Source organism: Xyrauchen texanus, chromosome 10, assembly GCF_025860055.1.
Source record: "Xyrauchen texanus isolate HMW12.3.18 chromosome 10, RBS_HiC_50CHRs, whole genome shotgun sequence".
In the NCBI taxonomy this organism is placed as follows: Eukaryota; Metazoa; Chordata; class Actinopteri; order Cypriniformes; family Catostomidae; genus Xyrauchen; species Xyrauchen texanus.
This window is the reverse complement of record NC_068285.1, coordinates 24,872,567-24,989,997: the sequence shown is the minus strand read 5'-3', so window position 1 is coordinate 24,989,997 and position 117,431 is coordinate 24,872,567. Positions and strand designations below refer to the sequence as shown.

At 38.3% G+C, this 117,431-nt stretch overlaps 5 protein-coding genes across 6 annotated transcripts; 4 read left to right on the top strand and 1 right to left on the bottom strand.

Annotated features, from left to right (window-relative positions):
• The first annotated feature begins 4,074 nt into the window (after nt 1-4,074).
• LOC127650314 (protein argonaute-2) lies at nt 4,075-27,684 on the top strand. Its single transcript, XM_052135648.1, has 20 exons — nt 4,075-4,281; nt 5,555-5,602; nt 6,880-7,060; nt 7,138-7,258; nt 7,477-7,658; nt 7,789-7,925; nt 8,008-8,142; nt 8,224-8,311; nt 8,528-8,675; nt 8,757-8,876; nt 8,969-9,091; nt 9,197-9,330; nt 9,468-9,652; nt 10,416-10,575; nt 10,820-10,910; nt 12,910-13,104; nt 13,214-13,348; nt 14,998-15,099; nt 15,256-15,455; nt 18,228-27,684. Exons 1-20 carry the CDS (start codon nt 4,257-4,259, stop codon nt 18,334-18,336), a joined length of 2,619 nt encoding a protein of 872 aa, XP_051991608.1. The 5' UTR covers nt 4,075-4,256; the 3' UTR covers nt 18,337-27,684.
• A 3,384-nt stretch (nt 27,685-31,068) lies between these two features.
• LOC127650758 (uncharacterized) lies at nt 31,069-34,679 on the top strand. Its single transcript, XM_052136377.1, has 3 exons — nt 31,069-31,217; nt 31,772-32,287; nt 34,119-34,679. Exons 2-3 carry the CDS (start codon nt 31,779-31,781, stop codon nt 34,258-34,260), a joined length of 651 nt encoding a protein of 216 aa, XP_051992337.1. The 5' UTR covers nt 31,069-31,217; nt 31,772-31,778; the 3' UTR covers nt 34,261-34,679.
• A 21-nt stretch (nt 34,680-34,700) lies between these two features.
• LOC127650757 (chromatin accessibility complex protein 1-like) lies at nt 34,701-36,156 on the bottom strand. Of its 2 annotated transcripts, XR_007971478.1 has the most exons (4): nt 35,997-36,156; nt 35,625-35,751; nt 35,298-35,541; nt 34,701-34,931 (listed from the first exon to the last, which is right to left on the bottom strand). XR_007971478.1 is itself a non-coding variant. In XM_052136376.1 (3 exons), the coding sequence occupies exons 1-3, from the start codon at nt 36,144-36,146 to the stop codon at nt 35,453-35,455; spliced, it is 366 nt and encodes a 121-aa protein (XP_051992336.1). In that variant the 5' UTR covers nt 36,147-36,156; the 3' UTR covers nt 34,701-35,452. The 2 variants fall into 2 exon arrangements, 1 of the variants encoding a protein (XP_051992336.1); XM_052136376.1 differs by having other exon boundaries at nt 34,701-35,541.
• An 860-nt stretch (nt 36,157-37,016) lies between these two features.
• On the top strand, nt 37,017-44,681 carry LOC127650763 (CREB-regulated transcription coactivator 2-like). The gene is made up of 14 exons (XM_052136391.1): nt 37,017-37,314; nt 37,891-37,992; nt 38,147-38,254; nt 40,522-40,583; nt 40,777-40,854; nt 41,049-41,149; nt 41,313-41,386; nt 41,490-41,533; nt 41,627-41,847; nt 41,951-42,402; nt 42,856-43,635; nt 43,787-43,843; nt 43,975-44,122; nt 44,325-44,681. The coding sequence occupies exons 1-14, from the start codon at nt 37,135-37,137 to the stop codon at nt 44,450-44,452; spliced, it is 2,535 nt and encodes an 844-aa protein (XP_051992351.1). The 5' UTR covers nt 37,017-37,134; the 3' UTR covers nt 44,453-44,681.
• Nucleotides 44,682-51,876: 7,195 nt separating this feature from the next.
• Nucleotides 51,877-75,953, top strand: LOC127650095 (immunoglobulin superfamily DCC subclass member 3-like). The gene is made up of 14 exons (XM_052135294.1): nt 51,877-51,922; nt 58,902-59,213; nt 61,936-62,080; nt 62,186-62,316; nt 62,570-62,707; nt 63,067-63,225; nt 70,838-71,003; nt 71,330-71,580; nt 72,455-72,619; nt 73,072-73,260; nt 74,141-74,257; nt 74,774-74,900; nt 75,064-75,199; nt 75,858-75,953. Exons 1-14 carry the CDS (start codon nt 51,877-51,879, stop codon nt 75,951-75,953), a joined length of 2,178 nt encoding a protein of 725 aa, XP_051991254.1.
• The last annotated feature ends 41,478 nt before the right edge of the window (nt 75,954-117,431 follow it).

The following is a 117,431-nucleotide window of genomic DNA, read 5'->3' as shown; positions in this document are numbered from 1 at the left end:
TCAGATTCGAGGACCAGAACTAATTGTAGTATATATATATCTACATCTATAACTATATGAACTCAGCAAAAAAAGAAACGTCCCTGTGGCAGGGCGGAGGGCGGGGCCGGGTCGTGATCATACACACCCGGTCCATTATCAGGCAAATTAAGCCTCCGAGAGGGATAAAGGCTGATGACAGACGGTGGTGCGACGAGAGAGAGATAGTTTACGGACATATCCGTCGTGTGTGTGTCTGTTTAAGTTTTATATAAAAAATATTATTTATATTGACAAGCTGGTTCTCACCTCCTCCTTTCCATTGATCCCTTTACACTAGTGTATGATCACGACCCGGCCCCGCCCTCCGCCCTGCCACAGTCCCTTTTTCAGGACACTGTATTTCAATCATTAATGTATTAAAAATCATTTTGAAAAATCAAAATACATTTAAAGATCTTTATTGTAAAGGGTTTAAACAATGTTGTCCATGCTTGTTCAATGAACCATGAACAATTAATGAACATGCACCTGTGGAAAGTTCTTTAAAGGGGTCATGACATGAGAAACCAAATTTGCCTTGATCTTTTGGTATATAAGAGGTCTTTGTATCATTAAAACGTCCTGCAAGTTTAATATTTTAAGACGTCCTCCCCATTCTAAACGAATCATTTATTTAATCAAGCTCAAAATACAGCTTGTTCTGGATTCATGGTTAGAAGTGACGTGTCGGTTAGAAGTGACGTAACAGCGTTTGCATATGACCGCCTCCAGCACAAGATAACTACGCTTTAAGCGCAAGACAACTACGCTCATTTCAGTATCGCCGTGCGCCTCACAAGTGTTCAGTCGATGGACAGCGAGCTCTGACAGAGACTACTTGTGCACAGGAAAATTACGATGCCACACAGATGTGCTGTTCCTGGCTGTGGTCAAACAAAACCTCTGAATAAGCTGCCGAAAGATCCAGATGTCAGGGAAAAATGGATGCAGTTTATTTTTTGCGGTTGTCCCAGTCACGGCAGTGTTAACTTAAGCGTTTGTTCTGTACATTTTAAGGATGACTGTTTTGAGAACAAATCTCAATATGATGCTGGCTTTGCCAGAAAACTGTTGCTCAAAGATAAGTCCGTGCCGACTATTCTGGGAACAACGACGACGCAAACTGTAAGTAATCTATTTTAAACTTTAAACTACTTTTTAAAGCGCAATTTCATTCATTATGAATAATCACAGTGTTTTTACTTAGTTTACTTGCATATTGTTCTGGCTGGGGCGTCAATAATTGATACATAGGCACTGACGTTAGCCAATCATAACAGTGGGCGTTAACACTGAAGTCTTAAATGGAAAACGCCCCCAAAACAGACTGTTTGAATCAGAGAATGAGAAACAGGGTGGGAAAAGGTCATAAATCACTAGATTTTAAAAGTTTTTCTTAAAAAAAAAATATATTAATACTATAATTGCACCTAAGGGAACATAATAATACAATAAAAAAACCCATGTCAAGTCCCCTTTAAGACACTAATAGCTTACAGACGGTAGGCAATTAAGGTCACAGTTATAAAAACTTAGGACACTAAGAGACCTTTCTACTGACTCTGAAAAACACCAAAAGAAAGATGCCCAGGGTCCCTGCTTATCTGTGTGATCATGCCTTAGGCATGCTGCATGGAGGCATGAGGACTGCGTACTGTGAAACACAGCGCTACAGGGAGACAGGAAGGACAGCTGATCATCCTTGCAGTGGCAGACCACATGCAACAACACCTGCACAGGATCAGTACATCCGAATATCACACCTGTGGGATAGATACTGGATGGCAACAACAACTGCCCGAGTTACACCAGGAATGCACAATCCCTCCATCAGTGCTCAGACCGTCCACAATAGGCTGAGAGAGGATGGACTGAGAGCTTGTAGGCCTGTTGTAAGGCAGGTCCTTACCAGACATCCTTGGCATTCTAGCTGTCAAATACTTAAGTGACATTTCACCCCTCACTTTCTGTAGCACTTGCCATATGGCACTATTCCACTGCACGTTACGTTTTGACTCGCCTCATCTCTACTCACTTTACATTACTGAGCTTGCATTTCTACTGCAATTTAGTGCCACCTCAACGTGGGTGGGATTATAGGCTAATCGTCATAGTTGTGCCGCCTCTACTTCCGTGAAATCTTAAACACGGCACAAACTGACCAAAACAATAACACGACTGCTAGCTGTTAGCTACTAGCTCATTGTGGTGCATAAAGCAGTTGTTGCCTGGTGATTTTACACAAGTGTAACAGTTAAATTGGCCTGGTTGTTTTAGAAGCAAGCTTCCAGTAGCTGGTCAACTAAATAAAGTGAAGCTTTCAAGCAGAGTATAGAGTTTATGTAACAAAACATACCATCCTCCATCGTGGATCAACCAGTCCAGGGCACTCTCCCTCCCATTGCTCGCCAGTTTAGATAGCGTCCATTTGGTCGAACCACTTCTACTTTTCCTAGATGGTTCTGTAGTCACGTTTTTTTTTATTTCTTTTCCCAACTCTGTTGGTAGGTCCGGTGGTAGCCGTGTACGGCCAACAGCTGAGAAATTTCCTGAAAGACTTTTTCGTTTCGCTCATCGCTAACAAGTGGACCGTCTGCTCCTCATTTATTGACCATGGCGGGTTTTGCGCACAGCCATTTCTTTTTTCACAATTCAAAAGTCGTGTGAACAAATGATACTGCTATCGCTGTTTATAACTTAAAAACTAGCGGGTTGATGTTGCGTGTCGGGAATCCAGTGACGCTGGTAGTGACGATTCTCCCTGACCAATCAGTGATCTGTGGGATTTTTTTGTCACATTTAGTATCGGCTCGGCTCGCTTAGAACCTCGACCGAGGTGGTACTAAAAATGTACCAGGTAACAGGTTCTATCCACAGTGGAAAACCCCCAAAAAAACGAGCAGAGTCGAGCTGTACCCTGCAGTGGAAAAGCCCCAAAAGATGTGGCTGTCTTGTCGGGCACTTCTCACACACCTTGTCTAGCTGATCCCACAAAAGCTCAATGAGGTTAAGATCCATAACACTTTTTTCCAATTATTTTTTGTCCAATGTCTGTGTTACTTTGCACACACACTAACCATTTCTTTTGGATTTTCTGTTTCAAAAGTGGCATTTTCTTTGAAATTCTTCCCATAAGGCCTGCCTCCCCGAGTCTTCTCTTTACTCTTGTACATGAAACTAGTGTTAAGCGGGTAGAATTCAATGAAGCTGTCAGCTGAGGACATGTGAGCAGGGCTGGACTGGTAATCGGGCATACTGTGCATTTTCCCAGTGGGCCGACGCAATTTGGGGCCGTTCCGGGGCGGACTGGACATCGAGAGATCCGGGCTGGTGGGTCGGCCGCGAAACGTGCCGAATGGGCCGCGATAAGCTAAAATGAGCCACCGCGTTATGCAGAACAGCTCACAATACACGCTGCAACTGGCCCCCCAACAGTTGGGCCAGTTGCTATGTAAAATCCCGGGCCGATTTCTCTTCTCAGTCCAGCCCTGCATGTGAGGCATCTATTTCACAAACTAGTGACACTGATGTACTTATGCTCTTGTTTAGTTGTACATCTGGCCTTCCACATCTCTTTCTGTCCTTGTTAAATCCAGTTGTCCTTTGTCTTTGAAGACAGTAGTGAACACCTTTGTATGAAACCTTCAGTTTTTTGGCAACTTCAAACATTATATAGCCTTCATTCCTCAAAACAATGATTGACAGATGAGTTTATCATTTTTATATATATATATATATATATATATATATATATATATATATATATATATATATATATATATATATATATATAAACCTTTTACATCAATATATACTCCAAAATAATATTTTTAAATGATTTTCAAACCCACCCGGAAATGACGCAACATGACCAACAGTCATATGTAGATATTGTTCTTTCAAATTTAATGGATATTTTGTTACGAGTCTTGCTATATTGTAATAAATAGATTCAATAAAATATAAAAAGACACGCTGAGATACAACACTCGTAGGTTAGTGTAAAAGTGTGTGAAATAGAGGGTAAAGAGGAGCTCGTGCTGTGATGGGGGATGGGGTGGCTCGTAGCTCTCGTGCTCCACTAACGGATCGCACTCAGTAATCTCTCTTTTCCTCACTATTTCGATGGTGATTTAAAATAAATTTGTCTTTTTCGTTGCCGCATGTGTTACGTGGCATCTGAAGAGCAAAAAGAATTGGCGTGCGATTGAATTTAGGTGCAGAAAGCGATCAAAATGTTTCCCGTTGGAGCAGCTGGTGGTGAGTATTATTATGATTAACGAGCGTGCTAGCAACGAAATGCTAGGCGAAGACGTTTGGTATTTTTGGTGTAAAATTAAAATATAATTTAATACCGTTCGGTTGTACATGACATTCATGTTCAAAGTAGGATTTGGTTTATGTTACTGAAGTGTTATTTCGCATCTCTGTCGAGGGTTTGCTTTGTAGGCCCATTGTTATTGTTAGCCAGCTAGCTAAACTTATTGACCTGGCTTTTGAATTCAACTGCAGCTGGTTAAACTCTCTCACGACGTCAGTCTTAATACGTTAATATGGCTCACTTGCTTACTTTATCACCGTTGGAAATTTGAGTAGTTTAAATGTCAAATGTCTTGGTTCAACTGTTTTTGTGTCGGTTTCAACGTTGGTTGTTTGGCAACAGATTGAACTGATACTCAGTTTTGTAGTAAATAAACGTCATCATTGTATTGTTTTCTGTGGATTTGTATTATGTTGTTATATATTCAAACTATGTTTCACCACGGGAACAGTCTATGTGTAAAATTAACTCTAAGCCAAGTTAACTGTAAATTATTTCTGGGAGCTAACTGCATTTTTATTGCAGTTTAGTCTGAAGCATTCAGAAACTACCAAACTTACAAAAGCTATTTCTTAAATTAAAAGAAGATGTAAGAATACAGCATTTTTATCTTATAGTTTAGTTTGATGAAGTCATTAATTTGTTGACTTAAATGTCTATTGGTGATATGTGTGAAGCATCTGAACTGAAACAATTATATAAATAATAGAAGTTGCTGCAGCTCAATGGAATGAGGTCCTGGCACGTGTGCATGGGAGAATTTGGCAGGTTGTTGAGTTGCTTGTGTGGCGTTAGTGATAAGGAGTTAAAAAGCCTGCAGACCACTAGTATCTTCCAGCCGCGTTGTGTTTTTTAGGGTTGATAAAGTGGGCTGTGACCCCACAGGGAATCTTTCAGTGAAGAGAGTTTAGGTATGCAGGATTCCGAGAACATAGAAGCTTTTTTAGTTTAGATGTTGTATATTTGCATTAAGTTCCCCCCAACAAATAAACAAACCTAATCTCATATTTGATGGGTATTAATCACTCAATTCTACTGCTCTCCTTTGATCCGAAAGATTGTGTGCAGAACTACTACCTTGACTTTGCAAAGAAAGCCTGTAGCAGGCTCATAAATTAGGTTAAAAAGCAGCATTATCGTGGTTTTACATATGCTTATTCGCATGATCGCAAATTTGGATGTCTGTTGAAATAAAAATTGTGTCTTTTACAGCTGCTGAGCTGTGTCAGGGACATCCATCCTCAGGGTCAGATGTTTCTGGTATGCAGCCTGACTATGCTAGTTTGTTTAAAGCTTAGCTATATTTTCTAGGGATGCACCGATTGTGAAATTCTGGGCCGATATCGATGTATTAAGTCTTAATTTTTAAGTCTTTCAGCCCTGCATCTTTGAATGAGCACAAATTCAATCATACAAAGTTTAATATAACCTTCTTTCAAATTCTTTTTGTGAAAAATTACTTTTTCGAGAGCCTTTTTAGCCTGCTATACAGCAGACCTTTTTCACTAAATCAGAGGCCAGACAGTAAAATACTCCCACACCACAGACATTTTCTTGCACTTATTTGAAAACAAACCACACGGAATACATTGCCCTCTTGCGTCATGCCAGAGTCATGTCCAGCCAGTGTCTGTGGGTGGTATTATAGTTCCACCTGTTGGATCTTCTCTGAAACTGCAGCTGGGTAGGCAACTGTTGTCCAATCTGACCGCAAATAAACAAGACATATAAACAGATAAACATTGGCCACTACCATCGGTGAATGACATTGTATTTGCCGATGGGCCGATGTCAGTCAAGAAGGCGAATATCGGCCGATACCGATGTTTGGCCGATACATCGGTGCATCCCTAATATTTTTAGTACTGTGTCCCAGTTGTGTTAACCAAGTTGCCTTTAAATGTTTAATTTTGATTGATGACAACAAATTGATGATTTGCCAAATACTCAAGTATTTTGTATATATATTTGTATTATTTATGTTCCACTTGTTAAATGGTTTAGGTACTATAGATGTTAGTAGTGTTTATTCTTGTGTAAAAAAAAAAGTGTGGAACTAGAGTTTTTGGCACAGCAGCACTCTAATAGTCTTAACAATTTTTTTTGTGTTATGTTTAAGTTCTGCGGAGTGAAAAAAAAAAAGACATAACCAGCTTGAAAGTTTTGACATGGTTAAAAAATATTTTTAGGCTATGTGTTTGAATGCGATGATTGTCTTGTTGTGAATTCGCCAAATCGTGTCTATGAATTTAAACAAACTGTAAATGCAGTGCTTTTATTTGTTTCTGTAGTTTAACTATATACTCTGCTTTTATGTGTATGCTTCTAATTAATGTGGTAAATGTTTTTGCATAATTTACATTAATTTAATTCTGGTCAGAGCAATCATTTGTTTATTTCATTGCCATTTTAAAGTGCATGAAAGTTTAGAGATTGCCCTAGATGGGATTTGTCAATTGTTCCCTTTCAAAACACCAAAGTTTCATTCTCTTTTAAATATATTTAAACGGGAAACTATTTATGTATCTGCCCTGCAGCTCCACTGACTCCACCAGCACCAGAGTATGTCTTCAAACCGCCTCTACGGCCAGACTTTGGCACAATGGGTAGGACAATCAAGCTTCAGGCCAACTTCTTTGAAATGGAAATACCGAAATTGGAGGTGTACCATTATGACATAGACATCAAGCCTGAGAAATGCCCACGAAGAGTTAACCGGTAAAAACCTTTTGAAATTTCAGTCAGCTGATTAATAGGAAGTGCATTTCTACTCACAGACTTGTTTTACTTTATAGAGAAATTGTTGAGCACATGGTCCAGCACTTTAAAACGCAGATCTTTGGAGATCGAAAGCCTGTGTATGATGGGAGGAAGAATCTATACACTGCCATGCCTTTACCCATTGGAAGGGACAAAGTATGCTCTAAATGTAGTAGTGATAAGTGTTGGTTTCATTATATTACTTTTTCAAGTTTCTCAATGCAGTATGCTTGAATGACATAAAGAATGGTTTGATTGGAATTGATATGTTCCTTTTCTAGCCTATACCTTGAAAAAGTCTAAAAATTCCACATTGTCTTTCTAAATTTGAATTGAGTGTCACATCATACTGATTTGACAAACTGCTCATTTAGGTGGAGCTGGAGGTCACAATTCCAGGGGAGGGAAAGGACAGGAGCTTTAAAGTAGCTATAAAGTGGATGTCCTGTGTGAGTCTGCAAGCTCTACAGGAAGCACTGTCAGGACGACTACCAAACATCCCCTTTGAGACCATTCAGGCTCTGGATGTTGTAATGAGACATTTGCCCTCTATGAGGTTAGTAGTTACATTGTTCCATTTCACCAGTAGGGGGTCTCTTGCTTCATCCTTCTGCATGCTCATTTCTCTGGATTGGTGTCCTGGTTTTGACTCCATAATATATATGAAACTTTATTGGTGTCTGCAGGTACACCCCAGTTGGACGTTCGTTCTTCACTCCCTCTGAAGGCTGCTCCAACCCCCTTGGTGGAGGGAGAGAAGTTTGGTTTGGTTTCCACCAGTCTGTTCGACCATCCCTTTGGAAAATGATGCTTAACATTGATGGTAAGCGTGCACCAACTTCTGTTGGTTTAAAAAATATTTGATGTACTTTGCTTCTAGTAATGTTTACATAATTCTATTTTAGTGTCTGCAACTGCATTCTACAAAGCTCAACCTGTGATTGAGTTCATGTGTGAGGTTTTGGATTTTAAAAGTATCGAAGAGCAACAGAAGCCCTTAACAGACTCTCAAAGAGTGAAGTTTACCAAGGAGATCAAGGGTGATTACTTTTTACAGTGATTAGTTTCATGTCCATTGGCTGCCTTTGGCATTAACATTGCTTGATTTCTGAACCTGTCAGGTCTGAAGGTGGAGATCACGCACTGTGGACAGATGAAGAGGAAATACAGGGTGTGTAATGTAACAAGGAGACCAGCCAGCCATCAGACGTAAGATTTCCTTTCTCAAGTCATTCATTTATAAGTCTTATTTATTTTAATTTGCATGAAATTAATAGAGCTTTTCCCATTTCTGAATGTATGTTCGCTTGCTTGTGGAGCTTATGGTTCTTAATTGATATTCCTCATTGAACTGATTGAAATTAAAAATTATTTTATTATTATTTATTAAAATATGATGCTTTAATAATGTTTTCTGTTCGACAGGTTTCCCTTGCAGCAAGAGAATGGTCAGACCATTGAATGCACTGTTGCACAGTACTTCAAAGATAAGTACAAACTGGTGCTGCGATACCCACATCTCCCATGTTTACAAGTTGGTCAGGAGCAGAAACACACCTACCTTCCCCTGGAGGTTGGTCAAGAATGCATCTTACTCTTTTTAATCCTTTTTTTGTTTCCCTGTCCCTAAATGTTATTGTTCTTTTTTCTCAAGGTCTGTAACATAGTAGCTGGGCAGAGATGCATAAAAAAACTGACTGATAATCAGACCTCCACTATGATACGTGCCACTGCCAGGTCTGCGCCTGACCGTCAGGATGAGATCAGCAAACTTGTGCGTGCAGCTCTCCTTTGTTTTTATTTTGATTTGTATTAGGTGTTTCCATTTCACAATTTCTCACAAGGGTTTTCATTTGTGCATGGCAGATGAGAAGTGCCAACTTCAACACCGATCCTTATGTGCGTGAGTTTGGAGTCATGGTAAGAGAGGAGATGACTGAGGTCAATGGTCGGGTTCTACAGGCACCTTCAATTCTCTACGGAGGAAGGGTATAAACGTATTCTGGTTGACATTTATTTGGTTTAATTCTAGATTCTCTGTCTAATGTGGGGTTTTATCTGCTTAATTTGACTATGTCTGTCTGACCATTTTAGAACAAAGCAATAGCAACCCCAGTTCAGGGTGTGTGGGACATGAGGAACAAGCAGTTCCACACAGGAATTGAGATCAAAGTGTGGGCTATTGCCTGCTTTGCTCCACAGAGGCAGTGTACTGAACTCCTTTTAAAGTAAGTCTTGTTTTGTCCTGAATGTTTCTACCTGTAAGTCTTTGCATAGCACCTGTGCTTTACGACTTAATGGAGTCATTATATTCCATCCTTTTACAAATAGAACCACAGTTAAACTGTTTATTTTGTTTTTGTAGAGCCTTCACTGACCAGCTCCGAAAGATCTCTCGTGATGCTGGGATGCCCATTCAGGGCCAGCCATGCTTTTGCAAATATGCCCAGGGAGCAGACAGTGTGGAGCCTATGTTCAAACATCTCAAGTACACTTACCAAGGCTTACAGTTGGTGGTGGTCATCCTACCTGGGAAGACCCCTGTTTATGGTAAGTCAAAGGGATAGTTCACCCAAAAATGAAAATTCTCTCATCATTTAATCACCCTCATGTCATCCCAGTTGTGTATGACTTTCTTCTGCAGAACACAAATGAAGATTTTTAGAAGAATATTTCAGCTCTGTGAGTCCTCGCAATGCAAGTGAATTGTGACCAGAACATTGAATCTCCAAAAAAATCTAATAAACCCAGCATAAAGTTAATCCATAAGACTTCAGTGGTTAAATCCATGTCTTCAAAAGAAATATGATAGGTGTGGGTGAGAAACAGATCAATATATAAATCTTTTTTTATATAAATCTCCACCTTTGATCAGCCTCGACCAGTAGGTGGCGATAGGCATAAGGATTGTAATCGCCAAAAAACAAAAGAAGAATGTGGAAGTAAAAGTGAAAAATTAATTGTAAAAAAAGGACTTGAATATTGATCTGTTTCTCACACACACACACAAACCAATCATAGTGCTTCAGAAGATTTGAATTTAACCATACTTTTATGCTGACTTTGTTATATTTGGATATACAAATTTATGGTCACCTTTCACGTTTATTCCATGGACCAACAGAGCAGAAAAAATCTTCTAAAAATATTTTTTTTCTGCAGAAGAAGGTCATACATATCTGGGATGACATGAGGGTGAGTATATGATGAGAACTATCCCTTTAATCCCTCTTTTTTACGTAATACTTTAGTGTTTCAACTATTGTTTGCTGTGTTTAGGTTTTAAACATCTATATTTTCATTCTTTTCTTAGCTGAGGTAAAGCGTGTTGGAGACACCGTTCTTGGCATGGCCACACAATGTGTCCAGGTAAAGAATGTACAGAAGACCACACCTCAGACCCTTTCCAACCTCTGCCTCAAGATTAATGTCAAACTAGGTGGAGTCAACAACATTCTTCTTCCACAGGGCAGGTGAGGGCAGCTTTTTCAAAGGACTTTTTTTATTTTGTCTGTTGGCCTTTGTATGATTGCCTTCTAAATCTTGGGCAACTTCCTCATGACAAATGAACTCCTGTGATAGCCTAGTGATGGAAATGGAATAATATTGAGTTTTACAAAAATGTATCCATGTTCATGAAGCAATTAACTATGAAACAAGCTCAGCTTTCACTGAACTATTCTTTACTTTTTGTCTATCACTATTTCTGTTCTTTAGGCCCTTAGTGTTTCAACAGCCAGTCATCTTTCTGGGTGCAGATGTGACTCACCCCCCAGCTGGTGATGGCAAGAAACCCTCTATTGCTGCTGTAAGTTAGACAGACCTTTTCTGATCTTTTCACACTCACCCAGCAGAGCTGTATAGCAGGCTGACAGTCCAGGGTGTACACTGATGTAATTTTTATCAAGGCTGATCTGATGCTGATCTAATTAATATAATTAGGAAAACAAAACTTTGAACATTCATACAACACATACATGCCCAAAGCACACTGCATTTACATTACCACAGAAGTTTTGAAGAAGTACTTTCTTCTAGGGGTGTAACGGTTCAAATTTTTCATGGTTCTGTCTGTATCACGGTTTTAGGGACAAAAATATTACTTACAAATCCAAAGGAAGAATACTGTATTGGTAACAAACACTTCAACAGGTTTGCCCTTAACAAAAATTATGGTTTTACTACAGTAACCATATTTTAATAATTGTATTTCTTGTAAAATCATAGTAACCAAAATCAACATTGTTACTGTCATGGTTAAAATATACAGTAAAACCATGATTACTATATGGAAACTACAGTATTTCTGTTGTAAAACCATGATTAATTGTATCAAACATGATTTCTGCTAAGAAAACCCTGGTGACCGCAGTCATGTACCTTTAACTCTGTGCTTATCAACTGGTTTTGCTTCAGGACAGATTTTACATTGGACATCAAGTGTCGACTTGCCATTGATTAAACATAACCTGTATTTAATTTATACTGAGTTGCATTTCCTTTTATGTTGTATAGTTTTGTTCATGGTTTTCCAGTATAAGGACATGCATCAAGTGACATTATTTTTGTTGTTGATGTCAAAATCTACAGGAAGTTTTCTCTCCCCTTTTAAAAATTGAAGAGCATATTTACTTATATGAGCCCATTATTATCCCATTTGTTAACTAATATTAAATATTTATACACATATTACACAGAAGGAAAGGCTCCTCATTACCATGGTTAGGTCAGTGTGCTAGTCTTAAATAATAGTAATAAAAATAATAATAAATTAATGTATTTATGAAAAATAAATACTAGCTGAAACACATCTTGAAACTTTAACTACAACTGCCACTGTTGATATAAAATGAGGTCTAATAGATTCTACCTTTTAGATGAATTCATATGAAACTATAATATTCCGTCAAATTATAACAGTTACTTTTACTCATGTAAAATCCTGAAACAAATTTGTAAAGGTGATGGTGTGTAATTTTGTAATAATTTTTTTTTTTTTGGTGCATAGCACACTTGCTCTTTTCCTTAGTGCTGTTTGGCATGTCAGGGCTGCTACTGTTTGAGAGGTTTGAATTGACCATCTCCATAACACTTTAAACTAGAAAAGTCTCGCTAGAATTGAAATTGGTTGAGGGAATATCGAGGGAAGCCCAGTTGTTGAACACGCGCACCAGAGACCAGATCAGATCGTTAGCACGAGCTCGTTACACACGCGAAAGTGCAGATGAGAAGTCTTCAGCTGTTTGCGAGATTATCATTAAATCTGCCTCGGCAGGTAAATACTCGATCACTTGGGCGGCCACCGAAATATCTTCAATGGGAAGTTACCATGGCATTGTTATTTCCCTGCTGTCCATGACCCAGTCCGAATAGACCAGTTGAGAAACGCTGCTTTAACTCACACAAAGGAGATGCGTGTGAGAATCTCCGTCCAGTTGCATATTTTCCTCAATACCGTAGATAAGCAAATATACATGGAATGATAACCGTCAATTTTCAAACCGTGGTATACCATGAAAACCGGTATACCACTGCAACCCTACTGTGCGGCGCACGCTATATTTCTCTGGGTGATATCGGCATACATTATTAATCCTATATTGATGTGCAGTGCTAAGTAGCACTGATAAAATAAATATGAGATTTCTACCTCTGGTACAGTTTTGAGGTCCACCATGTCACCTACGCTTTCAGCAGGATTTTAATGCCCAAGATAGAAGGGGCCCTCTAGTGGGACAGAAACGCTATAGTAAATGCTAACTATTGAAGAATGTCATATAAATGTTTCTACATCCTCCAACATTTAGGTGGTTGGCAGTATGGATGCCCACCCAAGCCGATACTGTGCCACGGTGCGGGTGCAGCAGCACCGTCAGGACATTATTCAGGATCTGGCCACTATGGTGAGAGAGTTGCTCATCCAGTTCTACAAATCCACACGCTTCAAACCCACTCGCATTATCTACTACAGAGACGGCATCTCAGAAGGGCAGTTCAACCAAGTAAGCTACATGCCTACATGTTTTGCCTACACTTGCCAAGAACATTTGACAGCAAGCATGTTTTTGAGCCTGTGATGCAGACACATTTCTTTAATCTTCACCTTTGTAGGTTCTGCAGCATGAGCTGCTGGCTATCCGTGAGGCCTGCATCAAGTTAGAGAAAGATTACCAGCCAGGCATCACCTTTGTAGTAGTCCAAAAGAGACACCACACCAGGCTCTTCTGCATGGACAGAAATGAACGGGTTGGTTACTTAACTGGAATTTAATTTTACACTTGAGTCGCTGGCAGAAAAGGACCTGATTTAATGAAAATTTGCAGAAACACTTAATTTTACAGTTTTTGTGGTGCACATGTTACTATTATTAATTACTATAGTAATAACAAAATTAAATTACAAGCAGCTCTATAATTACATGCAGTTTATTAATATTACACAGTAATAACCTTTGTAAATACGCCGTAGCATGAACGTATGAAAAAAAATAGATTCTGTTGTCGTCCTGATTTTACATTTATTTAATTAAAAAAATTACAGGTTTAGCTTAATGCTAATACAATGATAGGTAAATAAGCTGCTTTGTGAAGAGTTCCATATGAACAGGTTTTCTCTCAAGAGAAGTTTGATCTCTTTAATACTTTATAATTAGTCATTTAATGCACCGCTGCTAAAGTCATCAAAACGCTGCTTGTTCACTGTTGGACATCAAATCCTCTGCTGTGTTCAAAGTTCCTGTTATTATGAATAATCACAGGTTTATTTGTGAGGAGCCACTCTGCAGATTCTGTCTGACACCGCTTTAATAAATGGTTTATTTGTAAAAAGGCTTCGTGAACTACATGTCATGCCCCCTACAATATTTATCATCTAATAGCTTCTGTACTTCTGAATGCAAAGCTGATCGACAGGTGACTTCCAAGTGCACCAGTTACGTGAAGCGTGTCATCTGTTTCTGGGATGCGCAAAAGTGCATTGAAGTGTGTCATTCTGCGTCCGGGATATGCATAAGAGGTTTTGTAGTGCTCTGTATTTAAGTTTTTCATGTTTCTTATTTTTCTTAATTGAATAGTTTTGTGGAATACAGAGCATGCGAACGGTGTGGTGGAAGTTGTTTCTCTGCTCAAATATTCGCTGTCTGATCACTCAAGTTCAAAAGTCATTGCTCCACTCCTTGCTCATGAGTAAGAGCGATGTTGGAGTGGAGCGCCATGAAATGAAAAAGAAGTGAGACATTCTTTCTGCCCTATTCGGAATTAAGATGGGATTATTTCTTATGAGGACCTGGGGTAATGTAATAGCCTAATTCCAAAACTTCTCAGATTTTAATCCCATGCTAATCGGTCATTGCTAGAAACAGCTCGTTGTTGCATATTTTTACCAAAAAAATAAGCCCTGGTTATACTTAAGAAGCCAGTATAGCATGTGTCTGAAGTGAAAAGAGACTTAAGGAAATGTAAGATGCGCTTCACAACAATGCTGCGTTTGGACTGATGCATGTTTTCTTTTTAAAGAAAGAAACAAGTATGATTTGTTTTATATTTTTATTAGGAATATTTGAAAAATACACACGCATGTAATTTTGTGATTTGAGTAGAGTTAATGGGGGAAATTGTTGAGCATTGTGCTGCACAATATATTTTCTAGAGGGGCAGATAAAATTACATTAACGTGAACGGATTGTCTATTTTTCATTCAAGAGTGTTCTGTAGAATTACTCTCGCTAATGTAACCAGTTCTGTTGAATTTTGCCAGGTTTTCCAATAAATGTCCTGATACAGTTTATGCTCACATTTATTTTTCACTTCATAATTAATTAGCACCACTAAATACATTTTCTGATGGGTCAGTTACGTGTAAATGCATACGCTCACATACCTGTCTTTGTATTCAAGGTTGGAAAGAGTGGCAACATTCCTGCTGGCACAACAGTTGACACCAAAATTACCCATCCATCTGAGTTTGACTTCTATCTTTGTAGTCATGCCGGAATTCAGGTACCATTCGTTGCAAATGGAATTTCATTGAAATTTGTGTGTGTGTAAAATATATATATATATAAATTATCAGTGCAGAAATATGTATTATTAGTTGGTGCTTTGAAGAGTGAAAGTTTGTGATTCAGTTTTTTTTTAATTGCTGAATATTCACAGGGAACCAGCAGGCCCTCTCACTATCATGTGCTGTGGGATGACAACCATTTCACCTCTGATGAGCTGCAGGTCCTCACCTACCAGCTGTGCCACACTTATGTGCGCTGCACCCGCTCTGTCTCCATTCCTGCACCAGCCTATTATGCCCACCTGGTGGCATTCCGTGCTCGCTACCACTTGGTTGACAAAGAACACGACAGGTACCGATGGCAGGGGTCTTGATTTCCTAGACCAAGTGAATGGCATTGGTTTGCAGAGTTTACTTTTTGGTAAACAGTAGAGGTGGGTAGAGTAGCCAAAAACTGAACTCAAGTAAAAGTACAATTACTTCAAAAACATAGTTACTTAAGTAGAAGAAAAAGTACTAATGTAAATAAGTACTTGATGAAGAGTAAGGAAGTATCCAATTAAAAAGAGTACTCAAGTAGTGAGTAACTCTTTACTTTCACAAATGACATAATAGATGTTTACTCCTCTATATTCCATTACATAATACACATTTAACATGTACTACAGAATTATTATTATTATTAATGGAAATTCTATCATCATTCACCATCATGTTGTTCCAAACCCGTATTTCTTTTTTCCATGCAATACAATAGGGAGGTATTAGACAGAATGTTTGCCTGAGTCACTATTTACTTTCAGTGAATGTTTTTATATATATATATATATATATATATATATATGTGAATGGTGAGCGAGACTGTCAGTCCCTAACATTCTGTCTAACATATTTTGTGTTCCACATAATACAAAGCCTCACACTGGTTTGGAACAACATGAGGGTAGAGAAATTATGACAGAATATTAAATTATGGCAGAGCTATCACTTTAAAGAGATAGTTTACCTAAAAATGAAAATTCTCTCATTTACTCACCCTCATGCCATCCCAGATGTGTATAACTTCCTTCTGCAGAACACAAATTCATATTTTTTTAATATTTTAGCTCTGCAGGACAAATTTTTGATGCTCTAAAAAGCAAATAAAGGCAGTATAAAAGTAATCCATAAGACTCCAGTGGTTTAATCAATTTCTTAAGTGATATTTTAGGTGTGGGTGTGAAAAAGATCAATATTTGTAATTTTTTGCTAGACAGCAGAGGGCGATATGCAGAGAAGAATGTGAATCACCAAAAACACAAGAAGAATGTGAAAGTGATCTGTTTCTCTGTTTCTCATCCTCACATATTGCTTCACTTCTGAAGAGACTGATTTAACCACTAGTGTCAAATGGATTATTTTTATGCTGATTTATGTTTGTTTGTTTAGCTTTAAAATGTTGCCTTGCCACACATTCACTTTCATTGTATCGACCTACAGAGCTGAGAAATTCTTCTAAAAATCTTAATTTAAGTTCAGCAGAAGAAAGAAAGTCATACACATCTGGGGTTGCATGAGGGTGAGTAAAAAATGAGAATTATAATTTTTGGGTGAACTAACCCAGAACTGAATGAGTTTGTCAATAAGAAGAGAGGTTTGGAAACATTTCTAGTAAATATTACAGTGAAAATGTCCATCAAGGACATTATGTATAATGCTGAAATATAATGCCGCCTTTCGCTATTTCATAGCTTTTTAAAGTCCTTTGTGGATTCTTATTTCAGTTTAGTTGCAGTTTTCAGTGTCGTAAGTGAGATCATTAGTTGTACAGCAGTACCGCCGCTCTAAATGCAGAGAATGCAGCCTACGTGTGTCTGAAACCGCCCCCTATCCACTATATAGTGCATTTTGAGTTTTCGCTATTTTGTAGGAGTGTCTAAATTCAGAGTGAGCCACTCGTTCCCTACTTTTGTTTACTCATTCTTACCCACAATGCACTCTAATTTCAAGTTTACGTTTCAAGTACACTCGATGAAGGTTAATTTCCCACAATCCACCACGGGGAAGACGTACGAGCTAGGAGTTTACAGCTTCCTTCACTCCTGCAATGTTTTATTTCATGCTGAATTTTGACATCATTACTTGATTAATATAACATATAGAGAGACAAAACATACAGATACATTTTAAAATGTACTCTTTGTTGTATCAAATGTGTTTACTCTTTATATTAGCACATAGTATATAAAAATGACACAAAGAATGAAGATTTATTGTATTAGTATATTATTTAATAAGAATAACAAATGAGGCCCAAGTATTTACAAATTTCTTAAGTGACATTTCTGTACCAGCCCCAGAGCTGGTCCAGACACTCTCGTCCAAATTCACTCATTTCATTCACTTACTGCTGAGATATAGTGCACTAACTGCCTTCACTCTATAGGAAATAGTGAACAGAATAGTGAGCGAAGAAATTGTTTCACTTTGAAGAGTTTTATGCTGCTGCACTGATGACTTGAGTGACCGTATCATCACTCAAGTGGGAGCATATCAGTGTGCAGCTGTGAACAACTGCTGTCCCATTCTCAATAAATTACACATTAATTAAAATTAAACCCAGTAATGTAATGACAAATTGTAAATAAGTAAAAAGAATCATTAGAAATTTACTTGAGAGAGTAAAAAGTACCCACTTTTAAACCTACTCTAAAAGTAAATTTTTCCCAAAAAATGTTACTCAAGTAAATGTAACTTGTTATTACCCACCTCTGCTAAACAGATTGATGGTAAACAATATTAACTATCCTAAGTGAAATCAGGAAATGAAAACCTATATTCCCCAAGCTGTTATATTGAACAGAACGGTATGTACAGATTTTTTTTTTAAAACAAATAAAGCCTTGTCAGAAATATACATTGTCATTGAGCTACACAAAAACCTCCTGAATTTAACATCCTGCTCAGGTTTCTGCTCCTTTAATGGCAGTGTGCCAAGGTAATCCCTAGAAATGCATCTAACTCATAGGATTAGATTCCTTTTTTATGCAGGTTTAGTTCAGGTGTTATTCTAATCTTCTTTTAGCATGGACTAACTATGTGCTTTAATTTATTGTCCCTCTGGTTCTGATGTGTTTCCCTGCAGTGCTGAGGGCAGCCACACATCAGGTCAGAGTAACGGCAGAGACCAACAGGCCCTGGCCAGAGCTGTGCAGATCCACCAGGACACACTGCGCACCATGTACTTCGCCTGAACATAACCAGAAACAAGCCCCTCCTCCACAAAACAGCACGGTGTGTGTGTGTGTTTGTGTGTGTGTGCCTCATTTGTATAATGGGTACTTTCAGATGAAAACAAAAGACTCCAGAATCTCCATGATGTTAGGTTTCATAATGCCCACGTAGTAATTTTCATACATACTAAATATCCTGTCATGATTTTTAGAACTGTAAGATGTGAATTCATTAATTTATCTTTTTTATTATTATTATTATTTGGTTAAGTGGGTGTGGTTATGTATCTCTGTTGTACATGTGCATGTCAAATTAGAGGTTACCATGTTTACATATTCAATCCAAAAATGGAAAATATTTTTACACTGAAAGTTACATTACATGCAGGGGTGGGGGTGGGGTCTTGGTTCAATATTCTTGCCAAGTTGTGGAGACTGTTGAGCAGTAGTTTTTTACAAACTCTTCAAACCAATGGGTTGGGGTAAGTTTAGGACAATGCGGATCAGGTTTAGGGGTTGTGGGGAGGCAGTTTCCACAGCTAAATTATTTATCAGCAAAGCAAGTGCACTGAGCAGAAGGGGACTTCAGGACAAAAGTACTTATCCTGTTTTATTACATTTATTTGTACTAATATGAATTTTTATCTTTGTGTCATATATTGTTCAGTCCAGGGCTCAGTCAACCTACTGTACCTGTCCTTCCATAACTAATCAAGCATCGTCATATGCTTGCGTTGGAAAATTGTAACTTAAAATAAGTTCAGAATCAAGAACATGTTGAGCTATTTGGAAGTGAGAATGTAGAAATTGTTCTGACAATCAGTTTTCAGGCTCTCTGCCACTCAAATGAGACTGGTTCTCATCAGTGACACCCTCCGTATACCTGAGCCAGTATTCTCTGTGTGGAAACAGCTCTTAAAAATAGTCAATTATTTGTTCAAGTATTGTCCTTTATAAAATACTAATATCTTTAGATTCTAAGCATTCTAGTCATGATGAGATTATCGTATGTACTTTATAATTTCTGCCATGAGAATTTCTCTCTTGTCTGCTGTGATCGTAATAACCTAAAGTTTCAGTGGGTGCGTACATGATTTCAGGTTTTATTTCTTAATTTCACATCTCCTTTCAGGAAATGTGTATCAAATTTCACTTTGTTCAAGCACCTATTTTGATATTTTAATTTCAAAATTTGTCCCCACATTGAAACAAGGCCAGTTTTGTGCTGAATATTTGAGGCTCTGTAGCCCTGTGCTCTGTAATGTTTCCAATTGTTAAGTTTGATTGTTCTGTGCTGGTGTTGAGGTTTAAAGACGGTAAATGAAAGTTCCTCCAGTCACCACATTCCAGCTGACCATACAGGCAATAAAGACTTTGAGGGCAGGGAAGGGAGGGAGAAGGGCAGATGCTTAAGAAGAACACTGATATCAGTCGCATTGTTCACAGAGACACGACAAGGTTGGAGTGAAAATTCTATCCAAATTTCAAATGCACCTTAGTTTTTATCTCAATAGTCTATAACTTGTATGTTTTCATCTTGAATATTACCAATATTTTTTTGAGAACCCAATATTGTCTTTTATAGACAAAAGTAATTGTGTTAATATCTTTCTTTTAGAGACCTTAAGGAGTTTTTTTTAGACTGACAGGGTTGGGCCACTAGGCAAGTGGTGGTTAGATTAACCTACGAGGAACATTTGCTATTGAGAAAGTCAATACAAACTTAGTTCAAATTGAAGCGCAATACATTGTATATGTCTTGGTATACTGTTTTAATGTAAACAGTTCTATGGCTTTTAGAGGATATCATGTGCAGTGATAATTGATTGAGAGTTGTTAGTTAATTAACTGTAAGCTCATTTCCCCATATAATGCTTCAATTTTAACTTGAAATATTTGGGAATTTTTAATAATCTTTTTCTAACTATGCATTCTTAACCAAGAGATTTTAGTGGTATGTTTGTGAATATGAATTTAGAACATTTGTAATGTAGTTATTTTAATGCTGGGTACTTTTAGTATTGTAAATAGTGCAAACCCTGTTCCCACTGTAGCAGTATTAGCATAACAAGACACTCTATTTTTATTATCAACGATTGGATGTTCTTTATATGGCTCTCAATTATTCCTGTAAGCCAAACAAGATAACATATGTACCTGAACCATAACTGAAGCACAATGGGACATAATTGTAGGTGCTAGAGTTTGAAACAACCCTTTGTTTTTAATCTTGTTCAGCCTCATATTTTAAACAAGAAAATCACAGACTGTAAGAGATGTTCATGGATATGTTCGATTTTGAATCCGGTGTAAATTTATGACATTTTATACCCTGAAACAATGTTATCGATTTGTCTTTTCTTTTTTTTCTTTTTTTTTTGCCAACTCTAAACCCATCAAACTGTTTGTAAGGGGGTATTTTAGCTTATCTTCACATACTTGACTATGTTATGTTATTATTTGGCGCTGGTCTCGCAACTTGTAAAAATAGATGCACTTTGAAGAGCAATGGACACAAGACCCTTAGTTCTGGTAGTTTTGAAATGGAAGCCTACATGTGGAACATGAATATGTTTTCTGGGTGCAGTTGTGTGGAAATGACTAGATGTCCTACCTCTTGTTACCTGTTACTTGTATTATGGTAACATACCGCACTGGTCATTTCTTCATAATTGCACTTGGGAAAGTTATATTTTTGTCTCTCTGAATTTAGTGTTAGATGTCACAAAAAAAAAAGCTTGAAAACATGCTCTAAAAATCATTGTTTTTTTTGTTTTTTTTTGTTTTTTTTTTTTCTCTCATCTCTTCAGGCCATACCTGCTGCATTTATCCTAGATGATTAACCATTCCCATTTTGGATAGTGTTTAAGCTATGTATTCAAAACTAATATTGAGTGCTGCAAGTATCAAATGAAAGTCAGACATGAATTCAAAAGAATATTATATGCTTTAATTGAACAAGTGTCTTATTGCTTTAAATGTTAAACCCATATTTTAAACATTTGCTATAAAAATGTATAGTGTAAATTTCATTTTTACCATTTTCTGTCCTCTGAAATTGCAATTCATCATTGCTTTATCCATGTATTCAATTGAATGTGTCACCTAGATTTCTTGTTTTTCTTTAAATCCTACTTTAGGTTTGAATAAGTAGTATTTATAATTTAGTGTCAGGAATTATGCGAGATGTAATAATTGCTTGCATTTCTAATTAGATCTATTCTGGAACAATCTAATTTCTCTTTGTCCTCAAGAACTGTTTGAGTTTTTATCTTTTTAACCTTTAAAAATCAGCACCTTAGTCAAAGGTCTTCAACATATGCAATTTCTCAAGTAAGAAATGTAAGATGTTTTTGCACTATATCAGAAGTGGTGTTACTGTTTTGCATACAGATTATAAGGTTTGAGAGAAGTGTGGGCTGCTCAGCACCAGTGTTTTGGCCTTTTTCATTTGTAGTTCATATACAAATGCATTGGCACTACTCTATTAGAAGTTTATAATAGATATAAAAAGGTTTTGAGTTATTACACTATGCAAAAACTCATTTAAATTCAGAGCCGGCACATTTATGTATTCTGGTACTTTTTAAACATAGAAACTGTCAGATTGTGGCTGTAAAGTATATGCTGTATGCACACCAAAATGTAAGAATTAAGCCCCATTTTAATTTTAAGATATATTTTTTTAATTAGTTTGGACACAAGGAAACTTATGTTCTGGTGAATTGTTCAATTAAAATCATTCCTGTCTAACATCTTTGCATGTAGATGGTAGGGAGGCTGAGGAACGGAATACAATGCTGATTTTATAAAGACACATCTATCTTTGCTGCAGCATCTTAAGTTCAAATCTATAGTTGTAGTGTTAACTGAGATTTGAATTGGTGCGTAATGTTTTCCCTGGAAGCTTAGAATTATGTATCTATCAATGCTATGTCATTACCATTATGCTGATATTCATGGATGTCTCTTGCATCATCATTAATCGAGTTCTGACTTTTGCTTCTTGAGTGAAGCTTGTATATTGCTTGGCTTAGTATCTTTTTGGCTCTGTGTGGGGTTACAATGTCCACATGCCTCTTTGCTTTAAACATCATGGTTGGAATAACATGTAAAACTAGGGCTTAAGGCTACTGATTATTAAGCCGTTACTGTCAGACTTATTACATATTTGGTGCCCCACTGTTTGGATTATGTTGGCAAAATGTCAAACTCAAGAGAATTGTGCTTCCCCCATGTTCAGTAAGAGGTGTTCTATCATTCTTATGAGATATATTGCTAATGTATTTACATTAGACATTTGCACTAGTGTTAGTCTGAAACCGAAATGTATGCCTCGCTCTACATACATAGCAGTAGTTTTTTGTAACTTTCCTCTTTGCTTTTCCACATCTTAGAAATATGCTACCTTTTATGACCTGCTCATACCACAAGGATACAAACGAACAGTTTGAATGTACTTCATATGTCTGCATTTTGAAATGGTGGTCATGATATCCATGTTACAATTTGTATTTGTTTGCTCCACTTTGTTTCATACATGCAAATTTAAAGCTGCATTGAGTCATTAGGATGTAATGATTGGAGAGAGAAATGTAACTCATTATTCATGGTTGTAGAGTACTAAATTAACATTTGGGAAATTTATTCAGAATACACACTTGCACAAAGATGTGCGCAGCGCTGATGTTTGTGGTGCTAAACTCGAAGTGTACATAATGCACTATTGTTTTTCGCCAGAATGTTTGCCAGAATTTCCAACTGAAGTTACATCTAAAGGATTTAAGCTATTCTATAATGCTCATGTTCATATTGTCCATTTTAAGTCAGATTCCGATCACTGATTTTAAGCCCTTTTTGCATTACCAGCAAACTCTCTGTGGTGGTCCCATATTAATGATAGTGGTACTTGCCGAGCCCCAGTTCATTGTGCACAAACTAAACACCTACTCTGTTCATTAGAGGTCAGATAATTTTCATTTAGCCATGACCGCATACAAATTTCAGAACAAATTATTTTGGCTTTTTCCACTTCTAAGTTCTTTAGCTCATTGAAATATAACTGACTAAACCTGAAGCTTTTCCATGTTGTGAGGGATTACAATGTCTCTAGTATACTGTTAAAAGAGCACAGTACCATTAGTTGGCATTACATGCTAATACATTTATTGATTAATATATGAGCAAGCATATAATTTGGAAATGTGGTGTTAAGACTAATTCATTGGAATAGTTGAGAGAGTAATCACAACCTGGCTTTTTAAAACAACTTTTAAATCTACCTCAGAATGGTGTCAGGTGCTAACTTTAAATATCCCTTATATATGTATATGTGCTCATGACAAAGAACAATAATTGTGACCAAAAAACACAAGCCTGTACTGCGTGTTAAATGTTTAGTTTTGTTTCACTTTTTTTTTTTTTTTTTACCATTTTTTGGTGGATCAACATGAGGGATGTTTAGGCATGTAATAAAATTGCAGGGGACCAAAATATTATATATATTTTTTTCTTTTTAAAATGTAGTGATAAAAGAATACTCATCAGCATATTGAGAACTGCACACTGCAGTTTGACAACAAAAAAGAGCTTTATTTATGCTCCAGACATAATTTATTTGCAATCAGAATGATACTTCCTGGCAATTTTAACAGTAGTTTTGAGTGGAATTAGAGCTGTTCTCAGATCTTCTGGTCAGATCTATGGCGAGAAATGGCTAGGAATCAGATTTAATCAAGTCATCACAAAGGCTTGGGTCTGGGTGGACTTCAAAGATAATTGCCAAATGAAAACGTAGTGGTTGAAATGGTATGGTTTCTTAAGACTGGGGCCTTTTCTAGATTGGAAGAAATGTCCAATGAATGACCACTGCTCTTGTGTTTTAATATACAGTATGTTTGGGAAACTGACAACATTTTCCTATGAAGCAGCTTATCATTGAGTTTCAATGTCTTCAGAGTGCTAGCATTATACTTGATTCTTTTACTTGATTTATATCCAGTATTGCAATAAAGAGTTTTGAGATCTTTCAAATTCGCACTCATTAGATCTGATCTGATCTGTTTGATGAAAGTTCCATAAGGGTAGAGTCAGGTCTCGGATAAGCTATGTATTTAAGCATTTTCATTTTAAGATTTTGGAGTGCTATTCAATGCAGTTGAAGTGTATTTACCTTGCTACATTTTCTGAAGGGAATTCAATTTTGATTTCTTGTATCTCAAACTCTTGAGGATGTGTTCCAAAGCATTCTGATACACTGGCATTTGAGTTTCTTGAGAGAGTTTGATAAATATAAAGGTACAAAAGGTTGTATGGAAAGAAGATTTTTGTTTCTCACTAACTACGTTTCCATCCAAGTTTTTTTTTTTTTTTGCGACAAAGTGTAACGCATCAAAATGTTTACTGATATAGCTGATGGAAATGCAAATTATTGCTGAAATGTCACGTGTGAACATAATATTTTTCCATTTAACTCTGACGCATAAACTAAAATTCAAATGTCATGAAAATCGGGTTTGGAAATGTCTTTTGCAAAAATATTGTGTCACATGACAGAATTTACCCCACTCATTAACCTGTGTTAATCATGATGACAAGGTATACAGCCTTGAAAGCTAATCATTAAGCTAAAGCAGTACTCACACTGTTATGGATTGATCTTAATGGCATACCTGCACAGATCTGATGCTGCAAACACATCTGCGTCATAACACTTCCAGGTGTGCCAACACAAATATCTTGTATCATGCACATCGACAAGTGCACTGAACAAATGAATGGCCACTCTGCGATTAATTTAATCACGGTAGCCATCCATTTATTTATTAAAATTGCTTTTCCACACCATTCAAAATAATAGACGGCAGTCATTGAATTAGCCCACAATCAAAAAACATATAATTTCTGTGCACAAAGATATTTTAAATTAAAAATAAATTCACAATACAAGGAGAAAAGCATCAGTGTGCTTTTAGCAACATTAACATATAGCTCAATTCTCTAAAATTGTTTAGCTTACTTTTGAAAACATGATGGCAAAATTCCCTGTTTTAAATTAAATAAATTAGCCTACTAAATGAATAAAGCGTTAAATTAAATAATGAATTACTAAAATAAAGAAAATATTATCTTTAGATCTATATATGCCTTTTCATTACACAAACTTAATTTAGCCTTACCCTGTTCTGTATTTGAAAAGTCAGCTGAATGAAATTCTCAGAATATTCTACACTTTTCACGACTATAAACTATCAGAAATATTTGTCCAATGCTGAGTTCACTTTTGAACATTTTAAATATTTGAAATCAAACCCCCTTTAACTCTTCAGAAACTGTAAATTGCATTATGCCACTAAAATGTATTTTAGATGACAATCAAGTTCAGTTGGTCGTTAAAAGCTGCCGGACAAATTTGCGGGACATAATGCAGTTATGATGGCAATGCTTTAGAGATGACTGTTCAAAATAGACTATTGAATATCAGGAATGTATCATATGTAATCGCTGATAATACACCGCATGAATTCTTCTTTAATAGCTGTGCACACTGCATCTACACATCGATGGATGCTCCTTATACTAAGACTGAATTTCTCCCGCTACTTGGTGCAGGTTGCCAGCTTGAACAGGGCCTTGACTATTCACTTCTGCGATAGGCGCATCATCAGTATCCGGGGGTATTAAAAACTTGTGTGACAAAGTGTTTTTTCAATAAAAGGCCATTTGGATGGAAACTGGCATAAGATGGCAAATTTTCAGCAATTGTTTTTACACATTCTCACTTTGTCTATTACAAAACAAAAAGTGGATGGAAACTAGGTTATTGGCAAGCTTAAAAATGTCCAGCATTTTTATGTGTGCCTTTTTCAAATTGATCACACCCCTGATTAATGGACTATCCTTTGAAATTTGATACTCAGCGCCACATCAAATAATTTGTAAGTTTATCATGCAACCTTGAGTGAATGCTGCATAGAATGATCAGTATTTGTATTTTGCACTTTCTAAGCAGTTTAAAGGATGTCCTGTTGTAATCGGGCATAAAGACTAAGAATATTTAAGACGAGGTATTTTCTGCTATAATAGGAATTCTAAGGAACCGTATGACTTGTTGGTCTTTTCAAAAACAAAGTGTATGGATGTGAAGTACCTCATAAGCCTGATAAATGCTGCATAAACTTCATTTATTGTTCTTTTGTTAACCTAATTTTTCAGAAATTGCAAAACAATTTCCCCAACAGAGAGGTTTGATGCCCACATAAAGCTGTGCAAGAGCCTACAGAATTATTTGTGATCGACCACAGACGCTTTTTAAACAATAGTTTTGTACCACGTTTACTTGTTGGGTATAAAGGGTATCAATGGTGCACAGAAATTGCAATTCTGACATTAGACTTAAAGGGTGATACAACATTTTGTATTGTTTCCAAGCATCTAGTTTTAGCATTGGCCAGTTGATCACAACTAGTGTATATGTAGTGACATCTTGCAGTCAAAAGTTACAGTTGACTCAGGTATTGCCATTAAGGGCTGTATCTGCTATTGCCTCTCTTACCCAAATTTCCTCACCTGTGTCTTAATGTAGCCTTAGAACTGCATATATGGATGGAACATTGGAGAATATCTGGCCTTAAAATATGCACTATTAACAGAACATGCAAGTCACTACACATCAGGCCATATGTTTTTGCCATATAACTACCTCCTAAGAATGTAGGAGTGTCCTGGAGCTGCCAGATGGTTTCTTTTTCTCTGGTTTTATTTTCCAAATAGTACTACGTAAATTGACAATCATCATGCATTTTATTCCATGCAATAGTTACTAACATAATTATTTTTCAAAAAGGAAATTTGAGATCTGTAGTTTAAAGCAATCTATAATGGTGTGAATTATAAACAACTGAAATTCCGGGACACTCAAGTTGATTCTGTATGTTTTGATTTTTGTTTTACATTTATTTTTGTTTTTTTGTTTTTTAAAGACCATGTCCACATTAGCCATGGAAGAGCCAAATGACCAAAGTTTCAATTCGATGGCTTTCTTGCATTGCCTTGTGGTCTCAAACCTCCAGCTCACATCAGCAAATTATCTTTCATTTAACCTTGTGTTTTAAAACATGCCAAAATTAAATTTGCTTTCATTCATCATGGCAAAGTCTTTAATTTCTCATTCATGTGTTTGCATTCACTGCAAAGCTCTTTGACTTTTGTTAATGTAAAGAGTGTGAGCTTTAATTTTTTTTAAACAAATATGATTATAAACCAAGATATGCTGTAAACCCTGCTAAGACATAATGTGAAAACGTATCATTTAATATAGCTCACTTTCGCTTGACTGTGTAATGCATCATTTAATAAACTTAATTTCCTCTGACTGTATTTTTGCTTTGTATGCCAGATTTTAAGTCCATTCACTACATATAATGTTATTCAGCATACTGGTTTCTGCTAACGTCTGGTTCTCTGCTGTTTTTGTAAACTTTTTTTTTTTTTTTTTATCATTCCTCTTAGATGAGGTAATGTTGGAATTTCAAATCCCCCTACACTTATTTTGAGACTTACAAACAGCTTTTTGTAAGTAAACACAGATGGTGTGGATCCTTACAAACCCATAAACAATGTCACCTGAGGCCAAATTTGGTGCCCACTAACCGCTGTACATTTGTATCAACATCAAAAATGTTTGTTCCACATGTCAATTATGCCCTGTCTAGATATTCAGCTTAATAGTTTTACACGGCCACACTTTTCATTATTGTAGTGGTGACCATTAGCAAAGGAATAAGCACTAGTATCTAATGAATAAATACTAGTTACTATTAAATGGATACTAATGACTATTGGAATAAGTACTAGTACTTAATACAGTAGAAGCATATTTGATATCTATTGAATTCTGACTTAATATCAGTAAATGCATTCCATTGCAAGATACTCTGAAGATAACGTATAAGTAGACAAAGTTGCTATGCTCCCAAGATAGCACGTGTACATCTCTGAGAAGTTTGTTTTAGATAGTTAAATCTGGAAAGCATTGCGATTTGTAAATAACACCTGTTAAACAAAGATCAGATTTACAAATATTATACAGTGGGTACGGAAAGTATTCAGACCCCCTTAAATTTTTCACTCTTTGTTATATTGCAGCCATTTCCTAAAATCATTTAAGTTCATTTTTTTTCCTCATTATTGTACACACAGCACCCCATTTTGACAGAAAAACACAGAATTGTTGACATTTTTGCACATTTATTAAAAAAGAAAAACTGAAATATCACATGGTCCTAAGTATTCAGACCCTTTGTTCAGTATTTAGTAGAAGCACCCTTTTGATCTAATACAGCCATGAGTCTTTTTGGGAAAGATGCAACAAGTTTTTCACATCTGGATTTGGGTATCCTCTGCCATTCCTCCTTGCAGATCCTCTCCAGTTCTGTCAGGTTGGATGGTAAACATTGGTGGACAGCCATTTTCAGGTCTCTCCAGAGATACTCAATTGGGTTTAAGTCAGGGCTCTGGCTGGGCCATTCAAGAACAGTCACGGAGTTGTTGTGAAGCCACTCCTTCGTTATTTTAGCTGTGTGCTTAGGGTCATTGTCTTGTTGGAAGGTGAACCTTCGGCCCAGTCTGAGGTCCAGAGCACTCTGGAGAAGGTTTTCGTCCAGGATATCCCTGTACTTGGCCGCATTCATATTTCCCTCGATTGCAACCAGTCGTCCTGTCCCTGCAGCTGAAAAACACCCTCACAGCATGATGCTGCCACCACCATGCTTCACTGTTGAGACTGTATTGGACAGGTGATTAGCAGTGCCTGGTTTTCTCCACACATACCGCTTAGAATTAAGGCCAAAAAGTTCTATCTTGGTCTCATCAGACCAGAGAATCTTATTTATCACCATCTTGGAGTCCTTCAGGTGTTTTTTAGCAAACTCCATGCGGGCTTTCGTGTGTCTTGCACTGAGGAGAGGCTTCCGTCGGGCCACTCTGCCATAAAACCCCGACTGGTGGATGGCTGCAGTGATGGTTGACTTACTACAACTTTCTCCCATCTCCCGACTGCATCTCTGGAGCTCAGCCACAGTGATCTTTGGGTTCTTCTTTACCTCTCTCACCAAGGCTCTTCTCCCCCGATAGCTCAGTTTGGCCGGACGGCCAGCTCCAGGAAGGGTTCTGATCATCCCAAATGTCTTCCATTTAAGGATTATGGAGGCCACTGTGCTCTTATGAACCTTAAGGGCAGCAGACATTTTTTTGTAACCTTGACCAGATCTGTGCCTTGCCACAATTCTGTCTCTGAGCTCTTCAGGCAGTTCCTTTGACCTCATGATTCTCATTTGCTCTGACATGCACTGTGAGCTGTAAGATCTTATATAGACAGGTGTGTGGCTTTCCTAATCAAGTCCAATCAGTATAATCAAACACAGCTGGACTCAATTGAAGGTGTAGAACCATCAAGGATGATCAGAAGAAATGGACAGCACCTGAGTTAAATATATGAGTGTCACAGAAAAGGGTCTGAATACTTAGGACCATGTGATCTTTCAGTTTTTCTTTTTTAATAAATGTGCAAAAATGTCAACAATTCTGTGTTTTTCTGTCAATATGGGGTGCTGTGTGTACAATAATGAGGGAAAAAATGAACTTAAATGATTTTAGCAAATGGCTGCAATATAACAAAGAGTGAAAAATTTAAGGGGGTCTGAATACTTTCCGTGCCAACTGTAAATCATAAACTTATCAAAGACAGCTTAGCAGGTGTTCGATTGTCAGCGAAGATGTATCCTAGCACCCAAATATATAAATGATGCTACAAAACTAGTATATGTTGAATGGGGATTATCAAAAGACAGTGTAATTTACCCTATTGTAAATGCCAAATGTTAACTAAACAGGTTTTATTGCCATGTAATGTTTGACTCATTAATGGATTGTAAAGACTTAACATAGGGAGGGGAAGGAGGACACATGGAACTGGATTCTGCAACTTAAAGCTATGAATTTAATAAACTTAAAGTGTTTTTCAGCGCAACGCACTTGGGATAGCACAACTTCAGTCTCTGGCATGGATGCTCTTTATCACTCTCCTCAAAGCTTACTGCACTTAGAAACCAGGTGTTAGTCATTTTCGGGCCCAGGTGTATGCATCCTTACTGCTTTCTCTCTGGACGAATGTCTGACCATGACCCCGCCGCCACTTGGATATTATTTAATAAAAGTGGATGTTTATCAATAACTTTGTACATCTCCTTGTACATGATTGTGTGTCATGGAAGTCTAACTTCAAAGGGCATTCCATTCCACTTTTCCTATAGGAAGTTTGAATTCTGACTTTACGAGTTAAATGGAACACAGAATAAGTACCAGTACCTAATGGAATAGTTACTAGTAGCTAATAAATAAGTACCAGCACCTAATGGAATAGTTACTAGTAGCTAATAAATAAGTACCAGTACCTAATGGAATAGTTATTAGTAGCTAATAAATAAGTACCAGCACCTAATGGAATAGTTATTAGTAGCTAATAAATAAGTACCAGCACCTAATGGAATAGTTACTAGTAGCTAATAAATAAGTAGTAGTAACATAATAGCGGATAGGTTTTAACGAATAAATGTTAAAACGGCTTGCCATACCGGCACTCTTCCAGCTTATACAAACGTTGTAACTCGAAGAATACATCTCACATAATAAAACACTCATGCACTGCTCTCACTTAATTTTGTATTTATTATTGTGTGTGTGTGGTATTAAAAGTTAAGAAAAAGAATTAAGCCTCAGAGTAACTTGAGGATCAAATGAGCGGAGCTGCAGCTGTAAAAAGCGAGTCAGATTTTCCAATAGCTCATTTATGAGCACCATGCAAGAAACCTCTCTTTGTTTGCAGATCTAAAAGAATCTCCGAGGTAAGTAAAAATAAATAGTGAATATCCTTAAAACTTCATATCAAATATATAGTTTTAAGCGACCGTTGATTTATTTGCTGACGTGCAGTTTGTTGTCGTCGCTTGCTTCGGTTTATTTTAGTTACGAGCTTAAATGTGAAGATGTTTTCAGGAACGTTCGAGGCAATTACATTTGGGCAAAACGCTGCTGGAGTTTTCCTCATAAAAACAATGTACTTGGTAAATCCACTAGCTCATGTCTTCATTTTATAAACGTATGTGCTAAAAATCTTAGAAGTAACAAGCAAAAACTTTTAAGCATCTAGTTGGCATAGCTCTAGGCAGAATGCATTATTTTTTAAATCAGATTTTTCCCTTAACTAACACTAATAGTTTACATTAAATTTAACATTAATATTATTTTTAAAAAACAAAATGTAAACCTGTCATTGACATAATACACTTATAAACGTGTTATATACACCACCATTACGGATAAAGTCAAATACTTGGCCTTTGGATGACTGGAAATATAAGAAACATCTAATTTTGTACTACTATTGTCTGTCCAATAGCACCAGTATGTTGCTGCTCCAGGATACAATGAGATGTACCTGGTTGTCCTGGTGCCTTGCCCTGCTGTTTGTCTGGTACCCTGTGGGCAGTGTAGTTACGGAACCTGAGCTGGAGGACTTGAACTTGGAGTGGGGCTCTGGTTTACACGAGCTCCTGCACAGCTTTCCTGCAGATAGTCCTTTTGTCAAAGAAACGCCAGGCAGGCCAGCCAACTGCACTCAACGCTTTTGGCTGCCTCCATCCTCCCCTGTGTGCTGGGATGATATAGCAGGCCCAGAGGAGTTTGACAAGTCACGTCTTCTTGTGCTGCAAAACAGGGCAGCACTGCAGGCTGTGTCCAGAGCTAGTGGTCTAGAGGAAGGGGGAGCCTCCTATGATCAACAAACTAGGGAGGATGTGCATGGTGTCCAGGCCGATCATCTCATTGTGTCCCAGACTGCCGAAAAAATGCAGAAGGTATTTGTGGACTTGAATGAGAAGAGGAAGGACAGAAAAGAACATTATACCTTTTCAAGGTAAGTGTAACTTGTTGGGCACATCTCTGGCTGTTATTAGTGTGATATGAAAGGTTCAGCGTATTTTATGTCAACAGAAGGTCAACATAGGTTTTCTTACTAAAAGGGTCCCAGCAAGCTCATGAAATTGACAAAGTCAATAATTATTAAACATTGACCCTTAAGTGCATACATCAGGTCTTTTGTGACCTTAGTCGTCATTCCACCCGTTGTACCTCATCCATTTTTTTGAGTTATGCCCATAACACTTTAGTATTCTACAACCTTTCTATTATGAATAGTGTAACATACAAAAATGCTAAAATTGCTAGAAATATACTAAATAACTCATTTTTTAACCACTCCACAGATTTCATATTAGCAAACTATAGTTTTGGCTTTTAGGACATCTACTTTGTGTATGACATGAGTAATTTTTCCAACAATTGTTTTGCTTTTAATTTACTCACAATTCCAGTGGGTCAGAAGTTTACATACACCAAGTTAACTGTGCCTTTAAGCAGCTTGGAAAATTCCCAAAAATTATGTCAAGCCTTTAGACAATAAGCCAATTAGCTTCTGATAGGAGGCGTACTTGTGGATGTATTTTAAGGCCTACCTTCAAACTCAGTGTCTCTTTGCTTGACATCATGGAAAAATCAAAATAAATCAGCCAAGACCTCAGAGAAAAAATGGTTGACCCCCACAAGTCTGTTTCATCCTTGAGAGCAATTTCCAAATGCCTGAAGGTACCATGTTCATCTGTACAAACAATAGTACTCAAGTATAAACACCATGGAACCACACAGCCAAAACACTGCTCAGGAAGGAGATGCATTCTGTCTCCTAGAGATGAACCTAGTTTGGTGCGAAAAGTGCAAATCAATCCCAGAACAACAGCAAAGGACCTTGTGAAGATGCTGGAGGAAACAGGTAGACAAGTATCTATATCCACAGTAAAACGAGTCCTATATCAACATAACCTGAAAGGCTGCTCAGCAAGGAAGAAACCAATGCTCCAAAACCATCATTAAAAAGCCAGACCTATTTGCAAGTGCACATGGGGACAAAGATCTTACTTTTTTGAGAAATGTCCGCTGGTCTGATGAAAAAAAAATATTTAACGGTTTGGCCATAATGACCATCTTTATATGTTTGGAGGAAAAAGGTGAGGCTTGCAAGCCGGCAGCATCATGTTGTGGGGGGTGCTTTGCTGCAGGAGCGACTGGTGCACTTCACAAAATAGATGGAATCATGAGTAAGGAAAATTATGTGAATATATTGAAGCAACATCTCAAGACGTCAGCAAGGAAGTTAATGCTCTGTTGCAAATGGACAATGACCCCAAGCATGCCTTCAAATTTGTGGCAAACTAGCTTAGGGACAACAAAGCCCTGACCTCAGTCTGTTAGAAAATGTGTGGGCAGAACTGAAATAGCGTGTCTGAGCAAGGAGGCCTACAAACCTGATTCAGTTACACCAGTTCTGTCTGGAGGAATGGGCCAAAATTCCAGCAACTTATTGTGAGAAGCTTGTGGAAGGCTACCAAAACGTTTGACTCAAGTTAAACAATTTAAAGGCAATGCTACCAAATACAAACAAAGTGTATGTAAACTTCTGACCCACTGGGAATGTGATGAAAGAAATACAAGCTGAAATAAATCGTACTCTCTACTATTATTTTGACATTTCATAATCTTAAAATAAAGTAGTGGAAATGCTTTGGAAAATTTTACATTATTTGGGAATTTTGTAGATCCATTTGTGATCCATAGAAACCCAAATATGTAGTAATTTTTTTGTAGAAATACCCATACATTTAAGGGTTAATCAAGTACTTTCTCTCTCTTAGTCTGAAGGAGCAACTTGAAAACACAAAAGATGCCATTGATAACAGGGAGCAAGTAGCAGCACTTCTGGATAAACATCTTGCCAATCTTGAGAAGTCCTTGCACACTATGCAACTTCGACTGGCCAAACTACTACCCCAGTGATTCAGATTAAACCAAACAACCCCATGTTGCATAGACACGTGGACAATTAAACAATACATGACATATTCTTGTTCTGTCAAACGCACGTTTCACTCAAAAGAGTAAGACTTGAATGATGGTATACTGCATGCTTACAGCACCCTATCCTTCTCTACTGGAACATGTTACAAGCATTTCAGCCTCTCTATGAACAAAACGAGTATTAGTATTCAAGTATTAGGTGCTGATATTAGTTAATAAAAATCCATGTGTATACCCCCAGGCTACAGACTATTCCATAACATTTTTGGATAAATTTAGTTAATGCTTAATGTGTTTTGACTGTTTAATAATATACTGTACTTTGAAGTCGATTTAATATTACTAATGTTTCTGACTGAATAACACAGTACAGTGAATAAATATGATCAGCAAACAAACCAAAACCAATGAATCAGCAAATTCATTTATTCAAATACAAAAACTTTTCAAACATTAAAAAACTATACAGCACACTACAAAAATCTTCAGCTGCAGTCCAAACTCTCAAATAAAAATAAGTCACAACTTGCAGTGCATGGAAAGCCAAAATATCCAAAAACAGTTGTGTACCAAAATCTGATGAGTTTAAGCAGACCAGGCTGAAGAACAGCACCTCAAGTATGGTTGCATGTTATGATTGGATACCTGCACTGTAGGGGACAACACATTCATTTCAGTGAACTACTGGCATAGTTATATTTCACCTGTTTACTGCATAGATTCAGATATAAATCAGTTTTATTTTTGTCCTCGGTGGTCAAGTGGTTCAAATGATAAAGCATTTGTATCTATGTATCGATGTTTGGGTTGTTGCAGTTGAATGAATAATTTTCCTTTAACATGCAAAAAAAAACTTACAAAAATCATGGTATCAAGTATTCTCATCGAAAAGACTAATGAAGCATACATGTATCCTGGTTTCCAAACAGGCACTCGCTGTAGTTTGGTTGTGAATCAACAGTGGCTAATAGACATAAAACATACAGACTACAGTAAGAGTAAAACACATACATTACCTCTCTAAAACAACAGAGGTGCAGGAACAACTCTTCGGGTGAAATGTCTTAATTTATAAGACAATGTCCTATGATTTTATCCTTTATATTTCTTTTGAGAGAAGTGAGGATGTGGTCAAGAACTTCACATTGATTTTCTCTACTACAGTCTACCATTATTGGTTGTCGTCATCATCATCCTCTTTTTCCATTTCCTCCAATGTCTTCAGATAATCTCTGGCCAAGATTTTCTTTGGAAGGATATCTTTAAAATAGAAAAGAGAAAAACGGATTGTTATGTCTGTTCATTTAGTTTAAATGGTGTTTGCCGTTATGGCCAGCACTCACCAGTAAGAAACTGAAATGTTTCTGTCTCCTCTGCTGTATGAGCCAGATCACTGTATGAAAGCGTGTTTGTGTCTTTACCGGACCCATTTTTATATGAGGACTCAGTCAAGTACTGGACAAAAAGCTCCTGTGGGCAAATAATGAAGATAGGTAATACATACTGTACATAAGTGTCATACATAAATATGTCAAAGAAATACAGTTATATTAACGAGTTAACAAATTATCTGTAACATTTACCATGCAATTTGCAATATATACGCTGTCTTAAAAAGAATAGGTAACTGGTGACACACAAACCTTTTAACAAAAGTTAGCTGGATAAGCAGTTAGCCTGGCTACAGACCATTCATAAATAACACATCAAATTACCGTTGCTTTTGTTGTCAAGAAAAGTGCGTCCTGGTTGATAAAGGACACATCAGGTGAGCTCTTCATAATCAACCGCACCCTGGACATAGGCAGAGACATGTTTTTACTGTTTGTAGCGCGATCAACTTTCTCCATGTTTTTCTCAGACATGTTTCGTTGCCGCTTCTACGTAACGGAAGTGAATCGACAGACTTGGCTCGTCATTGGTTAAACGGAAATTGTAGTTTTATGGGCAACCATGTTGTAGTCCGTACATAATTTTAAATATTTCATGACTATTTCATAAATTGTTTAAATTAGGAATGTTTTCGTCATCCAAAATGTCACGAAGATTCCCTGAGCCAAAACCAAAATGCAAGCCATTATAGCAACAAGTGCATTTTATCCTAAATAGACCTTATTCAGAGTCGCGTCATATTTGATTTTTGACGGGAATTAAAATGAGGCTGCGTGGGATTAAAGAGTTGTAGTGTTGTTTAAATTGGTGTTGACTGTTCAGTTGACAAAACGTTGAAAAATATAATTGAAAAAAGAAAAATCAGTTGACCAAAAAATAAAACAATACAAAAAACGACATAAATAATAATAATAATAATAATAATAATAATAAATAAAAAATAGAAAATGCGAGTGATTAAAATTGTGCCTGACATTGAAGAGGCTTTCCCCCTCACAGCTTCATTTTCATTCCCGTCAAAAATGTAATTTGCAACACTGAATAAGGTCTGTAGCTCTTAATTATGAGTAAACGTGTAGGCAAACATTTAAAAAATAGTCTTCAATTAGGCTATATATAGGCACATTTAAATAAAATCTGATATGATAAAGTGCTATTTCAGTATATAAAATGGTCTCGTTATTGTACTTCATGGAACATATTTTAAGAGTAAAAGTTAGTCGTTCAAATGGCATAAACTACGTTTCCCAAAATACCAGAGTTGTTTTTTTCCATCTCGACAGTGGTTGGACGTGTGTGTTTTACAGATAACAAATGAGCTCAGCAGCGATGTTTACTATACCATTCAGAACTACAATACCCATAAGGCATCACTAAACGTAGTCAAAAGTGTTGTTTCTTGGGTCAGTTAGCGAACTCTGTACGAGTAAGACAGTCTATTTTCTAATATTTTACGAAATAATGCATATGTCAGGAACTAGCACTGGGGAGATAGGTAACGGGCAGGGGCCCGGAGCAGGATCAGTACCTGGCGGCTGCAATCTTCGTAAATTCAGCGAGAAAATCGCCCTCCACACTCAGCGGCAAGCTAAAGACACAGCCGCTTTCCGAGAGGTTATGATGGACATAACTTCCATCAGGGTGAGTCCAGCCACAGCACATAACGTGTCAGGCCTCGCTTTCGGCTCATTTACAACAAATGTCATATCATATTTAAGAAGTTTTGATAACGCTAGCTGAATAGTCTGTTGAAACTTTTAGCTGTTGTTTGCCTTCTGTCAACAGAACAGCTTATGGTACAGCTACAATAATTTTTTAGAAAGAAGTAAGAAGGATTCAGGAAAAAGATAAACGAATGGAAATAAAATAAAGTGTTTTATAAAACATTTATGTTCCAAGAGAAGCTCGAATTAAGCCTTTTAGCATATGGGCGTGATTCAGCAAGTCCACACTGATTATGCCAATACACATAAATAGCACTTTGTCAGTCAACCATCTAGTCTCTATTTCAAATTAGCGTTGCAGACTGAAGCCAAATGATTTGTAAATCCCAGATACAGTGCCTGTTTTACATTAGGATGCAACAGGCTTTGTTTCCCGGTGGTCCTGAGGGTAAATGTTGGCCTCTGGGGAGATTGATGAGATTTGGCTTCTACTCAGTGGTGGTGGATTTTGTTTTTATGTTTCTGTGACCAGCAGCCACCATTCCCTCCACAGGTTGAGGCTGAGAGAGTTCGTCAAACCAGAGGCACGGTCCCATACTATGGAGGATCGCTGCCAAATGTCAACCAGATTTCAAGATGCTCCACAGAGACCCAGGTGATGGTTTTTGGGTATTTTGAGTAATATTATTATCATCTTTTCCATTTAAATTGTGGAGAAAGGATGTGAATTATATATTTTTTGCTTTTCATATAAAGTCTCTCTATTTGAAATAATGTTTTTATTTATTTTTTTTTCATACCATTTACAGTTTCCCTACAACTCGGACCCAATTTATCTCACCCAGCAGCTCCTAGAGGCAGGTGAAGGGTACAGAGAATTACAGCCCAGTCCTCTGGCCAGATCACACAGGAGACATGTATCCATACTTCAATAATATCTGTATAGATTAGTTATACGGGGAGTTGCATACTGTTATTCCATCAACTTGCGCTACCCTGTTGGCTTTCGCTGTTGTGCACCGTCTCTGTGTTTATGTCCACGTCTCCTGCTGTACACATTTAGATGCACTCTACAATATCGACCCCCCCCCCCATTTATTTCTAAATATTAAGTTTCAAACTCTGATATTTTGTTGGACTGTCTTTAGCTTTGATTGCGGTGCGCAAACGTTGTGGCATTGTTTCAACAACCTTATGCAACATCATTTATTCCCATCCTGAGATGCATTCATTTTTGCCCTAGATCTTGTATTGACGATGGGAGAGTCAAAACACTCCATAAAGTCTTCTCCAGCACATCCTGAAGATTTTCAATGGGGTTAAGGTCAGGACTCTGTGGTGGCCAAATGATTCCTCATGCTCCCTGAACCACTTTTTCACAATTTGAACCTGATGAATCTTGGCATTGTTGTCCTGGAATATATCTGTGCCGTCAGGGAACAAAAAATCCATTGATTGGATAACCTGGTCATTTAGTACATTCGGGATGTCAGGTGAATTAATTTATTGCCGCTTAACGTTGCTGAGCCTAGACCTGACCAAATGAAGCAACACCAGATCCTAACACTGCGTCCAGAGGCTTGTACAGTGGGCACTATGCATGACGGGTGCATTGCTTCATGCACTTCCCTTCTTACCCTGACACGCCCATCGCTTTGGAATAGGGTAAATCTGGTCTCGTCAGACCACATGACCTTTTTCCATTGCTCCACAGTCTACTCTTTATGCTCCCTAGCAAATTGAAGTCCTTTTATTCTGAATAGCCTCTCTAACAAGTGGCTTTCTTGTGGACACTCAGCTGTTTAGTCCCAATCCTGTAAGTTCTCGTCACATTTGTGTGTGTGGAAATGCTCTTACTTCACTATTAAACACAGCCGTGAGTTCTACTGTCGATTCTTTACGATGTGATTTAAAGCGTTTTAGTGATCTCTGATCACGATCATTCATGATTTTTTTTTTCTGACCGTATTTCTTCCGCGAAGCTGATGGTTCATCACTATCCTTCCAGGTTTTAATAATGCGTTGGACAGTTCTAAACACAATTCCAGTGATTTCAACAATCTCCTTAGTTGTTTTCTCTGCTTGATGTAATCCAATAATTTGCCCCTTCTGAAACACAGTAACCCCTTTTCCATAACCATGGGATACATCTTCCGACATGGTTGTATAAGAAATGAGAAGCTACACACTGCATCAGTTAGGGTTAAACAATTTATTTTCTTACCATACAAAATATGACATAATAGGACATTATTGTTTTATGTGTAATACTTGAATCAATTTGAAAATACATGTTCAATCTAAATAATCATATAAGGTTACCAATGAATTTTAAGGTAACTTCAAATAATTTGATGCGATAAGGAGTATATGTGTAGGCTTAGAATAGAATTATATTAAGAAATATATTTAATGTTACAAATATAGAAAAAATAGAAGAATTCATTAGCAAGCATTTTTAGCCCCCATATATTGCCCTGAGCCCTTGTAAATTTCTGACCCTGACATCCACAACTCCAAAGTCCATTTCAAGGCAAGTAATTTCACTTGGTGGCAGAATGCTCCCGGAAAGCTCTTTTCTGTGGATACAAGTGACATAAAAGAACAGCTCCTATCTACTTACAGTAAATTGGGAAAGACCAAAATCCCAAAAATAGATGGTCAAGATTATGCTAAAAAAAACATATGTAAAATCAGCAGTGAAATCTGACAACAAAAGTGTCATAAATTGTGCTTCTTTATTTTGCTCAGTTGGTCCAACTAATGTGCATGCGCTTTCTTGAGTTGACTGACAGGCGATGATAAAATTGTGATTTACAGGTCCGGAGAAGTCATGGAAATTTCTTTAGTGAATATTTATTTATATGTATTATAGTTATATTCTGCATGGTTCAAAAATATTAAGTCTACATTGAACCACATTCAAATCAGAACTTTTTTTTTATTTTTTTAAAGAGACATTTATACACTTAGATTTGTACTCTTATATTTATATTTGTAGAATTGTTTAAATCTCTTACCGGACATACACAAACAATCCTCTCCATCAATCTTTATACAATTATTTTAAAATACCTATCAATTAATGACTGGCAAAGTCATGTACTGTAAATGTTTTGGTCAAATGGTGTGGATACATACATTCCTAAATTCACGATTGTTAAGACTTAACTTCATCTCACAGTGCGATAGTGCTCCCTATCTCTCTTCCCACTTGTCCCCTCCTCGAGGTCCTACCTGGAGAAGGTAAGGTTAAAAAGAAAGTGTGCACAAAACAACACATCGACCTTATTTATAGGTCCAAGTAATCTTGTGTTTGGTAAACCACAATGGTGTCACCATTAGATGTGCTGATGAATTGCCCCTTAGCTTTTGTTTGCACTAGTGCTTTGGGAATTTAGTGTTGTTGTTTTTTTTTATATGGTGATGCTCATTTCAGCTCCAACAGAAATTGGTCCAGTTGTTCCTCCACTGAGAAGAGCCAGATGGTCCATCTTCCTCTGACAACTCTAAATAGGTAAACAGAACTCACAAGTGTTTCATACGACTTCTGATCCAAGATCAGCTCTTGTGCATATACTGTACAAAAATTATATTTGTTATATTTGTATATCTCCAGCTCTAAGAATGAACATTGCTCTAGAAGTGTTATCTAAGTCTCACATTGCCCCATTAATGCCAGTCACTCTCTAATCCTGTTCATCCACTCAGAACCAACTCTGATTCAGCCCTCCACACCAGTGTGCGAAACACCCTCTTGGATGGCCGCCTGAAATCTGCCCAAATCCAGAACCCTCATGCCAGACATAGTGGTCAGTTTAACTTTTGCAAAGTTGCATTATCTCACATCCTACCATTACTAACATCACATCATATGAAAAACATATTAAAATTTTGTCTGCAATTACTTGCTTTTATAATTTAATCTGTATTTTGTCTGCTATAACTTTTTTCAATTAAACTGAATATTCTAAGGGATGTATGCATATCCAGTGCCACTAATTGAAGAAAATATACAAGAGGAGACAACATCTCCCAAAATAAAGAAGGTATTAGTTCTGTCATATCTATATCACTTTGTTGTTATATGTATCTAATGTCTTTATTTGAAAAACCAACGACTGATTATCTTCATTGCATGATCATTCCTAGTTATCCTTAATGACATCATCAGGATGTGAAACACCTGTTGTTCAGTAAGTTTCTTTTTAGTACTAGGCTTTATGCTTTTTTTAATCACAATTCTGCTTGTCCTTTTATAGACAACTCTTTGTTCTTTTTCTCTCCAGCAACTTCCCATTGCCTGAACACCAGGTCTCTACCCTTGCAGTCCCATCTGCCCTCAATACCAGCGGCTCTCTTCCAGACCTGTCGAGCCTCCATCTGCCTTCTCCGCTTTCTGTAGTCCAAGATTCTGAGCACCAAATCTTCTTTACCTCTCACAGTGGCACAGATCACCTGAGTGGCACTTCCACAAACCCTGACATTATGGCTGACTTTAACTTACCAAGTATGTGTTAAAATGTGGCAATGTATGGATCTACAAATTGTTTTAAATGAGGAGACTCAAGACTGTTTTTTACAACTAACCCTATGTTTCGTCATTCTGTTAGGTCTGTCATCATCTCTTCAGGCATCTTTAAGTAATCCTTTACTCCAGTCTTCACTCAGCAGTCCCAACATCCAATCATCTCTCAGCAGCCACTCCCTCCACAGCTCTCTGAGCTCCACTTCCTTACGCCTGTCACTTAGCAACTCCTCCCTGCAGTCATCGCCCAGCAACCAGTCCCTGCAGTCCTCCCTTAGTAGCTCTTCTCTAAGTAACCAGTCTGTCCAATCATCAGCCAGCCAATGTAGTTACAGCAGCGGAATTGGCGTATCCCGCTCTTGCTCCTCCTCCTCTCTCTCTGGTTCACCTCGTGTAACTGGCCATGCCCATGCCACCCCATCACGGAAGAGAGCCCAGCTCAGCCCACTTATTGTACCCGGTGGTGGAGAGTCCCGCTGGCAACATCCAAAGCAGTTTTCACCCACAGTGTCACCAATCTTGTCTTCTATAACCCAGGCAAGTTTGATTAACAATGAAAATCTTATTTGATCATAGGGTGTCTGCAGGTTCTCAATCCTACACCTGGAGGGCCACTTTTCTGCAGAGTTTAGTTCCAACCCTTATCAAAGACACCGGAACAAGCTAATTAAGATCTTCAGGATTATTTGAAAATGAAAGGCAGGTGTGTAAGAGAGAGGCTTAAACTAAACTCTGCAGGAAAGTGGCCTTTCAGGAGCATAGTTGAGCTGCCCTGCCTTAAAGGAATATTTTGGCCGAAGATGACAATTTTCTCATCATTTACTTGCTCTCGTGACATCCCAGATGTGCATGACTTTCTTTCTTCTGCAGAACACAAACCAAGATTTCTAGGAGAATATTTCAGATCTGTTGGTCCATACAATGCAAGTCAATGTTGTAAAATTTTGTGGTATAGAACTGTTTTTGATGTGCTTGAAATGTTTCTCACAGGGTCCACTCTTCAACTCTAACAAAGTTTTGAAGGAGACAAAACCACCAGCATATCCCTGCAGTCAGCACCTGAAAACTGCTCCACCAATGTCCCATCAGCCAATTCGGACGCATTTTCAGCCAGAGGCACAGCATCAATCCATCCCTGAGATGGAACAGTGGAGTCATGATCATACAAACTCTCAGCTTGAACACCAGCCACAACAATCACAACATCAAACACATAGTCAGACACAACAACACCCGTTTAATTCACAGCACCACAATTACAAACAGAGTCGGCAACATCATTCACAACCACAGACTAAATATCAACAGCAGCTGCAACATTTTGCTCAGCAACAGTCACTACGACAACACACCATACAGCAACCACTTACCCAGCAACAACAACATCAACTGTACACACAAGCAAATCAACAGTTCCAGCTTCATCAGTTATACAAAGAGCAGTACCAGTGCCCAAGCCAGTGGCCTTTGCCATGCCAACAGGGCCAATACCAAGGTCAACATTCTCAACAGCAACTTCAGCCTACATCTTTGCCCACTCAAAGTCAGGAAAAAAGCTGGAATCGAATGACAGGTCCACATGGCTACCCAAACACACAAGTGAAAGGCCCTCAAAGAGCCTGTATGCAGATGCAGGAGGAGCCAAATCCACAGTCTAAGGTTAATTTTAACAAGACTCAAGCAGAGAGATCAAGGATATCAGGTTTTGGGGAAAGGGAAATCATTGCAGCAAGTTCAAGCTCGAAAGATAAGAGTTTCCAATTGAACAAGGTGAGGGCTTTGGCTTTCAGATGTTTTTAGCAATCCAGAATAGCAGTGCCACACCTCATCTTTACTTAATAAACCTTTACCCGTTTAAATTTAAATGTAGAAGTTAGGTTTAGGGAGGGTGATGTGAATATACATCCTTATTTTGCTACAGGAAACATATGTTGGTTTACACCTGACCCCTAGCCAGGCAAAGGTCCTCTCCCAGCAGGTAGATAATTTATTTTGGTATTAATAATCATCCATTCAGCTTGTACAGGTCTTATTCATTATCTTTGGCATATGCTGTGTGTCTCTGCAGATGCAATGCATTTTCAACTGTCTTGTTTATCATCCACACAGCTTGAAGGGCTTCAAAAGGAACCTCTAGGAGGCAGTAGATTGTCAGATCTTAATTGTCAAGAAGCAGAAAGCAAGAGTATACTACCACAGCATAACCAAAGTTACAGTGCTGGAGAAACACAAAATATTTTCAACATCAGCTTATCAGGTAAGATATACTAGATAAACTGCCAATCGGTGGCCTGTAGACTCTGTTAAGAGTGATTATGTTTTACTGTAGACCACATTGCAGTATAGAACCAGCATATTATAATAAAAAACTTAGTTTTTCTGTTTTTCATTTTCAGATTCTACTGTCATTCACTTGTCTTTATTTTTTTTAACAAATACATATTTCTCCACCTTTTCAGAGCAATCAACCTGGCTGGACCAGGATATATCAGGCCTGTCCGACTCGGTCCTGGAGTTTGATCTTGAAAACTTTGGCCTGGACAGTGAGGGTCTTCCTTCTCTGGAAGACTTGAGCTATTCACAATAATAACTTAGCTATGCAGTTGTCTTAAATAAGTGCACAAAAATTGACATATTAAGGAAGATTACTTTTAAAGTAAGGTCAGTATTGACAGTGAACTTGGAAATTGACAATGAACAAATAGAATGTAAATCATTAATTGGCTTAAAGGTCCTTTAAGGTAACAAACCTAAAAAAGACTAAGAAGAATACAAAAAGGGTTTATTCTTTGCACACAGTGGTCAGAGTAGCTCTATGTGCCTTAATATGTATTTATATATATATATATATATATATATATATATATATATATATATATATATATATATATATATATAATATAAATAAATAAATAAAAGGCCAGTTTCTTTTTTATTTACAATACTTCATTGCAATATTGATTGTAAACACTTTAAATTTAAGTATCAGCTCCAAACTTCATCTTTAACTGAGATTAGCCTCATAGCATATACATATATTCTCATTTTAAAGTCTTTTGATGTTGTTTTTTTTGTGTGACATCTGCCTTTTTGGATTTTTAATAATATTTCTGTTGCAGTTAAGCTTTATTTTGACAAAATAATTTTGATATATTGCATTTTAAATCTTTGCTTTATCACCCTCTGGTAGAGGTGATCTTGTTATTTTTCAGTATTTTTCTTCAATATGAAATTTTCGAGATTTTCTCAATATGCATATTGGAAGATATTTTCATGATTTACCGAATTAATCTGTTAGAATTAATCTTAATTTGAAATAATATTATTAATATAAAATATTACAGAAACACCCTCTGTAAAAGTATTGCATTAAAAAAGTGGACTAACACAAACATATCCAAGTGTACACTTTTTATTATTGTTTAATCAAGTAATTTTTTTATATAGTGCTTTTCACAATACACAGAACTACTAGTCACAGTTCTGTTACTAGTAATGTACAATGTGGATGTTCAAGTGAGGGACTGATTTACAAATTTACATTATCTCCACATTTAAGTCACAGACACAATGTATATGTGCATTCATATGCTATTTGTGCATGTGTTTCATAAGGAAGTGATCATTTAGCAAATTCTTTCATCCAAAGTGACTTACAGAGACATTCCCTCTGGAGCAACCTTAATAGCCTTGCTTAAGGGCACAGTGTGATAGTTTATGCATCGTCCCTGAATCAGCCACACCAGCCTTTATAAAGGCGCCAGTCTGTGCTTCCTCAGACTTAAATCTAGTGCATAATGCAGTTCAGTTTTATTCATCAGTTTTTCAGTTTCAGTTCATCTTTAGGGTTTTAGATCAAGCAGGCCTATATAAATATTGTTTTACTTGATAGCATGGGAGTACAAACTTAACATGCCTTAAACCTGGAATAATTCTTTAAGTTCAATCAACAGCATTTAGGGAATACTGTTGATAACCACAAAAACATATTTTGACTTGTCCCTCCTTTTCTTGAAAAAAGGCGAACATCTGAGGCAAATACTTTGTTTCAGAGTATAGCCACGAGATATACACGTGTGTTAACATGAATTTAATGTTATCAAATTGCTTACAACTCTTTTCTGTGTATAGTTATGTCCAATTTTAAAACTGTTGCCGACGTTATGCTGTAAACCCTAAAACAACCATAAAAACAACTATTTAAACAACTTATCAGCTTGAATAATACACAAGTTTTAACAGAAGAATTAATGTAAGTGCTTTTATTCAATTCTAAGCTTCACATTTCTGAATCACTTCCATTGTACAGTTGAAGTCAGAAGTTTACATACATTTAGGTTGAAGTCATTAAAACACATTTTGTAACCACTCCATAGATTTAATATTAGCAAAGTCATTTGGCAAGTCGTTTAGGCATCTACTTTGTGCATGACATGAGTCATTTTTCCAACAATTGTTTACAGACAGATTGTTTCACTTTTAATTGACTGACAATTGCAGTGGGTCAGAATTTACATACACTTTACAAGCACTAACTGTGCCATTAAACAGCTTGGAAAATTCCAGAAAATGATGTCAAACCTTCCGTCAAGCTTCTGATAGGAGGTGTACTGAATTTGAGGTGTACTGGATGTACTGTATGTTATGGCATACCTTCAAACTCAGTGCCTCTTACCTTGACATCCTTGGGAGCAATTTCCAAATGCTTGAAGGTACCACGTTCATCTGTACAAACAATAGTACTTAAGTATAAACACCATGGGACCATGCAGCCATCATACCGCTCAGGAAAGAGATGCATTCTGTCTCCAAGATATGAACATAGTTTGGTGTGAAAAGTGCAAATCAAACCCAGAATAACAGCAAAGGACCTTGTGAAGATTCTGGAGGAAACAGGTAGACAAGTATCTATATCCACAGTAAAACGAGTTCTGTATTGACATAACCTGAAAGGCTGCTCAGCAAGGAAGAAGCCATTGCTCCAAAATCCAGAAGAAAAAAAAAGCCAGACTAAAGTTTGTGTGTGCACATGGGGATAAATATCTTACTTTTTGTAGAAATGTCCTCTGGTCTAATGAAACAAAAATGTAACTGTTTGGCCATAATGACAATAGTTATGTTTGGAAGATAAAGCCAAGAACACCATCCCAACTGTGAAGCAGGGGGTGGCAGCATCATGTTGTGGCGGTGCTTTGCTGCAGGAGGGACTGGTGCTCTCCACGAAATACTGAATATGGCATCATGAGGAGGGAAAATTATGTGGATATGTTGAAACAACATCTCAAGACATCAGCAAGGAAGTTAAAGCTCAGTCACAAATGGGTCTTTCAAATTGACAATGACCCCAAGCATACCTCCAAAGGCAAATTGGCTGAAGGACAACAAAGTCAAGGACTTACAGTGGCCATCACAAAGCTCTGACCTCAATCCAAAATTTGTGGGCAGAACTGAAAAAGTGTGTGTGAGGAAGGAGGCCTACAAACCTGACTCTGTTACACCAGTTCTGTATGGAGGAATGGGCCAAAATTCCAGCAACTTATTGTGAGAAGCTTGAGGAAGACTACACAAAACGTTTGACCCCATTATTCTGACACTTCACATTCTTAAAATGAAGTAGTGTCCTAACTGACCTAAGACAGGGAATGTTTTCTACAATTAAATGTCAGGAATTGTGAAAAACTGAGTTTATGTATTTGGCTAAGGTGTATGTAAACTTCTGACTTCAACTGTAAGTGCCTCACTGTAACATTGAATGTTTTTTTTTTTTAACCCTTTGATGCACAACATGGGTCTAAAAAGACCCGACTGAGTTTTCATTTTCTATATCTTTGCAAGAAATTAATTTCATTATTCAGTATTCCAGGTATTCCTCAATTAAATTGTTTTAGATCATTAAAAATCCTAATTGAAATTTTTCATTTCTTTTCGAATAAAAATCGTTTTTGTATCGCAATCCTTCTAATGGGTCTAAAAAGACCCGTATTCATTTCCTATGTTATTTCAGTGATGGCTGAGTGTTTCTTTGCTGAATCTTTAAAATATATGGGGTTTTTTCTTTCTTTTTTCTTATTCCAGGTATTCATTAAATATTTTGTTTTTGATTTCCACAAATCATTATGTTAATGTTTCCTTTCTTACTTTATAAACAAACACAGTTTTTTTTTATTTCTACATCAATTTTACATACATGGGTATAAAATGACCCATATGGAAACCTTTGATATTTGCACATTGTTGCAAGTAGGAACATTTACTGCAGAATACTATTCACCTGCCACACATTTTACAACTCAACACGGCTGCTTTTGTATATTTGATGCAAGTATTATTTTATTTTAACCACAGAAAATATTTTATATTTTGTAAAAGATGGACATCATTTTTGAATATTAGGCTATCGGTTACCTTGACCTTGTAATCCTAGAGAGAAATTACTTGTGAGAAGGAGAAACATGTCCAATACTACTATTAGCTATAGCTATCTGGTAACATATTCTAGCTAGCTAATGTTAGCTACACTAAAAAAAAGATTGTATTTTAAAGCTTATTTACATGTAGAAGGCCTAACAGTTCATAATCCTTCATATGCTGAAATGATTCAATGTTTTAAGAGTTTAGGGTTCTTTTTTCCCGCCTTTTTGAGTTTTGAATTGTAACTGTCAACACCACCACATTACTGGTGCTCAGCAGTCATCCAATTACACATACTTGATAAGTAAATTTGATATAGTAACACAAAACCTAGAAAAAATGTAAATAATACTTTTTGGTAATTGAAAACTAGATTTTTTTATATTTATAAATCATGGAATTTATAGATCATGGAATATTAAATGCTTAAATAAATTGATCTCAAAAGATAAAAAAAAAAAAAAAGAAAAGTCCAGCCATGCATGAAATAACATAGGAAATGAATACGGGTCTTTTTAGTCCCATGTTGTGCATTAGAAGGGGTTTCCATAGCTTGCGCATCAAAGGGTTAAGGAGGGATGAGTCCAAATTGTGTATGATTTTCTACACTGTCACAAATGCTGTTGATTGAGCTTAGCTTGTATTGCACACGGAATATTACTGCAATCCAGTGGACCTGCAGGAGAACAATAGGTCAGTTGGCATGTGAATGAAATGAAATGGTTTAATTTTTTGTATTAGTAAGACACAACCTTTTTCAATAGAGGATGTTTAAAAAAATAATTATTAAATACTGATAAAATTGTATGTGTATACAGCAGGTTGATAAGTTATTGTTTTTAGTTCTGTTTGGTTTATGTGTTTGATTGCCCATTATGGTGTCTTCTTGCAACCTCTAATCAACACACCTAAAATAGCAAATCAAACAACTAAAATTGATGAGCTATTAATCAAAAGCTTTGTGATATTTTCTTTCCTAATTTACCATTCTTCTCAGGTATCACAAAATTGTGTAGTCTACAAAAAAACGCATAAAATCACGTTGAGCTCAAATGTTATCTCACACCTTGCATCTCTGTTTTTCTTTAACTTTTGCTGTGTCTCTCATAAAGGCTGATGTAATTGTTTCTGAACCTTCCCTGGGATGAGGATTTCCTCAAATCTCCCAGAGAGAACCACAGGTCTGTGGTTGCTTTGCTATCTCTAAAAGAGTCAATGAAGCTGGACCCAGTGTTAAAGATATACTGTATGTGTAACCACTAGATTATGATAAATGGAAAAGCATATTGTTCAACCTATCTACCATGCACTTTATAAACCGCTTTAATTCATGATATCTCATCTCTCTCCCTTTCTCCCCAGTGCATAATAGAGTTAGCAGCATATAAAAGGCATGGAGAGAGTGGTGAAAGATTCCCTAAGTGTTAGGGTGGATTATCACTGTGACCATGTCCATGGTTAACTGGGCAGCCATAGAGTACCTAATGGGATAAGGGGAGAGCGGAACAGTAGGTGAGGCCCATCTGATGCCTTCTTTCTTCCTCACTCACTGGTCTCTTCCACTTTCTCTGGCCTGAGGACAGTCAATTTAACAAAGCAAACTGATTTGACAGGCTCTTTTACTCTCTTTCATAATGCCCACACATACAGTATGTCTGTGCTTTTATTCTATGCCTTTATGTTAACAAATAATCAATTTGGAGTTCTTGGACCAATTGTCCTGAGAATATTTAGATAACACAATGTGATATATGTAAAATAGTATTGAGCAGTGGCTCCCAAATATTTTAGGCCACACTTAAAAATGTATGCATATATTATATAACAAAAAAATTCAAACCAAGTGGCATTTGTTTGCAAGATAGCACAAGCACAAACAAAGAATTTCTCACAAAAGGTTTGATATAATACTAGTTGAAACAAAAGGTTTTTGGGCACCTTAAGGTTGTCAAGCATTAATGGAACATATTGATTGCTAATGTGGTGAACTACTTGTGTGGTTACACTGCTTGAGCTTGCTTGACTTTTTGCTCTTTTATATGTTATGCAAAAACATTCATACTTTATTAAGTTTGACTCAAGTGGCCAAATATGTTTGGGGCCACAACAGTGTGTCTATTCAGAGTGTGAAGAGAAACAAATATTATTATGTATTCATTCTTTTAACATTATTAAAGTGCTATAAAGAATTTTAATGGGCTCGCTCATATGCATACTACATACTACATACTCCATTTTTGTAAATTAGTTCACTATATAAAGTTCATGTATATGTTTTTGCTATGCGAATATGTTTTGCCAGCGTGCAGTTTAACAGCCTTTTTATAGTCTATTTTGTACTAAATCAAACCTGTTTTCTGCATCTCAAACTCCCTATTCAATTTGTTTTCTAAATACACTTCCCTTCTATTAGTAGTCTTTAATGTGAGAGGATGGGCCCCTGGGCAGGCAACCCTTTATTTAGCATGCAGATCTATTAATATACTAGTTCATATGCTAATCACTGCTAATTGAACCAGTTTGGTGGATGATTTCCTGGGTTTAATGGTTCAGGGTGTGTGACCACAGGGTGAGAGTGGTTTCCTAGAATGGTTGGACTATGAGAGTTTAGGATGCTAGAGATTAGGCTAGAATAGGAAATGTATTATCATATTAGTACTTACATTAACACCAAAAAGTAATGCATGAATCCAAATACATAAATGCAGGAATCTCTAAGGATATTAATGCAAGGCATTATGATTTGGCTCTTTTTGAACTGTAATATAAACAGTGAGACTTCAGTTAAATTATATCCTCTTATACCCAGAAATATGGACTGATATTAACCAGGTCCCTTCAAATGAACCTCAAACCACACACAATACGAATTGCTCTGTCTACAACAATGACCATCAAATGGTTAAGGCCTATAACTTTTAACACCATACAGTTCTTCCTGGTTATGTTTCATACTTAATTTTTTATTTTATTTTTTAGATCAGGTAGGTTATTGCCTGTTTGGATTCAACGAATTGGTCACCTATGAAAGACTTTAGTTTTCTTTTTTATGATCGCAAATTATATGCAATTAATCAATTTAATCAGTGAGAAGCCCAACAGTGATCACAGTAATATCGGTCATTCCATTGCCAAATGATCAATACGAGTAAAGAACGTTTAAATTCCTTGTGGTGATGCAAAAAAATCGTCATTTTTGCTAAAATACACGTCGGTCATAGCGTACCTCCCCAAAGGCTGCGCCGCGTTTAAGGATTGGTCCATCAGAGACCCACCTATCCTGACAGCGAGAGCGCCCGTGTCAATGTCCGTGCACTGACCGCGGGTGTCATGAATAATGAATGAGAGCGGCGCTCTCCGCTGGTGCTGAAGTTGCCGAGAGGGTATTCTCAAAGTGGCCTTGGACGTGGCCAGCAGCGTCCGACTGGAGAATACATTTCAATTGTAGAACTAATTTGGGGATTTTTATATGGATAGGAAAACATTTGAACAGAACATTAGAACATCGGAATCTTTTTTCTATTGTTCGATATTTTTAAACTCGTTTAAAAGCCCAAAGAGGAATCAGTTTTCAATTTCTGAAAGGATTTATACAAGAAAATGAAGCCACGGATTCTACTGACCTTCCTGACGTTTATTGGTCCATGTGAGTATAAACTATAGTCTTAACATTCTATATTGTCAGACAAAACATGTGGTAGAAACATCAGTTATTTTTATTTACCATCACTTATTGTTGAGTTGCCAGCTGTGTGCACTTTTAGATTTTTTGGAACTGTTTACTTTGCTATATTGTATCATATATAGAAAATTATTATAGATTTTTTTTTTAAAGAGAGGTCTAATTGATCAAATCCTTCCACTTTTATAAGAAAATAATTATTATCTAAAGCTAAAGGAATAAAATAGTCTACATACAGCCATAAGAGCTATCCCTCAATTTAAATGAAATCAATCAATTTTTCACCAAATCAAACCCAATATCAAAAGTCAAGATTTACAGATTATATAGGCCTATTTAAATGCCCTATTTGCTGTCATGTTGTCTTGCCCTTGCTTGAATACATGATGTTCTCGGTAGTTCATTAATATAAGAGGGGATTAGGGCAAAACTAGTTCAAATATTACATTTCGTATAACTTTAAATATTAACCTAATTTTTTGTCCTGACTTACAACAGACACTCTTGTTGTAAAGTTTGTTTTTTCCAGATGCAGGACCAGTTTTTAGACATTTGATTGCAGACATTAAAAGTTTATGAAAGTAATCTCAGATGTTAAGCTGCCTTTTGAATTTGTTTTTCTTGCTTCTTATTTCTTGCATGTGATTCATTAGTATTCACAAAGTATTGCCCATATAATAAGGAACTTATTAACTTTTAATTGGAACATTTATGAACACACATGAAATGGTCATTATATTTAACAGAATACAATTATGTAGCAGTTTAGTATTTATTTTAAAGCAGTTAATTGCATTTACATTTTTAGATTGTAAAATAGCCAACAATTGTTAGATTATTCAACTCTGGGGGGCATTGCCTTAGTCCTTTTCTTGAAAGAAATAGAATCAAATAATAGCATAGATTTTCACCGAAGTAGATCCGTCTGATCTGAACATTTTAGTGCATTCCTTCTTTACTTTATTGCCTCTAAACCATGAAACATTTCAAAGCATAACACAGTAAAAGCAATACAAATCGACAGTATATAACAATGCTATATTATACAATTAAAATTTCCTGCACCAAATCCTAAGATCTTATTATTATAATAATATTGAATTATGGTTTTATAAGAAAAGATAAATCACATCTGTGCTGCCCCTATAATAATATAAAGAGATTAAATTACTAGACAGGACATTGGATCAAAATGGTTTATTTTCAAACCAGAGGTTATGCCATGAGATTAGATCATGTGTATTATTCTATATACATCTCATGTGGAACAATAAATAAACATGGTAGGAAAGTTGAACAGAAGGAGATGGTGAGTCACAGGGAGGAGGGGGACAGATGACCTTATAGACAGAGGGACTGTGGTGACCTTGGGCAGTATTAACCTTTGGGGTCCCCCTCTTGGACAGCAGAGCAGTCAAAAGTGGGTGGAGCAAAAAAAGAGCCATGAAGACAAAAGTGGCCACCTCTCCCTACCCCCTTTGACCTGACCCTAACACCCTCATCTCCATAACACTGGTCCGGCCTTATTAGGAGGCAGGGGTCATTTTTTTGAAAGTCTTAAAGTGGTGCATGGCTTTGTGTATGTGTGCATACCGGAATATGTTTATGCTAGGGTTATCCCTCCACAGCTGCCCATGACAGTGTCCACAAACTCCTAATCTCTGGCAAATTCTCACTCACATCTCCCGCAGACATTTAGATAAGGTTAATTCTGACAAGAACCTCATCCAGCTAATTCACATAAGCATTAAATTGGTGAGTCAGGCCTGTACACTCTAAGGCTGCAGTGGGTGGGCAATGTCTCTATAGCTGTAGGACTGAGGGTAATACACCAGGCCTCTCCCCTGCTGAAGGTACAATTATGAAGTTGAGTGAAATCACAGCACAGATCTGTGGAACTAATCTACACAAACCTCCTTCCTGTTGAGAAACTTGTGGGAAATTTGACCCAAAATAAATTTAAACTGAGGCAGACTTTGAATAGTTTGAAAAATTAGCAAAATTTATATTCTCATTTTCTTGCTTGAAGTTCTTGAGGGGAGGTGACACTAAATCATAAAGGTTGCTTGAAAATCCTATCCAGTTTGATAGGAAACATCTCCCAATCTTTAATAAGCAGGAAAACAAGGAGAATGTGTAAGGCAAATGTTTGAGAAAACCCTATGATAGATAGATAGATAGATAGATAGATAGATAGATAGATAGATAGATAGATAGATAGATAGATAGATAGATAGATAGATAGATAGATAGATAGATAGATAGATAGATAGATAGATAGATAGATAGATAGATAGATAGATAGATAGATAGATAGATAGAAAAAGAAAGAAAGAAAGAAAGAATTATAAACCTATATGCTGTAGATGACAAGGGACATTTTAACCCTTGGTTCCTCCATTAATGAGATTGCCTTAATGGAAAGCCTGGTCCCCCTTCTGGTCCTTATCCCAATAATTAAAGACCTGAGGCCATGTGATGGGGTGTTCTCCCTCTCCAACTGGAGCATATTGTTTATTGATTTTATCTAAAGGTTTTATGTTTGGCTAAGACTTTTCATAAAGAGGCTGTTGACCTACAGACATGACAGAATTGTCTAATTGACAGAATCATTTAGTTTTGCAATATAAATATATTTATACATACATACATACAGTATATGTAAAAGCATGCTTAAAGAAAAATCACTTTATTTTTGATCCTGAAAAGAGGAGCTAGATGTCTAGTGATACATACTAATTTGCATCCTGAACTGGGCTTATGAGTTAATGAGGAGGGTGGAGTGAATTGCAAGGGGTTGTTTCCTCTCTTGACTGGAAATGCAAGTGTGTTTGCATGACTTTGAACTTGGCATATGCCACCTAATGGCAATCAATGTTTAAACAAAAGACAACTTTGCCTCAAACGACTGACACAAAAGACTGTTTGTGCAGGCAGCATGTGGCAGTTGTTGTCAGGAAGAGTTTAACTCCCATTATGGAGTCAAAAGAAGCCCACCGGAGCAGTATGATCCCCCCTTTCCTCCCAGCTTCTTTACAATTCCTCCCTCAAGTTTGCATTCAGCTATTGTTTATGTTAGGTCTCCTGCTGTTACCATTGATATAATTGGAGAAAAAGAGAGCGAGAAGAATTTACAATTGTTCATATGCATTTGAAATTTCTTTCAAAAGGCTTATATCACATTTTCAAAATGGCAGCCCAGTTTCAGTCATGCTAAAATCTTACACAATAGGGAGAGCCATATAGAAATTATAATTAGCTTTCTTACTAGAGAGATGAGCCTTTAATACAGGCTTATGATACACTGTGTTGTTCTTAAACTTAAGGCGGTCATAGTTTCAATACAGGACGCTTTAGTTTGGATTGAATGTATTTTACTACTTTCTTTTTCAGTATTAAATGAATATTTCACCCAAATTTGAAAATTCTGTCATCTTTTACCTTCACGCGGTTCCAACCCTGTATATAATTAAGAAAATAGTTTGTTATTCCGCATAACATAAGTGAGAAAAACAAACAGATTTGGAATAAATGAGAGTGAATAAATGTTTTTTTTTTTAATAGATTCAAATATTACTACAATGAACATACATTCATACTCAGTTTGACAATGCCTTCTTATTGAAAGTACTGCAGTGATGTTTATGGAATAGCCTACTCAGTATATTTAGAATGAAGTCTGGCCACAACAATAGTTTGTGAAGTTCAGGTCCAACCATGGACTGGAGACAATGGATGGAATTGGGGGCAGGGACTGTGTGTGACTGGACACAGGCTGTCTGCCGTAGGCCCCACCTTGCTCATCCAACCTTCACCAACTCTCTCATTACCCTTTAGGGACTGAGGTCACAGCCCAAGGGGTGGGGATGTGTGGTGGTCTCCTGCTGCTCACAACACCCTCCACATTCCCCCCAAAACCCATTTCTGTCCCTCTCTCATCTGAATGATCAGAATTATCCCCAGACTTGAGCTCTTAATCACACTTCTGTTGGGGTCTCAACAGAAGGTTGGAATTGGTTATTAGCATATAAAGACTAACTTCTGACTGTTGTGGTGAATACATCTTGCCCATCAACAAAGCCTTGTTATTAACAAACCTTTTGCACAATTACCACCATTGAGGCAACAATGGGGATCTTAGACTAATAATAACGTTTGAAGTATAATTACGAACCTTTCTAATTGGTCAAGATCACAGAACACATACTGTAGTTTTCCAATGTGAGGTAGACAGAAACAGAATTTTTCATGTTAATACATATCTAATTGCTTGCGGAAACGTTTTATGGCAGATCCTGGCCATTTACATCCCCACTATCATACAGTATATACCTTTATGCCCTCAAATATAATGGGCTTTAGGAAGCTAACATTATTATGTTTCTGTTGCCTAAGTTCAGGTTATAGTGTCAGTAACTCTGAATCAGCTTGTATGACATAACCCTCTTTCCCCTGAGACATTTGAATTTCATTAACACTTTGGGTGGAAGAGTAAGCAAGGGAAGGGTCAGATGTAAGCTAGCCCTCATAAAAATGGAAAGGACGAGACAGACTCTTCACATCTACATCTGCTCAATGTGTACAATAGGAGAATCCCAGATACACGATCAGTTACAAAATTTAAACCACCTGCCTAATTTTGTGTAGGTCCCCCTCGTGCCACCAAAACAGCGCCAACTTGCCTCTCAGAATAGCATAATGAAATTATATTCCTCTCACCACAATTTCACAGTGCTGTTATCTAAGTTACAGTAGACTTTGTCAGTTCGAACCAGTCTGGCCATTCTCTGTTGACCTTTCTCATCTACAAGGCATTTCCATCCACAGAACTGCCGCTCACTGGATGTTTTTTGTTTTTGACACCATTCTGTGTAAATTCTAGTAGAGTGTTGTGCATGAAAATCCTGGGAGATCAGTAGTTACAGAAATACTCAAAACCCGTCTGGCACCAACAATCATCTGATGGTTGATTTGAACATTAACTTAAGCTCCTGACCCATATCTGCATGATTTTATGCACTGCTGCCACACAATTGGCCGAATAGATAATCGCTTCTATGATGGGCTGGTTGGTTTGATTATTTCTGTAACTGCTGATCCAGTGAGCAGCAGTTCTGCAGATGGAAATTCCTTGTTGATGAGAGAGGTCAACAGAGAATGGCCAGACTGGTTCTAACTGACAAAGTCTACTGTAACTCAGATAATCGCTATGTACAATTGTGGTGAGAAGAATATAATTTCAGAATGCTATTCTGAGATGCAGGCTGGTGCTGTTTTGGCAGCACGTGGGGGACTTAACACAGCATCAACTGGTTTAGCTCTAAATTGTAGTTTCAGTTAATGGTGTGGATGCAAAACAAAGAGCTCTCTAAAGACACTGAAAAAAGTGTTAACCTAAAAAATGTGCTTCATGTGATTACATCTAAATGAATGGGTTTGATTGAAGTCAAAAATATAATTTGACATCACATACTCAACCTGAATACATTAGGTTGGACCAACTAAACTAATTTTAAGGTTTAGCAGCAAGTAGGTTACTGCTTTTTACAGTGCAGAAATTGTATTATTTAAGACTAATGCACCATTTTCCATGCTTTGCATTTTACTTAGCAAAAATTACTTATGACTATCATGCTATGGCTGTTGTTATCAAGTGCAAGGGGATGCAGAAGATCCCAGTGGTTAGAAATGAGCATGTTTAGCAAGTAGAGGAACAGAAGTGCATATTGAAATATGAGTTATGTTGCATCAATAACAGATGCTATAGGTACTTCACATCTCATCTAGTGCAAGTTCAAGAATAGAATTGTGCTCTTTAACATAACAGCTGCCAGAGACACTGGCTATCTCCAAAGGTCTCCGAAGGTCTGGGTTTCTCCATATGAAAAGCCCAGAAGATGTGTGGAATGGCCATGTAGCAAGAGTTGACAATGAGCGAGGACTGGGGTGAGCCAGTGGCATGGGAAAGTCACCCTGGAATCAGACTGAATGGAAAATGTGACCGGCTGGGTGTTTGGAATGATGGGGGTTTGTATAAGTGGGGGGCAGATGGTCCAGACTGAGAGAGCTGCAGAAGGCTCCTGGTGGTTGCCGGGAGGTTTTTTTTGGTAAAGGGTGACGTTACAGTGCTATTGTTATCAGGGTGGGTTTACTCAAAAGAGGGTCTTTCAACTTGACCCCATAACTCACCCTAATTCTCCATCCCTTCTACTCTGGCTTTGTCAGAGACCTCTATGGTTCAGTGGTTGCATTGCGTTTGTCTCTATTGTGATGGTCAGGTTTGGTTTGGTGATAATGAGTAAATAGGCAGAAATGCTTAGATGGTAAAGCTCACAATGACATCAGTCCAGAAAAGAACACAAAAGCAGTTTGTTTGGGTTTTTTGGAAAGTTTGTCCTCAGGCCTACTGTGTTGAGGTGTCACTTTCAATGGCTATCCTCCTTTTATTTAACTTAACATTAACTCTGGATATGTTCCACAAATTTTAACAACCAGAAGGTGTCCAAATACAACTTTGTGAAATGTTTTGCTTAAAAAGTGCTTTTGCCATTTTTCTTTCAAATAAATTACATTTATTTGGATAATTTTGTTAGAGAATGCATGACATTCATACATTTTAAGCGTGTCCTATGTGTCCAAATACTTTTTGGGGCCAATGTATATCATAAAATCAAAATTGAATTGAATCAAATGTTGAATGAATTTTTTTTAATAAATAAATGTTTAACCAAAGAGAACATCAGATAATTTCAAAATGATAACTATTTTAAGAGAAGTAGCTAAAACAAGCATGTTAAATTTAACTTAATCACTAGTCTTTGTGTATGTAGTCTGTTTCGGTAGGTAATCATAGCCATTATCTTTATTCTGCATTGTAAACAATTTATATGTTTATATGTTTAGGGTCTGTCTTTGTTCCAACCACTCTCTCTTTCACTTTTAGGTTTGTGTAGTGGCTCTGAGCTGGCTTTCCTTACAGAACCCAGTGATGTGATTGCAGTACGGGACAGACCTCTGATGTTGGACTGCAGGGTTGAAGGCGAAGGCCCCATCACAGTGACGTGGCATAGGAATGGAGTGCCAGTTCTTCCAGGGATAGGCAGCCGGGCAAAGATCCTATCCAATGGCACACTACTGATTCGCAGCTTCCAAAAGAGACGGGATGGAGATGCTACTGATGCCGGAGAGTACTACTGCGCAGCACAGAATCACTACGGCATGCTGGTCAGCCGCAAGGCCCGTGTGCAGCTTGCATGTGAGTGACAGCAAAACATAGCTCAAACATGGACAACTAATCAAATGAACAGACTCATTACTACACATAAAAGGACAGTTCACCCAAAAAAGGATACATCATTTACCTACCTTCCTTGATTCACTTTTAGTGATCACTCATTTTTATATGCAAGAAGTACAGCAACAATACAACAACATAGTGGAGATATTTCCACTTTGTTCCCCTGCTTTTGCTGTGTGCTAGCCCATCTTCCTCTTACTCTCCCTCTGGTAAAAGCAGTAGGGTGGGTGATAATCCAGTAGAATTATGGTTGTTGCTACATGCTTCCCAGAAGGTCTGAGTTACCATGGCAATGCACTCCCATTTAGAGCCCCCTATTTCTAACACCCCTTTATTGATTATAAGAATGACCAGGTAATTTAGACCACTATGTTCTTAGCAACTCATCTAACATCCCCAATGGAAATCAATATTTGAGTTGCCAATATCACTTATATCAAAGTTTTACAAGGTTGAGAGATATAGTAAAGGGATATTTTATTTAGTAGATAATCGTGTATTAGCTTACAGCTATGGTGTTTTAAAATACCCTTTGATCAGTATCATATCAACACTTGAAACACACACACACACACACACACACACACACACACACACACACACACACACACACACACACACACACACACACACACACACACACACACACACACACACACAAATATTATGCTTTTAACTTCACATTGGGTGAATACAGGTAATGGATCATGCCAAATTGCTTAGCTCCTCAGATAATACCATTTGAAATAGATATCTGGCTGAGATAATAATAATAATTACAACAGCTTAAACCAGCTTAAAAGGATTTGCTGGTTTTTCTGGGTTCTGCTGGTCTCACTTATCTCCCATCTTGGCTAAGCTGGTTTTCTGTGGGTTAAGCTGGTCTTCCAGTGAGTCTTCCACCCTGACAAGCTGACAAGTCCCCCAAACACCTCTAAAAGAAGCAAACCAAACCTGCTTGAACAGTCTTCTTTAAGACTTTTTTCAGCTGGGTTAGATCTCTACTAAACTATACAGATGAACATTTTAAATGATAATTTAAGATGTAAATTAGTATTATCCAAGATTAATAAGTGCTGTAAAATAGTTTTTCATTGATTGTTCATGTTAACTAATGTAGCTAACGATGTTAGTGAATACAACCTTGTTGTAAAGTGTTACAGAATATGTACCAGTAAGAATGAATGTTATACCACATGTTATTACATTTATTTATTTATTAACTATATCAGTATTCCAGTGGGTCAGAAGTTTACATAAATTAAGTTAACTGTGCCCTTAAGCAGCTTGGAAAATTCCAGAAAATCATGTCAAGCCTTTAGACAATAAGGAACACTTAAGCTTGATTGTACTGAATTAGAGGTGTACCCGTAGATGTATATTAAGGCCTACCTTCAAACTCAGAGGCTCTTTTCTTGACATCATGGCAAAATCAAAAGAAATCAGCCAAGACCTCAGAAAAAAATTGTGGACCTCCCCAAGTCTGGTTCATCCTTGAGAGCAATTTCCAAATGCCTGAAGGTACCACATGCATCTGTACAAACAATAATATTCAAGTATTAACACCATGGGACCACACACCCGTCTTACTGCTCAGGAAGGAGATGCATTCTATATCCTAGAGATGAACATAGTTTGGTGAAAAAAGTGCAAATCAATCGCAGAACAACAGCAAAGGACCTTGTGAAGATGCTGGAGGAAACAGGTAGACAAGTATCTATATCCACAGTAAAACAAGTCCTATATTGACATGACCTGAAAGGCTGCTCAGCAAGGAAGAATCCAAAACCATCATAAAAAAAAAGCCAGACTACAGTTTGCAAGTGCACATGGGGACCAAGATCTTACTTTTTTTAGAAATGTCCTCTGCTCTAATTAAACAAATATGTAACTGTTTGGCCATAATTACCATCGTTCTGTTTGGAGGAATAAGGGTGAGGATTGCAAGCCGAAGAACACCATCCCAATCGTTAAGCATGGTGGTGGCAGCATCATGTTGTGGTGGTGCTTTGCTGCAGGAGGGACTGGTGCACTTCACAAAATAGATGGCATCATGAGGAAGGACAATTATGTTGATATACTGAAGCAAAATCTCAAGACTTCACCCATGAGGTTCAAGCTCATTCGCAAATGGGTCTTTCAAATGGACACTGAACCCACTCATAACTCCAAAGTTGTGGAAAAAATAGATTAGGGGAAACAAAGACAAAGTATTGGAGTGGCCATCACAAAGACCTTAATTCGATAGAAAATTTGTGGGCAGAACTGAAAAAGCATGTGCGAGGCCTACAAACCTGACTCAGTTACAACAGTTCTCTCTGGAGGAATGGTCCAAAATTCCAGCAACTTATTGTGAGGAGCTTGTGGAAGGCTACACAAAGCAGTTTACCCAAGTTAAACAATTTAAAGGCAATGCTACCAAATACAAACAAAGTGTATGTAAACTTCTGACCCACTGGGAATGTGATGAAAGAAATCAAAACATTCTCTCTACTATTATTCTGACATTTCACATTCTTAAAATAAAGTAGTGACCTAACTGACCTAAGACAGGGAATGTTTTCTACAATAAAATGTCAGGAATTGTAATAAACTTTAAATGTATTTGGCTAAGGTGTATGTAAACTTCTGACTTCAACTGTACCTATAATACTTCACCTCCTGTCTATTTGTCCTACAGCGCTCCCTAAATTCCACACTCACCCAGAGTCAATGTCAGTAGATGAGGGAGGTGTTGCACGTTTCCAATGCCAGGTCAATGGTATTCCTGAGGCCAACATCACTTGGGAGAAGGACCGTGTTGTGCTTGGAACATTTGACGAAAGGTAATCCATTAAATTTCCTCTTAACTCAATTAATCTACTTCCTTATAATTTCTCATAAACTCTCCCTCTAAAACCATATACAATCATTTTACTCTTTCTCCCCAGGTACACACTCCTCCCAATGGGTATTCTGCAGATTACAGGAGTTAAGAAAGCAGATGCTGGGGTTTATCGCTGTGTGGCCACCAACATAGCCAACACACGATATAGCCATGAAGCATATCTCAACGTTATTGGTCAGTACCCCTCATTTGACCCTACATGCATTAAACAAACACACCAGACTGCATCAACACAACCTTACACCTTATATATCCAGTACATTCATAACATACTAAATCATGTTTGTATTGATGGCACGGTTTGATGGCGGACTCAACCAGCACATTAATTATGTGAAATGTCATGATGTCAGATGTCATCCTTATATTAGTGATCTGTAATTTAGCACCAGACTTCTGATATCTTTATTTGTATTTCTCCTCTCAGGAGGTGCCCCTCGCACCTACAAGGAGCCAGTCATCCTGTCTGGCCCACAGAACCTCACCATCACCGTTCATCAGACCGCCATCCTAGAGTGTATTGCCACAGGAAACCCTCGGCCGATTGTGTCTTGGAGTAGACTTGGTAAGAATCCTCATACTGACTGATAGTTCACCCAAAAAAGATCATTCTGTCATTGTTTACTCACCTTCATCTTGTTCCAAACCCATATAATTTTTCTGTGGAATATAAAAGCTGATATTCTGCAGAATTGTAGCCCCAGCCACCATATAATGTGCTTTCCTTGTATGGAACAAAGATGCAATGAAAGTCAAGGGTGACTGAGGCTAACATGGTCATTTGTTATTTTTAGGTGAACTATCCCTTTAAACTGTCCAAGTACGGTCACTTTATAGCACAATAACTTTAAATGCAACTACAAACAGAAACATTTAGAATTGTTCTGAACCTCTCAAATTTAATTCCTCGTCCATTTGTATCAGATGGCAGATCTATTGGAGTGGAGGGCATTCAGGTGCTTGGCACAGGGAACCTGATGATCTCGGATGTCTCCCTACAACACTCTGGAGTGTATGTGTGTGCTGCCAACCGGCCTGGTACCAGGATGAGGCGTACCGCATTGGGCAGGCTTGTAGTGCAAGGTAAGCTTACTTGATTTCTCTTAAAATCCAGTGATACAAATATTATTGATGAATTGTTTCTTACTGATCTGCAACTCATGTCTCAAAACTACCCTTATATTTTCTCATGGCTTCTCATCTTTTCATACATCTGTATTCTTATGTCATGCGATAGATAAAGTTCAGTTTCTCTTGATATGTTGAATCAGAAAAAGTATATTTAAGCTTCAATAAATGGTCCAATCCCACTCTGAAGAAGTACTTACCTGCCATTGTCATCCCAAGTTATCGATTTCTACTTGATCTAACACACAAAATATTTTTTTCATCGGGGTAGCTTAATTTATAGGTAACTGTCGTCACATTTCTGAATTAAATTAAATCAGTTAATTTAGATGTCCCCACATGAAGGACATTTTTTTTTTTATTGCATATGAGACAATAGCTGACCCTACACTGATAAATCACTGTTTAATTGTTGTTACATACTGTAAGTTCACAAGGCACCACTATTTAAATTATTTTATTGTTTACAAACTTCACTAACCGCAGCAGAGAAACTTATGGGAACAAAAATGACATATAGTATATGTGCATATTCAGCCACAACATTAAAACCGCCTGCCTAATATTGTGTAGGCCCCCTCGTGCCGTCAAAACAGCACCAACCAGCATCTCAGAATAACATTCATAGATTATTTTCTTCTCACCACAATTGTACAGAGTGGTTATCTGGGTTACTGTATACTTTTGTCAGTTCAAACCAGTCTGGCCATTCTCTGTTGATATTACTCATCAATAAGGCATTTCAATCTGCAGAACTGGCACCAACAATCATGCCACGCTCCAAATCACTGAGATCAAATTTTTTCCCAATTTGATGGTTGATGTGAACATTAACTGAAGCTCCTGACCTGTATCTGCATGATTTTATGCACTGCACTACTGCCACAAGATTGGCTGATTAGATAATGGCATGGATGTTTGTTGGTGTCAGGCGGGCTGGTTTGAGAATTTCTGTAACTGCTGATCTCCTGAGATTTTCATGCACAACAGTCTCTAGAATTTACTCAAGAATTTAAGTCTATGGTAACTCAGATAACCACTCTATACAATTGTGTACAGAATGCTGAATCAGAATGCTATTCTGAGGTGCTGGTTGGTGCTGTTTTGGTGGTACGAGGGAGACCTACACAATATTTGGCAGGTGGTTTTAATGTTGTGGTTTATCGGTGTATATCTCTGTTTGTAAGTTTGTGTGATTTTTTGGTGCATACAGTATATGTGTGTATGAAGGTAATGAATGTTAGTCTTGGCATATGTGATGACAATGACCAGACATCAACCTGAATTGGATTTGATCATGACCCCAGAAAGATGACTGGACAGCCCAGAAAGAGAAGTCAATATTCAAGCCCTCCCTTCTCTCACCTTTGGCACTGCCCTACAGAGGAGGTGGCTTTTTCTCACTCTGTACTGGGTCAGATGCTGTGACACCCTGACTGCCATTATAGTAATCAAGCCCTGCTGGTGCTGTCCAGCTGGGGCTGAGGGTGCAGAGGAATAGCGAGGGTAATGGAGTCAGCTGTTAGGGGATATCCCCCTTTCAACACCCTTGTGACACAGCTCATCCATCACACAGCCACTGTCCATACATTCAGCCTGATCATATATCCCTGATGTATACATATATGCTCCTTTCATTGTCTGTCTTCAAAGTAGTGGCTCATTGGGAGTCTTTAAGAAGGAACAACATGAGCACAAATGGGTAAATCAGACATAAGCCTGCAAATTAAAATAAGTGGTTTAACATTCAATTCAAAAGAATGTAAAGCTTCTTCTTAGTCAGAGCACTAAAACTAACATAATCACAAAGATATAAGCATACCCAGTAAAAGTGATGACTAAGAGTAAGATAGTTGACAAAAAATAGCCATATCATTTAAACACAATGCTATATTAAATCCTCATGGGAAAGTGAAGATTATCCTCATGTCTTTTTGCTTCATGCAGCTGTTCATTTGTTAAATTGTTGTCAGTTTACACCCAGGTTTGGTTTCTCTATGTATGTCCCAAAAGCCCAGCTTCAGCCTGATCAATCAATATTCACCCTTATCAGTTTTTTACAACAGGATTGGCAGTGAAGCCATTTGGGGGAGGTGATCTTGAATGTATTGATTCATTTATTGACCTACTTTTTGTGTAAAATAGGAACAAAGGGAATTGGCTGGGTTACTTCTCCAAAAGAGAAACTAGCTGGCTAAAAACATTCACAATAAACCCTGAAAAAGCCTACCTAGATCATTAGGTAAGTATCATTAGGTAAATCAAGTGAAGCAAAGTCAAATTTAGCCTTAAAAATTTAATCACATTTATGTGATCTGCCAGTCACAAAAGTAAAAAGGCCTAAAAAAATCCTAGTCATGTTCAAAGGTAAGAGGTCTGTTTATGGTTTTCCAAGCTGGACTGCTCTTTTTGAATGTGAGGTCTGCACTTTCACAAAATCTTTGAGCCATGGCTTTGAGCTAAAAGTTTTGGTCTGGACAGGTGCTGAGCCAGGAAATGGACAACAGAGAACAAAAGCGAGACAGACAGGGAAAAAGCAGCAGAAAGTCCGAGTTTTTGTGTGTATGTTTTGGGAGGAGTGAGGTCTCCCCTCTCACCTCTAACCTCTCATTTCTCACCTTTAACATTGGCCTAGGAAGCTCTTAGGCGAATGGTCGAAGTAAGGGAGCTGAGGGGGAGGAGTCTCCACTGACAGACAGGTGATGAAGAGGTGAGGGAGGGGCAGGCAGAATGGATGGTCTTCAAATGAGGAAGGGTGATGGTCCTTTATAACCCCTCCCCCGCTGTTTCGATAGCATTATGAGGGCAGTTGTTCTCGTCACAGCTGGTGGTTAGTGGCAGCGGGTGACATAGTTCAAGGGGTGGGGGGACTCTAAAGGGATAACAGTTGAGTGGACCAATTTTCATGTTCACACCCTTTATTTTCATCTGAAAAATGAAAGGATAGGGGAAATCCTTCAGAAGGCTTTAAGATGCAGATCCCATAGGTGCAGCAGAAGTGCCTTATGTTAAAGTGGAAAAGTATCTTTCACAGATCTTAAAGGGGGTTGGCTTACATAGCATATTAGGCTGCAGAAATATCTCACATATAATGTTTTCTTTAGTATGTCATTATATGTGGCTTGAAATAGATATTTAGCAGTTGTATTCTATACATATAGTGAATTGCAATAGAAACTCCAATCAGAAATTATTGTTGCTTGATGTAACTCTTAAAAATTACTTTTGTTGGTGTAACCTAATGAAGTCAGATTGGTTCAGTTATATTCAATAATATTTGGACTTGAGGAGAACCCGTTAATTTAGATGTTACCACATGAATCAGGTTTTTTTAGTTCACTAAAGAATTTGTATTTCTATTGTCATTTTTTTATGTAATGCAACATAGTCTCATGACCACTTGTAATTATTTGTACGAGATGGTGAAAGCAAGATATTGTACAACTTGGTTGGGACAAAAAGGTCCTTTTTACACCTATTTCCATAGACAACAATAAATCAACATCAAACAATAGAATTTCAAATCGATACAACACAGGCAGCAAAATTAAATAACCTCATATCAACACTTTATTAAAAAATGTCTGTGAACAAATTTGGTCACATTTGTATGCAATACAAATAACTGATTTACGTCAATAAACTGTAATACCCTTCCATTGTCCTGTTTCAAACCTGCATGTTATTTTCCTATTAAAATCGTGATTAGGTTTAGGGTTTGGGTAGAAAGTGACTTAATGTTTAGGTTTAGGTTTTGGTTAGGGGTTAAAATGAGGAAAAATGGAAATAACGTTGTTCATCCCATTTATCTTTACGAAAGTAAAAGTCGTACGTTTTTGTACAAGACAATACATACGATTTCTTATGATTTCACCATCTTGTACTATTATAACAACTTGTCATAAGATGAGTTACTTGACAAAACATTTTTTTACATTGAGTATAGAATGTAAGTCTCATTTTGTTATCCCCTTCAAAATGAATGAAATGGTAAATATGAAAAGTATCACACATCAGGAGCCAGGCATTTTACTCAATAATATTAATAAATTGATTACTTAAGTCACACACCAAATCAACAGAATTAAATTAATAAAGACTAGCCACCTGATCAAATCCAAGGTCAGATCTGAGCCCCAACTAAAAGAATAACTGATCAATACATGTGATGGATTGCATAGTATGTGGACGTTAAATCCCCCCAAAGATCTGCTGCTTTTTACTTAATTTTACTCTGAGATTGTGTTTCCTTCCTGTCTGTAGACAGGGGAAACTATATATAGTGAAATCCAATAAAATAATTTCAAGGTATGCACAATGCATGTGTGTTTATGTGTGTGTTCTATTCATAGCAGCCTTTTATCTGAGCTATATACCATTGATAATGCAGTAAAACATGCAAAGCAAATTGTGCAACAGTTAAAATTGAAACATTAATTAAATTGACTTAGAATATAACTAAGACATCACTACAATAAAAAAAAATTTAACCTACAAAATGTGCATCTTAATTACCTAAATTTACATCGAAATTATTATTTTATATATTGTAACTGATTCATCGTGAATACATTAGGTTACACCAACAAAGCTCATTTTAAGGGTTAGATAAGATGGAAATAGCTCAGTAAGCTGACATTTTAGTAGGTTATTGCATATCGTGCTAAAATTTTAACATATATATATATATATATATATATATATATATATATATATGTTAAAATTTTAGCACGATATATATATACTATTACTGTGAAAAGTTTCCAAATTCTGCTTTCAAAAGCATGTGGATGACTTTAATGGTTATAAATTAACCTTGCATATACACTGGTAAAATGTGTAGTCAGATTAATGCAGTAATATTTAGTTACTTCAAACCAGGTAATATATACAGTATATTATGACATCATTCAAGCAAATATTTGGCTTTCCTGATAGATTTTTCCCCTTTTTTCATTTTCTTTTACTGTTCAGTTACATGGTAAATCCCATACTTTTGGAGGCTAATGTTAAATAATATCAAAACTAATGTTAAACATCAACTGAAGAAAGTTATTACAGTACAATATAGTGGAACAGTGCTATATCAGCCAGAGAAATGCACCATGTTTTGGTTCCGTCTCAGAGACAGACTTTATTTTGTCCCTCTCCTCAGTTTAAAGCATTTCAATTCAAGGATGTCTATTCGTCTTTTATACACAAACAGTTCTACTCAGGTTCAAGTGTGAAGTGCATCTTGGGAGAGGAGAGTGCGACAATGATGTGACTGATAAATGACACCCCCTCCTCACACACACACAGGCACACACACAGTGCACCGTTTATTCAGGGATACATCTGGCCTCTGAAGTGACCTCTGTCCTATTGTGCCTTGCTATATTTTCATTATACACATACCCTTCCAGCCTCTCCCACTTTCACCCTGACCCTAATGCCTGAGTTGCACTGTGTTGTTAAAGGCTGCATGTTTCATTTCAGGTCTGTGAGCATCTATATGATTAATTTTGTGTTTTTATGGTGGTACTTGATATTTTGTTACGGTATTATAATCTCACATCATGAGTCTTTTGGTTTACTTTTAAATGGAACCTGTTTTGAAAATACAATATTTAACATATGTTGTGACAAACTGAAAAAGTGGATAATAACTTAGGTTAGGTTGATTCAGTCAAATTAAATAATAATTATGGACTTTATTATATATAAGTTTATTTAGAAATAACCCCGTGGAGCAATTCTTTTTTAGATTGTCTGACAAAATATTTTGTACAGTGCATCAATAGATGGGCCTAAATTCAGAATAGGTAGTATGCTATTCTGAAAGTGGCCATGTTTTTTTACTTATAATACCAAAAGTCTGTTGTATCTAATGTTTTAGCAATCTGATATATCTCATGACTCTGAATCTGGAGTTATCACTAATGATTTCTCATCTCTTTATTGACATTGTCAAGACACAATGATGAAAAGCACAACAATCAGCTGCAAAACACAATTAGTTTCTCCACAGTTCATATTGATCTTTCAAATCTATATTTTTGTCCAGCGGTTAAAATCTTTTTGAGGGGGAAGCAGTGCTTTTTTAAAGATCCGTGCCTGCATTGATTAATAGCTCTCTATTGAAATAGGGCTCCCTTTGACCTATGACCTTCTACACCTCTTCAGACCACATCGAACACTCTTCCCATAGAGAAGGGGCTCTTTTGGGGTTTTTTGGTTGTGGTGGGTGTCAATAGATCAATGAGATGCACAGTCCTGGGGTCTGGAGTGCTCTTCATATATGCATGGCCATTGTGCAGATGCTGAAGGGGTGTAAAGTGGAACGGTGAACCGGCATCTGCGCTGCTAAACCATGGAAGGGGCAACAGAGGTCATTTATAAAAAGTATAGTTAAAAAAAAGGAGAGTTTAAGTTCAAGATCTTATGTTTGGATTTTGTGTGCTATAGAATATACTACAAACAAAATCTTGATTCATTTCATTTTGGGGAAATAACGTCTATATTATTTCAGGATTGTCTAAAATGTTCACAATCATTATAGGAAAAGAAAAATATTAAAAACTTAACAAATGAAACCGTTAAGCACATAGTATTTCATTGGTTGTGATAGTTGAGCTCTGCATGAAATAATTGTATTGCTTCAGTGGTAATTCCTCAGTCATGGTGTTTGTTGTCATGCTGATTCCTTTTTGAAAACATCTCTCAGTGCTTCCCTCTATTGCAATTCGGCAGTACTACATCAGAAATGAGCTCTTCAGAAGATTCTTTCACCTAAAAATGAAAATTCTCTCATCATTTACTCACAATCATGCCATCCCAGATGTGTATGACTTTATTCTGCTGAACACAAATGGAGATTTTTAGAAGAATATTAGAGCTCTGTAGGTCCATTCAATGCAAGTGAATGATTGCGAGACATTTGAAGCTCCAAAAAGGACATAAAGGTAGCATTAAAGTAATTAATATGACTTAAGTAGTTGAATCCATGTCTTCAGAAGTAATAAGATAGTTGTGGGTGAGAAACAGATCAGTATATATTTATGGTCCTTTTTTAATATAAATTGTCTTCCCAAAAGGTTGTGATATTCACAAGAAATATGAGACACCAAAAAGAAAAGAATGTGAATGTGGAGATTTGTAATAAAAAAAGACTAAATATTGATTTTTTTCTCACCCACACCTATGATATCGCTTCAGAGTACATGTATTTAACCAATGGATTCGTATGGATTACTTTTATGCTGCATTTATGTGCTTTTTGTAATTTCAAAGTTCAGGCCACCATTCACTTGCAATGGACCTACAGAGCTCTAATATTCTTCTAAAAATCTTCATTTGTGTTCTGCAGAAGAAAGTCATACACATCTGGGATGGCATGTGTGTGAGTAAATGATGAGAGAATCAAAATTTGTATCCCTTTAATATCAATAAAAACAATAAATTTTTCTAACTTTGCCAACAATACGTTTTCTATAAATTTCCAAATGCACTTTAAACTTTTGAAACAATGTGCTCATATTGCCTTCTTTTTCTTTATGCCTCACCGTATATTTCCTTCTTTCTTCAGCTCCTCCAGAGTTCATTCAATGGCCGCAGTCTATCTCTAAGCCAGCAGGGGGCAGTGCTGTGTTCACATGTGTCGCTCAGGGAGTTCCCGAACCTCATATCATTTGGCTGAAGAATGGAAAGATACTCACACCCGGAGATAACGTGAAACTCACAAACAATAACAGGTACACACATGTTATCATGTCAGTCAGGAACACACAAACTTACTGCAGCAATACACACAGACGCTACAAACAGCAATGCATATTTTGTTTTAATAACAGAAAAATTTTGTTAACTGTAAAGGGGAAAAACCAACTCCATCCACACGATGTCAGTGTTCTCTTGTTTGACATTTTCTGTCATGAAAAGTGTGCAACATTGCTTACAGGATTACAGACAGTGCCTCAAAGAAATATAATTTATTACATTCAGAATAAAGATTTTAAAAAAGCCTTTGTGATGTCTTAACCTTTTATTGATTCTTGATTACCTTATTACTTCTTTGTAGCACCCTGGCAGTGACTCGTATCACATCAGAGGATGAGGCCATATACCAGTGCATAGCTGAAAACTCTGCTGGTACTAACCAGGCCAGTGCTCGTCTGGCTGTGTCTCTGGCCAAAGAGCTGCCTGATTCCCCTCAGGGTCTGAAAGCCACAACTCTGTCTAAAACCACCCTGCAGCTCTCCTGGACCCAGCCACCTGCTGAAATCACAGATGGTATCATAGGATATGTGCTGCACATCCGCAAGTATGGCGGTGGGTATCTATGGATTAATGGAGCTCTGATGTTCTTCTTCTTCAGAACCGAATGTGTTATTTTGTTCCCTACAATCATTGTTGAAATAATACTATATAATGCAAGGATCTACAACCTTTTTCAAGTCAAGGACCCATTGTTAAATAAAACTGAGTGTTGTGTTTTAAGCCTGGCCTATAATAACATGTATATAGTACAATATCTATGTGTAAGTTTTTTATTAAGGGGCAGTATGTAGCTATATGAGGGCATGTTTTTTAAAACAATATAAAACACACTGTGCCATCCTTTCATGCAAAATACTTTTAAGTTAAGTAAAAGTAAAATGTAAGAACATTAAACTGATTTAATTTTAAAATACAATTTTATTTTATTTAATTAAAAAAAGCATATTTAATATCAAATGTAATAATAATTAATTGTATAAATATAACTAAGCCTAGAAATATATTAGATGTTACAACAACAACAAAAATCAGTATAATGTTTGTAGATTTCTGATGCCTTATTGCCCCATTTAATTTCTGACCCTGGTATAGTACATATTAATGTATTTACATATGTTGTTATGATGTTTACATTGCAAATACATTCAAATAATCATTATTGATTTACAAAGTCATACACTTTTAATTTGAATATACATTTTAATTGAACTTAATACATTTGAATGTGGGATGGGCAATGAAAGATTTAGCAGAACGTTAGCTTCTTATCTTTAGCTTTCGTTGTTGTTAACTTAATATTGTATTTTTATTTAACACATATCTTAAGTTTCTTTTTTCACAAAATTTTGTTTGAGATCAAACTATAATTGGCGGACCACCTGTTGAAGCTCCCTTATATAATGAATGCACATTTTTGTCTTTCCAGAGCCTGAAAGTAAAGAGCTGCAGGAGGCAGTAAGTAAGACAACATTCCAGCATGACCTCACTAACCTTGAACCAGCCACCATCTACTCCATCTACCTGAAGGCCTACTCTCCTCTGGGTGCCAGTGAAAAGTCTAGCACTGTCGTTGCTACAACACTAGGGGGCGGTATGTAGCTCCATATAGATTTAAAATAGTGAAATAGCTTTTATGGACTGAGTGATTTTTTATGGCTGCACAACACTTCCAGTTTGCATTTGTGTTTTGCTTAGTTCACACATTCCTGACAGTTTTAAACTATCACAACCCCCCAACTCTCTCTCTCTCTCTCTCTCTCTCTCTCTCTCTCTCTCTCTCTCTCTCTCTGTTTTTCTTCCCAGTTGTACTATGTCAGCATTTTTTGCTTCATCTGTCTGCTCCCATGTCCTTTAGTATTTTCACCTCTTTCCCTCCCTACTTTCTCCCAGATGTCTGAGCATCTGTTTCATTCACCATGTAGCCTGTATTTTGCCTACCCACCTTATGGTTTTGCTTGAGCAGAATGAACTTTGACAATATTCCATGCCCCTTCAGACTCATTACAGTTCCCCTCTCTCTCTCTCTCTCTGTACCCAATCTAGTGCCCAATCCACCTACATTCTTCACCAAAGCAGTGAATGCCACAGCAATCCAGGTTCTATGGGAGCTACCCAATAAACCTGGCAAAACAGAAGGTTTCCGATTGTCCTACTGCAGGGTCCCCCACGGAGACATCCAGGGGCCGATTCAGCTGCCATGCCATGTCAATGCTTACACCATCTCTCATCTTGGTGAGAAAACCACTTGGTTTTATATTTTAATCTAATGCAATGACATTCATACATTTTCAATTATGCCTTAGTCTATAGACTTATTTCCAGGCCCATGCAGAATTTTCACATGCAGAACTATTCAAACATCTCCACAGATTTGTGCAGAATTGGAACTCCCATCACGCCCTAAGTATTCCTCACCAGTTGTTTATTGATTTATTTATAGAATATTTTGGCTAATTTGATTATTCTATCAGCTATCAATTAGAATGTATTTCTCTTAGCTCTGTATAACACATTTGGTCATATTTAGATCCATTTAATAGAATTGCACTTATTTCCCCCTAAAACTGACAGAAAAGGTCTGCAGACTGCATCTGGACCTGCTTATTTGTAAGTTTAATCCTAAAGATACAAGTGCTCTCTCAGCTGAGTTTGGTTCCATCTGAGGTTGCCATTGTGTTTGGGCAATGATAATTGAAATGTTCGTTCACTCAGCCTGACTGAAGAGCTGTTCATACACAACCTGACGTATATCATGAGCACCAGGGAGCAAATGGATTCTCTTTTAAGACATGAAGATTTCCCTGTACCGTTTTATAAAACAGTGTGCCATAGCCTTTTCAAAGAAGTGCCATGACAGGAAATGGGAACTTGAAAAGAAGTGTGATAACAGAGATATTGAGAAAACAGCAGGTCTTACAACAGCAAAAACAAAGCCTAAAGGTTCAAACTCTGGACCTCAATAACTATGATTCACATGATCAATATTTCTATTGCAACGGCAAAACCAGCTCTATATAGATGTCTTCGATTTTGTGTGTGTGTAGTGAATGCAGGGTTAACTGTGATTGATGTGCAATGTGTGTGAAACTGACTGTGTCTGTTTGTTTCGAAGACCCTGGAGCTGTGTACGAAGTCAAACTGGTGGCCTTCAATGGCAATGGAGAGAGTGACTGTTCTAAGAAACTAGTGTCACTGGCTGAAGATGGAAAGAGTGCTAAAACCAGTGCAGGTAAATTATGATCAAGCATTAGAATTTACTGTTTGATCTGTGAGTTTGTGTAGGCAATATTTAACGAAGTATGTCTTAGGGCTACACATCAATTTAAATTTTAATCAAATGAATTACACGATGTGCTGATTAATTAATCAAAATTATTGCATACTTCAACGTACACGAATACTTGCTGAGAAAGTTTCCTAATGAAAATAATTTAAGACATTACTCTGGCAGATGAGTAAATCATTGAGTTTGTTTTATGTCTGTATCAATAAACATAAGCCTATTACTGGCCTGAAGTCCAAAGGAATCCGTTTTACAATCAATCTATCCTGTGCCATTCACACAGGATGCGTTTTTGTGTTCTCTCTGGGATACTTTTTAATTGGTTGTCTGTGTATGCATGTGTCAGACAGATGTCTTTGGTGAACTGAATTTACGTGTTAAATTGACAGCCCTTGTATGCTATTATTTCTTAAATGCACTTTATAATGGATTCTGATGAATCTATCGTGTTTGTTGGCTCAGGAGAGGAGACTCAGTGTAACTGCAGGGGTGTTGAGAGTTCGTTGAACAGCATTGTGGTTGGCATCCACATTGGCATGGCTTGCATCATTTTCTGCATGCTTTTCCTCATGTTTGGATACCGGCGCAGGTAATGGATATTTCACTTTTGGTTAGTTGACGTAAGTTGACTGTGTGCACAAATCTCTTTATCTGACCGGTTTATGTTTTTTTCAAGGATTTTTGCATTAATTAATGTACTCATATACTATGCACTTATTATCTAGTTTTGAGTGTTTCGATTTTTGTCTCAGCTTCCTTTGCAGAAAGGGGACTCAGGAAAGCTGGTCTGTGCCACAGGGCGAAGATGGAGGGCAACACACTCAGAGCAACAGCATCCCTAAAGAGGGACTAACACACCCTGCTCAAGGCATTGAATTAGTGCCACAGGTAACTGCATTAGTCTGACTGAGCTGTGAAATTATGACTGAGAAGAAGTAGTCTTTAGAAGATATAGTGTGTTAATTGTAATGCTGTGTCTATTTTTATACCCTGTCACTGCTGTGGCTTATCAGTTTCCTCTGCAGGAACGTTGTTTTTATTCAATGGTAAAAGTAACACATGAATCTTTCCTGTAAGCATTTTTGTTGTTGGCCATCGGTAACTAGATTTAGCTTTAACATCTCACTGACTGAAAATCTGGCATTGCAATGGAAACCCCTCACTAAAAAGCCCTGCTGAAGATCCAGTTTAAGCTGATAGCTGTGTATTGGAACATGGTAGCTGGTTTAAACTGGTCAAAGCTGGTTATTAGTTGGTCCAGGCTGGCCATTAGCTAGTCGAACAGCCATCATGTTCCAAAAACGATCCTGACCACCTTGAGCTGGTATGATCAGCTGGTAACTGGTTTGTAGCTGTTCCAGTATGGTCTAGCAACTTGTACCTGGTAATGACCAGCTTGGACCAGCTAGAAACCCAATTCCATGTTTCAAAACACTTCTACTATCTTAAGCTGGATTTTCCAGCTGGGAGTGTTGCTCTTTGATGGCAAGGCTTTGTGAAGGGGAAACTTGACATACTGACTCTTGATTTTATTTAATTTTTTCAGGGTAACAACACAGATCATCAGACACAGTGCCAGGTTCTAATTGAGCAGCACTCGTCCAGTCTGCCAGGCACAGGCACAGGCACAGGCACTGGATAGCATTAGCACTGTATCCTCCGCCCAAGGTATCTCCCTCCTTGTGGTTCCTCTGCCTGGCCTGCCCACCAAAGTCCCCTTTAATCCTTTTCATTTCCCTGTCTGTCACCCAAACTGCTGCTATTGCTAAAGAGTGCAGTAAATTATCCTGTCTTCACTACAAAAAAAATGCTAGAGCGTCACTGATAGGCTGATTGAGCTGGCCTATCCTAGTAGCTTTACTCTCTTAAGATCAGTATGCTAATATGCGAAATACGCACACAAACACACCAAATGGTAGCATTAGAAGATATTGTAGACCATTTCGTTCTATAATGGAAGTTAAAGTACATGATAAAACAAAACAAATAATTATGCCAAAACCTCTTTATATTTTATTACCAAAGGGCTTTCTGCTTAAACCAAAACTTCCCTTTGCAACGCGTCCTCTGGTAATAAAATGTTGCTTTACATTGTGTCCAAACTGATGCCAAATATATACAGCCCAACCATCTAAATTATCAAAACGTTTCTTTTTACACAGTTCAAACAAACTCTTATGTAAGATTTAGTAACTACATGATGTGCAAAATATGCCCTATTCATTTCAGTTGAAATTATGATATGGAACAGAGGTTTGTTCCATTTCTAAGCCTTAGCTCAAAAATACCAAGATTAATAATGTGGCCTTGCTTGTGGTTGTGTGAGTTCAATTGTTCACCATACATGCCTCGAGGCAGGCTACCCCAGAGGAACCATAAAGGTGAAGATGCTTCACACCTTTTCCCTTTATTGTTCTTTATAATACCCACCAAAAGCTATATACCTCCAAAGATAGCTACCTCAGAATGTTATGTCGTGGATAACATTAGCCTCCTGCTGATAATGTACACCTACCTCAGCCAAAAAAATTCCAGATTCGTACTTTTCCCACTGTTAGTGCCTGTGCCAACTGCCTCCAGAACCTGCATTTTTGTGTCCATCTGGTCAACTGCCATGGAGAGTGTGACCATGGCTCGTATTATTGCCCATCCTCCGGCCCCAAATATTGCCTTAGCAGATGAAAGCTGCCTGAGAATCCCCTCCCCAACTCATCATCACCTCATCATTCTGTGTACAGAGCCATTCAAGCTGTGGAATACTTCCAAAAAAAACTTTGATGTGATTCTTTCCAAGTCCTGTTTCATCCATTTCCCAAATGATGACTTGGATGCTGCCAAACTTTAAACCATTTTAAGGATTCCTCACTGATGTTTCTAAACTCCATCTCCAAAGAAAAAGATGAAAAAGATGAGAGGGATTCATTTTCTAAAGAAAGTGATGAAAATTTCACATGGAAATTATGGACCTTCAAGAATACAGTATATCTATTACCATGATATACTGATATGTTCAGGCCTTTCCATTGGAATACCACAAAAAGAAGCGAAACCAAAAGAGTTTAGGATTCATTTAAATCGTCTTCCCACCAAGGAATACTTGACGGCATTGTGAGGATATTTATCCAAAGTTAAACAAGTGATCCTTTTCCAGCCAAACCAACTGGTCTTTTCTCCTGATGCCAAATCGGTTGCCATGGGAACTTGAAGGAGCTGTAAGATGATGGTTGATTTTGGGTTTACTTAGAAACCTCAAATGGGCATGGCAGCAGATTATCCAAAAAACATATGATATGAAAACCAAGCTTTATGATATCCAAAGATGTAAAAATGTTTAAGGTTTTCATTTGATTTTATATCCATAACCTCTTTAGATAAGCCTAAGCCACGGTGTTGAAGTTTTTGCAGTTCATGTTAAAAGGGAAGTTGCAATAAAACGTACTTTATGAGTCAATAATTACAAATACTATGATAATAAGCTGTGATTGTATGCTGGTCAGTTATCAAACTTGTCTGTCTTCCCTCTTTTGACATGGAACTGTCACATTTTTGTTTGAATATACCTTTAACATTTAAATAATAACCAAATGAAAATGGGATATATTTTCAAGGAGATTTTATACAAGATTTTAAACATTTGTGTCCTCTTTATGATATTAGAGTTGAATTTGCCAAATTGTAGAATAATAATACCAAATATCTGTTTCATATTTAACATTCATAGTCTTTATCTATTGTAACACTTCATTACTAAAGCACAGGAACATACATGAATGTACGGTATATATGTATGAATGTATATGTTTCAATGCCTGCATAAATGTGTGTTTTGTGATTGGCTTACAGTAGGTCAAACCTGGGGTCAGTCGGGGGCAGATACCCTTTCAAAAAGAGTCAAGGGAACGATGTCTGTACAGTAACAAATGAATGGAACCAAAGAACTTGACTTTTTTACTGATAAGTATCAAGAAAGCAAAGATACCCATTTTGTTTTGCTTTTCAAAATTTTCAAGCAAAGATTTGGAAGCCAAAATTAAATACAAACTTGCTTTTCTTAAGATGCACTATACTCCAGGTTGACCTTTCTACATAATGAGTGTTAAACGTTTACTCACAATCACTGCAGTACAAACAGCCCCCATGCAGACTAAAACTCCCATCTGTTTATGTTGAATTTAAAAGAAATGAAGTGTTTCTTCAAAACAAAGAAAAATGGGAGGATTTTAGAGTTTTAGCTGAATAGCGTGATTCGTATAGTGGTGAACCTTAGATTGCTCATATTTTAAACACAATGTTTGGTTCTTTTTGTAGAGTTTTTTTCTACTCTTTTTACAAAGCTGTCATGATACCTACGTTGGGTTGGAAAGATGGTAAAGCATTTGTAATGTTCATTTTTGTAATGTTATTATTATTAATATTTTAATTATTGCTATTGGTTTTTGTTTCTACAACCATTTTTGACAAAAACCTGTCTTCATTTATCATTTCTCTTTAGCAGACAAAGGAGAATGTGAAAGTGTTTGTTAAGAAACTAAAAAACAGTGGGTCACATGCAGCAGGTAGACAAATATAAGATTTGGAATTTGCAATGTTTCTTTGCTTTATTGATGTTCTATTCTAACTTAGTTTCAAACAACTTTATTGAACATAAAAATGAGTAAATCTCCATCTGTTTGCATTATGACTCACTGGTTAGAAGAAAATAAATAGAAAAAAAAAATAGTGGAGATCTAGAACTTGAGGGCTAGAAATGATGACAAACAATGCTTTAATATGTACTCAACTTTCTTTTGAGTTATTTGAACCTGAAAACCCAAAAGCTTTAAACACTTTGAGACTGTGTGATCCCTAACCAAAAATATAAAGACAGAGACTTGAGTTCAGTGATTGGAAAAATACAGAGCTTCCATAAACAAAGGGACCAAGCAATGAATAAAGGGTCCATTAATTATTTTGTAGAACAGATTTCAGGTATACACATTGTAAATGGACCATGTTTGTGAAACTTGATATTTTTTATGAGACTGTAGCCTCAGGAATGATCCATCTGCAGAATGAAATGAATGGGTGCAAGAAGTGTACGGGATTCACGTCTATCAAGATGCTATTTAAAGCAGTTCTCTAAATGGCATTCTGGTCTTTACCACTGTTGCAAAATAAATATGCATTGTGTCAATAGAAATGTCAAGAGATCAGACCCATGAATCTTGTCCTTTAACTTGTGACGCTTTCCTTTCTTTATTGCATTATTAATGTGTATTAGCCATTGAATTCATGAATGGGCTTTGGCATGTTTTGATGAATTCCTTGGCTATTCTGGGACATAATGATGTCTGCCATTACCTAATAACCAATGGGAATGTCTTAAACAGTGCTCTAAGATTTCCTTGCTTAGGTCTCTTTTGATTAAGGTGACTCTTGTAATAGCAGTCTCTGCTCTTTGGTTTTCCTAATTTGTTCATATTCCAGGGCACCTGAAACCAAATAAAAACAAACAAGAAGAGTATGTTTGTGTGATTCCTTTTTCATCTGGACATAGTAGTGTATATAGTAAAGAGCTGACTGTATAATATTGCTTTTATCAATCTATGAGTTAATCAAACGTGTACAAGCAAACAGTTTTCAGTTGAAGGTCGAACTGTTATTGTCTAATTGCAATCATTCAGCTGTGTTAAAATGTTTGGTGTCATCGTAGATGACCATCTCTAAATTTTGAACCACATTATGATAACTGCCCAATCTTTCACAGCTTCATGCTTTATTAATTTAAAGAAAATATTGCCCTTCCTTGGCCACTTCTCCAGTAGCATCCTGCATTTAGTACACACATGTAACAAGTTCATTTTTCCAGCATTTTTGTGGGTTTGTCTTGGTTTTTGTCACTTGGTAAGAAAACATTGTGTAAGATTGTAAATGTAAAACTGATTTACAACAGATATTTTCTGCTTTTAAAATGATGCTTCTCCCAAAAATTTAAATTCTGTCATCACTTATTCTCCTTCATGTTGCTCCAAACTTATATGGCTTTCATTCTTCTCTGGAAAACAAAAAGTTGCTCATTGAAGAATGTCAAAGCTGCTCTTTTCCATACAATAAATGGTGAACACGGCAGTCAAGCAACATTTTCAAGGCAAGATTTTAAGTGAATAACGGCAATTGTTTTTCACACACAAAGCTATTATATGGCTTCTGAAGTCTTGGAATATAGTGCAAGCCATGTCAACTACATCTGTGGTGTATTTGTGTGTTATGTTTACCTTGTCTTGTTTCACTGTTGCCCTTTTGTTTGCCATTTTTGTCACTTTTGCATTCCTTAGTTTTCACTTTTGTCCCTTGTGTAACTCCATAGCCTCTCTGTTAGCTTTCGTGTTCACGTTCATTGTTTGCACCTGCCCTCGTTAATTTGCCATTTTGCTTCTGTTTATCACCTTGTTATCTTGTTTGAGTTCTGTTTGTTCATTGGCCCCTTTTTCCTATGTTCATGTATTTATACCCTGGTTTTTGGTTCAGTCCTTGTCTATCGTTGTTTGTTGTTAGCCTGGTATGTGTTCCCTGCCTGAGTTCTCTGTTTGTTGCCTGAGTTCTCTGTTTGTTTTCATCGTGTTTAGTTTTCGGTTTTATGTTTTATTTCCCCATTGAGGGTTGTTCCTTTGTGTTTACTTGTTTGTTTATTAAATAAAGTCTAACTGCATTTGGATCCGCATCTCCTCGTCTGCCTCGCTGCTCAACCGTTACAGAACGATAGACTACCATGGATCCAGCGGTTTTACGTGCCAGATACCACCTGCTCTGCCTGAGGCAAGAGGACCGTCCGATTGAGGCCCACGTCCGTGACTTCCTTAAACTTGCGGCTGTTGCGGACTTCCCGGACACCTCCCTTGTGGTCTTCTTCAGGGACAACCTGTGTGGCTGGCTGAAGGAGCGGCTGCCGCCGGCATCACGCGGCTGGACTCTCCGCGACTTCCTGGAGGTGACCCTACTGTTGTGCGGCTCCCCGCTGACTGTGGGCCATGCTGGGAAGGACTCTACCTCTCCACCTACTGAGGAGACTCTTCAGCCGTCCCAGGCTCACCCTGTCACACCTGCCCCAGAGCCCACGCCTGCCCCGGTCTGCGAGCCAGAGCCCACGCCTGCCCCGGTCTGCGAGCCAGTGCCCACGCCTGCCCCGGTCTGCGAGCCAGTGCCCACGCCTGTCACTGTGAGCGAGCCAGCGTCCACGCATGTCACTGTGAGCGAGCCAGTGCCTACGGCCTCTACCGCCAGCGAGCCTGAAGCCACGCTGACCAGGAACAGCGTCCCAGCTTCGCCAGTCGCATCAGCCCGGAGGAAGAGGACAAGGGGAAAGGTCTCTGCTCTCCAGCCTCCGCCTGCCGCAGCCCCGTGCCCTAAACCCCCCCTTGGCTCTGCCCTCAGCGCCCAGCGAACCCAAGCCGGCGCATACCACGGTAACCCAGCCAGAGCCTGTCACCTCAGAGGTCAGTGAGCCAGTGCCTGTAGCCTCGACCGTCCCTTAGCCAGCGCCTGTAGCCTCGACCGTCCCTGAGCCAGCGCCTGTAGCCTCGACCGTCCCTGAGCCAGCGCCTGTAGCCTCGACCGTCCCTGAGCCAGCGCCTGTAGCCACGACCGTCCCTGAGCCAGCGCCTGTAGCCTCCACCGTCCCTGAGCCAGCGCCTGTAGCCTCGACCGTCCCTGAGCCAGCGCCTGTAGCCTCAACCGTCCCTGAGCCAGCGCCTGTAGCCTCGACCGTCCCTGAGCCAGCGCCTGTAGCCTTGACCGTCCCTGAGCCACCATCCCTGAGCCAGTGCCTGTAGCCTCGACCGTCCCTGAGCCAGCGCCTGTAGCCTCGACCGTCCCTGAGCCAGCACCTGTAGCCTCGACCGTCCCTGAGCCACCATCCCTGAGCCAGCGCCTGCAGCCTCGACCGTCCCTGAGCCAGCGCCTGCAGCCTCGACCGTCCCTGAGCCAGCGCCTGCAGCCTCGACCGTCCCTGAGCCAGCGCCTGCAGCCTCGACCGTCCCTGAGCCAGCGCCTGTAGCCTCGACCGTCCCTGAGCCAGCGCCTGTAGCCTCGACCGTCCCTGAGCCAGCGCCTGTAGCCTTGACCGTCCCTGAGCCACCATCCCTGAGCCAGCGCCTGCAGCCTCGACCGTCCCTGAGCCAGCGCCTGCAGCCTCGACCGTCCCTGAGCCAGCGCCTGCAGCCTCGACCGTCCCTGAGCCAGCGCCTGCAGCCTCGACCGTCCCTGAGCCAGCGCCTGCAGCCTCGACCGTCCCTGAGCCAGCGCCTGCAGCCTCGACCGTCCCTGAGCCAGCGCCTGCAGCCTCGGACCGTCCCTGAGCCAGCGCCTGCAGCCTCGAGCCGTCCCTGAGCCAGCGCCTGCAGCCTCGAGCCCGTCCCTGAGCCAGCGCCTGCAGCCTCGACCGTCCCTGAGCCAGCGCCTGCAGCCTCGACCGTCCCTGAGCCAGCGCCTGCAGCCTCGGCCCGTCCCTGAGCCAGCGCCTGCAGCCTCGACCGTCCCTGAGCCAGCGCCTGCAGCCTCGACCGTCCATGAGCCAGCGCCTGCAGCCTCGACCGTCCCTGAGCCAGCGCCTGCAGCCTCGACCGTCCCTGAGCCAGCGCCTGCAGCCTCGACCGTCCCTGAGCCAGCGCCTGCAGCCTCGACCGTCCCTGAGCCAACGCCAGTAGCCATGACCGTCCCTGAGCCAGGGCCTGCAGCCTCGACCGTCCCTGAGCCAGCGCCTGCAGCCTCGACCGTCCCTGAGCCAGCGCCTGCAGCCTCGACCGTCCCTGAGCCAGCGCCTGCAGCCTCGACCGTCCCTGAGCCAGCGCCTGCAGCCTCGACCATCCCTGAGCCAGCGCCTGCAGCCTCGACCATCCCTGAGCCAACGCCAGTAGCCACGACCGTCCCTGAGCCAGCGCCAGTAGCCACGACCGTCCCTGAGCCAGCGCCAGTAGCCACGACCGTCCAAGAGCTAGCGCCAGTAGCCACGACCGTCCAAGAGCCAACGCCAGTAGCCACGACCGTCCAAGAGCCAGTGCCAGTAGCCATGACCGTCCAAAGTCCAACGCCAGTGGTCGCGCCCGTCCAAGAGTCAGCTCCTCTCGAGCTTCCCAGTGCTCCGCCTTCCGAGCTTTCCAGAGCTCCGCCTCCCAAGCCTTCCAGGGCTCAGCCTCCCAAGTCTCTCGAGCCTTCCAGGGCTCCTCCTCCCAAGCCTCCTAGGGCCCCGTCTCTCAAGTCTCTCGAGTCTTCCAGGGCTCCTCCTCCCGAACCTCCTAGGGCTCCGCCTCTCAAGTCTCTCGAGCCTCTTGAGCCTTCCAGGGCTCCGCCTCTCAAGCCTCTCGAGCCTTCCAGGGCTCCACCTCCCAAGTCTCTCGAGTCTTCTAGGGCTCCTCCTCCCGAGCCTTCCAGGGCTCCGCCCCTCAAGTCTCTCGAGCCCTCCAGGGCTCCGACCCCCGAGCCTCCTATGGCTCCGCCTCCTATGGCTCAGCCTCTTACGGCTCCGCCTCCCGAGCCTCCTGAGGCTCCGCCTCCCGAGCCTCCTACGGCTCTGCCTCCCACGGCTCTGCCTCCCGAGCCTCCTATGGCTCAGCCTCCTGCAGCTCCACCTCCCGAGCCTCCATCAGCTCTGCCTCCCGAGCCTCCTACGGCTCAGCCTCCCGCGGCTCCGCCCCCAGAGACTCCTAGGGCCTCGCCTCTAGAGGCTCCTACGGCGCCACCTTCCTCGGCTCCGCCTCCGAAGCCTTCCAGCTCACCTCCGAAGCCTTCCAGCCTCCCTCAGCCTCGCCTCCGACGCCTCCCTCGGCTCCGCCTCCTAAGCCCCCCACGGTCCTGCCTACGTCTCCTTTGGCGCCGCCTCCCAAGTCTTCTACGGCTCCGCCTCCGAAGTCCTCCTTGTCTCCGCCTCACACGGCTCCGCCGGCCCCTATCCTGCGGCCACCACCCAGGACCCCCAAGCCTACCCACATCCCGTGGTCAACTCCCAGGCCTCCTGAACCTGTCCCTGCCCTGTGGCCAGCTCCCAGGCCTCCTGAACCTATCCTTGCCCTGTGGCCAGCTCCCAGGCCACCTGAGCCCGTCCTTGCCCTGAGGTCAGCTCCCAGACCTCCTGCACCAGTCCTTGCCCTGCAGCCAGGTCCCAAGCCTCCTGAACCGGTCCTTGCCCTGAGGCCAGCTCCCAGACCTCCTGAACCAGTCCTTGCCCCATGGCCATCTCCTAGGCCACCGAAACCGGCCTCTGTCCTGTGGCCTCCTCCTAGGCCCCCTGAGCCGGCCCTTGCCTTATGGCCAGCCCCGGGCCATCTAAACCTGTCCCTGCCCGGTCGATACCTCCCTGGCCCCCTAAACCTGTCCCTTTGTGCCCCCATAGACTGCTTGCCTGTCCTCTCGGCCTCCTTGGACTGCCTGTCTGCCCCTCTTTGCCCCCCTGGACTGCCTGTCTGCCACTCGTTGCCCCTTTGGACTTCCTGCCTGCCCTCTGTGCCCTCATTTTTTTTGTGGGTTTTCTGTCCTTCATTTTTTGTTCCTTAGGATCGTCTGGAATCCGATCCTTTGAGGGGGGGCTCTGTTATGTTTACCTTGTCTTGTTTCACTGTTGCCCTTTTGTTTGCCATTTTTGTCACTTTTGCATTCCTTAGTTTTCACTTTTGTCCCTTGTGTAACTCCATAGTCTCTCTGTTAGCTTTCTTGTTCACGTTCATTGTTTGCACCTGCCCTCGTTAATTTGCCATTTTGCTTCTGTTTATCACCTTGTTATCTTGTTTGAGTTCTGTTTGTTCATTGGCCCCTTTTTCCTATGTTCATGTATTTATACCCTGGTTTTTGGTTCAGTCCTTGTCTATCGTTGTTTGTTGTTAGCCTGGTATGTGTTCCCTGCCTGAGTTCTCTGTTTGTTGCCTGAGTTCTCTGTTTGTTTTCATCATGTTTAGTTTTCGGTTTTATGTTTTATTTCCCCATTGATGGTTGTTCCTTTGTGTTTACTTGTTTGTTTATTAAATAAAGTCTAACTGCATTTGGATCCGCATCTCCTCGTCTGCCTCGCTGCTCAACTGTTACATTGTGTTGTCTTTGGAGCTTGACAGTCTCTGATCCCATCTACTGTCATTGTATGGAAGACAGCAGCTCAGACATACTGTCTAATTTCTCCATTGACAATATTCAACATACCAAAGACATATGGGTTTGGAACGACATGAGGGTGAATAAATAATATCTTGAACTACTCTGCCGCCTTCAGGTGTCTACGTGGCAATTCTTTCTACAACTTACTGTCCAATGTCGAGCCAGCTTTGCTCCCCAACGAGCTAATATGGATTTAATCACTGCTCGTTACTTATCCAGGATCAGCAGCTCCTCGCAGCAGCGTGTGTCTGTAATTCTGGAGTCTCAGTGAGATCACGGCCTTCTTGGATTAATAATAATAGATATGTGAACGAGGCATCTCCGTCAACCCTGATCTCTCCAGACCACATGTGAACAAGCTCACATAACATCTTGGGAAACCGCCTTCCCACCTCGTCGATGCCTCTGTTCCATTTCAACTTGCGTCAAAACTACAGGGCAATCAGAAAATCAGGATCTTCATCCAGATCTCAGTCATGCAGGAGACCACATCTACCGCATCCAGAAAGCATGACCAGGTTCATAACACTCATCTGCATCAATATCATATCAAGTGGCAATAATTTAATTTCTATAGAGCATTCGGCTCTCAGAGTTCATGGTTGGCAATCACACGTTTCACAGCTTGACGGCCACGCCATGGCGGGTAACTGAGTTAATGTTCACAATGCATGATTCAGTCACCATGTTGCGTGCCTAAGTGTACCCCTATCGGGGAATCAAAATCTATTATTCATGCATGTCGTGAAGCACAAGTACATATCGTATGGGGTCTATTACTCCATTCAGTTTAAGAGCTAATTTACAGGTTAGGGATTTTATTATGGGGGTCTACTAGAATAGGTTTACATGCTTTAATGTTAAAAAATTACATTATTTTTCTCATACTGTACATTTCTTTTCCCCGCTCTTCCTTCTCTTGCCAAAACGCTCTGATTTACCTTCTGTCTCTCTAAAGCCCCCCTTTTCGAAAAGCCAAGTCTGCTCTGATTGGTCAGCTGGCCTAGTCTGTTGTGATTGCTCAACCGCGTAGAGCATGTGTCGGAAATGTAACGCCCCTTACCATAACAGAGTTTCAGCACGTGAGTCTTCCTGAGGAGCTGTAAACACTACTGTAACTATGGTAACAGGGATGTTGATTTTCGCCATACTGGCTCTACCCCAAGTCTGATAATTAATTAAACAATGAAAGTTTGGAAGAACAAGCTGATCGGCCCGAAAACACCTTCGCAAGCACAACTTGAGCAGAACGTTTCACATTGGTAAGTTTTAATTTTGTAACTTTCTTACAAATACACTGTTGATTATTGTGAACCTAACAAATCTTCAAGTAAATATAGTACATCTAAGTTAGTCATCTTTTGCTGGAATGGGTGTAGCTAAACTTTTTTCACCTGAGATATGAACGGAGAACAGAGGCTTTCTCCTGGTTAGTGAGCAAGTTAGCTGTGGACTACCATGGATCTACCATGGTAAAGGTGGGCCCGCATGACAAACAATCTGCATAATTCTACACAATTGTTGGTAAAAGTGGGCCCGCAGCTGATTAGCAAAAATATTTCAACACAATAACAATAGCTAGCAGGTTAGCAGAGGCCTACAAAACTCTGCATTTGAACTCTCGGCAGCAGATTATTCCACAAATAATCAAGCATACTTACAGGTTGTGATCCTGAAGCACCAGATTGTCCCAACATCTTTCAGGAGTAACCGTCTTGAAAAGTAGGCAGTGGTAGTGGTTGTATTGCTGAGGAATATTGGTAAAAACACATTTTAAACACGTATTCTTCAATTTGTCTGCCTTTGTAAGTCCAAACAAAGAGGTTTCATGTAGTTCTTGAGCAGTGTTGTCTGTAGCAGACAACAATATTGATCCTCACACAAAAAATATAGATTTTTAATTTATTTATTTTTGTTTATGTTTTTTTAACTAGTGATGTTATTATTTAGACATCATGAATATTAATGGATCTCAATTTTCGAAGCAGATGTAAAATAATAATATAAGCTATAGTTGCCTGGCACCGGAACTATTTTTCTTCCACTCATTTTACGTGCAGTATGCTAAAATACATTAGCATTCACAGACAGCACTAACCCTTTCAGTGACAGCACTCGTTCAAATAGGGAGCTGGGTTTTCGACAGAAAAGTTAATGAAAGAAAAATTGCAAAATTTATTTTAATGTTCTTGTGTGAGCATCCTATGAAAACCTACCATGGATTTATACTGTAGTAATACTGTATTGCCATAGTAACCACGACTGTAGTAAACATGTTTTTTCCTCTTTTTGGCAGGTTTTGATACAATTAACTATGGTTTTACGACAGGCAGGGACGTAGCAAGTGAGGTGAAAGGTGGGAAATATTCTACGGCCCAAATGTCCAGGGGGCCCCCATAACAAATTCTAAACTGTATTTTTTAACAGGAAATGGGCCCAATATACAGTCAGCGGGCCCAGATTACCATGCTATGGCCCTGACTACAGGATTACTATAGTATTCATATGGTAAATTGGTTTTAGTAATAGTAACCATATAATGATATCTGTTGTTAATTTTGAGGTTTTATATGTAGCAGGTAAGTAAGGTGTCTACTCATTGGATAAACCTGTGCAGGATATATTTTCACAGGTTCAAAATTTCAAAAACTAATTATTTCAATTCTGCTACAGTTAATTTTCTGCATTGGCTGGTAAAAAAAACTTCCTCATAATGTTAGCGAAAACGCATTATTTAAAAAAAGAATTATAATGCATTTTGGTCTCTGATCCTTTCTCTGTTAATATATTTGTGGTCAGGGCAGATTCCATTTAGCAGCAGGTAAGTAAGATTTGTTCTCTCTTGATGAGCCATGCTGGATTAGCATTCTTGCAAAGAAGATACCGAATATTCAGTCGACTGAAGCTTTACATGTCATGGACAATGCGTCATCTTGCTGGTTTTATGACCTTTATCAGAGCTTCGACTTCAAATATCACATCTTTCGCTTCACATCCTTTAATCCCATTCAAGGCTGGGCATGGCGCCCTCCTCACCAAAGCAAACATCAAGATGCTCCAAAATTATACTAACTCACCTTGCAAACTAGCCCATTTCGGCATCATATGAAAAAAATGTATTCTCTGTCTGGCTCACAAATGAGTGTAGAAGTAGTCCCTACATTTATTTCTTTGTCGGCAGGCTTAACTGGATCCTTCCAATATTTTAAGCTTCTGTCCATACGTACCCGCTCCAATTCTCTGCTCTTCTATTCCTGCCCTCTCACAGCTCCACACTGTATGTTTAAACCCTTTTGCCCCTGCTAGATTCCGCTAAAGATTTAACAAGGCATGGTATTGCCCCGTCTACACTCAATGCTTACGATTCCGCTTGGTCTCAATATTCTTCATTTTGCAAATCTCACAAGACCCCATTATACGCAATGTTAAGTGTCAACTGTCTGTGCTTTCATTGCTTTCTGATTTAACGTCCGATTATTGAAACCTCTCCTTTAATAAAATGGTCTTGGGCATTTAGTTTCACACTTGATGTCATTCACCCGAATTCCCCAGACTTTTCTCCTTTCCATCCAGCTAGTTCTAAGAGGTATCAGAAAAAATGTCCCCTACCATTCTCTATAAATGGCTTCCTATCACTTTAGACATTCTACACCTCCTATTTCCACTCTCAGAGCAGGTTGTTTTTCTAAATTCAAAGACATTCTTTTAGAAGCAGTTTTTTTCTCATGGCATATTATGTTTGTTTTTTTTAGGTGTGGGGAATTCTTGTCATATTTTTTAGAAATCTTGCCTTCTCCATATTTAACCTTTTCTGATATTTATTTTTCTCCCCCAGAAAAAAAACAACATAAAAAGTTTAATTTCTTAAACATTCAAAAAGCGATAGTTTAAATAATTGTTGCTCCATATCAATATTTTAAATTCCTTTAATGCACGGAGGATTTGGTGTTCTGAGTGTCAAGTGCCCCTTGTGTCTCATAAGATACAGTTAGTCTGTTGGTCTGTTCCCCACAAAACTACCATATGAATTTTGAAAACTAAAATATATCACATGAGTCACATGTGGAGTCAGATAGATAGAGAAACAAATGGATGGATGGATATGCAGAAGGAAATTAAGCAGTTACATTTCAGATTTTACAATATTTTATTTTTAAATCACAGGGAACCATGCAAACCGGAAAAACACAACCCATCCAGCAAATTCATAAATTTCTTTACTGATAAAATCGAAAATATCAGAAACAATCTTGGAATTATGCATCCGTCTGCCACAGCACCCCAGAAGACAAAAATTATTCCCTACAAGCAACCTTTGCTGTTATAGGTGAGGAAGCGCTAACAAAAGGGATCAAAACATCAAAATCAACAACATGAATGTTAGATCCAATACCGACTAAACTCCTAAAAGAGGTGTTTTCTGTAATCTCAGAACCTCTTCTTAATATTATTTACTCCTCATTATCCTTAGGGCATGTCCCAAGAAACTTTAAACTGGCAGTTATGAAACTGCTTCTCAAGAAACCACAGCTTGCTCCAGGAGAATTGGCTAGTTATAGACCGATTTCAAATGTCCCATTTATGCAGAAAATACTGGAAAAGGTAGTGTCCTCCCAACTATGTTAATTTTTACAGAGAAATGTTATACATTAAGAATTTTTTAAGATTTATGTCCAATCATAGTACAGAGATTGCACTTATCAGAGTAACAAATTATTTGCTCTTATTATATGATCGCAGCTGCATTTCTCGTCTAGTGCTCTTAGATCTTAGTGCTGCCTTCAGCACCACAGATCACAACATTCTCTTGGATAGGCTTGAGAATTATGTTGGCATTTGTGGACAGGCAAGCTAGGTTTAGGTCCCGTCTCTCTGACCACTACCACTTTGTCTGTGTAAATAAGGAACTGTCAGATAAAATAAAGTATGGAGTGCCACAGGGATAAGTTTTATGGCCTCTGCTTTTCTCCCTATATATTCTCCCCCTGGGAGACATTATCAGGAAACATGGAATTAGTTTTCACTGTTATACCAACAATACTCAACTTTATATTTCTTCTAAACCCGGTAAAACAGAAGTAATAATAATTGGAACAAAAAACTCCAAAAATAAGACAATAAAATATGATGTATCTCTTGATGGATGTACTGTAATGTGAATGTATATAGCAAAACATTTAGGTATTAATATTTGATAACAATCTAATCTTTGAAAAACAAATTTCTAATAATTGTAGAACTTCAACACAAGTTGCAACACATGCTATCTGTTTCTGATGCCGAAAAACTAATTCATACGTTCATGATCTCAAGACTAGATTATTGTAATGTATTACTTGGTGGATGTCCTGCAGGTATAACTTCAGTTGTTACAAAATACAACAGCTAAAGTGCTAACCAGAACCAAGAAATATTATAATTTCAGCCCCATTTTTGCAGTTACATTGGCTAAATGTTAAATGTTTTATTACATTTTAATTTCTGTTAATTACTTAGAATGTTATTAATGGTCTAGCTTCAAAGTTCTAAAGTGACCTTCTATTATGCTATAATCCATCACTCTCACTATGATCACAAAACTCTGGCCTTTAACAATACCAAGAATATCAAAATCGGGGCCTGGGTAGCTCAGTCCATTGACGCTGACTACTACCCCTGGAGTCGTGAGTTCAAATCCAGGGTGTACTGAGTGACTCCTGCCAGGTCTCCTATGCAACCAAATTTGCCCGGTTGTTAGGGAGGGTAGATTCACATGGGGAAACCTCCTTGTTATCGCAATTAGTGGTTCTCACTCTCAATGGGGCACATGGTAAGTTGTGTGTGGATCGCGGATAGTAGCATGAGCCTCCACATGCTGAGCGTCTCCGTGGTGTCATGCACAATGAGCCACTTGATAAGATGCATTGATTGATGGTCTCAGAATTGGACACAACTGAGACTTGTCCTCCACCACCCCAATTGAGGTAACCGCACCACCACGAGTACCTATTAAGTAGTGGGAATTGGGCATTCCAAATTGGGAGAAAAGGAGGGAGATCATTTTCATATTTGGCTCATAAACTATGGAATAGTCTTCCTAGCAGTGTTCTGAACTCAGACACACTCTTTCAGTTTAAGTCTAGACTAAAGACTTATCTATTCAGCCAGGCATACACCTAATTTATCCCTCAATTAAAAGTTATGCTGCTTTAGTTATTCTACCAGAACCGAAAACCAGAACTCCCTTCAGTCTACTAAGATGGACTTCACAGAGGATGAATTGATGCAAACTCAAAGATATGGAATTCTTCATGATCCACTGTCTGAAGCATGGGCTCAGGATGGAGTTCACCAAAATTACCTGCTATAAGCATCCAATGATACCTCTTTCAACTTTGTCAAAGGAGGGACAACACTCTTTTAAAAAAAAGTACTATATGAAAAAAATTATTTAACCACTAGCAAAAGCACGGAAGGTGCTAAATCAAAGGACATCATTTAATTTGGGATGACTTCAAGAACTTTAACACAAAAACGTATAGTTCATACAAAATTATTTAGTTTAACCATTGACCCACAACACTTACTATGTTTACTAATTTTAACCACTAATAGTTATATACATAAAAAACTTATACTGGCATTATATTCATAAATATTCTGTTTTAGCATCATTTAATGTACAGCTGCTTTGAAACAACACCTGCTGTGAAAAGCGCTACATGACCTGACATACTGTCATGTTCACTGTTGTCTTTTATTTTTGTGCTTTTATGTTGAAGTTTAGTTTAGTTCGTGTTTCCTGTTTGGTTTCTTTTTATGATTGGTTCTCCTTCCCTGATTGTTGCCCCAGGTGTCCCTCATTCCCTTGTTTGTTCCTTTGTGTATTTAAACCCTGCTGTTTCTCCATTCCCCTGTCGGTCGTTGAATGTTGATGTTTGTGCATATTTCTATAGTCTGTGTGTTTAAATCCTGTCAGTACTCCATTCCCCTGTCCCGTACTCTCCGTTAATGGTTTTTTCATGTTTATGATGTTTTTTACCATCGTGGATGTTTTATTTGTTCCAGTCTTGTTTGTCCTATTATTTTCAATTAAAGAACTGCATGTAGATCCGCACTCCTCGTCTGCCTTCACCTGCCTTCGTCTCTACGTTCATAACAGAACAACCGACCCACAATGGATCTAGCGGTTCTTCAGGCGAGCTGTCGCCTGTTGAATTTGAGGCAGGAGAACCAATCATAAAAAGAAACCAAACAGGAACTAAACTAAACTTCAACATAAAAGCACAAAAATAAAAGACAACAGTGAACATGACACATACAGTGACACTGAATGGTGATAACGCTGTCAGTCAAGAAACATTTTGCCTCTTTTTCTGTTCCACAGAGGAAAGAAAGTAAATTTGGTTTAGAACGTCATGACGGTGAGTAAATAATGGCATAATTTTCTTATTCAGATATTCACACAGTCCTTTATTCACACAAAGCAAGGTGGCCCAGGAGAGTCATAACGAGCACAGAGTATACATTTGATATTTTTTTAAACAATGTTTTGTATTCTTTTCCTCAGCTCAGACCTCTTGTGTCTTTGTCTCAATTGCTCTTCATTACTGATTCTGAAACATGCTATAATGTCATTCTTTACGTCACATGAATACGCTCATTCACACACTTGCACGTACAAAGAATCTCAACACTTATGCTGTTGCCATGGAAACCTCACCCTGCAAACCTTTCCTGTCTCCACCCCAGAGATGTCCCTTAATGTGACACCACATATTTTAGTCCCACCAAAGACATATTGCTGGAAGATTTACTCCACATGTATACTATTCTTAGGTATGTCCTGTTATAAATGGCAACAGCACAAGATTTAAGTTGTACTTTGTTTGCTCTTTGAGTCATACAAGCATAACACATTTGTGTCTGCTATACTGCCATTAATTTATTTTGTTTGTTATTTTTAGTACTTGCACCAACCAATGCATTTCTGTCTCTTTTCTGCCAGGTCAACATGGTCAATCTCTGTTTTCTTTAACCCTATCCATTTACATAGGAGAAAAGACCCTGTTGCCCCAGTGCTTGAAAAGCAATGTCTTTTTTGAATTATGTGCACACTGTTCCTGCAGCTGCAAGGGATTTGAGGTATGCAGAGGCAACATCAAGATATTGAGAACTTATAAGCAAACACAACCCTGAGTATAATTTAATCAGAAACATGGCACATTTAGGGGCATGTAATGAGGGCTTCTACATTGCCCTGATCACACATACATAAATCGGATATGATATCACTTTGATTGGCTGTTGTTTGATTTGGCTCAGAAATGCTTTGATTGGTTGTTTGTTGGACATGCCCCCTTAAACCATTAAGGGGCTCGTGATGTTTATTAATTTATTCTGAGTAATAGAACATCTACAGACGATTAGTTTTATGGCGTTTTAACCAAGACCCAATTAACAACCTAACAGCTAATTGTAAGAGACAGGGTTTAAAAAGCTTAAGCTAAACTTGAGCCTCTGTATCTCTGAAAATGTCAGTACAACTACATCACTTGATAGTTTTATTCCATAATCATGGTTAAAACCTGGACTACTTTTCCTCAGACCACAATCTGGTCATATTTGTTGAAATTGTTCTGTCCAGAAAGGTGGATATGTGTCAGGTATGTGTCGAACTGGTTTAAAAGGTTTATGAAAGTGTCTGTGGGAACAGGGAACGCAGAGACCATTTCAACTTCATTCTCTTCCGCCCTTTCAATATGTTACTAGTGGTTTCATATGTGGCAGATACAGTATACTATGTAGTGTTAGCTCAACTTATTTAAGAATGGCATCTTGCTTTATTACAAATGTTGAATTAATTTTTATCTATGATGGTGGGGTAGAGCTAAAGAATAGATTAGAGTGATTGTTGTTTTGGATTTTATGAGACTGCCTTTGTATTGATCATGTCAGTGCTATCTCTAGAAAAGAGGAGAATTTTATTCTATTGTCTGATTCTCTGGTGGCTACATGTGACAAAATCTTCATTGCATAGCATCTGTGGCATTAAATTGATGAATGAGGCTACTGTACTCAACTCCTGATATATTGTTGGCTGTACAGTTACATTGCACAAATCAATAACCCCATTCTCCTATTTTTGCCTCTTCTGCAAACAATAATGTGTGGTACCTGCATTGATTTAATAAGGAAAAGCTCAGGACACTGCTTATGAACACTATCAAGGTCACTGCAGCTGTGAGAAATTACCATTGGCAAATAAATAGCCTACTGTTGCAGTATATGTGCAAGTAAATTTATATCATGATTTTCAAGTGGCAATTTTAAATAATGAAATCTGACAGAGATAAATTACTATGATTACCAAGTTCATATGTAAACCTTAAAATGAGTTGTGTGGGTGTTACCAATTATGGTCAGGTCGATTCACTGATGTAAATTAATATTTTTCTCTTACATTTTTTGAGTTAATTTAGATGTTACCACATGAAGGAACTGCCATTTTTATTGCACTGTACACATTTGTATTTTTATTATTTTGTTGGGTTCTAAACATATGCAGCACCTTGATTAAACCTACCTCTGGATAATACTGTAAACAAGATTGGATGCTCTTGTATGAACATAATATATATGTGTGTGTATGTGTGAAGAGAAGCCACTATACCCTTTTTTCTCAATGTATTCCTCCATCACCATTGTGTTTGCATTTTATGTCTCATAATGTACTCACTCTCACTTTAATTGTGGATGTCATATTTAAGAAGCATTTGCCACACACCTCCAGTCCTGCTGTTATCGGACTGTCTTACCTAGGCACTATGAATCCTACCTGACTCTTTTCTTTACAGCACCATCCTTGTCGTTGTCTCCTTTACCCTTTCCCATTCTCTGCAGTCTGTTCTGTCCTACAGTGATTATTATCATCATTGTAGGAAACTTGGTAGTATAAATGTACACGGTACAGACTAAAGTGCCGCAGTTCTCCACCATTATATGTAGTAAAAGTATGTGTGAGCTAGGGATTAAATTAAACTGTCCTTATTCTCCATTATTATGTAAGGATATTTATTATGGAACTAGTCATGTTCGACAACCATAATAAATTAGATAAATGACAAATAACTAGATTATTTGTCTCAATAAAATTCTCCACGATTAAAATCGTAATACAATGTCTCGTTGTATTCGCTCACAATTTCTATTGTAAGGAATTAGCTTTAGAAAGGGAATTATGATTAATTCACTTATTGGAGTGATAGTATTCTCATGGTTTATCGAAAATAATATTACACATATTTAGGTACAGCTTTGAAGCAAAATCTTTCAAAAACAGGGATCTTTATCAAAATATACCACATTCAAATTATCTTTGAATACAGACAAACTTTATTGCTATTCTAAACATAAATCTAATCTAACACATACAACATGAAACAGGTTGGTGAGTAGTGACAGAATGTGACAGAATGCCATTAGAACCATTTATCATTCTTTGAGTCTAAATCGATTTGCAATTGGATTCTCCAAAGTATTTAACTAATACACCAGCACTTTTAGCAAAAGTCTTGGAGATTTACTTGTGTATCATTGCGCTTCCTTGCGTTGTGTTTCCTCATGTTGCTTGGTTCTTTGGCATTTGTAGAAAGTTCGTTCCTTCGATGTTTTGGACTCTGTTATGATCGCGGATAGTTATTGTCTGGTTGAAGCGATGCCTTCTGCAAGGAGGACTCGCGACTCCCGTTGGGTGTGTGAACCGTAGAGCAGAGAGTGAGAGGCTTCCTCGGGACTTTTGATGTCCCAAGTTTTCCTTGGACTCTACATGGCACAGAAGATCTGGAAGAAGCAAGAGAGCCAAAGAGAGGAGACCAAGAGACCGTTGCAAGAGCAGAAGAGTTCAGAAGAGAAGAGAGGAGAGAGGAGACTGCTCCTCCTTGGGTAGTAAAGTTTTGAACTGAAATTGGCCGTACCCAAAGGTGTCCTGAGCCAATCAGAAGTGGCTTTTCAGAGTCACATGGTAGACTGGTCTGTCCATTCCCCAAAGTTGATTTACGATCCTTTGTGGAGGATTCTTACAAACTCCTGCTCAAAAATAGTGCATTTTTAATCATTACATTTTATATCTTGACAACAGTACAAGAGACATGACATTCATTGTCATCAACATTCTCTACGTAAACAAGCATTTTTTCATACTAAATAAGACATTCTTTCATGAATATTATATGTGTAAGTAACAAAACATGAAAATCCCTGGTTACAAATCACACTGGTTAATTCATTAGTTTTACAACATGGATAATATATTACTCGTTATGAAAAACCTGATTGTCGGGGTATAATATCCAGTTGAATAGTTACCATTCCTAGTAGAATGAGATGAATCATAACAGATTAAAGATTATAATCATCGATTTGTTATTTATAAGTGATTACCAATCACTACAAATATTTTAAAAGGTACATCAGCTATAATAATGAATTGGTCAGTTGTACAAGTAATCACAGGTCATAGAGTCTTTTTCAGAATTATCTAGCAAGGCTAGGTATGGTGCATATTTTATAGGGTTAAATCACAATTACTGGAATTGGGATGAGGATCTCATGAGGATCTCACAAGGAAACCTTTCAAAGAAAACCTGCTTTAGCTCTGTGTGGGAGTTTACAATAAAGTGATTTGATTTGATTTGATTTAGAAGGTCATGCTGAAGGTTTAAGTTTGTGGAACAAAGAAGGATCTTCTTTATTGGTCAGCTCTGTCATTACAAACCCTAGTTTGAAATTTAAACAGGCCTTGGAGAGATGGTCTCCATCAGCAATTTAGGCAACATAGATTCATTTTTATGACTCTAATGCCTCGGTGGGGGATCTCTCTGATCTGTGGAATGTGATGTTGCTGTCGTTTGATGGCTTTGTTCGTGGATAATCCTACATCATCATCCTCTGTCTCCCTTCTGTTCACTGAGACACGCCTTCCTGCTTCATAATGAGCCCCTGTGCTGTAATTACACCCATGTTTATACAAGGATCAACCATGGCAAGGCAACCTGCTCTGTTAAGCTGTCTTAAAGTGCCAAGTGCCTCTCCATTGTAGTCTTTCAGTTTTCTTTCTTTTATTTGCATCTTATCAGCTCTCCTTCGCCATATTATTGTGCTCACACCACACTGTCTATCATTCACAACCCACATTTTATTTCTGTCACTTCAACCCTGCTTCTTTCTTTGCCACATTAAAAATAATTGTCTGCTATAACACCTTGCGAGCAAACAGCAAGTGTCATTTCTTATACTCTCTGTGGGCTATTTTCATAGAGATTCTACATGTAGACTCTTAAGAATAAATATGCTTCAGTATTGTTTAGAAGCACGTTAGGTTCTGCAATTAACCCTCTTCTTTCTAAGAACGATTTTACAATTAATAGGCTTCTTGAATTGGCTATAACATTTTTGATTACATATAGGTGCGAAATTGAGAAAAGATTGGGTAAAACCTCATTATCTCACATATTAGAACAAAATCTGGACTAAAAGATGTTTCTAAGATTGTTGGAGTGGTTGTGACCCAGTGCTCCACCTACTCTGATGCCAACACCTTTTTCTTCAATCAGTCAAGATTAGTCAACATGATCTGAACTACATCTGTACTAATTGAACTAGATCTGTAAGATTATTTGTGAAGATACATTCTCCAAAACCGTGTCATGTGAAAAAAAGTCTGAGAGTACAAATGTCTATAAAATATCATAATGGATGGTAACCGGTGCATATTATGACCATGTATAGCATGTTAGCATTAGCTAAATGAATGCAGAATGTAAACATTACAAATTACACATTATCTACTGCAGATACAGGTATTTTACTTTCAATAATAATTTAGTTGTTAAAATAACGTGTTTTACTGATCTCATGTGGATTCTATTCATAGAATGAAGCATGTAGCCATTGATCATTTTAATGACACTTTGGTTAATGTTTCATATGTAATCTGTAGACAGGACAGTGTGCCGCTCATCTTTAAATGCTCCATTGAATGTTGTGCCCAGCACTGTGGGTGGTGTTTTAATATTCACAAACAGTATCATCATTGCTCAGCAGCTTCGACATTCCTTCTAGTTCTAAGTAAAGAACGAAGAAGAACTTCGCCATCAGTGTATCGGACATTTACGTTTGTCAAAGTTTTGTATCATCCATTAACAGAGCAAAAGTGAAGCCCTAGGGGTTATTTGAACACCAGCGCATAGATGGTTTTCCAAAAATAGAAGAACGTGTAAAGTTTCTTCTATTACATTCAGCTTTACATGCTGGTTTTATGGTTTATGCTGTATAGGATTAATTTGGTGCGGTTCTAGCTATAGTGGGAAAGCATTGCCATGTTGTTCACATATGCAGAGATGGTCATTTTACTGATTTGTGTAATGTTTTGGATGTTATTTTTATTTAGGATGTTTTTGTTTACTTTTAGCAGTGATTACCAAGTGTTTGTGAATGCTTTTTTCCCGCACGTGATTGCATCTGCCTCTACGTGATACATGCTCTGTTTTTACATCAGTCAACCTACACTGCAGTATCTATCATATCTGCAATGTCACCTCAAAGTCACCAACACAGCATGCTGTATTGTAAAGAATCCGTTTTTTTTTTACTTTATATTTACTTGTGAAATGTAATAGCTTTGAAACTCATTGCACAAAATGAAATGTAAGTTAGTAATATAAATTGAGCAATAAACCCTTCTGAAAAATGAGTTTTTGGGCATTTTATTTGCTGGCCAGGCTGGGAGACCAGCTGGCCAACCAGTTAACCAGCTGAAGACCAGCCTAAACCAGCTGAGACCAGCAAATCATCTTAGGCTGGTTTAAAAAACAATCAGCTGGTTTATAAAAAATAAACCAGCTGAGACCAGCAAATCATCTTAGGCTGGTTTAAAAAACAATCAGCTGGGAAACAATCTCAAAGTTTCATGGTTTTATCAGCTGCAGCTTATCAGAGCAATGTTGCCTTGAGCCTGTCTTCACACATAAAAAAGAATCACTACTATGACCCGTTGGCAGTTCATTTAAAGCGTCACCCAGCCTGTATTAGGAGCTATTTATGGATCCAATTATTTGTAGATGTGTTTAGTGGCCTTTCAAAGCCAGTGTAGCCAGATTAATTTTCTGTTTGGCATTTCTTCTAAACTTTGAGCTCAGCAGAAATGGCAGATGATATTTCCCTTTAGCTCATTAATAATCAGGGTACTGTGTCATCAGTGTTGGTGACACATTTCTGCAGTGGACATATGAGAATCAGTCAAGATAGCTAGAAGTTTTACTCTGCTGAAATTTGTGCTTTAAATCCAGAATTTTCAAGTGTTTGAAAGGAAAGGTTTCTGGAACAAGTCTGTTTATTTTGGGTAAATAGTTGAATTCATAACTGAGAATTGGATGCATTTGGTAAACAAAATTACCATTGGATTGACATTGTACAGCTTTCATTGGTAAGTGCTCTCTTTTTAATTTAATTTCACTTCTTTTCTTTTTTTTAAACAAATTCATATTTCATTTTTAATTTATTTAAAATCTCTAGGGGATTTTTTATTTTTTTTTTAAATCCTGAGAGGGTTTAAAGACAGTTGTCTTTTTCAATACTCCTATACACTGTAAAGAAGAAATAAAAAACAAGTTTTCTCTGGTAACCTTAAAATTCATGTAGTAACATCTAAATTAATTGGTTTTATTCAAGTCTAAAACAATATGTTATCTGACAAAACTAATCTGACTACATTAGGTTACACCAATGTAATTTAGTCACCAATGTAACACTTTACATTAATGTCCCCTTTGTTAATAATTCATTTACAAATGCATTATAAATCAATGAAATGCAGTTATAACATTCATAAAAAGAATGTATTTCATGCAATACCCGCCAAATAGTGGGCCATTTTACCTTATGTGTTATAAATGCTTAATAACACTTATTTAAAATATGCTGTGAATGAACATAAAGACCTGAAAAGTGTTTTTTTGCAGAGCCTTCAAGGCAAGGCACTCCACTTGGCAGCCATCTAGGGGATGCTCCCGAGCAGCTATTTTTTTTATTTTTGTTTTATTTATTTATTTATTTATTTTTGCATACAAGCAGCATGAAAGTAGAGGTCCTATTTACTTGAATATGGAAAGACTGAAATCAAGATTACAATCAAATAACCTACTTCGATAACACTTTACATTTGTTAACATCAGTTAACAACATTAGTTAACATGTACTAGCACTGAACAATACTTTAACAGCATTTATTAATGTTGGTTAATGTTCATCTCAAAATATTTTTATATTTTTAAAATCAAAAGTTATATTTGTTTTGTAATGCATTAACTAATGCGTTAACGAATGAAACCTTATTGTAAAGTGTTACCCATATTTAAAATCAGCAGTAAAATCTGACAACAATTGTATCATAAATGGTGCTTCTTTGGCTAAAAACATAATTTGTCAGGCTAGTCCAGCTTATGCGCATGAGTCTTCTCAAGTTGTCTTGATGTCTATATCTTAATTAATGAACTCTTTTACCTGTAAGGCGAGAGACTTCTAAATCCACCATATGCATTTCTATTTCTCCCATTCATTCAAGTGCTCTGTGTGGAGCTAAATAGTCTCCAAACTAGAAAAGTTGGGACACCACTTGGATAGCACCATTCTTTTGACATCAATATGACAAGGAAAGTGACAACAAAAGTGATTCAAGACAGTACAGTAATTAATGTAAACACTGTTACAAAATGGCATAATCCCTCCTTTTAATCTCACTATAATAATCTATATTTTTGACGTATTGCAACCCAGTCTCATGAAAATTCATACATATTTTGTGAGTTGGCTATTTTAAATGATTTAGTATAAATCTATACATTTAGTATAAATTATTTAGTATAAATCTATAAATTAGTATAAATTTAGTATGAAGTTTGTTCGTATAAATTTGTAAGAATTCATCACGTGCAAATTCCCGGATGTCTAATGTGGAAGTAAGCATGAGTTCCGCACACGAGGTGTTAAGGACATACTTATTAACATTATGACCTAACCCAAACGCCTTATCTAAACTTAACCAAACAGTAGAGAGTGTAAACATGATTGGAAGCTGTTGTGTGTGACAGAAGCAAGTTATTGTCATGTATAAGATGAAAACAATGTCCAGTGATGTCATTGGCTGTAGTGAAAGTCGTGCGAATTTATACGAATGCAGGCACACGATATCATACGAATTAGCCAAATTTACAAAAGTCGTATGAATCCTGACGATTTCACAGTGAGAGTGTGTAGTGTATTGTGACATAAACCATGAATTAAGTATGAATACGAGCAAGAAATTGTATTCATGTTGTTATGACCGTATATAAATTATTTAAAATGCATCTATTAAAAAACCCTTTATAAATCCTTAACAAAAGGAACAAGAATGTGTAAGTGTTTCATTTTTAAGAGTCAGTACAAATAGCTCCTTATGATAAAGATTTAAGTTTTTACAGTGTGAAGAAAATGGCACTAAAGGTATAAAACTACATTCACTGGTTCTGGATTTTACCAATATGTGTTAAATTTGTAATTAAACTTGAGCTTAGTGTTTTTGGTCTTGATCCATACAGTACTCAGTGCTTGAATTGGGGCTGTACGCAGCGGTACCTGCACTTCTCTAATTTTGTCTACAGAGTACCGGCAGTTTTTCTTGCGTACCACCACTTCTCAGAGTCTCCTAGTACGATGTCATGTTTTATTTTATGTAACTCAGTGATGCAACGAGGCCAGCCAATCACTTTTATCTAACCTTCCAAATGATATAAATCCTGACAGTGTGTATTTCTATATACAGGTGTGTGTCAGTTTTCACAATCCAGAACATCATCAAACCAGTTTTTTCAAAATGTCTTATGATTATTTATTATCTGCAGAATTGTCTGGCTCCTATGTGTAAATTCATGTGTGCAGGACAAGAAATGTCTAATGATGCCTTCATTGAATGGGAGGATAATAAAGAAAAAGGAAAAACAGACATAATGTTCTTTTTCAGTTTTAGGCTACATTTATTTTTTTGTAAAAAGACAGTTCTACATTAGATTGCCATTGTTCTCTTATGTGTGTTGATATTGTCAAAGATACAGACTTAAGCAGATCTAAATGCTCTTCCTCCATTTTCATTCAATATAACCCTACATTGTATGTTTTTATTTTCAAAGTAAAGTTAATAAAAACCTATTTGTTAGTTGAGGGTGTGAGGTCACGTTATTTCTTTATTTACAACCAGACCTTAAAATGTTAATTAAATATTTTTTTTATGTAATTACATAGTATTTTAATGTAAACAAAAGCATATAATTAACCGTTTTGTTAATAGATACAACATTAACAAAATGTGCACGTTTATTCTTCCACTTCAAGGATTTTACATTTATGCATTTGGCAGACGCTTTTATCCAAAGTGACTTACAATGCACTTATTACAGGGACAATCCTCCCGGAGCAACCTGGAGTTAAGTGCCTTGCTCAAGGACACAATGGTGGTGGCTGTGGGGATCGGACCAGCAACCTTCTGATTAACAGTTATGTGCTTTAGCCCACAACACCACTACTCAAGCACTGACAGTACTTGCTCCAAACATTGACAAGTGTCTCATCGAGTGAATAATGCCAGAAAACATGCTTCTTCATGTGAGATACATTATTTTAGCAATGCTAACTAATATGCACTGTGTAGGCCTTGCAGTCTCCAGGACGCCTATAATAACAAAGATAGCTACTTTATTTAAGGAACACTGTCCCTAAAGATTGAACTGTGAAACAGATTGCTTAAAATGCTGAATAATGCCTTCATATTATGTTTAATATCCTTAGAGAACAGAATTATATCACTATACAATCAACTTTTGCTAAGTGTTTCAATTTATTAGGAGCATCTAAACACATTTTTGAGATGCATTGTCCAGTTAAACTAATGTAATCACTTTGAAATAACTGTGGAGCTCTGTGCATGAGTTATGCATGAATAACTCATCACACAAGTTATGTGATTTGTGCAGCTGCAACACACTCAGGAGAACATTTCAATTAATTCGGCATGAGACAATAAACAACTTATGTTGCTAAAATGTAATGCCCTTCCCTCGCTAACTTCCCTCCGTTTCATGGACTCGGATGCAGAGGTGGGTAGTAACGGGCTACATTTACTCCATTACATTTACTTGAGTAACGTTTTTGGTAAAAGTTTACTTTTATGAGTTTGTTTTATGGTGGGTACTTATCACTCTTGCTCAAGTACATTTCTGATGACAAAAATGTACTATTACTTTATTACAATGGGTTGCGTTCCTGTCATTAAATTCCTGGTTTTAATTTAATAAGTGTTAATAAATGCGTAATTTATTGAGATTTTTTTAATTAGGCTCTTCTAATTAGTAAGCCGCTTCCATACAGAAATGTGTGTATATCGCTAATTGTGTACCCAGATGTCCCTAATTGTTTTCCCCTGAAGTCTTTGTAAAATTGGGAGAGTATTGAGACAATTCATTGAAATGATCCAGCTTACAGTCATTTCATTTTCACAAATAAATGCAATCAGAAGAGGAGGAATTGCAATCAAAAGGGAGCAGTTGCACTTCTGATAGGACTGTAATATTGGTCCTCCTGATTTTGCGCCTATCACAAAGAGTGGCCATTAATTTGTTCTATGTGCAATTGTCGATGACAGGTGCATAATATGAGATATTTGTGTTGGCACTCTTTGAAGTGTCATAATGCTGATGTGTTTGCAGCATTGGATCTGTGCAGGTATGCCGTTAAGACCAATCCATAACAGTGCGAGTAATGCTTCACGTACAATGAATTGGCTTTCAAGGCTGTATACTTTGTCGTCATGATTAAAACAGGCTAACGATAGGGCAAAATTCTGTCATTTGACACGATATTTTTTAGTACGTGCCAATTTTCTTGACAAAAAGTGTTTCCAAAGCAGTTTTTCGCGACATTTGAAGTATCAACAGAAACGGAAAAATATTATGTCGACACTTGTGAAATTTTAGCGATAATTTGCATTTCCATCAGCTATTTCGGTAAACTTTTTGATGCGCTACACTTTTTGTCACAAAAAAAACCCTTGGATGGAATACGTAGTTACAGTAGACTTGATATGAAAATCCCAGATATGAAATATGACTTATAGAATCACAAAAAAACTCTTAAAATAGATGTGTGAGAACAATGAGAGGAACTCCTCTGAGGAACAAATGGGAAATGAAAGTGAGAAAAGAGAGGGAGAGGTAGGAACAAACAAAAACTGAGAATGGCATGTAGAATCAATTGAAAATGATATCAAGATCTGAATATAAATGGGAAAGGGAAAAGGAAATCCATCCAAATTGAATGCTGCTGACTGATCACATTCCCAGTTGCCTTCTTATTCAGCTTGGTTTCTGTCAATCAAATGTCTTTGCAATCCATCAGATGTAGGTAAATAGTCAGTCTATGCCATCTAAACGTGCAGCTAGAGTGAAGAGAATTGTGTGGTTCACTCATTCACTCATCAATCATGCTATTACAAATGGAGTGAGGAGTGCACTCAGCTTGAAACAAGCTACCAAGTGGTAAATTTTGCAATGAAATGCACTGGTATGGGCCAATTTGTCAGTATAAGTAGGCAAGATTTAAATTCTTATAACCTTTCAACTACACTTCAAAAAATGTTGGATTATTTATTTTACCCAATAGCTGTGTTAAACATATTGGGTCGTTTTGTTGGGTTATTCCTAACGTTTATTGGGTTGTTTCTATAATAATGCAACCGGTTGGGTTAAAATTGGTCTCGCAAGGACATTTTAAATTTCAACGGTCGACCAGTGCTACTGCCAAAAGAAGATACAGAGGTAAGTTAATAATACTGAGACTCAGTGATGTGGACACCGAGGAACTTGAAGCTGCTGACTCTCTCCACCGGTGCTCCATTAATGGTGATGGGTCTGTGTTCTCTGTCTTTCCTCCTGAAGTCCACTACAAGCTCCTTGGTCTTACTGACGTTGAGGGAAAGGTTGTGCTCCTGACACCAGCGTGCCAGAATGTGCACCTCATCTCTGTAGGCTGTTTCATAATTGTCAGTGATCAAACATACCACCGTTGTATCATCAGCAAACTTAATGATGGCATTGGAGTTATGTGTTGCCACACAGTCATATGTGTACAGGGAATACAGGAGTGTGCTGAGACCACAGCCCTGCGGGGCTCCAGTGTTGAGGGCCAGTGATGAGGAGATCACTGTGATCACAGTGATAAGGATGCCCATTCTAACCACCTGACGTCTGCCTGACAGGAAGTCCAGGATCCAGCTGCACAGCGAGCTGTTTAAGCCCAGAGCCCGGAGTTTCACATCAAGCTTGGAGGGCACTATGGTGTTAAATGCTGAGCTGTAGTCTACAAACAGCGTTCTCACATATATGTTCCTTTTTTCCAAATGGGAGAGAGCAGTGTGTATTGTAGATGTAAAGGCATCATCAGTGGAGCGGTTGTTGCGATAGGCAAACTGCTATGGGTCCAAAGAGGTGGGCAGTTTAGAGCAGATGTAATCTCTGATTAGCCTTTCAAAGCATTTGCTGATGATGGGGGTCAGAGCAATAGGATGCCAGTCATTTAAACAAGTGATTTTTGATTTTGTACAGGCACATTGGTGGACATTTTGAAGCATGTGGGGACTTTAGACAGGGAGAGGGACAGGTTGAAAATGTCCATAAAAACACCAACCAGTTGGTTCGTGGCTTTACGGATATTCACCCGTCAGAAGGATTGGGTCACATCTGCAACAGAGATGGAGAGTGAACCATCCTCTGTAGCGTCGGCCGCGAGTGCTCTCTCCACGAGGGTGGTGTTATTTTCCTCGAAACGAGCATAAAATGTATTAAGCTCATCCGGGAGAGAGGCAGTGGTGTTCACAGTGGAGTTTTTATTCCCTTTGTAGTCTGTGATGATGTTAATTCCCTGCCACATACTTCTAGAGTCGGTGGTGTTGAACTGTCCTTCAATTTTGTGCCTGTACTGGTGTTTGGCTGCGCTGATAGTGTTATGGATAGTGTACCCGGTCCCCTCGTGTGTTGAAGCTGATGTGTTGGTGGTATTTTGGTGCGATTGTTTTAAAAGTCCCCGGTAACAATGAATGCAGCCTCAGGGTGCGCGGTTTCCTGCTCACTTATGCTCCCATACAGTTCCTTGAGTGCCCGGTCTGTCTCGGCTTGTGGGGAGATGTACACAGCAGTGATAATGACTGCTGTGAATTCCCTCGGTAGTCAGAACGGTCGACACAGAAGCATGAAAAATTCCTGATCAGGAGACCAAAAAGACTTGATAAAATGTACATTCCTCTGATCACACCATGATTTGTTGATCATAAAACATACACCACCACCTCTGCTTTTACCTGAGAGGTCTTTCGCTCTGTCCGCTTGGTGCACAGAGAAACCCACGGGTTCGATGGCCGAGTCTGGTATCTCCACAGACATCCCGGTTTCCGTAAGGCAGATAACGGCAGCAGTCTCTCGTTGGAAAGAGATCTGCGCTCTCAGCTCGCAGAGCTTGTTGTCCAGAGATTGAATGATTGTAAGTAGAATACTGGGTAGCGGGGGTCAATTTGCAAGACGTCTTACTCTGATGAGAATGCAGGCTCTTTTTCCCCTTTTCCTTCTGCGTTTCCACGGCCGGGCAGCCCAGACAAAGGGCTCCGCTGGCGTGTTTGAAAACAGTGGGTCGGCATTGAAGAATTTGAAGTCTGGTTATCGGTGTGTAATTGCAGAACCAATATCCAAAAGTGTTTGTCTGTTGTTTACAATAAGGCAGACAACATCCAAGACAAAAAAACAAAAAACTGTAAACAAATCAAACAATAAACTGCAGTGTTGTGTCAGAGCTCGCATTGCAGCAGCCATACTTGGTGCCATCTTGAGTCCACATCCCATCTTGAGTCCACATGTCACTGAACTTCTGTCACTACCATTTTCTGTTACTACCTTGGTTTTTTCTGTTATTTAGAGGCAGCTGACCACAGTTTGGAAACTATCTCCCAACAATCTCTTGTTGCTTCAGACTTGTTGCAGGCAATCTCACCCCAGATTGTGCACGGATTCCTCGGGCCATCTGTCTGGCACCTATTAGAATGATCTTGAATGCAGCTGTGAATAGGATGGGAGAGATTAAACATCCCATCGCAATCCCTTTTTCCAGTTGCTGCTATCCAGTTATGTACTCTTGTGTTGTATGAAATATTTCAGGTACACATAGTATACTATCTACCAAGCTCTTAATACATTCTGATACATGAAAAAACTGTGCATTGCTGACGAGTTGTTGTGGAACAGATCCATCCAGGCATTTGCCAGGTCCATCCACATTACATGGAGGTCTTGCTTGTCTCTCTTGGCAGACTGGATCTGCTCCCATATTACTGACACATGCTCCACACTTCCCGGAAAACCTGGTACACCTGCCTTCTGACAGATTTATCTATGTATCCATTCTTCAGGAGGTAGTCAAACATCCTCCTTGCTACCACCGAAAAGAAAATATGTCCTTCTACATTCAGCAGAGCAATAATTCTAAACTGACTTATGTTGGTGGATTCCTCTTCTTTGGGTATAAAGATGGCAACTGCCTTTCACCATTCCAGGGGTATGCACTGCTTCTTTCAGGTAACTCTCAGTAGTCTCCATAACAATTTAAGAACCATTGGGCACTGCTTATACAACCTGTAAGGTATCCCGTTCAGGCCTGGGGCTGAAGTTGCCCTGGCTTTTTCTACCACTTGCATTTCACCCAACATGGGTGGAGCTACAACAAATCCCACTACAGTAGGAAATATCCGGGTGAGACTATCGTGTGTCTTTATGGGTAATTTCTAGTTGTTCTTTCATGTGATATTCTAGATCTTGCTTCGGCATCACCAGCTTTCAACTCCTCTTCTCTTCGAGAAATTTTAAATGATCCTTGATGATTTTCATCCTCTCATCACTTCTTCTCCGCTGTTGAATTCTCCCTGCCCTCCTCAAAACTGACAAACTAGCCCTTATGCCATCCCACAATACCTTCAAGCCTCCTCATGCTCATCTGCTCCTCTCCATGCCTTGCAAATCTGCCTCTGCTCTTTCACCAGCTGTAATATTTCCTTTTCTCTCCTACCTATCACCCTGGGACCACACTTCCCAGTAATCCATATGACTCCAGTGGTTAAATCCATATCTTCAGAAGCGATATGATAGGTGTTGGTGACAAACAGATACAAATTTAAGTAAATGTTTTATTCTAAATATCCATTTTTACTTTTACATCTGAAAGTGAATATTAATGTGGAGATTTAGAGTAAAACGGGACTTAAATATTATTCTGTATCATATCATATCACTTTTTTTATCATATTACTTTTATGTTTCCTTTTTGTGATTTTTGGAGCTACACAGGTCTGATCACCATTCACTTGCATTGTATGGACCTACAGAGCTGAGATATTCTTTGTTTGTGTTCTTTGTTTGTATTCTGCTAGAGAAAGAAAGAGGGTGAGTAAAGGATAAGAGAATTTCGTTTTTGGGTGAACTATTCCTATAAGAGAATTGCTAGCAGATGTAGTCCCTGACATAACTGAAAGTTGTGATGCAATAAAAATAATAATAAGTTATGGGTGCTGTATAATTATGTGTTGAAGACACATAATCATAGCTGTTACTATATTGTGGATTATAGCATGGACAGAATGCTGTACAATGCAATTAGCATCCAGGATCGAAACTATCAGTTTTAAAGAGCTCATATTATGCTAATTTACAGGTTCATAATTTTATTTAGGGGGTCTACTAGAATTGGTTTACATGCTTTAATATTTAAAAAAAAAAAACACATTATTTTTCTCATACTGTACATTTCTGCTAAACCTATTTTCATCCTCTGGCTCAAACACTCTGATTTAGGTCCTGTCTCTTTAAACCCCACCCCCCTTTCCAAAAAGCCCAGTCTGTTCTGATTGGTCAGCTGGCCATTTCCATGTGTCGGAAATGTAATGCCCCTTACCATAACTGAGTTTCAGGCTTCCTAAACCACTGTAAACACTATTGTAACTATGGTAACAGTGGCATCGGTTTTTGCCATACCAGTTTGAGTCTAATAATGAAAGTTCGGAAGAACAATCTGTTCGACCCAAACCACCTTCGAAAGCACGACTTGAGCAGGACATTTCACAGTGGTAAGTTTGAATTTTGTAGCTTTCTTAAAAGTACACTGTTGATTATTGTGAATCAGTTTCTGAAAGAAATCAGCGTCTTCTCGACATGGCAACAACACTAACCCAAATCAAAAATCATAATATGGCCTCTTTAAAAATATGACAATAAACATGTTTTCAGGATGCTCCTTTATCTGTACCTAACAAATTCCTTAGTAAAAATAGAAATGCCTGTACACTATTTTCAGGAATGGTCTTCTGGGGGGTACAGTGTCTTGCTCAAGGGTGCAGTGGTAATAAAGCAGGATTGTTATTGCGAGTATCTCTCCTGCTCTTGACTCATCCTTCCCTGGGACTGATCCTGCAACTATTCTATTAGTGGCACAGACCCTCAGTTATGAACACTTATCAGCAATCCAACAAGTCTGAATAATACTGCACAAAGATGAATTCGGGTTCAATACAAGTTAATCTCATTCAGCAGCATTTGTGGCATAATGTTGATTACCATAAAAATATATATTTTTTTTTATTAAAAACTAAACAAATGCAGAAATGTGAAGCTTATAATTTAATAAAAGTACTTACATAAATGTAAGCTGCAAAGTTGTTTAAATCATAGTTTTTATGGTCATTAAGGATTTATGGCATTATGGCAACAAAGTTGGAAAACTTGGATGTAAACGTTCCAAAGAAAAGGATAGTAAGCATTTTATCATGCTAAAATCATGTTAACACATTGTTTACATCTTGTGGCTATACTATAAACAGTGAGTATTTTAACGTTTACAGATTGGCCCCATTCACTTTTTTACTTTTTATTTTTTAAAGAAAAGGCAAGACAAGTTGAGAGTAATTTTGGTGGTAATCAACATAATGCCACAAAAGCTGTTGATCATGCTTAAATTGTATTGGACCCAGAATGTTCTTTTAATGTCGTAGTCTAATTTTAACCCAGAGACCTACAGTCATCAGATCGATGCAAATGGCTTTCAGGCCACAGATATAGATTTTTAGAGACTTCAATAAATTATTAATGTGAGCTGCAGTATATTGTGGTGCTGAGAAATGTTCTCATCAAGCAAACTGAATTAAGCACATGTCTTGAGGGAAGATAGTTAATTTTGTATGACAAAAATGTGTTAGGATGTGAATCTGTTGCAGACTTGAAAGTGCTCACTGAATGATGCTCACTGAATGAAGATATGGTCTTAGTAAATTGTTTATTGGCTGGATATTGTATTTTTTTATTTATGTATTTTTTTTGGATAAGAATCAGAATTTCGAGTGTTCTTTTGAAAGCCATTTTCATCACCCCACACGCTGATCTGACAGCTCTCAGATAGATCTGAACACTAATCTAAATATGTTTATTTAATTTCAGTATAAATGAAAATAATTTTCTTCAAAATTCAGAAAGTCATTTTTATTTGTATTGCACTTTTCAAAATGCACATCGTTCAGCAATCAAGCATCCTATGAAACTTCATCATCACCGCAATGCAGTGTTTTTAGTATGGTACCTAGAAATATATTTGCTATTTTTCATATGGGTCTAAACATTTTAGGTTTGGGTTTTTACAAATTCCCTAAACCAAGACCAACATTTCTGACAAGACCTCTAGCTAGAGCTTTCAATGTACATCCACGAAAACATGCTCAGACCTTTTTTTTTTTTTTTTTTTGCTATATCTTTTCTAACAAATCGAAAATACAGTTTTCCCAGTTGCATAAAGCACCTTAAGTGTAATTTTTCCTTAAGATCTCCCTAAACGTTCCCTTAAACCCAAGGGTGTTGCAGGAAATAACTCTTTAAGTGTTATTTAATGGTTTTTATGGATAACATGTCACAATCCCTTATGATTTCCCTCAAATATAAATTTTTTCCTTAAGTTCGCCCTTAAAAACTGCTGCGTTTTGCATAAAATGCCATAATTGCCATTTTCCTAAATATTTCTTAAGGTTAGGAAACCACCTTAACTATGGGTTAAGAGTTACAAGGTTTCTAAAAATGAAGAAATTGCTTAACTTATACAACCAATTTGAAGTGTATAATATGCAGAGGCAAATTTTTTGTGATAGGGAGAAGCCAGTTTGAGACTGTCCTTGCTGCAGCCATAGTGTGTTGACATAGTGGATTGAATCCACTATGTAGTTGATTTCCATGACATACTGGATGTTTTTAATATGCACGCCCACAGCTACATATTACTTTAGATTCTCTTTACAATATTGTGTTATTTAGTGTTGTCAGTATGACATTAAGCCTATACGGAATTTTATTTGACAGGTTATATTAGCATAGTGGCTAACTAAGTTAGTAGTTTAAATTCTCCCTGTTGACATCTATGTCTGTATAAACTTTAATGTTTAAATTCATCCAAAAAAAGTTATTTTCTCTCTGGCAGCTTCAAAGTTTGGTGTTTATTTTAAAGACAAGATATTTGCATTGTTTGGTATTTTATCTCCACGAAACTGCTCAACTTGAGCAGGATACATAAAGATTATTTTTATTCTTGTCATCTCAAGTAAGTCATATTTTATATGTGTTGCCTATAATCCACATAACTTTGTTTTGGAAATAAAAATGTAATAGCCTACACATTTTGATTTGTCCACTATGTTTTGCTATCCAAAATGTCAGGTTTAGAAACTGAAAATATCTATCTGCAACTGTATAATTATTCTCTTGGTTTCATAGATGTGCTGAAGGGGCCTGCGTGTAATTAATCTGGGTCAAATAAAGGCTATATGTTTATCTGTTCCTCTTTGATATACGTGACAGAGTATAAAGTATGTTATACTAAATTAATATTTTAATCTCACATCAAATTAAAGAAGAAATAGGACTGTATATGTGCTCGAAACAAAATCAAACAAACAAAAAAAACATATCATCATCCATGCCAAACAAATTCACTCCAAATACTCTGCAACCTCATGTTCGTTAGAACTTGTTATTTTTCCCAGGAAACTCCCTTAATTTGCATGGCCCAAACCTCTTTATATGAATAATCACATCAATATATATTATTCCAAAGTTGTCTAGTTGCCAGATCTTGTATGAATCGCATCATACTCACACAATCGACACATACACATTTCAACCCATTTGTGACCTCAACCTGGCAACCTACAACCCAGTTGCGCTGATGATATCTGTGCTATGGGAAACCAAACAAACCAAAAGTGGGACGAGACAGCAGGGGTTTACAGAGCTCGCCCCGCGCTGACATGTCATCTGCGCGGTTCAATGGTCCGAGCCTCGCGGCCGATTCGTCAGTGCAGCGCGGACGTGTTTCCTAGCGACTCCCAATGGGCAGCGCGGCGCGAACTTGTAAGGAAGGAGGGGTTTCTTTATTGTACATTTATTTGCATGTATGGTTTGCGCTGCGCTGTTTAAATTGGTCAGCGCAGCGCTGGTGAGGATTGTTCGCGCCGCGCTGCCCATCTGGTAGATGGGAGGAGAAGGCTCAGGTGGTGCTCCGGCGAAGAAAAAAAAATATATATACATGTGCATTTAACAACAGCTGGATGGGAGAATTTAATTCCATATCTCGAAGCCATATCGACAATGCTCACACATTTTGCAAAGTCTGTCGCACTGATTTTAATATCGGACTCTGTGGGGAAAATTACGTTATTCAGCACATTAAATCAAAATGGCACAATGTGACGGATATGTTTTATATCCATTAAAACATGGATATATTCCAAACGTAATGGATGTCCGTGGCGTAGTTGATGAAATCCACTACATCATCGCATTATAGTCCGCAGCGAGGACCTCTTGGCCATTTAGCGATGAAAAACTATTGCAGGAGATTTGATGGTCAGGCAATATAAGAAATCACATACAAGCTGCAAGGCAATCTAATAGGAACACACAAACCAGAAGGGTTCTCAGTATCATCTGCTCTCTGCGTCTATATAAACTGTAGCCTACAAATGGACGCATTAAAATCACACTGCAAGTTCATTTGTTTTATATTGCAAATTTGTAAATATAGCTTACACTCTTACCAGGGGCATCGGACTGGGGGGGTAAAGGGTACCGAGTACCCAGGGCCCGAGGCAGGGGGGCCCCTTAGAAGTCAGTTTTCTATACATACATATTTGGTACGGGGGCCCAGCAAGATGGTTTGTACCCAGGGCCCAAAATTTGGTGCTACGCCCCTGATCCTTACTGACCACCATTAATATTCTTAATTTGGGATGGCAATCAGTTCACTGCACAGTTATAAAAGCATCTTAACCTCTTGCACCTCCAGTCCACTCCTACCTGGCACAGTCTTTCACGGGGGTCTATCCCAACAGTTCACTTGCCAGCTGGCTGTAAAAGCAGAATTGGTTCCCCATTAATTGGTCTGCATGCAAAACATTTACACTGGAAAAATGTGTACACACACAAAAAAAGTGTTTGAAGCAATCAAATTCAATACCTCTATACAACAGGAAATCCGCCCGTGGACAGGTATCCTCCAGAAAATTAGTTTGAAAAAATATTTATGTGGTAATCATAAAAGTGCTGTGAAAACTAACAGATGACACTTGACAACGCCATTTACGCACCGCTTCAGAAGAGGTCGGACGATAATTTACACATTAATAATGATACTGAGAAACTTTAATAGTCTTTATGATGTGTTTTTATTGTAACTTTAAAGTATTTTCTTTGTGACAAATTGCTCAAGTGTTGGTCGGGACAAATTCCAATCTTCTGAAAGTTGGCAGAGACATGTGGCCTCCATGGTAACCGTAGGATTTTATGATGATGAAACCTCACTCACTGTAGTAAATCTCTTAACAGTTTCCCTTAACTAAAAGAAGCATCTAAGGGTTTATGTGCAACATCCTCAAGTCATTCCCTCAGGTAAGGGTAAATCATGCTTTTAAGGGGACCTATTATGCAAAATTCATGGTGTTTGAACATAAATGTGTGTTAGCAGTGTGCTGACACAACTACCCTATAATGATAAAAATCCATCCAGTCCTTTTTTTTTAATCCCCTTTAATCATAAGCACTGTCTCAGAACAAGCCGTTTGCAGATTCTTTACAAAGTGATGTCACTTTGTACAGGTCTTGCCCACGACTGTTGACGGATACTGCAGACGGACTTGTTTGTTTGTGTGTTGTTTTGATATAGCGCACAGCAAACGTTGTAACAGTTTTGTGTGTGTGTGTGTGTGTTGCTCATCCATCATTGCAAAACTGCTGAAAACACTACAACAAATATACATTTATCAAAAAACCATCATCATCCATCATCAGTGTCTGACATGTACTTATATGGCTGAACGCCACTATTTTCGCTGTCATTCATATTGCTTATGATGTCTAGTTATCCAAAGCAGATATGTCAAAACTCCGCCCTATTCTGGAGACTGGGTGGGGAGCACCAGCTCATTTGCATTTAAAGACACACACACACACAAAAACAGCTTGTTTTTATTCCCACCCAGAAATGGCCATTTTCAAAATAGTATTATAAATTATCTGTAGGGTATTTTGAGCTGAAAAGTCACAGACACTTTCTAGTGAAACCAAAAACTGAAATGACATTTTGTGAAAAGGGGCATAATAGGTGCCCTTTAAGTGAAATCCTTAAGGGAAAAACTTACGTTTTTTTATGCAACAGGACAAAGGCCTTCAAACTGGCTAAAAAATCCCATAGACTTTCATTGACAGAATGTTCAAATGAGCCAAGAGGCTTAAATTGAATATTTGTGAATTAAAACTCTTAACTGTCAAAAAATTCAAATGTAAATCAAACCACACAAGGCCTTTGATCAAAAGCTCCTTGTTGCAGGTAGGCTATATCATCCTATTGGCTCTCATTAGTAGCTGTTCTGACAAAAGCAGTTTAAAAATGTAAAATAATTTATAAAAAGAACACAATCAGAATTGCACAGTTGATAAGTGGAAACTGTTTAGCATGGTTATAAAACAAAATATTGTAATTCACTCCTCTGGCCTCAAGAGGCGCACCAGTGACTGATGCAAAAGGCTGTTGCCTTCATTTGTTGATCATTTCATCGTAATTGGTTATGGTTATTTCCTTTTCATTAAGTGCAACTAAGAAATGGCTTATGTGGGCAGTGGGATCTTCCCTAATTATCTGAAAAGTTAATGAACTTTAAAGGCTACCCATTTTTGTTTCACTCTGTATCCTGACAGAGACAAAAGCTGTGTGTGCAGATGTGCATTGTGAGTGTGCATTGACAAGCACTCTTGCTCTCACAGTGACAATGGAGTAAAGGCTTTGATTCCAGTCAGAGATAAGGCAGGGATAGCAGGCTCTGCCACCATAGTGATGTGATTAGGGTGCGTTGACTGCAGATGAACCTGTCAGACTTGCCAGGGGAGAGAATGTCACCCACTGCAGCACAAGTCACCAAATTGATTAATGGGCACTCACTGCCACACCACACAAACACAAACGACCCTACACCTAGTGTCATGTACAACACAGATTCAAAGACCCCCCCCAAACACCTCTCATTGTTCCTCTCTATTTTTCTTTCCTGATACTGAACATTTTAATTTCCCATTTTAACAGTTTAATTTTAATATGTTTACTGTAACCGTCACTCTTTTTTAACAAGATTTCTCAGTATTGCTTTTTCAAAATATGAAGGTCACACAACATAATTATCTAATAAAATGTCTAAACACATTCAAACTCCACAGAGGATTCTGCATGATTAATCCAGCTTGTTGAGCACCTCTAAACAGCCATCGATTACTTTTTCATTTTTTTTCACCACTTTCCAAGTTGGCCTTTCATTATTACCGTGACCCCTGAGGACTAAAAGCCCTTTCAATGGTGATTGAAAAAAAATAATAAGGTACACACAAGATGGTTTTGTTCATATATTCACATGCATATTGCTGGCCATCTTGTAAGTAGCACATTGTAATTGCAATAACATTTATCCAAATCCTGAAGTTAAGACAAGACGAACACCCACATTCATTTTTAATCACAAATACACACCACAAGTATTCTGGAGAGTCATGCATTGTCACCACAATACACTGCAGCAGCAGATTTTGAGAAAAAAAAACTGAATGAACTGAGCAAAGAACATCTATGTGTATGTTCACACAGCAGCAGAATACTGTAGTCAGTCTTGTTTTAGGTTGCTAAATATGTGTTCACACACAATTCAGTTATGAACAAGAGTGACAATCACATTATATATCTATTGAACCTTTCATTTTCGTGACTGACACCAAAATTGTTTGAGTGAATTTGGTTAACATGTGCTTTGTGAACGGATCAGCAGTGGACAACATCAGTAGTTCCCCTTCTGTCGCTCACTCGACGGTGTGTCGATGTAGTGACACTAGGGGTCGCTCCTGGGAGCCCCAGACATATCTGATCTTTGAGAAAAGGAATTTTGCATGCCACTCCCCCTGACATATGGGTATATAAGGAGCTGGAATGCAACCACTCATTCAGACTTCTTCTTCAGAGCCGAGCGGTTTTATTCACTGTGCTGAATTTCTCTTCCGATTCATTCATCTTTGAGTCCAGTGAAGCTGTTGGATTTACAGCGCATTACAGTGGCTTCTCCCCCTCTTGCACCGGTTGAGTACAGAGAATGCTCCTGGGCGCTTCAGCAGCCTAAAAGAGTATATTCTTTCCCTAAAAGAGTATATTTCTCTTCTAAAAGAGTGGCACTCATGGAAAGTGTCTTTTTAAAGATGCCTTTTCTGTTTGTGTATATTTCCTGGTTTCAATCATTACCTCTCCGCTTCCCACGACTACAATCGCTGCCTCACGTGTTGGGTGA

Bases quoted from the DNA above. Each gene is read 5' to 3' on its own strand.
- LOC127650095 (XM_052135294.1), top strand. From the start codon at position 51,877: ATGAAGCCACGGATTCTACTGACCTTCCTGACGTTTATTGGTCCAT. The intron at 62,081-62,185 runs GTAATCCATTAA...CTTTCTCCCCAG, and splicing joins CTTGGAACATTTGACGAAAG to GTACACACTCCTCCCAATGG. The intron at 62,317-62,569 runs GTCAGTACCCCT...TTCTCCTCTCAG, and splicing joins AGCATATCTCAACGTTATTG to GAGGTGCCCCTCGCACCTAC.
- LOC127650314 (XM_052135648.1), top strand. From the start codon at position 4,257: ATGTTTCCCGTTGGAGCAGCTGGTG. The intron at 8,312-8,527 runs GTAAGATTTCCT...TCTGTTCGACAG, and splicing joins AGACCAGCCAGCCATCAGAC to GTTTCCCTTGCAGCAAGAGA. The intron at 8,676-8,756 runs GTTGGTCAAGAA...TTTTTTCTCAAG, and splicing joins ACACCTACCTTCCCCTGGAG to GTCTGTAACATAGTAGCTGG.
- LOC127650758 (XM_052136377.1), top strand. From the start codon at position 31,779: ATGTTGCTGCTCCAGGATACAATGAGATGTACCTGGTTGTCCTGGTGC. The intron at 32,288-34,118 runs GTAAGTGTAACT...TCTCTCTCTTAG, and splicing joins GAACATTATACCTTTTCAAG to TCTGAAGGAGCAACTTGAAA.
- LOC127650757 (XM_052136376.1), bottom strand. From the start codon at position 36,146: ATGTCTGAGAAAAACATGGAGAAAGTTGATCGCGCTACAAACAGTAAA. The intron at 35,752-35,996 runs GTAATTTGATGT...ATTTGCCCACAG, and splicing joins TCTTGACAACAAAAGCAACG to GAGCTTTTTGTCCAGTACTT. The intron at 35,542-35,624 runs GTGAGTGCTGGC...TCTATTTTAAAG, and splicing joins AACATTTCAGTTTCTTACTG to ATATCCTTCCAAAGAAAATC.
- LOC127650763 (XM_052136391.1), top strand. From the start codon at position 37,135: ATGCATATGTCAGGAACTAGCACTGGGGAGATAGGTAACGGGCAGGGG. The intron at 41,848-41,950 runs GTATGTGTTAAA...TCATTCTGTTAG, and splicing joins GGCTGACTTTAACTTACCAA to GTCTGTCATCATCTCTTCAG. The intron at 43,636-43,786 runs GTGAGGGCTTTG...ATTTTGCTACAG, and splicing joins AGAGTTTCCAATTGAACAAG to GAAACATATGTTGGTTTACA.